The following is a 130,701-nucleotide window of genomic DNA, read 5'->3' as shown; positions in this document are numbered from 1 at the left end:
CAGGGCTGGCTGCTCTCCCGGATGTTTCCCCAGGCTGGGAGGCAGGCAGGTGGGTATGTGGCCCCCCCAAGACAGCAGCTCCCCCAGCACAGCTTCACTTCTCCCTCTCCCCCAGCCTCCCTTACCTACAATCACAACCCCCTCAGCGATACTCACACCTCTCCTGCCCCAAAGCCCCCGGCACACAGCCCTGGAGACATGGACACCAACCCCAGCATCTCCCAGAGCCAGTCCCAGCACACCCTGGCTGTCCCCTCCATCCCTGCCTGGGGGGGCTGGGGTCCTGGGCCGTGCCGAGCCGTGTCTTTTCCTTGGCTGGCTCCTGCCCGGGGATCACCTGCAGTTCACTTGATTTATGAACGGAGAAGTTTTCGAGCTCCGTTTCCTTTTCATTGTTGTTTCAGTTGCTGCTCTTGCTTCCGCCCTCCTCTGAATAACTCCTGCCACGCTGCGAGCGGTGAGAAAGGCAGCGAGTAAACACTCACACTCAGCCTGAGAGCTGGGGGGCAAGAGTCTTCCCCCCTCCCCAAAAGCAGGGGGACACGGGGTTACCTACCCGGTGGCTGGTCCCGGCTGCAGCAGGACGATGCTGGGCTCAGAGCAAGCAAAGCCTGCAAGCAGCTCCCACTTTTCCTGGGGCTGAGGTTTAGGATGGGGAAGCAGCATCCCACCCCCACCCCCACCCCCCCGTCTTCACCACCCCCAGGACGACCCCTGGGAAGTGGAAGTCCCGTGGGGATGCTGCTCTCCCACGCTGTGTCTGGGGGGTGTTGCAGTGGGTGGTTTTACTGGAGGGATCCTAAAAAGTGCCTTGGTGGGGTGGAGGAGGGGTGTTCATCTCTCCAGGGAGCGCAGGGTGCCTCCACCCAGGGCTTTTCTCCACCGCACCTGGGCTGAGCAGTGGTACCCAGCTCCATCCCCATTCTCACACTGCCCAAGTGGAGAGGGCAGGGGGGGAGAGGGGGTCCTCCAGCTGACATCCCCCACTGTGGCACAGAAAGGATGCTCTGGAGGGAGCCTGGGTTGATTTACAGCAAAATCCTTCGAGAAACGAAACAGCCAGGAAAGAAAACCCCATCCGCAATCTCAGCTCAGCCCAGCACCCACATTCCCACCGCTGCCACCTGCCAGCCCCCACCCGCCACCCTCCTGTCCCCTCCCTCCCAGCCCCATCCCAAGCCACAGAGGAACCATTGCTGCCACCCCCCGCTCGCCCCCATCACAAACCCCCGGCCAGGGGAGGTGGGCAGCTGCCCATCCCTGCCTGCACCCATTGTCCTGCCCTTCCTCCCCGCAGCCCCCCGCCGCCGCCCCAGGGCCGGGGGGGAAAACAGGAAGCTCTCCCCAGCACGCCGCTGCGGAAATGAGACAAGCGGGCTGGAGCGGCGGCGAGGACGGCGGGAGGAAGCGGACGGGATATTTGGAACCGACGGTGAATTCTTGGGCTTATCTCTGCACCGCAGAGGCCCAGGAGTCCTTACAAAACAGCGCCCAGCTGGAGCGAGGCCCACGGCCGGGGATGCGTCCTCATCCCTCCGCTGCTGCCCCCTCCGGTACCCTGCTCGGCGGTGGGATGCTGCTGGAAGGGAGGGGACACCTGCCCGGTGCGGTGGGTGGCACCTGCGTCCCATCGGTGGTCGCAGAAGGTGTTGGATGCCTTGTTGAAGGATGAGGATGGAGATGGGCAGCTCAGTGGTCCCTGGGTTGCGTATCCCATCTTTCATCACAAACTCCGGGCACCCCCAGCATCCCTACAGCCCTGTTGGTTTGTGAGCTCCCCCTTTGCCCAGTGGGAACCGTTCCCCACCCTGCTCATAGTCTACTCCCAGTCCTGCCCAAGGGATGCTTGGAGCCCGTCACCTCCCCTTCCGCCCCCGCAGGCACCGAGAGCAGAGCTGGGATGCAGGATGCCAGTTCCCTGCCCACCCCACGGCCCTGCACGCCGCACCGCCTGCCCGCAAAGGGTTACGGCCAGCCCAGCCTGCTCCCTTCCAGCTGCTGCTCGCCTCTTTGTTGGGTTTTAATTATGTTCTGTAACAATGCTCTGTTCCTTTATACTCCGTGCGTTGGGCCCATTTGGGGAATAGAAAGCGGGTCCGGGCTGGGAGCTCCTGATGAGCAGGGGAAGGTTTCTGCAGCGCTTTCTAAAAGCCAGCAGCTGCCCACTGTGGGCAGAGGAGTGGGGCTGGGACAGTGGCATCATCCCAGGGAGGGTAGGACTGCCACCAGTGCCCGGGGATCCAGGGTTGGTCTTTAGTGGGGTTTGGCCCCTCCGTTTGTTAATTGGTTGGGAGAATTAGGCAGGAGCCCTGCAGCAGAGGCAGCCTGGGCACCTCAGGGTGAACGCCAGGAGCAGTTTAAGATGGGGCATCACCTTCAGAGTGTGTCCCTGCAGCCAGTGAGGACCCCCCGGGCCAAGGACACCTGGTGTGGTGTCAGCAAGGAGGCACCTTTGGGGACAGAGAGTGCGGGCGATGCCTGTGGCCGGGACCCGCCGGGGAGGGCTGCTGCGGCCAGCAGAGCTGAATTTGGCTTCTGGGAGGGGGGCGAGGGGGGCCAGGGTGTGACGGGTCACCCTGGCAGAGGCTGAGACTCCTCCTCTGTGGGGAGGAGGACAAAGGATGGAAGCGGCTGCCCCGTTGCAACACATCCCCGGCGAGCACAATGGAAATGCCATCCTCTGTCTTGTGAAACAGGAACCTCATATGATCTCGCTGAAGGCTGGGGACACTCTTGTAGGTCTGAGCATGACGCTCCTTGGGATCCTTTCTCCACCCGTGGGCAACGGGGACGGACGGCAGGGACTCCCCCGGCACACCCCTGCCCTGGCAAGGACCGAGCTGCCACCGCCATGCCCCTGCGACACCGGCAGGAGGGGGACGGGGGCAACGTGGCAGTGGGAGGAAGGCGATGCCCTGCAACCCAGCCCAGGGCCAAAATACACCCAGATCCTCCCCGGGGCCATGGCAAAACACCATCCAACACGAAGGCACCCGCAGCCCTGCTGAGCATTCCCCTCCCACCCCTCCGGCCCTGCTCAAGGGCTCCTAAATAAACTTCATTCTCCCTTTATGTTCTTGACCCCAGATTTAATTAGACCCCCCGTTTCCTGCCTCTATGAAAAATCACTTCCCCGAGCAGGTGGCTGCGATACCACCGGGGCTGTTGTTGTTGTTTTCTTCGGGGAAAGGGGAGGGGGGGGGAAGGTGGTAAATGGGGGGAAGAGTTGGTTGTTTATTTTTGTATTTACAAAGAGCAGCTTTTTCCTGGTGCTGGGCATCGGAAGAGGGGCAGGATGTGACCTTCATCCATCTCCTCCTCGCTCACACAATGCGGCCGCGAGCGCCGCGGGGCCGTCGCCGACATTGTCCCACCGTGGATGACGGGCACCTCCCGCGCCGCCCCGCCGGCACCCACAGCTGCCCCCCGCCCTCCAGCTGGGCCCTGCTGCTCCACACAGGCCCAGGGAATAAAAGGAGGGGGGGGGGAATAGAGGATAAATAAATAAATAATAAAACTATTAGCAAGGATGCTGGTTTCTTTCCTGCAAAACAAGGGGGGAACGCCGAGAGGGGCGGCAGGGTAAGAAGGAGGGAGCAGGGTCCCATCAAGTCCCCTAGGAGACCCTTCCTTTGCCCTGTGCATTAGGCAAACAAGCCCTTTTTCCCCCAGGTGTGGGGCCAATGAGTCCTTTTCCTCTGTGTGTGGAGCAAACAAGCCCTTCTCTCCCCATGTGTGGGGCAAATGAGCTTTGTCCTCCTACACATGGGGCAAACACCTCCAGCTCCAGCAGCCACAGCCCTGGTGAGGAGAAGGTGCAGACCTCTCCACCAAGGGCTGAGTGAGGAGCACCTGGCAGGGACGAGCTGGTGCTACTCCCCATCCCCAAGCCATGAAGCTCCTCCAGCCCTCCAGAGCACCCTGGTCCCCATGGAGGGGCTGCAGCGGGATGGGTCCGGTACCAGCAGCCATCCAGAGCTGCTGGCAGGAGAGCTGCGTGTGCTGGGCTGCTGGGCAGAGCTGCCTCTGTGCAGGGCTGGCAGTGCCTGGCCTCCCCACACTCAGCATGGGATGGATGAAGACATAAGGCAGTGGAATCTGCTCGCTTTTATTCTCCTCAAGAAGCACCACGCCACAGAGGGCTGCACTGCTGCTTGGTCCGTGGAGAGACGTGCTCCAAGCCCAGCTCCATCAGTGTTTGTGAATTAGCATCTGCAGTGCTGAAGCTGCAGGGACAAAGATCGGACGTGACACACCCCCACCCCCCCCCAAACCAGTGCTTGCACTCATGTGCTACTTGCCAGTGGCATCACTGCCCTGAATAAAGGGAAATGTGCTGTGGTATTTTACAGGACAAAGGGTCTGTCACCCAAGAGCAGCTTCCCCAGCTTTTTCAGCAGAGCTCTGCTCCAGGGCAGCCCAAGACCCCAGGCCAGCCCTGCCCAGGGGGCTCAAGCTCGGGTTGGCACAGCCAATGTAAGCCCCTGGTGCTCAGCAGCCCAGAGCCCAGCAGAGTGAGCTGGCATGAGGCTGGCACGTCCCAGTGCCCTGCTCAAAGCCTGGCCCTAAGTTGGCTTTCTGGAGCAGAGGGTGGTGCCAGCGTGGGCACAGAATGTAACATGTTACAGCTCAACACAGCTCAGCATGGCACAGCACAGCATGGCACAGCACAGCTCAGCATGGCACAGCACAGCACAGCACAGCTCAGCATGGCACAGTGTAGCACAGCTCAGCACAGCTCAGCATGGCACAGCACAGCTCAGCATGGCACAGCACAGCATGGCACAGCTCAGCACAGCACAGCTCAGCACGGCACAGCTCAGCACAGCTCAACATGGCACAGCTCAGAATGGCACAGCGCAGCTCAGCACAGCTCAGCACAGCTCAGCACACACAGCACAGCACAACACACAGAGCACACACTGAATAGCTGGCCATGGCACGGCACCAGGACAAGCCTGGCACCCACAGAAATGCCACCCAGAGATGCCAGCACCTTTGGGCCAAGTCGGTCTGAACCCCACCAAGCATCTGAAAGCAGAGCAGGGCGGCTCATTCCTTATTTATCCTTTAACTCTCCAGCATCCCACATCTCAGGAGCCGGTTGGGCCTCATCCTGCTCAGGAGCACACATGGGAGCAGGTGCAGCCCCGCTGGGGTACAGCACCCATTGCCCCAGTGCAAAGACCCCCCGGGACCCACAAAACACCCATCCCACAGAACCCCCACCCAAGGACCCCCACCCATGTTTCTGGGAGCCCATGGGTGCCCACCTTGGCGTGGGGGGACGAGCCGTGCGCTCATGCCCACACCGCCCAGCACAGTTGGTTGTCGTTACCTTTGGCATCAGCCACTTCCATGGGCTGGTTGGGGAGGGAGAGAGAAAAAGGAAAACTCAGCTCAGGGCGATTTAATAAGTTCAGCGTTACGAGCTGGGGAAAAGCTGTGGAACACACAAGTGGTAACGCAGGATTAATCTTTCCTTTAGTCTTGGGAATTATGTTTTCATTAATCCTAATTTTTCCAGATGTTTCACTCCTTATACCATGCTCTTCAAAGCCTCTGTGGCTGCAAATTCTAATGAAGCCATGAGAACATTTTAAAGAGGCTCAAAGCTTAAATTGCTTCCTTTTTTTTTTCTTTCTTTTTTTTTTTTTTTCTCTTTTTCTTGGGTTGGCTTTTTCTTCTCTCTCTCTCTCCCTCCTTCTTTCCCCCCTACACCCCCCCCCCCGCCAGTTCGGGCTGTCGGGGAGTGCATGCGTGTGCGGTCCCAGCGCCTCCACATGTTGTGTTACACAATGTGCTAACAAGATGGAGAAGGCCACTCGGGCCGCGTGATGCCGCTGTGACGTCTGTTGGGCTTTGTCATCTCCCCCTCCTCTTCCCCAGTAGGACCCGGTTGTGAGGGGATGGAGAATGGGTGGGGGGAAAAGAAAAGGGGGGGGGGGGGGTGTGCTGGCCCCCTGCCCGCTGCCTGACAGCCAGCACTGGGGCTCCTGGGGTCAGAGCTGGACCAGGGTGTTTAAAACACTCACAGTGCTCGCTGCTGGGTGTTTATGTAGGACCTACAGAGGGGCCAGAGAGGGACCCGGGTGTAGCTCCATGGGCAGCGTGGCTTGCTGGAGGAATTTTTAGGGGATGGGGAATTTTAGGGTGCTCTGGGCTGGGGGAGCAGCTGGAGGGGGGCGATGGGGAGAAGAGGGATGCGGTGCCAGCAGTCCCTCCCCACCGCGGTGCCTCAGCCGGGCGCCTGTCCTCTCACAGCCCCGTAGGGCTGAAGCCAGCAGGGCAGTGATCCCCAGCACCCACCCCCGGGTGCCAGCGTGGGGGGCACCCAACCACCCCAGCGCCACCGCAACGCTCCCAACCCTTCTCTAGCCAACCCCATCCCAGCGCGGCTGCAGGATCCAGCCGCCGCCGCCCGGCTGAGCTGAGCTGGGCTGAGCTGAGCTGAGCTGGGCTGAGCATCCCTTCCTCACCGGGAGCCCTCGGCTGACGCAGGAGGTCAGACAAGATGATCAGAACAATCCTCCGGCTCTCCAGCGCCCGGGATTCAGATCCATGTACTTATATGGCCTGCAAAACGCGGTGGGAGCATGACCAACGTCTGGAAATCCAGATATGACTAGATCCCTTCATTAGTAATTTCTTGTACATGACTTTCTAGACCATAGGGATTTGTTAAATTTGCAGGAGTGTTTTCTCACAGTGCCATGGACTGGCTCTTGCCAGCATATATTGGCTCAGATCTGTCAGATCCTGTTGCCTTATATGACCCTCGGTTAATTCAGCTTTTCTTTGTATCCAGCCCTCAGTGGGGAACTCCTCCAGCAGTCTCAGCGTGGATCACGCTTAAAATGGTTCCCCCAGTCCTCCTGCCATAAAACAACTGCCCACACAGTGAAAGGGGGACGTGGGGGGTGGAATTCAATGGGTCCCCTCCCTGCTGCCCCGGCCCTCGCCAGATGCTTCCTCCATCCCGGCTCTTTCGGTGCCGAAAGAAAACTCTCTGTGCCTGGAAAATGTTACTGGAGGGACTGGACCTTACCCCCCCCCCCCAGACTGGGTCCTCCCCGAAAAGCACTGTGGCATCCCGCCAGCACACCCTGCACCCCAGGGTTAATCATTCGCTGCCCTCGGGGGTGCTCTGGGGCCAGGGGGACTTTCACCTTCCTGGCGACCTCTAGAGACTTCGACCTTCTTTTATGGGTGCCATAAAGGTTATTTTTTAATCTGCACCCCAGTGGGGTTTCCCCCCCCTGTCTACAGTGGGGTATTTGGCCCCAGGGAGAGCTTGGACATGGCTGCTCTTTGCACCTCGTCTGGTTTGGGAAGGGAGGAAGCTGAACAGGGTGGGCTTTTCCCCAGAGGAAGAGGAGGGTGGCACCCAACGGCTCGGCAGAGGAGCGTGGTGGTGGTTGGCCCCAGCCACAGTGGATGCCCATGTGCTGGCATGACCCAGGGCCAAGTTAGATGCAGGAGATCCAGGGATGCTGGAGGGAGGAATGAGAGGGGCTGAGGGTTGTGCAGGAACCCCTTTGTTGGTTCCGGCCCCTCTAGGAACCCAGATAAGCATCCTGGATCCGTGAGTGCTGCCAGGGCAAGGTTTCCAGGTGGAAGAAGAGCACATATCCAAGGCCATCCTGCTGAGCCTGCAATTCCCTATCACCCGCTGACCCAGATGAGATAAGGAGCTGTGTCACCTCCTGAAACACCCCAGGAGACCAACACCCTGACCCCATGATGCCGCTTCCCCACCCACACCCACACAGCATCCATTGACCCAGCAAGCTGAGTCTGGTGAGAGCCCCCAGCATCCCCATGTCTCAGCTTCTCTGCCCCTTTCCAGAGGTGACAGCCAGATCCAGGGGGGCTTTTGTATCCTACACCTCCCAACATGATGCTCGTCCTCTCCAGCAGATCTGGGATGCTCCAGGAGGACACATCTCCTCCAGCATCTTCCTCCTCTTCCTCACAGGAGGCACTGTGCCATAGCCTTGACATGTTTGAAGCACTCTGCTTTTTAAGAGCTCTTTCTTTTAGCATTTTATTTAACCTCACCTTTAAAAAGCCCCAAACCAAAGTGGGAAGAGGAGACCTGAGCTGCTCCTAAGGCAGCAGGAAGGGAATGAGCACAGCAGTGAGCTCTCTGGTGTCTGGCACACTGGGGTGAGCCCTGTCCTCACTTGCATGATGCTCCTTTGCTCATCTGGGGCAAAAACACTTCCTCCAGCTCTTTAAGAGCAGCCCAGCCCCTCCATTTCAAGAGTGCTGCCTGCTCCAAGCATCACCCTGGGGTTTTCTCTCACCCTCCATTGACCAAAGAGGGTCTAATGTGCCAAGCTGCCCTTTGAAAGCCCTTTGGCAGGCTGGCATAGCATTCGGGGGGTCACAGGTGAGGGGCCCCAGGGCTGAAGTGCCTTTCTTTGTCTTTTTCACACCAGCAAGGGGTGGGAGGCTTCACCTTCATCCCCACATCCCTCATCCCTGCTGCTGGAGGTGGGAGCCAACACCAGCCATGGGCAGTGGGGTCGGGCTGTGCCCCAGCACACACATGGGCAGGAGGAGCGGGACCATCCTGCCCACCCATCCCACCCCATCCACAGCAACCCCAGAGAGCACCATATGGCACTGCCAGGACCCAGCCCCATGTTTCCCTGGGCACAGGACCCCTGTGGGAGCTCCTGCTGCCATTAGCAGCACCGGCCATGCAGCAGGGACACGTTAAGGTCAAAGCATCCCAGGTCCCATCCCATGACCCCCCCCTCAAGCTCTCACCACCCCTCTGCTCCTGTTGGCCATGGCTTGGGCGCAACACAACCCCTCCTCAACCCCTAAGGACGCTGCCTTCAAAGCACCTCCCTCCTCCTATACATTGCCCTCATTTCCAGCATCTTTGGGTTGAAAAATGGCCGGGGAGGGTTTGGCAGAGGAGCCTCATGCAGATTATCCAACAATTGTTTCCCATTTTGCGCCCTCGCCTGCCTCATCCTCCAGTAACAATGACGAAGAGCGGCGCAGAGCCAGCGCCCGCGGCAGGGGTGTTGAGATCAGGGACAGCACAAAAATATCTTCTCTCTGGAACAAATATTTACCAACCCTTCTGCCTTTTGTTCTTGTGGTTCTCTCTCTCTCCTCTTTTTTTTTATTTTGTTCATTTTTTTTTTTCTTCCAGACATTCACTGGCAAAATGTCACACTAAAGCAGCAACCCAGAAACTTTGGGGTAGCTGCTTGGCTGCTCTGGGCTTTGTTTTTCTCGCTTGCTAATTGTTAATGAATTTCCAGCCATTCAAGCCAAGGCAAACCTGTGAGAAAATGATCTTTTCAGCCTTGATTTCAGAGCTTGGTGGAGCTTCGCACATATCCGGGCAGTTCCTGAGGCAAAAAAAAACCCACCTTCATCGTCTTGTGGTGTGAGGATGCTGGAGCATCTCTGGGTGGGATGGTGTAGAGCCAGAGCAGGAGGTAGGGGTGTCTCAGCTCCCAGCATCATTTCTGGGGGATCAGTGGTGTGGTCCCCGCTCTCCAGATGGAGATGGGTGAAATAGGGATGGGTGAAATGGGGCTGTATGCCGTGGTACCCTCATACCTGGCCAGCCTCTTGAAGATCTTCCTTCTCCCCTCTCTGACCCATGTGAGGTTTTTCTTGGTTCCCTTCAAAATCACACCCCTCCTCGTGTCCACTTTTTATGGCGGCCAAACAAGCCCACGTGGGTAATTTAAGGGCGTTGTGTTTAAAGAAGGGAGGGGGGAAAAAGCTCCTCTTCTACCACACAAACATATATTTGCAGTTAAAAATTAACCATGGCCATAAAACCCTGCTGTAGGAGCAAGCAGAGCTCAGCCTGTCAGCGCTGCCAGGCTGCTGCCCTGCACCCAGCCATCCTGCCGGGCACCATCCCCTCCTGCGTGCCCCAGGATGGCCATGCCACCCCCTGCCCGCCCCCGCCGCCTCCTGCCCCTCTCCCTGGGGCTCTTCCAGGCTGTCCTGCTCCTCTGCTTCGCTCTCTTCTTCACCTACGACAAGCCCTCGGCGCAGGCAGAGGATGTCATCTTGGTGGCCAGCAAGATCTACAGCACCTTCCCCCTCTTCCAGGACATCCAGGTGATGCTGGTGGTGGGCCTGGGGCTCTTGCTGGCGTTCCTGCCCCACTATGGGCTCAGCGCCCTCACCCACAACTTCCTCCTGCTCAACTTCTCCATGCAATGGGCGCTGGTGCTGCAGGGATTGCTCCATCACTTCCACCACGGTCAGGTCCTCCTGGATCTCCACAGCCTCCTCACTGCCGAGTTTGCCGCTGTGACGGTGCTTATCTCTGTGGGGGCCACCCTGGGGAGGGCCAGCCCCTGCCAGCTCTTTGTCGTGGCTGCCTGTGAAGTCCCCATCTACTTTGCCAGTGAGTGGGCCATCGTCACCCGTCTGGGCATCCTGGATGTGGGGGGCACCATCACCATCCACGTCTTCTCCTGCTATTTCGGCCTGGGCATGTCCAAGGCTCTGTTTGGGGCAGTGCAGCGGCCAGTGCACCCCAAGGAGTCCCCAACACGCAGCTCCGACCTTCTGTCCCTCGTGGGGACACTCATCCTCTGGGTTTTCTGGCCCAGCTTCGTGGCCGTCCTCTGCCAGCCAGGCGATGCCCAGCACCGTGCCATCCTGAACACCCTCCTGGCCATGAGTGCCAGCGCCGTGACCACCGTAGTGGCCTCCAGCCTGCTGGAGAAGGATGGCAAGCTCAGGCCCAGCCACCTGCAGAACGCCAGCCTGGCCGGTGGGGTGGCCATCGGCGCGGTGGCTGACATGGCTGTGCCACCAGCGGCGGCTCTTGCCCTGGGCAGCCTCTCAGCCGTGGTGTGTGTCCTCGGCTTCAGGTTCCTCACCCCGCTCCTGGCGAGGAAGCTCAGGCTCCAGGACCAGTGTGGCATCCACAACCTCCACGGCTTGCCTGGCATCCTCGGCGCCGTGGCCAGCGTCGTGGCCATTCTGGCGGCACCCAAGGGTTCCTCTGAGTCCGGCTTCTCCCAGGTGTCCCCAGCTGGGGACAAAGCTGGAGAGGCAGCATGGGGACAGGGAGGGGATGGCGGTGCAGGCCGGCAGGCGCTGTGCCAGGCAGCGGGTCTGGCAGTGGCCATGGGGGGGTCGCTGCTGGCCGGGCTGCTCACCGGTGCCGCGCTCCGGCTGCGCTGCCTGGCCCAGCCCCCGGAGCCGCTCTGCTTCGAGGACTCGCTGTATTTTAAGACGGAGGATCAGGCTGAGAGCCCGGGGCTGGGTGAGATGGGTGAGGAGGGAGGCCTGGCTCTGAGGGAGAAGGTTTAGGCACCAGAACACGTGCAGCCACAGTTAGGGCTGGGGCACCGGCTCAGGGGTCGGCCCTGTTCGCCCCCACCACCCGCAGGGAGCAAGAGATGCTGAGGGTGCTGGCAGAGCTGGGGCAGCACCACAGCACTGGTCCCTCCTCCACCCTTCCACCCTGAGACTGCAAACACCCCGCTTTGCTCCCAAAACCCCTCCATCCCTGGCAGCAACTGGAGAAGCAACCTGCTCAGGGTGTCTCCCCCAGGATCTAATAACCCCCAGCGAACCCGATGGCCCCACCACAGGGCTCCAGCATCGGCTGTCTCACTCCTGGCAGGGGGTGTCACCATGCGTGGTGCCCACCCTGATCCTCAGCTCCAGCTCCACCTCAGGACTCCCCTGCCCCTAAGGATGCACCCAGCAAGGGCTCCTGGCTCCCTCCAGCTCTGGCCACCACACGGGACTCGGCATCCACGGCTGGAGGGTGGAAACACAGCAGCAGGGTGAGGTGAGACAAGCTGAACTGGCCCCAAGCAAGGGATTTGGTCGGGATTTGATAGCGCGCACTGGGTGATCTGCTCTCTGGGATCCATGGCAAAGGGAGGTGCCAGCTGTTTTTAGCGCTGGTACAGCAAGCAGCGATGAGGACTCGGCCCAAGCACAGCGAGGAGCCTCGGAGAGAGCCAGGATGCAGGAGGGAGCCGCGCCCCGCACCACCCTCATCCCACCCCGAAGCTGGGATTGAGAAAGCTGTGCCAGCATCCCAGGGAGCTGAGAGGCCCCGAGGAAGAGCAGCATCCCTGTCCCATCCTGCCCGGAGCAGCGAGCCGCTTCCACTCCGCAGAGGACAAAGCCTGCGGTCCACGGCTGGCATGTGGCAAGCTGCGAGCACAGGGCCGCATCCTGCCCGGAGATGGAGGTCTGTGATTCACATCCCACCCCCCCCTCCTCCATGAGTCACTGCTGCCCCTGCGCCACCACGGATCCCGCTGCTGCGGAGACAATGTCAGAGATGCTCACGGGCTCCCGAGGGGGTCGAGGCAACCAAACCCCCACACACACACCCCCAGCGCTGGCCGCAGGAGTGGGGGGCTCTGGGCACAGTTGGGGGTCCCCAACCCCCAAGCTGGTGGGAGCGGGGCCGGATCCCCTCCGCCCGGCGTGGCCCCATGCGGAGCCGTCACCAAGAGGGAGCGAAGCTGGGGAATTCGCCCTCCAATAATCACAAACAGGCTCGGGAGCCCGGGCGGGTTCGGGTAATTGTTAGAATAAAATATTGCCGAGCTCTGACAAAGGAATCCTGCCCCGCAGCCCGGCGCGGCCGAACAATGGGCCCGGTGCAGGATGCTGCGGGCTTGAGGAGCCCAGCCGGGGGACATGGCAGTGGGGGAGCATCACAGTCGCCCCCCACCAGCCCATGGCAGTGCCCTGGCTTCTTGGCAACTTGGTATGGATGTGCCTTGCGCCAGCACCGGAGACATGGTGTGCCCGCTCACTGGCAGGGATGGGGAGCAGGGTCCAGCCAGCCCCTCACTGCTGCCCAGCTCCTGCTGGGCATCGAGAGCCGATGGAACCAGCGCCCGCCCGGGGAGCGGTGATACCATCGGGGCCTGGATCCGCAGCATCCAGCCTCGGCACGAGCTGGTGCTCCCGCTGAGCCCGGCATCCCGGTCTTGCTGGCTTCCCCCAGTCCGTGCCGAGGCCTGATGGCTCCAACACCCAGCTCCGGCAGCAGGGAGGAGGGCACACAGAGCTGGCAGCACCGGGGGCTGCAGCCACCCCCTCGGGAAGTGGATGTGAAAGGGAATCACGTGCACACACCCATGCACACGCAGCCATCTGCATGCACACACATGCACACATGCATACAAGCTTGCACATGCACACACACACACGTGAGCACATACATGTGCCCACACACACACATGCATGTGCCTGCGGGCACATATACATCACATACATGCATGCACACACGTGGCCATGGGCATCCCCGAGGCTGGAATCCTCTTGCCAGGGGCAGCGAGCGGTGCAGAGCTGCTTCCCAGCATCACCCAGCCCCGCACAGCGAGGACGCAGCCTCCCACCCACCAGCCTGTGGCACCCAGCGGGGAAGCGGGCGATGGGGGTGCAGGGTGGGACAGCACCCAGAGCTGGGATTTGGCTCACCCCACCTCTCAGCTGGCATGTCCTGGCACGGGCAGGCTGGCATGCTACAGCATAATCTGGGCAGCAAATGATTCCAAAACTAGCAAAGGGCCCATGAATTGGGCAGGAGGCTGGGTGGGGGGGGGAGAGGGAGTTCTGTGCTTTCCCACTGCCCAGAGGGGCTCAGGCACCCGGCATCCCATGGCTGGGGGTAGCAGAACCCACCTGGGCCATGGCACAGCCCTGCTCAGCCCCTCTCCTCGCTGTCCCCAGGACCTGGGACCCACCATCCTCCAGCCAGAGCCAGGCAGCGATGCCACTGGGTGTGCCACCCCGCTCTCCCCGCTCCTCCAAACCAGCCGCTCTCCAAAGGATGGCGCAGTAAAACATTCAGCAGAGCCCCCAGCGTTTATCACACCGTAAATCTGGGCTTTCAACAGCTTTACGATGCTGCAGGGAGATGGGAGAGAACAAAACGCTGCTCTGCTTCGTCAGACACAGCCTGCGTGTGCCAGTGCCCCCAGCGCGGGGCTGCCAGGGGACTGGGCCCCAGCCCTGCTTGCAAGGGAGATGAGGACCGAAGTGGGGGGTTCCTGTGGGTGAGGGCCCCCCTGGACACCGTCCAGAGGGGCTGCTGGGACCCCAGGATGGTGCCGGCTCTGCTCCAGCCCAGGGGCAGCTGCATTTCAGTGGGACAGCGACGGTGCAAAGGGGCAAAACGTGTCTCCAGCATCGTCTCCGTGGGGGTACGGCAGCCCCCATCCCCAGCACGGCCCCTGGGTCCAGTCCCCCGGCACGTTGCCCCGGCACACTGGGGTCTGCAGCTCGCTCCCAGCTCAGCCTCCAGCCGCGTTGGGATGCAGCACGGCGGCCGCGGTAAGGAGCACCAGTCCCCATCCTGTCCCCAGCCCCGTTCCCATCCCTGCAGCCCCAGCAGCACCCGCCGCCGACCCCCCCCCATCTCCCGCGGGGTCCCGCCCGTGATTGCAAAACCAGCAGCCAGGGGAGGAAGCCGTGAGCGCGCTGTTTGCGCAGCGCTCGGATGCATCTGGCGAGGCCATCAGCCGGCGGCACACGGCTCGGCGCAGCGCCCGAGGGCACGGCGAGCGCATCCCCCGCGCTGCGCATCCCCTCGCGCCTCGCACACGCGTGTGCAGCCTTCGCCCAGCGTGCCCAAGCGTGTGCATGGCATCCCCCAGCAGCCAGGATCCTTGCACAAGCCCGCCCGGACCGCAGGCGAGGTGGGGGCTGGCTGGGCGCCGACCCGCTGCCAAGCGCCTGGCACGGCACCGGGGGCGGGGGGTTGGGGTTGGGGGGTGGGGGGGGGGGGGAAGAGGGGGCCCACGGCAGCAGCGGCTGCTGGAGCCACATCAGAGCGACCCCCCCAGAGCAGGCGGGAGCGTGCAGCGCTGCCCTCGAAGGAAATGCGCTCACTCCCATGTGCTGCACACTTGGGTTCCCCTCGCTGCTATTTTTATTTGACTTTTCAGGGCCCGTTTCCTTTTTCCGGCTGTTTTCGCTGTGATTCCACCGGCGCTTCGACCTCGCTTTTTCCCCCCTCCCTCCCTCCTCCCTCCCTTCAGCCTCTTCCTTCGCTCTTTTCCTTCCTTTCCATGCACTCATTCCTGCCACCGCACCGGGATCCCTCCACCCCCACCCGGTACGCACGGCGAGCTCAGGGTGAGCCCATGGTGAGCGTGCCAACGCCTGCAAACCTCCCACCACCACTCAGATGTTGAACTGGCAGCACTGGGTATAACCCCCCCCCACACACACACACCCCTTATTCCCTGCCCACAGGGTGAGATGCTGGGGGGGTCACACGGTTGTTCCCTGGCTCCGGAGCAGCCGCCCTCCCCGGTGGCTGCCTGGGAGGGAAGGGTAACAACCAGGGATGGTTATTGCTCTGTTCTCTCCAGGAAGGTGCTGATGGGCTGCAGAGAAGGCGGGGGGGGGGGACTTTGCTCCAGCCTTGATGCAGAGACAGGCAGTGAGTCACCTTGTCCCAAGTCACTGTCCTCCTGCTCGTGCCGGTGCACAAGGCGCCGGGTCTCGCCGTGGCACTGTGGGTGGCACGGCCATGGGAACGCCACACAGCACGGCTGTGCCACCCACAGTACCCCACCAGCACCCCCAGCCCCATCTGCAGGGATGCAAGCATCAATCGAGCTATTTTGGGGAGGCTGGTGGGATGAAGGAGGGGGCTGTTGTTATATTTGGGGGGTGGTGGTTGGGATGAGAAGGGGAATAAGAAAGAGAACTCAAATCCAAAGCAGTGCAAAAACCCCCTGTGGAGGCAACAGAAAGGGCATGAGGGAAGAAAGGCAGCGTTGGAGCCTGGCCCCTCTCCTCAGGCACGCTGAGGAGGAGGATGGAGCTGGGAGGATGGGGCCCAGGCACGATGCGGCCAGCCAGGGAGGAGTGTGGCTCCTCAAGCTTCGGGACATGCCCAACCACAGCTCCCCAGATGGGCCCATCTCCCGGTGCCAGCCTGCCCCACACCATGCAGACAGCACCTCTGGGGATCCACAGGCCTGATCCTGCTGAACACCCGCTGCTCCTGGAGGGACCCCACGCAAGCAGCATCCCCAGCCTGTGCCCCCCTGCTCGCACCCCCAAACCAGGGTGCCTGTCATACCCATCAAGCAACGGGCCCTGCACACACACTGCTGAACCCCAGGCCCCCAGTGTGCCCTCTCCTACCCACCCCGGCAATGCAGCCCCCCTCACACTCCTTCCAGCCCAGGTCTCAGAGGCAGGGGGTGTGCACGGACCCCCGAGCATCCCCTGCCCCCCCCATCCCTGCATCCCTGGACGGCTGCTCAGAGAAACCCCAGAGAACGGTGCCCCCCACCCCTTCCAAGGCAAACGGGTGGGTTCATGTCCCACCCACGGGCAGCAGCCATTCCCCCCGCACCCCGAGGCTGCAGTGTGGCCGTGGTCCAGGCGGGAGCCGTGGCCCAGGTGGCCGTGGGGACACACGGTCGCGGGAGCCAGGCGGCCCCGCTCCGCGCACAGCCCACTGCTGCCACCTCGTGTCCTCCGCAGACGTCCCCGCAGCCACTCGGCCCGGGCCGGCCCACTCACAGCCCTGGCAGCGGCCGTCCCGGTTAGAGGGGATGGGGAAACTGAGGCAGGGCGCAACGCTAGCTCCTCCCTCTTCGGACGCTGCTCCAGCCCTTCCCGCGACCTGGGGAGGGGCAATAGGGTCTCAGAAAAGCAGCTCCTGCAGCAGAGCTCCATCCTACACTACCCACGCACCAGCCTGTGCACAGGATGGGGCCCACGGGCCAGGGATGCGGGTCCTGTGGGCACAGACAGGCTGCCACGGTGCCCACCGCCACCACCTGCTCCTTCCCGGGCTTGCACGGCCTCCGCATCACACCTGAGGCCAGCACAGGGCCAGCACCACCCGCAGCACAAGAGCCCCTGGCTTGCCAGATAAAGCACCCAAAGGGCTTCCAGGGAAGGAGAGGTTTTATTTTCGGCTTCCCAGAGACTGTTTGTCCCCCAGCAGGCAGCGGGGGACCCTGGCTGGGGCACTGGCCAAGTGCAGTGATGAGACAGGGTGCCCTCAGCTCACCAGGCTCCAGCTCACCGGGAGGTGCTGGGGCACCCACAGTGTTGAGCAGCTGGGACCCCTGTGGTGCTGCCCAGCCCGGGGGCCAAGCCTTGGCTCCAAGCCCCAGCAGCTGCCAGAAGGTTTTGCCCTTAATCCACAGGCACCAGCGCTCCCCAGGCTTCCACAGCCAGGTGTTCCCATCCACCACGGGCGCCCGGCTGCTCCGCCTGTCCCGGCAGTACAACAGGGATACACATCCCACTCCACAGCCCAGCCACACTCAGAGCCTGGCTGATGCACAGCAGTCCTGCTTCCAGCAGAGCCCTCCAAGCCACAGCCCCACGCATCCTCCTTCTGCCCTGAAGAGCAGCCGTTGTCCCCAGGAAAGCAGCAGGTGATGTGGGACCAGGAGCATCACCGAAACCCAACGCTGTGCCTCCTGTTTTCAGCACTTCCCCTTCTTCTTCCCCAAGTTTCTGGTGTTCCAGCCTCCTGCCACAGCCATCCTACAGCAAAACCAACTTGCCAGCCCCACCACGTGCAGTGGGGCCAGTCCCCAGGTACTACTTGAGGCCAGGAGGACGAATTCAACTCGGGCAACCTGCCAGTAGGAACTCCGCTGCCTTCAGGGTTGAACTGGCCCCAAATTTCCAAACAAGAAGCCAGCAGCCATGGTGCTGGAGCAGCACATCCCTCTGGCACATGGTACCGGTGTCCCTACGAGTCCCGGGGGGCATGGTGGGGTGTGTGCAGGGCGTAGAGCTTCTCCCAGCAGGTCACCAGCCTCTCCACCTTCCTCCCGATCTCCCGTAGCTGCTTCCTCCTGCGGCCGGGTCCCCCAGGCTGGGGCTGTGCTGGGATGCGTGGCAGGCTCTGTGGTCAGTGTGCCCAGGAAGCAGAAACACCCCACCACCACCACCACACAGACGTTAGTCAGGGAGACAACAGCCACCACCCCAGCACCGAGGATGCACCTGGGACACCACACCCAGGGTTTGCGTGGGCAAAGCCACAGGTCAGGGTGGCCAAACTGCCCGTGGATGCAGCAAGGACATGCTCTCAGGTGCCCAGGGGTCTCCAGGAGCTGGCCATCCCTCCCCCGAGCTGGCCATCCCTCCCCCAAGCTGGCCATCCCTCCCCCAAGCCAGCAGCACCCACCCCACAGCACATCCACGGACAGGGCAGCCAGCCAGGCTGGGTCTGCAGCTGGTTTCCAGCCCAGCAGCACCTCTGTCCCTCACCAGCAAAACCAGGCAGGGTTACCCCCAGCTGATGTCCCCAGCAATGGTGGGGAGGATGACCCCAGCACTGTGCCAGAGCCAGGAGATGCTGGGGAGCTGGTGCTTCACTGCCCTGGGGTTTCCCCACTAGTTAATGAGTTGCTGGCAGATGTGGTGCGGGATGATCCTGGCCAGGGTTTTCCCAGCAGAGCCCCAGGGATGCTGGGGGAGCCCAGACCAGCCCTCTGGGGAGACATCCCAGCTCCTGCCTACAAAACCCTGGCAGCAAGGGCAGGACTGGGTGAGCCCACTCACCAGGCAAGTGTCTCACCAGGATAGTCCCATCAGTGTTCCCATCAGCCATGGCATCACAGCACAGGCAGAAAAACCCACCCTAAAGCTGGGGGTAAAGCCCCACCAGCTTGTCCCACAGCCAGACTTCCCTCACTGACCAGTTTAAAGCTCATCAGGATGAGCCATCAGCATCCCCCAGCCACAAGACCAGCACCGACCTTCACCCCACCAGGATGCTGCGGGCAGAGCCTGGAGACTCCTCATGGGCAGCGAGCAACAAGGCTGGGTCTGTCCACAGCCCGCGTGCAGGGAACTGGGAGCCACTGGGGTGACTGGGAAGGGGCAGGGCTCCCACCTTGCTGATTTTCCTGCAGTTCTCCCTGAGCACGAAGTCCGTGTTTCGGGCCACCTTCCACACCGCCAGCTCCTCGGGGCTGCGCAGGGTCCCGGCTGCCACCTCCCGCAGGGACATGCTGATGTTGTAGATGGACAGCAGGATCTTCTGGTCCTGGGGAGGAGAGAAGCACACACGGCCCCAGGTGGGGAGAGGTGGGGGGTGGAGTCTCGGCAGCTCTGCCAAGGGGCTCAGCCCCTGTGATGCCCCAGCCCCGGGTCCCCTGGCGCTCACCTTGTCCGAACGACAAGCTGGCCCAGCCCTCCCGTTCCTGCCTGAGGAGCCACTCAGGTTTTTCTGGTGAAATAAAGCAAGAAATAAACGTCTCCAAAGTACCTGTTCCTCCCACGTGGGGCGGGACTCCCCCCATATTAACACATCCCTCTCCCCAGTAAGGCTGGCAAAGCGACCAGCTCCCTATTAAGCTCATCCTTTCCAATCCACAACCCGCAGTGGGGCCACATCCAGCTCAGCAGAATCCCCTGGAGCTGAGTGCTGAAGCCCTGGGAAGAGACCCATGAGATCCCCTCCCACCACTCACCAGGTTCTGGATCTCATGGAAGATGACGGCGCGGTACTGCCGGAGGATTCTGGCGATGCTGCACCTCTTGCCTCTGCTCAGCACGGCCAGGAGCAGCAGGAGCAGCACAGCACAGGAGAGGGCCCGGGGGAGAATCTGCACCGGGAAGGGCTCGGGGTCAGCAGGGGGAAGCCAGGCACCAAGGGATGCTCTAGGGATGCCTTCAGCCCCGTGCCACAGGCACCCATCAGACCTGTCCCTGAAGACGCAGTGTGTGCAGGAAGGGGCTCAACTGTGTCCTCTGCCAGAGGACATCCTCCCAGCCAGGTCAAGGAGCAAAGCCCCTGAGAAACTGCTCTGGCTGCAGCCCAGCCCAGGCAGCGCTGCCCACAGCACACCCACAGCACACACCGAGCTCTCTCCAGCTCCAGCGCAGCGGGAAGCCACCGACCTTGGCAGGTCTAGAGGACCTGTCCCCAAGCTCTCTGCCCCAACAGGGTCCCCAGTATCTCCCCAGCTCGTGGCATTTAAAGGCCAGACCCTCAACCACCAGAATCCAGGGGAGCAGAAAGGGATGCACCCTGCTCCCTGCAGAGGAGCTGGAGGCAGGGAGCCACCTGGTTCCCCGCCAGCAAACCTCTGCACCCCGGCACAGAGAGCTCCAGGCCCCCTCAGGAGGATGCTCTCTGCACCGCCGCAGCCCCCGCAGCCCAGACAGAGTCATCCAGCGTTTTCCCAGCTCCCACGTGGCCTTCCACTCATCCCAGGCTCCGGTGCCCTCACGCAAGAGCCAGACAGAAGCCGCACAAGCGCCTGCTCCCACCAGCACATCCCGGCCGCCTTCAAGCCTCGCAGCTCCAAGCCTTCCCGGCAGCCCCGAGCTGAGTGGGGAAACCCAAGTGCTGACATCTGAGCTGGCAGGGGAACACGGGGAGGGGGCGGCCAGACCCTCAGGGGGATGAGTCCCAGGGATTTGAAGAAAAGCCAGGGCAACCTTAGGTGACCAGGGCTGGGGATATTTGAGCAGCCGCGCAGCAGCGGGGTGAGGATGGGGAGCCAGACACACACTCAGCATCTGCCAGGAAAGGAGCCCGACAGCTCTCCCATGTCTCCGCATCAGTGGCACCGTGCTGGGGCCCCATCCTGGCACTGGGGCCCCATCCTGGCACCGGGGCCCCATCCTGGCACTGGGGCATTTCTGTCATGCTCTGTCCAAAGGAAAAGCCCCCGAAAATCCCCCCCGTTCCCCCGCTCTGGGTGTCAGGTCTGGGCAGGCAGAAAGAAGCTCAGCTCCTTCCAAATACACAACCCCTGCGCCATGGCCAGTGCGTGAGGGAGGAGGAAGGGGCAGGCAGCTCTGCCTGCTGCTGGCATCTGCTCACCCAGAGCCACAGCTCACATCTCAGCAGGTTCACTGCCATCCCAGCCATGTCTGCCCCTTGGCCTCGGACTTCTGCTCAGAGAAGCCAGAGGGAAGAAGTTCCCTTGCTGAAGCCCGAGCCCATGCCAACCCCATCCATCCTGCCCTTTGGTGGGAACCTGGAGGGTTGGTTTGTTAAACCAGCATCTGCTTTGTAGTCCCTGCTCTGTAAAGGGTTGGTCCTGGCTCCTAAAGGGTGAGGGGAACTTTCCCCACCCTCCTGCTCCTCTGCAGGAGCAAAGCAGGGTTAACACAAGGTGAAACGCAACATGGCACAAGTCTGGGAACCCACAGACAGAGGCATCACCTGGAAGCAGAAGCACATTCCAGGAGATGAGCAAATCCATGTGCAACCAGGACAAATCCCACCAGATTCTTCAGCTTCCTCAATCGCCACATCCCTTCCAGTAGAGCCAGGCTGGGAAGGGCAGGGAAGAGCTTCCCCACGCTGCTGGCTTTGCTCTCTGCAGACCCACAGAGATCCTGCCCCAGAGGTGATTCAGCAGAGAGCTGAGGGTATAATCCTCAGGGACACCAAAGGAGAGCGCTGCTTCCATGAGGACACCCTGTCCAAAGTCTAAGGGTTGCTCTCAGGAAGCCTCCACCGCCAGGAAGACAAGGCCATGCAATTTTACCATTAAACTGGGAATGACTTCCCTGAAGTGGCTTATTAAACAATTGGGACCAAATTCCAGGAGAAAGCACAGCATTTACAGCATTTCCAGGCAGCCGAGCCTGGCACCGGGCTCGGTCCTTAGCACGGGAGGAAGCACAGCCTGCACTTAAAAAGGTTCAGCGAGCCAGCGGCTGGGAAAGGAGCCCGTGGGGGGGCAGAAGGTGCTTCCCACCACCCCCATGGAGAGCAGGGAAGCAGCAGTGATGAGAGAGGGATGCAGGGGACGGAGGAAGCCAGCAAAACCGGGTCCTGGCCCGTGCTTTCCACCCTTCAGGATGCAGGAAGATTACGTCCAGCGGTTGATTTGGGGTTATTCCCTCTCTCGTCGCTCCCATCCCAGCAAGCTACAGGCAGGCAGGGCAGCCCTGGGGTCAGGCACATCCCTTCCCTCGGGAGGGGTGGCAGGGAAGGAGCAGCCCTGGGAACGCGGGTGCCGGACGGTCACAGCCCGCTCCGCCTGGCAGGGAAAGCTAATCTCTTCTTCCTCGGCTCTAATCCTCCAGCAAATAGGAGATAAGGGAAATCACCATTATCGATAGAGCAGCTCCCGGCGGGACTCGTGCTGAGCCCCAGCCGCCGCTTGCCCGGGAGGTCCCCAGGTGCCTCCAGCCAGGCGGACCCCTGTCCCCGACACCCTCCCATCCACAGGGACCCTGCCAGCACCCACAGCCCCAGCACCTGCCGCAGCCCCGGACTGACCCTCCGTTCTCCCCCCTCCCCGGGACTAGCCAGGTCCAAGCCCCATCCTGACCCAGCCCAGCCCCGTTCCGACTGGTCCAAGTCCCTTCCCGGCCGGATCAGCCCCGTCCCGACCAGTCCGAGACCCTTTCCCGGCTGGACCAGCCCCTTCCCGGCCGGACCGGCCCCTCTCCCGATCGGTCCAAGCCCCATCCCAGGAGAATCAACCGCGTCCCGGCGCGTCCCAAGCCCCATCCCGGCTGCTCTGCGAGTCCCATCCCCGCCGAGCCGACCCCATCCCGGCGGTGCGGGAGGGGGGGGCTCCGGCCCAGCACCCTCCGCCCCCCACCCAGCGTGGAGGGGTCCCGGGGGAAGGAGCGGGCCGCCCCCCACCCGCAGAGCCGCAACCCCCGGGCAGGGAAGGGGCAGCGGCCCCGGCGCACTCACCATGGAGCCCCGCGGGCGCTGGGGGGTGGCCGCCGGCGCGGACCCTGCGGCGGCTCCCGGGGAGCCCGGCCCGGCCCTTGCGCCGCGTCCCGCTCCGCCGGGGCTCGCGGTTTGAACTTGGCTCCACGGTGGGAGGGGACGGGACACGGCGGCCACACCGCCGGCGGCCCGGCCCCCGCGGGGGAGTGCTGCCCCGCGCCCCCGGCATCGCCTCCGGGGCCCCCCCTCGGGGCACCGGCTGCTGCCCCCGGGCGACAGCCGCGGCCGGGGGTGGTGGTGAGGGCAGGGAGAAGGGGCTCGGCCCCCACTCCTGGTCCCTGGCCGAAAGGTCGGGGTAGGAGAGGCTCCCTCTGCCCCGGCGGCTGGGGGGGGTCTCACCCACCCGGGGATCCAACGCGGTGCGGGGCAGGGGCCGGGGTCCGTGCTGGGAAGGGGTGCTGGAGCCCAGGGCCACAGAGCAGCCCGAGCTTCCATTCCTGGCAGCAGCCGAGCTGAGCGTTACCACACGGGATTCAGGCAGCAGCTGGTTATCTCTGAGACCCTGGAAAGCCTCACCCACATTGTGGACCCCTACGTTCAGCCAAAGCCCCCCCCTCAGTCCCTCTCTGAGCCTGCAAGGGGCACATGGACAGGAGCATCCTGTGAGGGCTGAGGCAGGGCAGGTTGTTTCAATCGCCTCTGCACAGGATCCAAGAGGGAAAAGATTAATGGACAGCACCAAGGCTCCACTGAGGAGCAGAGTGGCCACGTTTTAAGTAAGAGAGAGAAGAAATGGTTGAATAACCCAGGTCTCCTGAGCTTGGGAAGAATGTTCCTCCATGGGAAGCAGGAACCACAGCATGCCCCACATACCACTGAAGACAGGGCCCATATAACATGTTTATTGAGCTCTATATATAGTTAAAATTAATAGGTGCCATAATCTAGTTAAAAAAACACCAAGACATCCAAAACAGTAAAAGGCTCCAAGACTGGTGGTCCCCTTTTATCTAAAACCAAACCCCCCCAAACCAGGGAAGGGGAAAGGGAAGCTGCAGCTCCAAAGAGCAGGTGGCCAAAGGAGTTTGGTGCTGGGAGGATGTGGTGCAGCATCCAGCACAGGTCTCCTTGCCTCCAGCAAGGCTTCTTGGTGTGCACTGCTGGGAAACAATTTCTTCTCTCACCCCCCACAAGAAGCAGCTCCCCAGCCAGTCCCCAGCTCCTGAGGAGCCTTTTCCAACAACTCCCTAAGGGATGTGGCACTACCTGAGCGAGGGGCAGGTGAAGCACACACATCCTGCTCAGGGGGCATCCACACAGGATCTGACTAGAGGGAGATGCTCCCAACACTCATGACAAGCCAGGACTCCCCCTCCAGTGAGAAAAGCCACACTACTGCGGTCCCAACCATCCTTCCCCATCCCAACTCCACATGCACCCTATGGAGGAAGAGTAAAAGCTGTGTGAGAAGCTCAAGGGGCTGAGGAAGGACAGCACGAGCTGGAAACTACTCCTTAAAGTTTTTACCCCTGCAGCTTCTGGCTCAGTCTTGAAATCCTGGTCTAGCCTTGTTCCTTCCCACATGTCTGCCCTTCTCTTTTCACAACAAACTGATGTCTCTGTTCTCCTCACCAAATTTCCACACCCCCACTTCCCCAGTGCACAAGCCCACGCAGAGGAAGGATGCCAATGATGGCATGAAATCCCTGAGCAAGGTCTTTCCACTCCCCAGACCTCTCACTCACCTTTGGGAAACTACAATTCCCCAGGACACCCATGATTTACACCCTCCTCAATGAAACTGCAGCTTCCCACACTTTCACACCAGCTATTTGAGAGAGAGCACAAGAATTTCCCTTCTAATCCTAAAGAAAACCAGGCTCTTGCTTCCAGACCAACAGCATTCAACAGCAGGTTTCTCATCCTTTTTGGCAAAAGGCTGGACCCCAACTTGGTGCACCCACCCCTGGCAGATACATTCCCAGAGCAGAGAGAGCCTGATAAATTCAAAGATTTCTGCTCTTCCCAGTCAAAGGGCAAGACCACATTCAAACAGAACGTAAGGAAACCAAAAAACAAGTTGTATTTCATACACATTGTCCAATAAGCCATAAGGGGTTTGTTTTTTCCTCCAACTAAACAGATGACATAATGCACAGCGAGACCTGGGTACTCTCACTACATCCTAACATGTAAGACATGAACAGCTTTTCATTCAGTAACAAGAAGAAAGTCATTTCAAAATACAGAGCATGAGTGTAGAAAGCTAAAGACAGCTTATAAAGGGTCCCAAACACAAAGATTTCCTCTCATGAATTTGCTTTTTTCCCATCTGCACTTAAAGAGAGTCGTCCCAAACACCCCCCACCCCCTGAAAGCAGCTGCCACTGGAAGGGTGCAGCATCTCCCTGGCTTTAAATAAAGGTTGTTCCTTCAAAAGGGCCTTGGGGATTGTTGGATTTTGCCTTGTTGCTTTACAATACCACTGTGCTTAATGAAATCAGACACCTAAAAGAATAAGGTTAAACTATATACACATTTTTAAAAAAAAATCAAGGTAAAGGTCTCTAAAAACACACTCTGAGAGTTCACAAAACACTCAGGTTTGAGGAACACTTCTGAACTGTGCTGCAGGATGCCAGCAGAGACCAAACTAAACCAGGCTTGTGGTGAAAAGCTAAAAAAAGAAAGAGGGGCCAGCCCAGCTATCCCACTCAGCTGCTGGTCTTCCCCCTACAGAACTTCACTCCTCTCCCTCAAGGACACTGAGGGCATCCCAACAGACCAGATCTGCTGACAAGGAGCCAGCATCAGATGGGCCAAACACTAGTGGAACTGCCCACCGTGGACAGGACAGGGGTACATGCTAGGGAAGGAAACTGGGGGCCTGCTAGATGTCAGAATCCACACAAGCACCCACTGAAGCCTGTATTTATGGGGAGGCTCAGGCATGGAAATGAAAACCCCAAGGGAGCCTCACAAGACCGCTCGTCTCTCGGATGACACCAGCGACAGCGTTGGGATGTGGAGCAGAGGCTGATGACCATGTGCAAGCTGAGAGTGATAGTGCTGGGAAGAGGAGGAAGCAGCTGCTCTTTTTGGAGGGAAGATCTTCTGTATCACTGCTGATCTCCTGTCCTCTGAAACCCGTGGTGCTGGAAGGGCGAGCGCCCCAGAAGCAGGGAAGCAGGCAAGTCCTAGGGAGGTGACTAAGCAGCTGAAGCCAGCCTACTCTAGAAGGTGTTCTTAAGCTTGGCTGCCACGAGGACAAGAATCTCTCCAATCTTTTTCTGCCAGTTCTCTATGTCCTTGGAGACATCACACCAGAGCTCCCCATGGCGAGGTTCAGCGTTCTCACAGCGCTTCCTCACCTCTTCTTGTTGTTCCTGTGAGGAAGAGAAATGGCTGTTTGCAAAACTCTTAATCATAGATTCACAGACTGGTCTGGGTTGGAAGGGACCCCAAGGGTCACAGAGCTCCAACCCCCCTGCCACAGGCAGGGCCACCAACCTCCAGGCCTGGAGCTACACAAGGTTGCCCAGTTTGTTCCAGCACAGAGCCAAATATTTAACAATCCCCTGGCCCCTCCCTCACTCAAACACCCAAAGCTTACAGTAGGTTTTTTGTTTGGGTGTTTTAAAGGCATTCTGGAAGTCTGTGTTAAAATTCAGTGGTAGCAACTCTCCTGCCATGCTGAACAAACTGGCCAAGTTACAGCCAAGCAAGTTTGGGCTACACCAGAGAAACAGCAGCAAAACCTTCCTCTGCGTTACCACCTGCATGAGACCTGTCAAGTGAGAGGTCTCTCTGAAGTCAGAAGATAAACACTCCCATCAGTTCAGTAATATCAGGCAGTAAAAACCGCCATCAGAGATTAGAACAGACTGTTCCTCCAGCTGTGTTCACATGCAACTTGTACTTGACACTTGTGAAGAAACAGGACGAGTTACACAAACGCAGCATCACCATGACAGGAGAGTCTCCCTAGGAGAAAGCTTCATTTTACAGAAAGGAGATTGATTTCAGATTTTTGCACAAACTAGCCTGACTGTGGAGAGCAGAGCAGCCTGAAAGACAGCTCAGCTAATGACAGAGCCTTTTAAAAACCACCACACAGGCCTGTTCATGCTCATTCATGACCAGGCGTGACAGCTGTAGCCTCACCTGGCGAGCCACGCAGGCAGCAGCACGCTCAGCCCAGTGCTACAGCAATCCCTGCGACTGGGTGACCAACACTGGCAAGGGATTCCTGCTGCCCTCCCCAGCTCCCCATCCCCAGGCACACACTCACCTCTGTGCCATGCTGGAGCTCAAATTTGTAAAAGAAAGCCCAGGCATCCCCCAGGTCAGAGTCAATCTTCACTGTTCGGTGGAACCACTCTCGGGCTTTGGTTATTTTACGTTCACTCCAGAACAGTCTGTTGAGGAAACAAGAAGTGAGTCAACAGATCGCTTCTCCTCAGAGGGACGGGGAAATCCACAAGCACAACACTTCAAGGCTCTACAGATATTTTGATTTGGGTTTTTTTCAGCTCCCCCAAGAAGGAACAGCAGATTTTTGCAGGCATCTGCTGACTGTGCTTCCGCGGGGAGGGGAAGAGACAAGAGAGGACCAAAAAGAACCTCCACCACTTCCCCCTGGGGCAGCAGGTTAAGTTAGCCTCAGCCAAGGGAAGAGACACACACTCCTGAGAAGGGAAGTATTACTCTTGAGCTTATCTTTGTTAATTCAATGCTGTCCCACATTTGGGATAGAGACAGGACCATACGCTTTGCACCTATTTCCCCTCCTCCGATTTCTTAGTATTTCAAGGCAATTTTAGCACCTAACAATCAAACCTAACAATTAACTAACTGCAAATTACATCCATGTTCCTGGAGCTGTGGCTGCATTCACATCCACGAAGCTCTGGTGGAGCAGAGCTATCTTGTCAGCTCCACTTTACAAGGCAAGGCAAGCACGTAAGCTTCCGCGCTGAAATCCCAGCCTGGCACCCAGCCCACTGCTGCCATTTCACAAAAGTCCTCACAAAGTCTGAAAATTCTCCCCAGTAATTAACCAGCTGAGTCAATAGCCTCTTGGTTTCACTCCTTTGCATTAAAGAGTTCATTTGAGCTAGGAAGGTCTTTATCAAATCAGACAGCCATCCCTCATAAAGAGCTTAGCCAGTCGTAAAATTATACAGCTTATGTGATTGTTTTTAAGCTCTATAATACTCTTGATTGTTCCATGTTAAATAAACTGTGATTTAAAAGAGCACGAACAATGATAGCAGAGGCTCAGCACCTGCAAATAGTGGCCATTTTCAGCAACATATTTAAGCAGTTTTTCCACAGATCACAGAGTCACAGGGGTGGGAAGGGACCTCCAGAGCTCATGGGGTCCAACCCCCTTGCCAAAGCAGCTCCCCAGCTCATATTGCACAGGGAGACATCCAGATGGGGAAAAGTTCCCCTCACTGGGGAAAAGTCCTTCCTATGCTCCAACTTGCAGCCATTGCCCCTTGTCCTGTCCCCACAGACACTGACAAGGGGCTGCCCATTTCCCCCTGCATCCCATCCTTCAGATATTGATAAACATTAACAAGGTCCCCCCTTAGTCTTCTTCTCTCCAGGCTGAACAGCCCCAGCTCACTCAGCCTTTCCTCACAGGGGAGATGCTTCAGCCCCTTCATCATCTCTGTCCCTCCTCTGGACTCTCTCCAGGAGATCCCTGTCTGTTTGATCCCAGGGAGCCCAGAACTGGACACAACACTCCAGGTGGGGCCTGACCAGGGCAGAGGGGGAGGATCCCCTCCTGTGACCTGCTGCCCACACTCCTCCTGATGCCCCCCAGGATCCCATTGTCTTTCTCAGCCCCCAGACACACTGCTGGCTCATGGCCATCCTGTCATCTACCAGGACCCTCAGGTCCTTCTCCACAGAGCTGTTCTCCTGCAGGTCACCCCAGCCTGTCCTGATTCAATCAGTTACTTCTCCCCAGGTGCAAGACTCTCCACTTGCTTTTGTTGAACAAGATGTGTGACACTGTGGCACTGCTCTACCTGCATCCAAGTCACGATGGGAGAGGAAGCTGCCTGTGCTGGGATTAGCTGCTAAACTGTCTGGGATTGCACCAGAAGAGGCCTGGAAGCAGTTTGCACAAAGCAAAAGTTAACATTTTTCTCACTTGCTGCTCAAGCTGAACCAGCCAGCTGTCATTCTCTGGCAGAACCCGGCATTGCAGTCACTGGAGTGTATCCTACAGTTTTCTTTGGCTTATAAAAAAGAGTTGTGAAAGAATTGGGAAATGGTTTGGGCAACATGCTTCCTGCATTAACCTCTTCTGGTATTCACAAAGCAAGACAAGTTTGTTCGTTCCAGTCACGAGTGCTGTAGAGCCCGTTCACACATCTGACCAGAAAGGACATAGCAGGAGTCAATTCTTACAGTGGTTTTCCAGCACTGGAAGCCTCATCACTCCATCTAGGCTGGGAGACAATTCCTAGTAGATTATCTTCCCATTTCAGAGAAGCAAACTACAAAATGACTGGTAGTCTGCATTCCAGAAAGGGCCACAACTAAAGAAAACTGGCAGAGCAGAATTTCAGGAGGGGGGAAGACTAGAAGAGCAGAGAATCTAGCTCAGGATGGGGAAAAAAAAAAAAGACAGGATCTAGGATACAGAGAAAAGATGAAGAATACAATCAGCAACATAAAAATTGAAAAAATAGTGATCAAAAATTGTCCCTATATTCACAAGTAATTAAAACACATGCTACAAAGTTGAACTAAGCCTGGTTCATCTGAAAGCACACTGAAATGTCTTTCAAGGGACACACAGATAGTGATTTTCAGAGTGCCACTATCCAGCACTGGAGAAGGACTCTGTGAATGTACTGTTGTTTGTGCAGCAGTCCCAGACCCACCAGAACAGCCTGAGGGCAGGCTGACATCCCCTGCTTTGAATCAAGGGAGAGATCCACACAGTTACTAGGAGACAGCTCGAGAGCCCTTACTGGAGGCTTACTGAGCCTGCTGCAGCCAGGATCACATGGCTGTGCTTGAGTGCAATGCTTCCTCATGGATGCAGCCACACAGAAAGGGGTATTTTTACTACATCAAGCCCAGGAACTCACTTGGCCACAGCCAGCAGGACATGGGGGTCATGTTCACACTTCTTGAGAGCGTCCACACTCTTGGTCTTTCGTTGCGGTCGCGCTTCAAGGAAAATTGCCTCTGACCACAGGATTCCTTAATCAAGTCAAGAAGGAAGATTGTTTAGTGTTATTTCTGAGATTAACCCTCCCCAGCCTCTCATCTGGCCAGCTGTCCCTAACACAAGCAGCACCAGTGCCCCCACCCCGGTGGTTACTCACACCCCAGACCACTCTCTGGGCAGCGATGCTTCATTCAGTACTCTGAATGTTCAGCTGCTACGTGCACAACGTTGGATCTCCAGTTCTGAACATCTCTGTCCCACAACCCTGCTGCAGCTCCAGCACTCCCCAGACTAACCCAGAGCTCATGCCTTTCAGATGAGACACTGCAAGCCAGTGGAACTGGGGAGGGCAATTCCCTATTTCAAAAGTGAAAGAGAGCCATCTGTCCAAAGAGGAAACTGCAGCAGCAGAAGCTGTCCCAGAAGGTGCAAAGTACACTGTTTGGAAGCAGTTGCAAGGGTGCCAGAGAGCACCGTGGTCTTATTGATGCTGGCTCTCCACACACACGATGAAGGACAGGGTAGGTCCAGAAAAGCTGGGTTTAATCCCTAGTTCCTTTCACTACCAAAAGCAAGAAAGGAAATATGCTCAGAGGAGCATGAAATCTTCAGTTTCTCCTGTCTGCCAACCATACCTGCTGATCATCACTTCAAAGCAAAGCCTGACAGCTGTGTCTGCCAGGACTCTATCAAAGTGCTCTCACTTCCCATAAACTACACCAGGGGAACATACACAAGCCTTGATGACTGCAGTGACAGACCAGAGCAGAACTCTTCTCACTCTTTAGATATAGGCTCAAACCACATTTTTCCAGGCCCACTAAGGACACCAACACCATTTATTTGCATTTTACTTGGTGGAGCCTGCCCACACACAAGCAACAGGGAATCAATTCAGCAATCAGTGGACTGAAGTCTCTGGTTTCCATGACTGTAGGTGTCCAACAAGCTAATACCTGCAGGCTTTTATCCTGGTTTTGGGAGTTTTAAGACAGGGTTTGAAGCAATTTTACTTAAACAAAAACTGAGCTCCTGCTGCCCATCCCCATAGCAACAGGCAGATTCTGTACAACCGCCTGCGGTGGCAAACACTCATTAAGCATTAGGTCATTCACAAAACAAAGCAGGGACTTGGGTGGTATTGCTTTGTTGACCCACTCACATGGTGAGCAGCTTGCAAAGAGTTTATCATGTCATAAAAGTCACTTCATTCCCAAATATTTCACTGGGACTTTAGCAGCCACCAATTAAACACCTTTCAAAACCTGCCCTGAAGGCCAGCTAAAAAGGCTTTGTCCTGCAGCAGACGACTACATTTTGTAGTTATGTGACATCTTCTCTCCAAAGATGTCAACATGTTTAAATAATTAAGTCTTCCCACAATTCTGCCAAAAAAATAGGGAAGCATTATGCACTTTCTCCTCCCATCCCAAGAGGCAAAACGTTTCCACTGCTGGTTAGAACCAACTGACTTGCATTATATGACCTATTTGCCTTTTATTTTAAAAAATGGGGTAAAATAATCAAAACCCAAGACTCAACATTTATGGTACACGATCCCCTAATCATGACTGTGACACAAATTTGCTGCCAGCACATGTTATTAAGCCACTAGTGCAACCAGTGCAGGCAAACCAGCAACGGGAAGTCTCCGGTGGCCAGCGGTACTCTGATGAGGCAAGGACAAACACATTCTTTTCCCACTGAACTTCCTAACTACAAACACTTGAGAGTCTTTCTTCAGTTTTTAAACCTTGGCAGACTTCTACCAGCTTCAGAGAAAAGCCACCCATCTCCAAGATGCTTTCCCAGGAAATGTGGGAACAAAGTGTGGGCCACGGACCCAATAACAGACTGGGTATTGCAGCAAGATGGAATGAATGGCTGGACTTGATGATCTTAAAGGTCTTTTCCAACCTTGTGATTCTGTGAAGACCAACCTCTGGTGTGAGACAGCACAGAGCAACTGGGATTATTCACAAAGACTCTTAACATTTCATTGACAGAAGGATGACTGACACCTCTTTGAAACATCGTATTTTGAGACCTGGCCAGAAAGGACATCTTAGAAAGAGATGTGTCTTTATCACCTGGGCCAAACAACTGTGTTCAAGACAGAAATGAGATCCAGCTCACCTGAATTGGGGCATTCTTGCAATGCCTTGGCCATCAGAGTATTTGCAATGTTCTTTAGCCCAGCTCTGTACTCCAACCGCACAGACTCCAACCTGGGAAGGAAGAGACTCGGTGATGAGATTTATGACAACATGTTCACCATGCAGAAACAAACAGTGAGTTACATGAAGGTCACTGGAAATTGTAAACATCTGCCCATATTCTGAGAGTGTGTGTGTGACTGACATCTTCCCATTCCTCTCCAACTAAAAATAAAACTGACCTTTATTCTGTAATGGCCTAGATGAAAAACAAGCTGAAAATCAGATTATAACAGAAATGAAAGATCCCCTGGGTTTCATGCTCTGTGCACTATCAGTAAAGATAGAGGTAGTCCCCAGCTCCTTAGAGTAGCTACACACTGGCCAGGATCACCAAAGTGTTTCTGGTGTTCAGATAAAGTTGTTAGCCCAGAATAAACTCTAGGACAGCATGGCCCTAACTTCCAGGCTCGGATGGCTGAGAAGATGTAAAACAGTTGGCCTGAAGAATGCAGCAGCTTTGTAGCCCCAATTCAGCTCATCTCCACACAACTCACCAGAGATCTGGGTTCTTTGGATTCTTTAGGCGAGACTTCTCCAAGATGGCTCTTGCTCTAGTCAACTGCCCGACTTTCTCCTCCAGCCTGGACAGCAAAAGCCACAGGGGTATGGAGTGGGGGCACTTTTTCAACTGTTTAAAGGAAAAAAAAGGTATGGTGACATGAAGATGTGATAAAACTTCCTTCCCTACATCCTCCTGAAGAGTTTTGGAGAGACAAAGTTGATCAGGTTGCTGAAGTTTCTCCTAGTTAGTCTTACAGCACAGAACATAGAGAAGTCAAGTTTCTCCTATATCCAAGAGAGTCAGGCATGTCAACTAGGCTGTACTGTCCCAGTAGTAAGAGGAAAAAATACATCTCCCTTAATAATACATTTAGAGTGTGTGCTCTGGCTGGACATGGAGGGATCTTACACATAACCAGCCCACAACAATGCAGCACGCAGGAAAAACTGTCTTTGAAGCCTGGGAAGCCATTAAGATACCAACAGTGGGAGAAACCTGCTTCCATTTCCCTCTCTCAGCTGACACTTTCAGCAGCATTCCTACCCAAGGACACAGATTACCGTTTAAAAGAGACATGAGTGCTCCAAAAGGAGGTGGTGTGCAGAGTGTGTGTATCTAAGAGCTCATCAGGAGGCTTCTCTTTTAAGAATCCTGCTTTTAGTCTTTACAAATCTTAGTGAATTATTGTGCAGTGACACTTTTCCTACCACTGAGGAATCAACCATACAGCAAACACTCTCAAGCATGGAAGTGAATTCTGCACAGGGATCCTGGCTAAGAGAAATTCTTGCTGCTTATTTCAAGGTGCTATGGTTTTGTTATTGTTTTAACAAACAACAGAGAACAGAAATCATCTCTTCTGTTAGTCAGGGACAGACTCCTCTCCATTTTGGTTCAAAGGCAGACATCTCTCCACACCAGAAGCACAAAGCAAACTTGTAGTAACACACATCTTACCCCCTGATTATAAGCCTCTCTTGCTTTCTCTACCAGCTCTTTCTGCTCCTCAATTTGTCCCTTCATCATCCAGAGTTTGGGGAAGTCTTCATAGTGCTTCAGGGCTTCCTCACAAAGTTCCTGGGCTGCAGCAATGTTCCCAAGCACCCATTCTAGCTTCACAGACTTCATGAAGACCTGAAAATGAACCAGAGCAGCTTATGACTGGCAGCCACTGACAAACCTTTAGTCCACCAATGCAGTGTGTTCCCACTTCCATACATTAAAATGTTATTGATTCACTACAGTTTGAAGTAAAATAAAAATAACCCCCCAAAACACTAAATCACAAAGCTACAACAGGGTTAAATAACAGTGGGAACAGGTAACAATGAGAAAGGTAAATGCAAATATTAGAGGAGTTAGAACAGTGTGATGTAACCCATATCTTGCCTACCAGCACACAGTTGACAGTTGTATGGTGTCTGTAGGTATCATAGACCAATTAACAGATTCAAGCGTGCTTCATCAGCACAATCAGATCTCCCCAGACCCCAGGTACCACCTGTTCTTACTTACAGCTTCAAGTTACAATTGCTGTCCTGCTAATTATAAACTAGTACATAGACTTTTCTGAACAGAAATGCCTTTTAGCTACTCACAGAAGTTACAGCTGTGAGAAATACATTACAGACAGAAGGCTGCTTCACTACTCTTTGGTCCCCATCCTCCACATTCCCAAAACTTCCCCCACCACTTCACAAGACAGGCACCAAGTCTGAGAGCAGAGCTGTGGCCCCAGTTGCAGAGAAGCTCCCTGACTGACAAAAGAGGAAATAAACAGCATCAAAGATCCAGGGTGAAGGACAAGTTTGGTGGAGGGAGGTGGGGGAGAAGCCAAACTGATTTTTTCTTTAACGAATTAAAACAGTTCTGTACAAACAGCTGAAAATCAACAAAGTTTCTCATCCCAGAAGTAAGACTAGAGATAAACAGGAGTGTTACTTTAAGCAACAAACTGGACCAGAGCTGTCTTTAGCACAGCAAGCAGAAGCGAGTCTTCTGTGAAAGTATTTTCCCTTTTTTCCAAGCCATGCCTTTATGCAACTTGAACATTATACAAACAGCTGTAAACTGGGAATTTCCTGACTTTTGCCATTTGTGTGAAAAAAAAAAAAATAATAAAAATCAATAAATAAAATTAAACCCTTCACTCAATCTCAGCCTCTTCCTTCCCATCATGCCACGACTGTGTGTTGCAACTCGCTGCAGCGACGCGGCCACATGCCTGCGAAAGGCAATGGCAGGGAGCCAGCTGGTCAGTCACTGAGGCCACAGAACTGAAGGAACTCCTCCTTCCGCCTCAAGTCCCCCGTGGGCCCAGTGAGGTCTCAGCCCCTCCAGCCATCCTCACCCTTGCAGTGGGGGCACTGCTGCGAGCTTTGGCCAGCAGCCTCCTCGCTCTTTCGTATTCATTGTTCTCCGACTCCAGCTTGACGGCAGCCAGCCAGATCTCCTCGCTGTTGGGGTTGGCCTGCAAGAACATCAAGTGACAGACAAATGAATCAACAGCAGATTTAATCCTTTCTTTGATCCAGATTAAAATTGAAATCAGAGCTTTGTCAATCCACAGCAGGGTTGGGGTTTTATTTTTTTCCTGTTCAAGCTCCTCCCCATCTTCTCTGACCTTTGAAGTTTACAGAAATCCTCCAAAACAGATGCACAACACAAAGATACATGCCAGTTTAGAAGCTGGATGCTTCTCAGTTGTTGAAAAGCATTAATGCTTGATCTTCTGAACTTCCAGTTTAAATACTGAAAAGATCACAGGGTCTGCCACAATGAGACCCCTCATTTTATTATCCCTGAGCTAAAGAACTGAAGCTTGAATTCCCAACTGAGGTCTGTGAACACTCCTGCAATAGAAGTCATTTCAGTGGCAACCATGTCAAGAAGCCTTCAGGATAGCAACAAAAAGCATCGAGAGCAAATAGGAAGTAAATATCTTCTACCTTCCATCTCAGGACCTGTCATTTGGGTTTGCTATGGCTTAGATTTTAAGCCTTATTCCCAGTGTTTCACTCCATCCATTCTCCTTTCAGCACCCAGCAGGTCGTTCCCTTCCTTTCACCCTGGATGAAAGGGTTTGGCCAAACCATAAGTAATGCAGTAACCTCATTAATTAGGGCAGACCACTACCCTTTTCACTGAAGAGACAGGTGACCAAGACAAGGGGATTCTGAACCCTGACCAGGGTTGGGGGGAGCCCTGGTAGTAAAATCAATGGTTTATGAACTCAGAACCTGCTGTGGTACTACTACAAGAGTAGAGATACACTCCTGCTTCCCACTTGCCACTATCTTACAGGGGGACATTTTGCCACACAAAACAATCAAAGAACACTGGAAAGGCATTCTGACAGGCAGCAGGAATCAGGTGTTGACAGAAAAAGCTTAGTCTGTATTCTTTACAAGTCACATCTTTCCACCACCACACATGTCTATATACCCACCTGGAAAGCCAGGGCCAAAATGCTTCTGGCTGCTGGCACATCTCCCGCCAGCCACTTGGATTTGGCTCCCATGAGCCAGAGCACTTCTGCTTTGGGACAGTGAGCAACAGCTCTCTGCAAAAGAGCCTCCAAGGATTCTCTGAGACAAGAAAGAGCAAGTTACAATCACTCCGAACGCTGCCAAAGGGGAGCTCTCACACCATTTCCACTATCACTCCACGTTATAAATACTGTTGCAAAGTCCACCCTTGTAAACCTTGATAAGTTGTTTCATAACAAGGAAAGGGTGGGGTCTTTTTTCCACAAGGGTTCTGAAACCAGCACTCCACAAACGGCTCATTGTTCAGACACCTTTGTTTGATAGCCTCTGCAGAAAGATCCTGTACACAAACAGCTCACTTGTCTTAGGAAGAGCCAATCTTCTTAACGAACCTCAGCAGAAAGTGAGACAGGAAGTTTTTCAGAATTATTAGATGAAGCTGCCTTGATTTTATTGAGAGGTTTGATTTTGGTTTTGTTTTTAATCTGGAAAATACACTTTTCAGATAGAACAAGGGGCTTAGAAATCAGCCACCACTGGGAAAAATGGGAGAACATCAACAGACATACTTATTAAAAAAAAAAAAGGAAGGAAGATTTGAAGGTCTAAGGCAGAACTCAGCATCTGCAGCCACTTCCATGCTTTATTCCAGAGTTTTGTTGGCTTTAACAAGGAAAATTCCAAATGTATAAGTGGGGTACCTCAGAGATTGTTTGCTTTATTCTAAACTTGGGCAGGAAGTTTCAGATGTGTAAAAGTCTAAGAATAAACTTCAAGAAAAGAGGCCTGAGCTGTGACAGTATAACAGGAGTCTTAATACACTGTCATACACATGCAGTGTGTGTTTAATCAGAAAATGCCTGAGATGCTCAGACAACTCCAGCGATGCAGCAGTTTATCTATGATAATTAAATTAAACACATGCTGTACTTCTGGGTAATTTGTATTGTCTCTTCTTTTTTTCCTCTAGAAATGCCTACCTTGCTTATTCATGGTTATTTTTAACAAGTAACCCCTATTCCAAAAGAACTTTTTATGACTTCATAAAACCCAAAGCTGTTTTGAGCACAACCATAACAAAGAAGGTCAGAGGTACAGACGACGCCAGCGAGTTTCCACCAGCTGAACCAACTCCACACGTGCAACACAACATTTCATAGAATCACAGAGTCACAGGGGTGGGAAGGGACCTCCAGAGCTCATGGGGTCCAACCCCCTGCCAAAGCAGCTCCCCAGCTCATATTGCACAGGGCGGCGTCCAGACGGGGCTGGAATCTCTCCAGAGATGGAGACTCCACACCCCCTGGGCAGCCTGTCCCAGGGCTCCCTCACCCTCCCTGGGGAAAAGTTCTTCCTCTGCTCTAACTTGCAGCCATTGCCCCTTGTCCTGTCCCCACAGACACTGAGAAGGGGCTGCCCATGTCCCCCTGCAGCCCATCCTTCAGATACTGATAAACATTAATAAGGTCCCCCCTGAGTCTTCTTCTCTCCAGGCTGAACAGCCCCAGCTCACTCAGCCTTTCCTCCCAGGGGAGATGCTCCAGGCCCTTCAGCATCTCTGTCCCTCCTCTGGACTCTCTCCAGGAGATCCCTGGCTGTTTTATCCCAGGGAGCCCAGAACTGGACACAACACTCCAGGTGGGGCCTGACCAGGGCAGAGCAGTAGGGGTGGATTATCCCCTCCTTTGACCTGTTGGCCACATTCCTCTTGATGCCCCCCAGGATCCCATTGTCTCTCCTAGCCTCCAAGGTACACTGCTGGCTCATCTTGTAGGTTTTCTGCCTCCCCAACCGACCCCCCTGCAAGAAGGCTGAGCCCCCCCAGCCCAGGGCTGTGCAGCACACATACCTGGTTCCATGGTTCTTTTCAAAGTACGCTGCTCGCAGCCACACGCTCTTCTTGCTGGGGAACACTTGCAAGGCGTAGGCATAAATTGCCCGGGCACACTCCAGAGCATTATGAGCAACACACTGTAAAAGAAAACACCCAGATCAGAGCTAAATTAGTTTAGGTTTGTGCTAAAGTCAAGTGCAAGGAGGAATGAGATGCATAACTCAACACAGAACTCAGTAACCCAGAGTAACGGATGAATCGGGGCATTGTATGGAACAGAGCAGTTACTATCAGCTTGCTAAAAGGAAGCAGGCAGGAAATTTTGAGTGTCCCTCTATCAGAGCACAAGTAGCACTGTTCTTTCACTGGGGCTGACACATGTAGAGCAGCTTGAACAGTCAGCAAGGCACTGTAAATGCTCCCCTCTTTGCATGTTTGGGTTTAACTGGCAGATCGACAAGGACCACAGCATGTGCCCCCCTCTCCTGCTGTAAGCCTGATTCACAGCCAGTGAAGTGGACATTTCTCCTGCTGAAATACAGTTTAGTTTTCAGCGTATGTTCAAGCTACTCCCCTAGAGAAAAGAAAATCAGGCAAAATTTTCCCCTACTCCCCTCTTCAGTCTCACTATAACTCCCAAGCTAAATGTTTGTGCCTTGAAACTCGACTCAGGTCCTGGTCTGGTTAAGAGCCTCAATCTCTGTTGATGTTACACACTAAACATAACCCCCCAATCCACCAAACAATCACCAACTTTTTGCTCAGTAAAAATTCAAATCTGAAAAGAGCTTAACAATACAATAACCTCCTGAGAGGCAGCCTGGGCAGGTGGTGTAGGAACCACACACACTGATTAAAAAAATAATAACCATTTTCCCAGGTTCAGTTCAGTTTCCCCCAGTTAAAGTTGAAAAAAAACACACCCCAAAAACTCAACAAAACAAAAAACCCCCCACCACCCAAACCCATCCTGACAGCTGGACATACACTGTCTGCATCTTCCATCCAGGTGTGTTTCCGATCTTCCTCCTCAATTCCAATCCCAATCACAGCTCGCATGATTGCCTGGCACGTGGCCACACTTCCAGCTTTATCACATTCCTCAGCATCCTAGAAACAAGAGCAAACCCCTGGTCATTTTGAGAAATCAGCACACAAAGTTAAATTCCACGACAGTAACTCCTCATGCTCATACAGAGACACCACGGGTCACTGCCACACTAAAGGTATCCTATTACTCAAAGGTATCCTGACACTAACTAGTGTGCCTACACCACAAGGAAGGTGTTACTGATTCTCTGAAGAACTATCAGAAGCTGGTTGGAAACAGCACACCAACTGCATCCACTGACAAGGAAAAAGTGTGACAATGTGTAACCCTTCCAGCCTGAAGTCTCCTCTTACAGCTCCACTGACCTGGGCTGGGCTGGGCCAAGCAGGGATCTGGCCAATACAAAACTGCAGGAATGAGGAGGAAGAACTGCAGCATCAGAACTATTGATCTGCCTTCAGCTTTGGGTTGATTCTTAAGTCTTAAGGCTAAGAAATAATGGAATTTAAATGAAGAGACCCACAAACGGTGTTAGGTTCAAGGTGCAAAGGGCTCTCTCACCAGAGCATGCATGGAAAAGTGCAGTTTTCTGACATACAAAGCCTTTAGAAAGCCAAGCATGTCTTGCTTCAACTTGTTCAAAAGGCCTCTGATCAGATAACAGAATGGAACAGCTCTAGTACTGAAAAGGAACTCGACCATGAGGCAGAGGCTGTGGTGGTGGTTTTTTTAAACCAAAGTTGAAATTAACCTTTAATTGTTTTACTGCTGCAAAGAAAGTCCTAATTCTTTTAGATGTTAACACAGGGATATGTTTATATTAAATACTTTGTTCCCGGTCAATACTCTTCAGCAGCGTGCCACCAGCTGTAAGATTTTAGTAGTAAACAGATTTAAAGACTTACACTTAAACACAGCACAGGACATATTCAGGAGGAAACAGGATCTTGTAGCACAAACATCAAGCCATTTAGATGGCAAAAGTCTTTGTAACTTTGAGTCTTAGTAACTCAATCTCAAGTCACAGCTTTTGCCTGTGACTGAAACACTGGAAACCCCTACAAATTTTTGCTACTTTTCTAGTACAGGACACCAAAACCAGAACAGCCCAGAAGAGCCTCCCCAGAGGTCGTGTTCTGTAAATGCCATGGGACTACTCCACAAAGCCTCAGGACTACAGACCAATAAAGGACTAACAGAATGTTTCCTGCCTCCTGCACATGCAGTATTCGCATCAACTTCTTGCAACACCATCTGACAATGCCTTCTTTGGCAAACAGATACCTTTTAAGCCAAGTGATACATATGCAAAAGATATATAAATCCTTCACTGGGGGCTTGAAGCCTCTGTCCTACTTCAGGCAGCAGCTGCTTCAACTTGAAGCTGGTTCCTGTGTGGTTTAGTCTGGGTGATCCCGCTCTGGCAGAGGGGTTGGACTAGATGATCTTTCAAGGTCCCTTCCAAATCCTAACGTTCTGTGATTCTGTTTTTCAAGACAGGAGGAAACCAGACATTCCTCAGCTCAACACAGAGTATCACCTAACTCTGGCCTTAGCTCTCCTCAGCTTTGTAGTCTCACCTCTTGTATTTTCATGGGTATCTTCATGGATGAACCTAGTGCAAAATTACACCAACAGCCTTCAAAACAGAACTTGGAAGAGTTCACCCGGGTCCTCCAGTGACACCCACCTGTATCCACTGCTCTCTGTTGATCTCCACCCCGTTAGCCCTAAGAGAGGTGATGGCTCTGTCAATGATTTTCTCCACCATCTGGGTGTTTCCGTTGGCTTCCTCCAGCTTGGCAGCAGTAATCCAGATGTGGCGGTCGGTTGGAATGTTCTCACGGGCTTTGTTGAGGACTTTCCGAGCGTTCTCATAGGTCTCCAGCCTCGCCAGCGCCAGCCACAGCTGCCAGGCAACACAAGGTGTATTTTAGATTAGAAGGAGGAGGCAGCGTCAGCCCAGAGATAAGCAGCTTTATGCTCTTTGCTACCAGTTGGCAGTGGTCCTCAAGCAGCACAAGCCGGCTGCAGAACACCAAGGGAGATACAGAAACATCTACTACTGTCCTTAAAGCTCAGTCCTAACCATCTCAAGATCTCCTCTCTGTTTGCTGGGCTGCTGCACTGGTATTTTCTGTTCACATCACCTTTCAAACAGCTGAGTGTAACAGTCTGGTTCAGTGTTTCAGCAATGAGGAACTTTGGTTTAGATCCCCCAGGCTGCATGTCTGCTTGTTTCCACAATCACTGAGGCACTACACACAGATGCCAGCAGGGCTAATTGGCTGCAGCAGGCACAGCAGTGAACTTGCACAACTAATGTAACAATTACACAGGAAAATGAGGCATATCATGACCACCAGACAATTAACTCTGGAGGAAAAAAGCACAGTCCACTACTCATCATACCCTCCTCACTGTGGCATGAAGTGCGTGGTAGAAAACTCCTACAGCACTCACCCTGCTTCTTGTTTTCCAGTCTCCACTGCCAACCTACAGTGGTGTGTGGGGGGGGTCAGTTTACTTTATAAAAACTTACTTCAACACTAGTTGGACAGCACTCCACAGCCCGACTCAGCATGATCCTGGCATCCTCAGGTTCTTCCAGCTCCACGGCTGCTTTCCACAAACGCACTGAGTTTGGAACATGCTCAAGGGCTAGGGAGGCAAAGCAATTATGTCAATCATAATAAAGTAGATTGCCAAAGAGAACTGTGTTTTTTGAAGATAAATTAAGAGCTTTGTCCTATTACAGGTGCAATTTCCTGCAAGACAGAAGGGAGGGAACTGTACCTGTATTAGATCTTGCTTCAATTACAAGAACTTAAAATCAGAAAACAAAAAAAAAACAAAACACCTTAATTAATTTGAATTGGAAACAGGTTTAGGAGAGCCAAGGGCTCTTTCCCTGTACAAGCTGTAATTGCATCCTCTCCAGTAAAACACCCAGCTCAACAAAACTCTGCAAATGAGCACACGTAGGCTCTTCACAACTAGGAGGTCTAACCATGCTAGGTCCCCCCTTTATAGAAAGGACCATCTTCAATATAACAACACAACCTTGTTCCTTTCACAATTCATTTTTCCCATAAGGCATCTCCTGACAGCTTAATGGGTACCAGTTGAGATTCCCAAGTTATTGGCTTGCTAAGCTGAAATAAAACAGGGGGATGCATAAAAGCTTAAAGGTATCACTGACACTAACACCCTAAGCCTCCGAATCCAAAGTGTTCTTTCAGCAATCCAATATGGGCTCCCCCTAATTAAGAGCCTTGGAAGTTTCCTTAATCTTGTCTGATAGTCAGCTACTGCATTCTCTGCTGACTGCCTGAAACCCTGAAGTGTAAAAAGCAGCTTTTGTCAGTCTGTCTCCTCATAACCTTGTTTCTTAAAGTGACATTGAGAAGCTAAAGGGATGGGTTTTTAGCCTCTGCCAGGGTACCCAACCCCGTGGGCCACTGGTAGTAGCTGCACTGCAGTAGTGTGGTGATTGCACACAAATGTGCCACAGTAACAGAGGACTGAGCCCACCCTTCTTCAGGAAAGCAAGAATAATTGCAGGACCACAGAAGCAGGTGAGAAGGGGCATCTAAACCCACTCTGAAGCTAGCTAGGCTTCTAGGCAAGGCTGTTCCTTTAAGCACGGCTGCAAAGACAGAGGCACACTGCTGAGCCTCAACTTCAGAGCACAGCCCAGCCCTGCAGAGACACACAGAGCACTCACAAGCAGTGTGTGCTGAGGATTCAGGCATTAACCATTTCTCCTTGTGTCTGCAGCAGCAGGAGACTTTTTTTTTTGGACAAATTTAAGTGAATAGTATCAGCCTGCAAGAGCTGACAGCATCACTCAGCAGGACAGAACGTGTTTTCCTAGATAGAGCATCCGATTTTTACACCTCAGGATGCATTTTAAACAGCTTGCTGGCTCTCCAGCCAGAAAAGAGGCTTTAAAAACTCCAGAGGTTCTGCAGGGTGTTAGGAACACACACAGCCAACAGAGAGAGACGCATTCTGAAAGACTGCATTGCAGCGAGAGTACCTGGCAGCCAGTCTTTTTTATTTTAGGAGTAATGGGTTAAACTGCCACTTATCTGAAGTCTGTATATACACACAGCTCCAAGCATCACATTACTGACATTCCCCAGGTAGCAGAGGAGCACTGTGAAGCTGTTAAGTGGCAGAAATTAGAAAGAGAACGATAAATCACACCCCATTCCACTAACAGCTCTGTATCAGAGATTAAGTAGGTGGTTCCAAAAACTGAAGCGAGATGTTTTTCCTCTTTGGGAGCACAGAGTTTAAAGCAAAACCCAGTACTTAATGTGTTAGTCACTGCTCTCCTACCCAAGCTGGAGTCAGACATCTATTTCTGCTCATGTTGTTCTGTTCAGCATCTATTACTGCTCTTGGGAAGGACACAGGGTGTCACAGGAGGGACACTTCACAGCACACTGCACTGCTTAGCACATGGAAATAAAAAAAGCTACTGAATAATTAATGCCTGAACTCTCACAACTTCAGTGCCAGGAACCTTTAGGACACTTTCATCCACATGCAGTAAGAGGTCACTTCACCAGAGATGTGCAATTTTACATGCAGTAGTAAGAGGTAGGCGCCAATTTACTCCCTTGAAGCCAAGCCATTCACTACTGTAGATTGCATCACAGTGATTTAGAAAATGTATCAAGTCCAGAGGATTTTCCCTTCTTAGATTAAAGTCAGGAGATAGAATTGATACAATTCAATAGTCATGCAGGAACTAAACTGTACTGATACGGGCACAGCAAGTTAAAGTAATCAAAGAATGAATACTATGAACTCGTGAGGAAGACCTGGGTTGGGACAACACAACCAGCTGCTGATTAAGAGATCATTGTTTGGAGAAGCCAGTAATTGCTCAGAAGAGGAAAACCTCCAAGTGCAGTGCAACTGAAGGTGTAAGGTTTTAGGAAGCACCACAGAGAAAAACTGTTTGTCAAGAACACAGAACCTGATGCAGTAAAGTGAACCCCAAGGCCCACCAGGCTAAAGGATGTGAGAACCCCAAGGCCTCTTAAAGCTCCTCCACCAGGTCTCTAACAGGTTATAGACGAGTTGGAACTCAAACAAAGTCCAGCACCTTTTCCAAAAGGTTTCACAAGGTGACAAAACACCCTTTTCTCCTCAGTTCATCATTTCAGTTGCTTTCATCTGCCCATCTAACTCCCCAAACCCATTCCAACTTGACAAGGCAAACACCATTTTGCAATGGCTCAGTAACCATTGCTTTCTGCTGAAGGATATTTTACAACAACTTTACTCTGGCTCAACAGCAGCAAGTTCCAGTGAAGTCACACATTACTAACAGTTGTGTTTTCACCAAGGATGAAGAACACCCACCAGACCCATTTAATCCTGTGGACATATCTTGAACAACTCTGCCATACAGAGGGAGACTCACACCTTGAGCAACTTACAATGCAATACAAACAGGGGGAGACTCAGGACTTCTTGCCCTGAGCCTGCAGAGGCTCTCACCTTTCCTAAGGACACGTTTCTTTGCACGGATGTCTGTCTCCAGCTCTGCTGCTCTTATATAGATTCGGACAGACTGCGGAAGGTGCCGGACAGCTTGGGCCACAACAGCCTTGGCTGTATCCCCAGGCTGAAGCCGAGCAGCCTCTAACCAAACATCTTCACTCTGGCAGGAAAGAAGAGAGACAAATCTTCCTTTACACCAAAACAAGTATTTAAAATTAGAGTTTCTAGCTGAATGTGTGTTCTTTTAATACTGCAGACAGTGAAACTCTAACAGAGAGATGATGTACTTGTAACCACAGCCTATTCCTACTGTCCTGCAAGGATCAGCAGGGAAGGAAAGCAGTTCTGACCTTGGGACACATCTCTGTTCCTTTCATGATGAGGTTTCGGGCCACTTGGAGCTTGCCAGTGACCTCCTCCAGTCGGGCTGATGCGATCCAGGCTGGGGGATGATGAGGGTTGGTTTCTCGTACAGATTTCAGGAGCAAACGTGCCTTCTTGATATCACTAAAGGAGGAGGGAAGGCAGACAGAGACATCTTCAGCATGCTAGCAAACAATCCTCCTGAATCACCAAGTGCTTCACAGTCAGTTCTTCACAGCCACTCTCAGATGCACGGTAACTGTGGCTGCAAATGTTTCTATACTGGTGGTGAAAGTTATGTACCACCAAAACAAGCTTACCAGTACACACAAACACAGAGAGGCTGCAGTGAAAACCAGCTCAGCATCTCAGCAAGGATTTTAGGAATTACAGTTGGGCACTTGTAGTTGGAAGCTGATAAGCACAAACATTGACTTAAGTCAAGTATTACTATCAACATTTGCATATATCACTGTGACTTAAATGGCAATTCTCTATGAAAGGAGTGTCTAACTTCACATTAAAGACTTTCAGAGGGTGTCAGTCAAGCCTCAATTAGCAGTACACAGGTACAATTAAGCAGGTAATTTCCTGGCTGGGCAGGCAGCACACACTGTCACCACTCTGGCATGTTAATCCAGGGATAGAATAGAAACAACTCCCACAATTGATGCATCCAGGTCAGATGCTGAATACATCAGTTAAGGACCGTACCAGATCTCATGTTAAACGAATTCATCCTCAAAAACCCACCTAGCATCTTTACAAACTAAATGCTAGCTGAAAGCCACCCACTCAGACAGACTTCTATTTATATGCAGGATCACAGCCATTACTGAGAGGATAAATCTGTTAATCCTTCTTAAACTTACTTGATATCTCCTCCATGTGTGGGAATCATCGAATTCAAGTCTGTCAAATACCCTTTCGGGTCAACCACAGTCTGGCCACTCACAGAGTCCGACACCTGGGGAAGACAAGTCAGTGCAGTGAAACAACCATGCACAGCCCCACAGTCTGCCCCATGTATTAGTGACTGGGAAAGACACTGCAGCTGTGTAAGAAACAGAGATCCTCATCTGTTACCAAACCAAGGAAACAAGCACAGTGTGCTCTCCCATAAAGGCAGGACTTCCAGGGACAAGGTAATTTCTCAGGAAATTCTATCAGGGTGAAAGGCATGAGATTTGGGGAGGAAGAGTAGAAAATTACATCATGGCTAAGCTGTTTCTTCTAACACCCAAGAGAATTAAAGACTTGTTTAAAACCAGGTCTTAAATAGCAGCACACCACCAGCCCTGGGTACAGCCTCCCAACACCCCTACCTGGCTTAGCCTCATGTCCATCAAGGTGTTCCTGGCTTGGCCAATCTTCCTCATATCCAATTCACCTGTCCCAGGGGTCATTAAGCCTGGTGTCATTCCTCCTGGGTATGGAGTATTCAAGCCCCCTGGATATGGAGTATTCAATCCACCAAATTGCTAAAAACAAGAGAGAAAGAGAGAGAAATACATTCTTAAAATATCTTCTGACACTTCAGGAATAATTCAGGCTGCTGGCTGATCTGCTCTTCGACCTCCCCAGTGGCTACAGGCCAGTGCCAAGAGCTCATAAGCTTTCCTGAATCACAAAACACTTCTCACCCAGGTTTTGCAAATCTGTAGGTAATTACTTGAGTTAAGTGGAGTCAGTAACAAGCAAATAAAAAAAAATAGGAGCACAAGCACTTACACCTAGCACATTCAAGCAAGAATATCTACAAAGGAGTGCCATGGACATCTAGTGCCAGTTCAGGGCCAGTCAACTTCTCCTCTAACTGTATGACCATAATGGACAAGTAGCATCAAACTAAATTACTTCATTTTCAGCTTCCTGTAAAGCAAATAATCTTCAACACAACTGCTCCAGGGTTGAGCAAACCCTAAGGTGAAAATGAACTTTATTTGCTCTTCCATTTTTGTAAAAACATTGTTCTAACACAGATGTTGGTTGTGCTCACCAGAACTAGTTCTACAGCCAGAGAAAATGAAAAGAAACACTTCCTTCCATTTTTAAACAGGAGAACCAGGCTCTCCCTGTCTGTCCTCTCTGCTAACGGGCACAAATGACTCCAGCAACCATGTGAGTTTAATATCCAGAAGTTCCTTTGACAGGCTCACAAACCACACCAGTTTTTGTGGGGGTCAAGTATCTTTTTCCCCCCCTCAAACACCACTAACAAAAGCAGAGTTTAACCCCTGTTTCCAACTACAAGGTAGAGCTCCCACCTCCAGCAGGTTTGCTTTCATACTCACCGTCTGGCGTGGGTCTACAGAGGTGTGATTCTCCCCTGACTGCAAATGCTTTGCAAAGAAGCTGTCGGGTACAGGAGTCAGCTTCTCGTACCGAGGATTCCTCTGGCGCTTGTTCCTGGCATCGCCAACTTCTGGGATACTCAGCCACTCTTCTTCTGTGACCTCTGCTAGCTTCCTCTGTTCAGACAGGAGTTGCCAGCATTATTGGTTGTAGAAGTGGGTTTTGTTTTTTTTTTTCCCTTTCTAAACTGCTCTTAATCCTTAATAATTGTCTTGAAATAATTCTGATCAATTACAGACCTAAATGCAAGAGATCAGATTTCCTCTAATCCAACGTACAAAGGAATTAGATGCATTTAATTAGAATTTGGGTTTAGTCCAGACTGAGATTCCAAATCTATTTTGTTCTTAAATTCAATGCTACAAATACTCAAGATTAATCTCAGTGCCTGGAGCCTTGAGTGTTTTATTACTAATCATTAAACAAAAGCTTAAACGACACATTTTATTTATAAGAAGATTCAGAGTCAGATACTGCCCAACTACTAGTTCACTGCCAAGAAGTTATCAGGCTCTCAAAGGCAGGAGTGTAGCACTCCTCCTGATGCCCCCCAGGATCCCATTGTCTCTCTCAGCCCCCCAGGGCACACTGCTGGCTCATGGCCAACCTGTCATCATCTACCAGGACCCTCAGGTCCTTCTCCACAGAGCTGTTCTCCAGCAGCTCATCCCCCAGCCTGTTCTGCACTTCACACCAAGAGAGCACTCCCACATCACTGGCTGCCAGCTTTGGGGGAGTTTCCTTGTCTTCCCAACAGAAAGTAATTCTAATCTGGAGAACAACACAGCACTTGTTTGGTAACGAACAAAATCTGAGCAATAAACACAGGACAGCCATCCACCTCCCACATGCCACAAAGATAAAAGTCCCTTTTCAGACCCTTTTTCCTTACTTTCAGGTCTGAGAACTGCTGCTGAATTTTGGGTCGTTCCATACGGTATTTTTCTATTTCTTCTTTTTCTCGTTGTTCCCTTAGGGAAGAAAAGCACTGGGGTTATGCTTAAAGTACCATGCAGCAAGGCTTTAAACAAAGCTCTGCTGTCACAGAAAGATGCCTTTCATCAGAGCTAAGAGATTAAAAACAAAAGCACATTTTTTCCAAGCTGAGATGATCCACCTTAGGCCAGAGAAACACTGTAATATTGCCTCAAGCCAGGCAATATTATAGTGTGAAAACAGGCACCTCAAACCAAGAGACCTTCAGCCTGAAGCATCCTGCTCCCTGCAGAGCAGGGAGTGAATTTAACCAGTCCAGTAATGCTGTTGCACCAGACACCCACATTCCATGGCTTTCCCAACTATTCCCAGTGTGCTGGGCAGTACGTGATGCGCCAAAACCAGCCACTCAGCTCATCCCCACAGCATCTTAATGAACTACAGTGAATCTTAATTAACTACAACGAAGCAATTCAATCACATCAACTCTCAGAGCCAGCTGTGCAGAAATGCCCATCATCTTTAAAACCTGGATGCACAGTTTGAAAGGTACAGCACCAAAACACACAAAACCCACGCAGGGACCTGAAAACACACCCAGCAGGCAAGGAACTGGGAAATGGAAAAGGGAGGGGAAAGCTCTAAGACACAAGCTAACTAGAAAACAGCCCACAGAGGTGGTGTAATTCACCCCACCTCCTTTCCTTCCTGCGTTCATCCATCCTCTTATCCAGAGCTGCATAAATCGCATCCGCTTCCTCGTCGTCCTTCTCATAGGGACCGCTGGAGAACAGGCTCCCAGCATACCCATTGAACTAAGAATTTGGAGAGAGAGAGAGGAGAAAGAAAAAGCAGTTAAAAAGAGAGCAGTACCCTCAGTTGAAGGCTCCTGTTATGTTCCTGCCACAGCCAACAGTCACCCAGAACAAGGACAATGGCTGGGCTGGCTGTTTCCAGCAACACTGCATCACACACACACATCCCTAAATAAAAGCAGCTCGTTCCTACCACCCCTCCAGGTTATTCTCCCACTGCATTTCAAAAGCAAAACTGCTTCCAAATTGCTTCTCTTTCAAAATTGATTAAGCAACACCTGAGATCCCAGTATAAGAAAGGCCATTTTCTCCCATTAACCATTTGATTTTTAACTATTGAAAAAGCCCCAAAATAACACCACACCACTCAACACACCAAAGTGGGGTTTAAACACAAGAGACTCCCAGGCAAGGAAGGCAAATCTACATCAAAGCAAAGGAGCTTCAATTTCATCTGTCCAGAATATAAAAACCCACCTCTCAAAGTACTTTTAAACTACTATTTTATTTATCTATCTCTTCCCAAGAGTCTCAGGGCTCTCTATAGATCATTAAGCCATGATATGTAGACTGAAGTCATAAGAAAACACCACAAGCACTAAGTCATCATGTATAATGAGGTCCCAATTAAGCAAACAAGGAAGATGCTGCTAACAAACTACAGGGAATTCTGGCCTTGAAACCTCAGCTCATACAGGGTTTCACAGCAGGGAGCTAACTAACTCCTCTGCCATCTCCACAGCACTGAAAGTCTCATCACCTCGTCGTAGTTGGTGTCGTTCAGATCTTCATCATCATCATCAGCCGTCTGGTTCTTCTTCATCTGGTCCCCCACCGTCCTCTTCCCCGGGGGGGCGTGACGATCGTCCACGGGGTCGTTGGCATCGCGTGCGGGGCCGATATCGGAGCGGGTGGTGAAACCTGTGGCTCTGTGTGGAGAAACCAGGAGCAGCCCTTCAGCACCCTGCAATCCCACCACTGGTGACACAGGCAGGCTACCACAGTAATAGCTTATAGCAGACAGTACCGGTGTTTTGTGAGAATGGCACCAGACAGTCCCCATCCCCACTGCTCATAAAGCCAGGGGGAAAAAACATCCTTTTATAAGGAGAACTTCACCTCCCCTATGCAGAGAGGCTGGGGGAGCTGGGCTGGGTCAGCCTGGAGAAGAGAAGGCTGTGGGGGGACCTCACTGCAGCCTCCCAGTCCCTGAAGGGAGCAGAGGAACAGGAGGGGAATCAGCTTGTTAAAGGGCAGAGAATGGCAGGACAAGGGGATGGATTAAAGCTGAAGGAAGGAAGGGTTAAATTGGATATTAGGGGGAAGTTCTTTGCAGAGAGAGTGGTGAGGGGCTGGAACAGGCTGCCCAGAGAGGGGGTGGGTGCCCCGTCCCTGGGGGTGTTCAAGGCCAGGTTGGCTGGGGCCCTGGGCAACCTTGTGTAGCTCCAGGCTGGAGGTTGGTGTCCCTGCCTGTGGCAGGGGTGTTGGAGCTCTGTGATCCTTGGGGTCCCTTCCAACCCAGACCAGTCTCAGATTCTATAAAGACACTGCAGCCCCGTGGCTCACTGCTCTACCATCCACCTTGTACTACGAGATGCTCTCTCTTCCAAACTGTGTGGCTCAGCAGGACACAGCTCATCCTGCAGCCAGAGCACCACAGGGTAAGGGACTGGGCACAGGGTGACTGGGGCTCCTCAGACACCCCCAGTCAGCTGGACAGCATTTCCCAGGGCACAGACAGCAGAATCACCCCCAGCATAAGGGCACAAACAAATCAGCTGAGGACAAACACAGCTCCCACCCCGCAAAGGGCAACTCCTGGTGTGTGTGTGTCCCCATCAGAACACCCCCCGGCTGTTCCCAGCACAAACACACACGGGTTCAAGGATTCTTAACGGGGTCCCACGTACACACACAGCTACAACGCCCAGAGAGACACGATCCCCTCCCAGCTGCGGAGCCTGAAGGCACCGGGAGCTCATCCCGCGTTTCAGCGGAACCCGCCCATCCTGAAGGGACCGCGGCCCATCCCCGGGAAGAGCCCTGGCACCGGGCAGGGGCTCCACGCCAGGCACGAAACGCGGCCCGGGGGCGTCCCGGGGCCCGGCGGGGAGAGCGGGCGGCCCCCGAGGGGGAGCCGCGGCGGGGGAGGCCTAGGCCAGGCCCGGGGGGAGCGCGGGTGGCACCTCACCCGCGGCCCAGCCCCGGCACGTAGCCCAGGGGCGCAGGCATGCCCAGGAACGGCTTCTTCTTCTTGTTCATGGCGCCGCTGGCAACGGGAGCGAGACGGGAGCGGAACGAGACGAGAAGCGGAGCGGCCGGACCCAACCGGGAGAGCGGCGGTGGCAGCGGAAGCGGCGGCGGGGACAGACGACGCCAGAGAGTGGAAGGGGGGGGGCTAGCCGGGAGGACACAGCGCGGCACTTCCGCTCCAGCAAGAAGGCAAAGCGCCCCCTGCCGCCTCGGCGGTCCCGAAGGCGAGTGGTGCGTGAGGGGCGGCGCGCATGCGCTCAGCGGCCAGGCCAGCCGCGAGCACGCCCGCGTGTGCGGGGAGGCGGGGGGGTCCCCCGCACGCGCCCTCAGCGGCCGGCACGCGCCCGCACGCCCAGGGAGCCGCAGGCCGCGCCCGGCCCCGGGACCCGCAGGCCGCACACCGGGGCCGAGGCCGCCTCGTTGAGGGGCCGGTGACCCCATCCCCGGCCCGGGCAGCCTTTGGGTGAAGGGATCTTCCCGGAGCCTGCCCTGGCGGCTCCCTGTGTCCCAGAGCCAGAGAACCAGCTGGGCTGGAAGAGCCCCTTCAGAGCATGGAGTCCCACCACAGCCTCTCCCTGCCCAGCCCACCTCCAGACCATGTCCCCAAGCACTTCATCCACACACCTTCTAAACCCCTCCAGGGATGGGGACTCCACCACCCCCCTGGGCAGCCTGTCCCAGTGCCTGACAGCCCTTCCAGTGCAGAAACTCCTCCTGATCTCCAATCTGCACCTCCCCTGGGGCAATTTCAAGCCATTCCCTCTCCTCCTGTCACTGGTCACCCCAGAGAAGAGACCGACCCCGACACCTCTGCAGCCGCCTCGCAGGGAGCTGTAGAGAGCGATGAGGTCTCCCCTCAGCCTCCTTCTCTCAAGACTACAAAGCCCCAGTTCCCTCAGCTGCTCCTCACAGGACTCGTGCTCCAGACCCTTCCCCAGCTCCCTCTCTCTCCTCTGGACGTGCTCCAGCATCTCAACGTCCTTCCTGTAGTGAGGGGCCCAGAGCTGGACACAGCACTGGAGGTGCAGCCTCACCAGAGCTGAGCACAACGGAACTGTCCTGCCCTGCTGCTGCTCACACTGTCCTGACACAGCCCAGGATGCCCTTGGCCTCTGCTGCTGGTCTCACTGTCCTGACACAGCCCAGGATGCCCTTGGCCTCTGCTGCTGCTCACACTGTCCTGACACAGCCCAGGATGCCCTTGGCCTCTGCTGCTGGTCTCACTGTCCTGACACAGCCCAGGATGCCCTTGGCCTCTTGGCCACCCGGGCACGCTGCCGGCTCGTGTCCAGCCGCTGTCAGCCAACACCCCCAGGTCCTTCTCCCCCAGGCAGCTCTCCAGCTCTGCCCCAGCCTGCAGCACTGCACAGGGTTGTTGTGTCCCATGAGCAGGACTCTGCTCTTGGCCGTGTTGAACCTCATCCCATCGGTCTCAGTCCATGGATCCAGCCTGTTCAGCCTCCCTGTTTCCACCCCTGCAGCCTGGCGCTCCCTTACCCAGCCCCTACCCACGTGAACACACACAGCTGCACACCCATCATCACACGTGTGAACACACCGGCACTGGGTGGCTGTGCGTGGGATGCCCTGGGGTGCAACATGGGACACCCTGGGGTGCAACAGCCCCCACACCTCCCGTTTCCCTCCTCAGGAAGCAGGTAAAACCCGCACCGATCAGCCCCACACCCAGCAAAAAAGCCCACACAGGCCCTGAGCCAGCGGATCTGCTTGCTGATTAATTACAAACTGGATCCCTCTCCTCCTGCATTTGCAATTAGCAGAGCAGATGGTGTCCCATTCATCGAGAGCCAGCGGTGCCTCAGCCTGATGGGGCTTTGCCTGCAGCGGGGTCTGCTGCAGCCAAGGATGATGAGGACTGTGGGGCTGGGGGTGATGGGTGGGGGTGACAGGGATGCTGCAGCTGTGCTGTCACGGCACTTAAAATTTATGGTGATTATTATTATAATTATTAGGAAACAAGGAGCTGCTGAGATGGCTTGGAACAGCCCTGGGAGGTGGGCATCTCTGCTTTGGAGACCCCATATGTATTTAGCAACCCCCAGTTGGATGGGGGTAAAACATGGGCAGAAGGAACTGGGAGAACCCCAGCTGGACCTGGAGCTGGGTGAAGCCCCCAGCACTGCTCACCCTCGTTCCTCTCCCGCCTTCACTTGCAAAGCCACAATGCATGAGCCTTGGGTCCCCCCACTCCTCTCTGCTTCCCACCCACTAACCATTTCCAGGACAAATTATCTCTGGGAGCACGAGCTGGGTTTTGTGCTCATCACTTCCCAGCCTGGGGGGCTTTCACCCCCAGCTTTGCTGCATGGCAGCAGCAGGGACAGAGAGCTGAGGCATCCTGTGGGGATGGGGGGCACAGGTCCAACCCCTTGGGGTGCTGGGATCTGTCCCCTCAGGCTGCTGGTATCCAGCTCCTCTGCCTGTCCCATCCATCCTCCCAGAAGACCCCAGGATGTCTGTGAGGCCCCTGCCTCAGTTTCCCCATCCAGCAGCACCAGGAACATTTCTCCCATGTCAGGATTAACTAGCTGCCTCTCAGCAAAGTCTCCCAGCACCCTGGAGATCCGTGCCTGGCTGTGAGGGAGAACCAAAGCATCCTCATCCCTTGGGAGACGCTCAGGGTCACGGATCACAAGGGCAGAGTGGAAGGAGAGGGTTGTGAAGGGCTGGGGGCCAGTCTGAGGACTGTTCCCACCAGCAGCACCCCCGCAGCACCCAGTCCTGCCTACCAGTGCTGGTCCCTGCCAGGTTTCTGTGCTCCAAACCTCAGAGCAGAAGCCAGCTGTGGGAAGACAAACAGTCCCACTCTGCATGCTGATGGCAACCCAGCCCCCAGCCACTTCCCATCAATCTATTTTTGGGTTTTGCTGGAGGAAAAAAAAAAAAAAAAAGAGGAAAAAATCACTTTTGCCAAACAGTTGGGGTGATGAAGGGGAGGAGGGAGGGATGGAGGCTGCAGCATCCCAGCTCTCATGGCCGAGCACCCTGGAGCAAGGGCAAAGCCCATGGAAGTATCACCAGTGCCAGGGAGGGGTGCTGGACCCCCCAAAACACCCAACCCAGCAGGGGCTGCCCCAAACAACTGCTCCCCATTGCAGGAAATCCTGGCATCCCTGGCTTTGCCATGCAGCTGGGGACCAGTTCCCTGCCAGGGCAGGATTTGGCCCTGGGAGAGAGAAGCCTGTCAGCCCTCTCCAGCTTGTGTGGCTTTTATGGTGGGGCTAATAAAAGACATTGCTGTGCCAGCAAGCCTGCCCTCCTCTCTACAGCCCCAGCCACGTTCTGCTGCATCCCTGCTCTATAGAGCATCCCACGCCAGTGACCACCAGCTGAAACCCAGAGGGTCCTCACAGGGGGGCAGGTAAATCCCTGTCCCTGCCAGGGGGTGGGGGCAAAAGGGTAGGGGGTGAAGAGAACCTGTCCTCCCACCCGGCAGCAGGCTCCAGGAACCTGCTCAGCCAGTGGGGAGAAGCTGCAGGAGGGATGGGGAGAGAGGGAAGTGCCGGCTCGTTCGTTTTGGGGGTATTTCCTGAAAAACAGAGCTGAGCTGAGGGATGGTGGCTGGGTGACCCCAGCACAGGGCTGTTGTTAGGGCTGTAAATCCTCTCTCTTTACACAAGGCCAGCCCAAATCCAGGCTTTCTGTAGGTGGGGAGGTTTCCCCTCTCCCATGGCTGGCTGGTGTTCACAGCACACACACGCTCCAAGGAAGGAGAAAACACAGAATAATTTATAGGCTGAGTAAAATCAATTGTAAATGGTTTCTAATCATCTCCCTGCATGGACCTGGGGTTTGTTATGTTCTGCTGAGCACAGGGGAGAGCCAGCAGCCGGGCACTGGCTGCACATCCCGTGCACTGGAGGCACTGGGAGCTCTGGTTTGATCTTCCAACAGTGCTGGAGCAAGGCAGGGATGAGTGGTTGAGGATCCAGCCCTTGAGCATCCCCACCAGCCTGGCTCTTGCTCTTTGAGCACCCCCATGGGTTTCTCCTGGGGTTTCCCTTTGCTACCCCAGCCCTGACACCAGGCTGCTGCAGGGATGTGGCCGAAAGCCCCGCGGGGTTATTAATTAGCAGTCACTCTAATTAATGTAATGAAGGCAGCCGAGGGGACGGTTGGGTGGGAAGCCAGGGGGGTGAGGAGAAAGCCCTGAGCTTCTCCTCAAGCCACAGCAAAGGGGGGGTGGGCATCAAGCAAGAGGTGGCTTGTTCCCACGGTGGGAAGGAGCAGGGCCATCCGCAGAGTGTGTGCTGCTGGCATCACCCTGCCCAACAAAAACACCTTGAAACGGGGTGAGAAACGGAGAGGAGATGCTTCCCCCCTGGTGCAACAAAACCTGAAGGGGCAGAGGTGCCATGGCACCGGTTAAACACACAGACACCACCCACACAGACCTGCTGCTGGCTCTGCGAGTCAGCACAGAGCATCTTAACTCCTCAGCAGCGCTTGTGTGGATTGGGAATGAAACCCTGGGGCCACCAGCGGCAGCTGCTGCTGGGTGCTGCTCTCTCCTGTCCCCCTGCTCCTGGTTTGGGACTTCCCGAGCTGCGGAGGGTGAGGGTGGGCAGGGGATGCTGCGCACCGCGGTGTTGACACACGCGTAACCACTCCCAGAGGCTTGGAAGGGAAAAATCATCCCTGGGATGGGAGTGGGAGGCCGAGCTCACGGACTGCAGATCACGCTGGGGGCCGGTGGCTCGGGATCCATCCCAAAGCCCGGCGAGGAGCCGCCCAGCCCCCGGCCGGGGTGCTGCGGAGGGGTCGCCACAGCACGAAGCCGCCTCTGTGTCCCCGGGGCAGAGCGCAGGCGGCGGCTGCTTCTCCCAGGACAAGAGGAAAACAAACCCCAGGGCTCTCCTGAGGCTGGAGATTCATCGTTAAACATCACACAGCGCGGTAAGAACGCGGCTGCAGGGCTGGCTCGGCACTGGGGTTTATTTCCCAGCACTGCTCCCCAGTGCCTGCTGAACTCCTGCCTGGAAGCCTGGAGGCAGCATCACCTCTGTGTGCCCCAGGGCCATGCATGGGGACAGGGCACCCCAGGGGTACCCGGGGGTACTGGGGGTACCCAGAGCAGCACAGGCTCCTCGCCTGAGCCCTGGGAGGTAACAGGGTCTGAATTTGGCCACCCCAGCCCTGGGTACATTGGCACCTGCAGCCAGTACTCTGCTTGCTGGGTGGAGGTGCCGCTGCTTTGTGCTCTGGAATGGGATGGTTCCTTGGATTCCAGACCTGGAAGTGGGGAAAAAAAGCTAAGTCAGGGGCTGGGTTTTAATCCCTGTCTGCTCAGCTACTAAATTAACACTTTTGGAGCCTGTTCTCACTTGATTATCACCCCGTGCCGTGAAATCCTCTGAAGACAGGATGTCCTACTTAGCGAAATCAACTCCACATTAGGTAAATATACTTCCTGAAATTTTAATTAGTCCCATGCAAGGATGCAGAGGGGCCCTGAGGATGCGTCTGCAGCACCTGCTCCCCTCCACACCCCGAGCTGAGCACCAGCACACCGCAGGGAGCTTCACTGGAGCCAGCGGTGGGCAGGTGCTGAGCTCCCACTGCAGCTGCGAGGGAGAGAGGTGCCTTTGAACGGCTCCCCTGAAGCCACCTTAGATCCCAGAGACAATTAGCAGAGGCTGCTAAAGGATCTTCAAGATGGAGCTCACACCCTTAGCGATCCAGAGGGAGCAGAGCTGGCGTCAGCTGGAGGTTTGCTGGGAGTAATCCCCAGGTGGGAGAAGGCTCAGGCGTGCAGGTTGCTTGCCAGCAGCATGCTGCTGATGCTACTGGGCTGGCCCTCATTAAAATCACCTTTTAGTCCAGAGTTGTCTTGAGGCAAGAGCTTTTGGAGCTGGACTGTTTCCCAAAGTGCCTGGAGATTTGGGCAGCTGGATGTGGTGGGTGCAGAGGGTTCCTGTGCCAAGGGCTCGTGGTCCTGCCTACCAGCCTGCTGGTCCTGGGCCATCTCCAATGGATCCATCACCAGTGAATCTGCCCAAGCCCCTCCTGCCTCTGGTCTCTGTTGCCCCAGAGCAGCACGCTCAGGTTTGTGGGGTTTTCACTAGTTTCTGCTGTTCAAGGCATTGTGAGCTCCGACTGTGGGCAGGGTGAGGAGTGAAGGTGAAGGTGATGGTGAAGGTAAAGGTGAAGGCCTGCTAAGCATTCTCCAAAGCTCCAGGGCTCCCAGTTATTTCCCAGTTCTGTTGTTTCCCATTGCTTCTGCTCCCCCCATCTGCTCCCCTCAACATCCTAAAAACAGGTGTCACTTTGCCCATTCCCCTGACCCAGGCTGACTAAATGAAGGGCGTCACGCTGCAACCGCCTGATCCCTCCCACAAGAGGGTGGTGACACTTGAGGGGCACCAGCCAACCCATCCTCACCCCAGGAGCAGCTCTCCCTGCATCCCAAGGGATGCGACCGAAGGTGGCAGCAGAACGCGGAGCAGCGGGATGCGCGGGCAGCTTTTAGCTCAGCATTCCCTGTCCATGGAATCCCTGACTTTGCAGCCTGGCCGGGTGTGCAACCAGCTCCCAGATCCCACACCAAGCACGCAGTGGCAATCAGAGCACAGCAAATCGATTCGAGCCCATCAGTACCTTGCAACGTAAATAATAAATCGGATTCCATCGGCAGCTGAATCCAGTTAGTGAGCCCTGAAATCGGGCTCAGAGCAAACAGAGAGCTCCGGGCTGCTGTAATCACAGGGGCTGGAAGGGCCCTCCAGAGCTCATGGGGTCCAACCCCCTGCCAAAGCAGCTCCCCAGCTCATATTGCACAGGGCGGCGTCCAGACGGGGCTGGAATCTCTCCAGAGATGGAGACTCCACACCCCCTGGGCAGCCTGTCCCAGGGCTCCCTCACCCTCCCTGGGGTAAAGTTCTTCCTCTGCTCTAACTTGCAGCCATTGCCCCTTGTGCTGACTCACCCCCATGGAAGTGCTTAAAAAAGGGGGAGATGAGGTACTCAGGGATCTGGTTTAGCACAGGATGGGATTGGTTGGGCTTGATGATCTTAAAGGTCTTTTCCAACCTTGTGATTCTGTGACTGAAATACAGTGGGACCAGCTAAACCTCCCCACCTCATAAAGCATCCAACAGCAAAGAGCAGCTTCTTAAAAATATATATGTTTTTAAAATTTTATTTTCTTACTGGAAAGAATTAAAATCTTGTTTTAACTTCTTCACTCTTCACTTTTCACTCTTCATTCTTGCTGTGAATGGGTTCTGAAGGTGGGAAACGTGCATCACGCTGCCTCACCATGCCCTGGCTGATGCTGGCATCGTGTGTGTCTTCTCATTGGATTAAGTTGCAAATTCACAATTTCCTTTTGGGAAACAATATTAAAAAAAAAACCCCAACCCTCTGTGCTGAGAGGAAGGAGGCAATGCAGGCTGTGCTCTCAAATAATTACAGGCTGCCTGGAAAACAGCCGTGACATGCCCAAATCCAATTAGAAATGCAGCTGCATAAACCTCCAAAGGAAAGAGCTGCCCTGCTCTGAAGCCACCTTCATGTCCCAAGGAGCAGAAAACAGGGAGTGATGCCTCGGATGTCCTCTGCTAGTAAATCTCATCCTTGGGAAGGTGCAGGTCTCACGCTGTGGGCAGAGGCTGCCCTGCACAGCCAGGGATGGAAGGAGACCGCAGGCACCACCCAGGCTTTGTAACCTGGAGCTGCGGTGTCACCTGAAGCCACCCCCATCCCCCAGCCACGGGCTTTGGGGCTGTATTATCAGCGTGACAATAGATTCTTTTCAGGGAGAGAGATTTTCAGAGCACTAAGTATTTCCCAGCCCAGTCAGCTGAGCACCATCCATCACCCTGCGCCAGGCAGAAGGCTGCAGGCTCGAAGCTGTTTCTGACTCTGTCTCCCTGCAAGTGCCTTAACAAACCCATTTTAAACCCTTGGCACAAAAATTCGGGGAGGGAAGGGGGGGTGTTGGGATACCCCCTCCATGGCATTTGGTTTGCAAGCATCAGTCCCTAGACTGTGGGGCTTGCAGAGAGGAGGGGGGTCCCCGACATCCCGCTGCATCCACAGCCCCCAGCCCAGCGTTTGGATGCCAGGGAGGCTTTGAGAAGGCAAAGGTGACACCCCAAAAGGGATGGGACATCCCAAGGCCACCAACAGCCACCTGCCCCACCACCAATAGCTGGTGCCATTCCTCCCCCATCACTGGGTGCTCCCTTTTCCTGCTGACGAGCCGTTTTCATTAACGAGCAGACAAGCAAAGCAACAGAGAAATTAGCCACTCTTCTCCTCAGACAAATGACTTCCGTCTGAAGGCTTTTTATCTTCCCCCTCTCATCCTTGCAGGGCTGCAGCGGGAGGAAAGCTGATGGTTAATTACTTCCTTTATTCCCTGACAAACGAACGTGCTGAATCATCCCATCCTTGCACCCTCTCTGGAGGCTGGTGCAGGGGAGGGACAGGGCTCACGGTGACATTGGTGCTCTCCCAGCCCAAAGCCATTTGCATGTGGAGGGAAACCTGAATGTCCAGAGGTCTCTGGAGCCCGTGTCACCAGCTTATCCCCTTCCCAGTGTGGGGGGAAGAAGGGAGCCTGAGGTGCTTTGAGCTTCCCCAGCAATATTCTGGGTTTGGGTTCAGTGCACAGGCTTTTCCCCCTCTGTTGTTTAACTCCTGTTTAACTGCAGAAAACCCTTGATCAAACATTAACAGACCCAAACCCACACCAAAACCCAAGGCAGAGATGTTCTGCCACAGGAGGGATTGAGTCCCTAACCCAAGAGTGATGCTGGGTGCTGTAACAGCCAAAGCTGGCTGGGGCACAGAGCAGGTGTGGTGATGCTTGGGACCACATCATCTCCCCAGCCCTCCCTGGGCAGCCCCAAGGGTTGGGATCTTCGGTGATGCTTGGGACCACATCATCTCCCCAGCCCTCCCTGGGCAGCCCCAAGGGTTGGGATCTTCCTGAAAACCCTTTGGAATCACAGACAGCTGAGTGGTCCAGGCTTCCCCCACCGCAGCATCACCAAGCATGGGCAGGGCGGTAGGTTGGCACTGGACCTGCTTGTGGGTGACAATGATGAAGCAGCACTGGATGTTTCAGAGCACACAGAACCTTTCCTGGATCGGTGCAATTACCACCAGAAAAATGAAGGCAAGCAGAGGCTGGGAACAGCACAGCACTTATTTTTAATAACAGCTTGGCGTAATCTGCACACATTTCTCAAGCTACATTAGCCTTTTCCTGCCAAGCCCTGTCTTTAACCATATTTCTCTTGGAAGATTTCTGCCATGGCTTGAAAGCTCCACGTGTAGACAGAGATTGAGGGAGAACTGGGAATTTCAGACTAATGGAAAATAGGTTCTTTCTTTATTTGCTGCCTGCAATGAGCAGTATTGCCCTGACTGCTCTCTTGCAGAGGTAAGAGGAGAAATCATAGAATCACAGAATCCCAGGGGTTGGAAGGGACCCCCAGAGCTCATGGGGTCCAACCTCCTGCCAAAGCAGCTCCCCAGCTCATATTGCACAGGGCGGCGTCCAGACGGGGCTGGAATCTCTCCAGAGATGGAGACTCCACACCCCCTGGGCAGCCTGTCCCAGGGCTCCCTCACCCTCCCTGGGGAAAAGTTCTTCCTCTGCTCTAACTTGCAGCCATTGCCCCTTGTCCTGTCCCCACAGACACTGACAAGGGGCTGCCCATTTCCCCCTGCATCCCATCCTTCAGATACTGATAAACATTAATAAGGTCCCCCCTGAGTCTTCTTCTCTCCAGGCTGAACAGCCCCAGCTCCCTCAGCCTTTCCTCACAGGGGAGATGCTCCAGGCCCTTCAGCATCTCTGTCCCCCCTCTGGACTCTCTCCAGGAGATCCCTGGCTGTTTGATCCCAGGGAGCCCAGAACTGGACACAACACTACAGGTGGAGCCTGAGCAGGGCAGAGCAGAGGGGGAGGAATGCTAACACCAGGGCTGAGGGGAGGGGGGATTGTCATTGTAGGTTCTTTGCAGGCTGCACACACGGTTTGTGGCCTGATGTCCTCACATGGCTTGTTCACTGAGAGCAGCAGCCCCAGCTGGCTGGTGGCACCGAGCTGAGCCTGGCTGGGGACTCCAGCCCCATCCACAGCATCTCCTGTGTGAGCATTTGGGAAGCTTCTATCAGTTTGGAGAGCTGAGATTCATTTTTCCAGGTGCCACACACACACACAGAGCTGTGCAGCGTGGATCTGAGTGGGATTGACCCTGTAGCTGTACTAGCACAGCAAACAGCCACACAGCCCAGCACGAAGCACGGGCACTACCAACCGTGGCATGTTTACAGCCCTGGCTGGCAGCAGATGATCAGCTCATGATGTGCCTAAAGCTGCCACTCAGAGGGGAGCGTGGCTTTGGAAGCAGCATCCCACAAGCTGGAGTATTCCCCATCCTGAAACAAGGGTGAGGGTGCTGCCCGGTGCTGCCGTGGGTCTGTGGTGGGGAGCGCTCTGTGGAGTGAAGCATTGTGGCACAGGGACCCACCTGTCCCCATCCTGGGCACCTGGTGGTGTCCCCATCCCTGTCCCACCCCAGCCCAGCCAGACCCCTGGCACCTCTGCGGCTCCGTGGGCTGGCAGTGACAGTCCCTGGCTGGGGCTCCGGTGCGATGGCTGCGGGAATCTGCCTCCAAAAATACTCCTGGGGTGCCACCCCGGGGGAGTGATGGGTGCTGGCAGCAAGGTTTGCTGGGTGCCCACTCAGGCTGCGGCCACCCACCAGAGCCCGTGTGGTACTCACAGGGATGAGCATCCCCCTTCACCCGCCCCGCTGGCACCCACCGGGGAGCTGCAGGGCAGGGGTGGGGGCAGAGGGAACACCCAGGCGCTGCTTTCTGCTCTGTCACCACCAAAACCAGGAGCAAAACTGCATGGACGGTGCCCGCCGGACCCTGGTGTCCCCCCGACCCTGGTGTCCCCCGGACCTGTCTCCAGGGTGGGTGGGGGGGGAGCGGGGATCGGGGGGGATACCCCCGGTGCCCTCCGCGCAGGGATCCAGGCGGACGATGCCCGAGCATCCTCGGGGAAGGGGCGAGGGAGGCGGGCGGCAGCTCGGGGGGCAGCACGGAGCGGGCTGGCGGCGGCGCGGCGCGGCGGGCGGAGCGCCCGGGGGTGGCGGAGCGCGGCACCGCCCCCGGCGCGGGCACCGGGGCGGGGCGGGCCGGGAGCTTCCCGGTGCCGGCGGCGGCGCTGGGGGGCGCGGGGCTCCGTCCCCGCCTGAGCGCGGCCCCGCTGCGCGGAGGATGAGCTGCGGCCAGCCCAAGGACATGGAAGGTACCGGGGCAGGGGCGGGGGTGGGCTCAGGTGCGCGGCGGGATGCGCCTTCCCCAGCCCCGAACACGGCGGGCACAGCCCCGGGGGGGATGCCCCCTCCATCCCGGCCGTCTGCCCGCCCTCCACCCCCTCCTCGGTGCTGTCCCCTTCGTCCTGGGGGCTGCCCCTCCTTACATCTCCCGGTGCTGCCCCCTCCATCCCGGGAGGCTGCCCCCCATCCTCTCCCCGGCGCTGCCCCCTCCATCCCAGGGTACGTCCTCCAGCCTGGGTGTCTGCCCTCCATGCCCAGGTCTGCCTCTCCACACCCCCCTCTTTGCTGCCCTCAGCATCCCAGGCACGGTCTGTCCCTGTCTCCTATCCCCAGAATTAAGGGATGCTAGTGAAATGGGCTGGGAAATTTGGCTGGAGCGAGGGGGTGTGGGTGTGAGGGCAGGGCAGGCCTGGGGGTGCTGGAGCAGGGCAGGACCCCTGGGAAGAGCATGACAAGGTGGAAGGGGGCTTGCTGCAGTCAGGGGTGTCCATGCCTGTGGGCTCCCACCCCTGCCTTCTCCCGGGAGAGCCTCCTCTGCCCAGAACCACCCCGAGGTCCTGCCTGCTGCCTTCACCCCACAGTCTCTTGGCTGCCCAACCTAAAAGAGATCCCCTGTCCTGGCGTTCTCAGGGACCACCTGGCAGTATCTACAGGGGCTCAGGGGCACTGACACCCCCAAAGACACACAGTCACCCCCAGTGTCTGTGCCCCTGGGCACCCCTGTTGCAGCACTGCCTGCCCCTCCATGCAAGAAGGCAGGACCCACGCAGGGTCCCCTGGTGTGCACCCCGGGCACTGTTGCACAGGGAGGACAGAGAGGGCATCTGCCTTTTGTTCCTTCCCTCCTCCTTCCTCGGGAGGCACCAGCAGTGAGCAGCCACCAGCCTGAGCTCCGTCCCTGCTCGAAGCTCCAGTCTCACCTCCACAAGGAGAGAATTCAGAGGGAAACACTGTCTGCCATGCTCATCACAGCCAGGGCCCGGGCCAAGTACCCCCAGGGGAACCTGCAGAGGCTTGAGGGGTGTCAGTCCTGTCTGAATGTGGTCTTGTCCTCCTCGGGGCCAGCAGGTCTTAGGGAGTGGCTCAGGGCAGGGTCTGGTCCATAAGGACATGCTGTGGGTACAGCTTTGAAGATTACATTGAAGAGCATCGCTGTCTCCTCAGTGTGGGTGCCAGGGGACTCTGCATCAGCTCTTCCCTGCACCAGGGTGAAGCCATGTGGAAGGCACAGAGGTCACCAGGGCAATGGCAGTGCCAGCCAGGGCAGGGTGAGTCCCTCACAAAGCTGCTCAGTGAGCAGAGCGGATTCCCCGTCCTGGGAGTCCCTGGAGAGCTCTGGTCTTGTCCACACTTCACCTGCCTGGAGAAACAGAAGAGGGATGACCAGCTCCCTGCGAGGCCCCCTCTGACTGCCGGCAGATCTCTCGCCCCATTTGGTGCTCAATGTCTCTTCCCTCACAGGCACCAGGAGCTGGGCAAACTGACAAAGGGGTTTCATTCGCTGTGAAGCTGGTTCCAGGCTTCTCCCAGGGATCACCCCTAACCCCAGGACGCAGGGCTGACCCCAAGAAGCCCAGCTGCCCCCCAGGGCAGCTCCCCAGCAGCAAGACAGGTGTCTCTGGGACATCCACGCGTTCGACAGTGACAAAGACGCAGGGAGATGTCACGCTGGGAAGGGGTGGGCAGAGGAGGGAGCTGGATGCAGTCAGTGCATTGCCTGTCCAGGCATTAAACTCCCCTCTCCGTGCCCCTGCCTGCTCCTCCTGCAGCTTGGCTGCCTCCTGCTGCATCCCCTGGGGCAGGTGCTGGGTACCCACGGGTGAGCAGTGCCCACAGAGGGTATCTCGAAGCTGTCTTGCTGGTAGTGAGCAGCCCGTGCCTGGCAGGACCAGCCTGGGGATGCTTTCACTGGTGTGTGCTGCCACATCCTGCCCCGAGGTGCTGGTCCCCAGGAGGTTTTCAGTCTCTCTCTCCCAAGCAGTGACTGCTGCTGCTCTGAGTCTCTCTGGTGCTCACGTTTCACCAGCCATAAAAGTGTCTGGAGAGGCAAAGGCTGGGAGAGGCAGCGTGCCAGGCAAGGGCAGGGAGTGGCATCTGTCCCTGCCGCTGCTGCAGACCCTGTCCCAGCATTCCGGGCAGGTGGCCACTGGTCCCCCTGGTGTGACCCAGCCCCTGGCTTCCCCCTCTGCTTGTCCTGTGTTACTGGAGAGATGCCCAAAGTGGATCAAAGAGACGCTGAGGGAAAATGAGCTGGTGTCAGTTCTCCAGACCGTGGGCAGGCGGTGGAGTGTCCATCCCACAGGGACCACAGAGCAGCTCGTGGGGACCCAGAAAGATGGGGACACAATGTCCATGTGAGGATCAGAGCCGAGCTCTCCCCTGTCAGCTCCAGCTTGGGCTCAGCTGGCCCAAAGGCTCCCACAGCCCCATTTCAAGGTGCCGTTCCCCACGCTCAGCACAGCGTCTGTTCACCAACCCTCACTGCCAGCTGCAGGCACCCCCTTTCTCCCCAGACCCCAACCATTGTTGTAGCCACAAGAGCTTTGTCTGGGTGCAGGAGCAGCCCCTGCTGAGCCCTGCAGCCCCTGCCTGGGAAGGATGCTCACCACCACATTGCCTCATTTCTTGTCCTCCTGCATCCCAAACACCCCAAGTCACCGGTGACCCCAGTGCTGCCACGCACAGGCTTGCTACAGCTCCACTCAGCCCCAGGGTGCTTGGATGCTTGGCAGGGCTGGTGTCCCCCACCGCAGCCCCCCAGGCTTCCCATCTATCCTAGTGCCAGCTGGCCCTGCCGTGGGATTAGGCTGGAGCACGCAGAGAAAACACGGAGCATCTCTCCGGATCAAACGCCCACAGGGCAGCAGGGAGGGGGTGTAATTCACCCCCCCGCCCCCCCCCCATCCCCGTGCGAGCCTGGCTGGGGGCTGCCTGGCGCTGGAGCCGGGGCGAGCGTGCAGCCACCATTTACTGGCAGTGGGAGAGAGGCAGCCGGGGGAGTCAGTCAGGTGTGGACGAGGTATGAGGCGAGGCAGGGATGGAGCCGTGCTCGTGACAGCCCCGGTGCTGCCGAGCGCTCACGCACATCCCTCCTCCCGCCAGGATGCAGCAGGGCCGGCCGTCCCTCTGCTGCGTCTCCACCATCCGCAGCTCGCAGGGTGCACCCGAGCCAGGTGAGGGGGGCTTCGGGGCATGGCTGGGGGGGAGAGGGGTCTTCAAGGCACGGCTGGGGGTGCTGCAGGGACGGCAGGGTGAGGGGGAGATGCTGCATGTGCATCCCCAGCCGGCGGGCACAGCCTCCGGCTCGGCAGGGAGATGCGCGGAGGGGATGGAGGGCGGAGGGGATGGAGAGCTCCCCCTTACCCCCAGCCATGCTGAGTGCCGCCGGGTGATGGGGAAGTTGGGACCCAAGGTCTGGGCTGGAGGAGCTGCTGGGGGAGCTGCCGGAGGCTCCGGGCTCCTGCCTTTCCTCTCGGCTTGTTTTCCCTTTCCCCTTCCACCCCTCTCTCCCCTCTGCTCTCGCTCCGGCTCTCTCACCTCCAGCCGTGTTTGCTGGAGGAGCAGGGATGCCCGCGTCCTGCTGCTGGCCCCAGATGCCCCATAGCCCCTATGACACAGGTCCTGATGATGGCCAAAGCCCCGGACCCCGCGGCTCCCTGTGAGCCTTCCTGCAACACAGCCAAAGGACACGCCTCTGGCATCGGCCCCTCCAGACCTGCCGGGTCCACATCTGCCCCAAGGAGACAGTTTTCAGCTCGGGGGTCGCCCAGCGTGGCCGTGGCAGGGCTGGGTGCTCAGGGTGCTGGGGGCAGGGCTGCTGGGGGCACCTCAGGCATCCTTGGCCAGGGGAAATACAACCTGCTGCAGTCTGCACCCGCTGGGTCCGGGTGTGGGGAGTCATCAGGGACACCCCCAGCAGAGACTGCCTCTGCCTTTCCTCCACACCGAGCTTCCCCATGGATCCCCCTTCAGTCTGTTTTCCATGAAATCACTTCCCCAGCTGTCAGCTGGGTCCCCTGCCTCAGTTTCCCTGTGGCGATGCTTGGCACTGGGTGCGTTTCAGGGAGAAGGCAGTGTTATGTGGTCTGGACAGCCTGGGACACATGGACACGTCAACAACTGTTTCCTGCTCCGTTTTCACTTCTTTCCATCGGTTTGTCTCCCCTTGCATGAAGGTGTGCCCAAGAGGTCTCTGCAACCTCTCCCCTCTTTAACCCCACCAGTGATGGAAATGAGCTGCAGCAGGTTTTCTCCAGCCCTTCTGCTCTCCTGGGGTGGGGGGATGACCCCAGAGGTGGATCTTCTTTGGGTGCTGCTGTGCTTTCAGTGGTGGTTCATGACTTGCCTGGCTTGCTGTGGTAGGAGCTGGGGGATGCTCAGGTCTTTGCTGTGGATCAGTGCTGCTTATGTCAAGCCAGCTGGCTTTTATCCAGATCAGACGAGCATGTGAGACCCTAATACCCATGTGTCCTCCTCCCACAGCAGCTGGGTCCCTTCAGCCTCCACCAAAGGAGAGCTTTGCATCCTCATCGCAACCTGATTCCCTCCAGCTTCTTAAAATGCAAGGGGTGAGGGACAAAACCCACTCCTCATGGGCAAATGGCTCTTCAAGGGCCATCGTAGAGGGGCTGGTGGGTCTGGCCATGGCTTGGGTGTGCAGTCTGTGTGTGTCCCCAAGCTGCCACGGTCTGTGCTGAGTGGGGGTGACTAACCTGCATCCCCTTCTGCATCGGGCTGGGGTTGATCTGCTTCCCATCCCACAGCGGTTTAGTCATCCTGGTCCATGGAGAGCCGCCCTTCCCCTCTGCCCCCTCCCCGGGTCTCGCCCCGCAGAGCGGTGCCGACAGGAGGGAGGTGACAGCCAAGCCAGGAGCATCGGCTGCGGGTCCCCGCGGGTGTCACAACAGGCATCCCGCATGCAGCCTGTGTGTGGGCAAACATCCTGACAGCTCCTGGCGACACCTGGGGCTGAGGGAAGGGAAGGGAAGGGAAGGGAAGGGAAGGGAAGGGAAGGGAAGGGAAGGGAAGGGAAGGGAAGGGAAGGGAAGGGAAGGGAAGGGAAGGGAAGGGAAGGGAAGGGAAGGGAAGGGAAGGGAAGGGAAGGGAAGGGAAGGGAAGGGAAGGGAAGGGAAGGGAAGGGAAGGGAAGGGAAGGGAAGGGAAGGGAAGGGAAGGGAAGGGAAGGGAAGGGAAGGAAAGGAAAGGAAAGGAAAGGAAAGGAAAGGAAAGGAAAGGAAAGGAAAGGAAAGGAAAGGAAAGGAAAGGAAAGGAAAGGAAAGGAAAGGAAAGGAAAGGAAAGGAAAGGAAAGGAAAGGAAAGGAAAGGAAAGGAAAGGAAAGGAAAGGAAAGGAAAGGAAAGGAAAAGGAAAGGAAAAGGAAAGGAAAGGAAAGGAAAGGAAGGGAAAAGAAGAAGGGTGAGATTTGGTGGGGGGGGGAAGGCTGATTTCGGCCGGACCCATGGGGTAGAAGAGGGATTTTGGAGTGGCTGGGCACGGGGTGGAGGGGCATGGTGGCCGTGTCTCACCCCCCTTCCCTCTGCAGCTGCCGCCGCTCACTTCAGCTTCTGCCGCAGCCTCCTGGAGCACACGGTGTCGGCCGAGAACCTCAGCTACCGCCTGCAGAGGAGCCCGGGCAGCAGCCTCACCTGGCACGACGGCCGGAGCCAGCGGAGCGAAGGCGGCCGGACCGTCAAGCTCCTGCGGCAGCCGGGCACCGAGGGCTCACAGGTACCCACTGGGACCCCCCCAGACCCTGCCCCAGGGCTGCCCGTGGCTCCTTGTCCGTCCCCCCATCAACCCATCAATACCTTGCAAGAGCATCCCTGCTTTCCCTGCAGTATCAATCCTCTAGATCCTAGTTTGCCCTCGTGATTATTGGCCATTTAATGACAGAAATACACATGAATGCAGTAATTCCTCCCCACCAGGCTGGGGGCTGAGCTGGGGTGAGCTCTGTGCAGCACCTCCTCTCCACACCTGGAGCTGGGACTTAAGGCAATTTTGCAGTGAGGGTGTCAGAACGAAATTCCTCATAATCCCTTAAAATCCCTGAGCACTGGGGTATGGGTCTTAGCCAGGTTTGCACCACTGACCTCCAAAAATTCGGACCTTTATTGCATTAATGAGGCTGCAAGATGAAGGTTTCCAGCCGTTTGCTCTCTGCACAGCCATGGGAAGGAGCATCTTCCCGGTGAGCAGCTCCTGGGGCTTCCTACCCCCTTCCTAATGCCCTGGGAGAGGTGTTTGGAGGCAGCCAGGGACCACAAAACCAAGGGAAACCCAACTGCCCCAGGCTTTCAGCCTCCAAAGGGAAGATGCTTTTGCATCTTGAGGGCCTGGAGGGTTTGGCACTGGAGGAGAGCAGGGTCCCACCATCACGCTCACAAAGGTGGCAGACCCTTGTGTGCCCCTGTCTTGTCACCACTGTGCCTCTTGTCCCTGTCACCCCTTCAAGCACCCTGATGGCTCCTTCCCTCTCAGACCTCTGTGAAAAGCAGGGGCACAGCGCTGCCTGCACCACGCTGCCTGCCTGGGCACACACCACACTCCTCAGGCCAGCTGCATTCACCATGGCTCTCCCTCCCCTGCCTCTATGGGGTATGGCAGGGGGAGAAAGGAAGTGTTCCAGGCCAGGTTGGCTGGGGCCCTGGGCATCCTTGTGTAGCTCCAGGCCTGGAGGTTGGTGTCCCTGCCTGTGGCAGGGGGTTGGAGCTCTGTGACCCTTGGGCTCCCTTCCAGCCCAGACCAGTCTGTGACTCTATGATTCTATGAAAGGCTTTAATTTTACTGCAACCAAGGAAAAACACCCAAGAGAAGAGAGGTGATGTGAACTGCTCCTTGCAGCGCCCAGGGAACAGTCTGTCCAACCCCCCTCTCAACTCCCCCCAGCCACCTCCTGTCTCCCCGTGGGAGCAGCCCCTGAGCCCTGCCGCCCGCTCTCCTCAGCACCTATTCACGGCTGAGAGTTTATCAGAGAGACAGCACGGCTCAGCCGGCTGGAAACAGAGCCTGTGAGTCATTACACCTCCCCTTCCCACCCGGGCAGCGCAGGGGCTGGGGGGGGCAGGACGGGGAGGGGGGGGTCCAGGCTGCAGTGGGGGTGATGCACCCGGAGCCGGCAGCGTTTCGGGGATGCTGGGGTGGGTGTGATGGGCGAAGCGCTCGCAGACAGAAGCACGCCCAGGGAAATTGCAGGTTGGTTGTCAGCTCCTCCCTGGTGCCTCAGAGGGTCAGTTGGATAATAGCCGCCTCCTCCCCAGCGCACGCTCTCTGGAGCGCTCAGCCGAGTGTGAAGGAGCCCAGCAGCCCGGCCCAGGCTGCATCCAGGCAGCTCCTGGGCTCAGGCTGCATCCAGGCAGCTCCCAGGATGTGTCCTGGGAGGTGGGCAGCTGCTGGGGGTTCCCCCAAAGGTGAGGGTTTGGTGGGGAACCCAAACTGCCTGCATCGTCTGTCGCATTCTCCATCTGCTTTGGGGATGGACTCCCTGGTTATTCATTTAAAGCCTCCCAACTTTGACTTCTTCCCTCTCACTGGAACGTCCCAGCTGGCACTGGTGGGGTCTCTGGAGGAAGGGGCCTTTGCCAAGCCCACCCAGGTGCTCCCCTGGGCACCAGCCCAGGTGGGCTCTGTGGGCTGAGCATCCATCCCAGATCCCACTGCCCTCTGCTGCCTTCTCTTTGGTAAGCACCCTTCTCTGCCCATTCAGGGGGGCACCGGGGGACCCTGGGCCCTCCCCCAGGATGTCTCCTGAGCTCACACAGTCCTTGGAGATGAGCAGGCAAAGGGGGTTCAGGCTCTTGCCTATAACAGGAGGGTTAGGTGGCTCCTGGGTGTGGGGTCTGGGTAGGGCAGGACCCCCACCTTGGCATCCCCCACTTCCTTCCCTGTCTCCCATCCTGGTTCCTCTGGTGCTGCTATTTCGGGGTGAGCCCAGAGACCCCAGAACATGCAAAGCCAAAGCCTGGCAGCAATCCTGAGCCACCAGCCAGCATCTCCCATCCCTGTGGGCTGACCTCCCAGCCGAGGCGTTTTTCCTCCTCGCAGCCTTGAACCCCACTAACCTCTCCCCCTCCTGCTCCCCACAGGGCCGTGCCTGTGACCACTATGGCATCTACCACACCAGCCCCACGCTGGGCAGCCTGGCCAAGCCAGTGGTGCTCTGGACCCAGCAGGATGTGTGCAAATGGCTGAAAAAGCACTGCCCACATAACTATCTCATCTACGTCGAGGCGTTCTCCCACCACGCCATCACAGGTACAGCAGGCACCCCCACTTAACAGCCAGTACTAATTGCCATTAGCATGTGCTCCAGGGAAACAGCTGTTTGGAGGTTTGGGGTTCAGAAGAAAGATGTACCCCCCCCTCTTTTGTGTCCCTTCTGCCCACAGACATGCAGCCAGGGTGAGGGCTGCCCGGGGCAGGGGGACACCCACCCAGGCTGGGCAGGAGGCATCTGCCAACAGGGGTGAGCTGCAGGGCAGGCTGGAAGTTGTTTAAAAGAAGCATAAATTGCCCAGGGGGGAGATTGTGGTTTATAGGATGAGGCAGAGTCTTCTCCTTGCCTAGATTAACAGGAATATTTTCATAGTTTTTTTTAATTCTGAAGGTTTTAGCAGAAGAAGGAAGATCTCTGCCCAGCCAGAGCCCGTGTTGCAAATGCCTTCATCCAGGTCTGGATACACCTCCCAGCCAAGTCTGTGGAGGAGAGTTACTTACAGGACCTGCTCCCTTCCCTTTTCCCCCTGGAAACACTGACTTTGCCCTCAGAGTACCAGCATCATCCCAGTCCAACTGCAACACGTGCAGGGCAGGGAGAAAGCAGCAGGGAAAGGAGGGCTGGAGCTGCCCGGGAGGGATGCAAAGCCCTAATGCAAGAGCTCAGCCAGCCCTTGCATGGGAAACAAAGGCAGCATTAGCAAATGTGCGCTGGGAAACAAGGACAAAAGATGGTTGTAAATCCTTCAGTTAATAGCCCCCGGACTGGAGGAGAGTGGCTCAGAGCGGCTCTGAGTGGGGACGGTGGCAGCTGCGCTAATGCATTTTGATGGGTACCCCTGTCCCCCCGGGATGGGCAGCCCGCACCGGCCCCTGCGCTGGGAAACGCGCCTCCTGATGCGGGAGGTGGAGCAGAGCAATAGAAAGCTGCTGCCCGTGGGGATGGGTTGTGTGGCTGCCTAAGCCAACTCCATGTCCCCAGGCTGGGGAGCCGGGGCTGCCGGCCAGGGCGCCCCGAGAACGGGGCCACCCTGCGAGGCGTCTCCATCCAGGTGGTGAAAGAGCAGCTTAGGATTCCTTCCTTTGCCCATCCTCCCCTCCTTGTTCCCGGGTGAGGATGGGCTTCCCTGGTGTCCCTGCCTTGTGCCCCGTTTGCAGGCCGGGCGCTGCTGCGGCTCAACGGGGAGAAGCTGCACCGCATGGGCATCGCTCACGAGGCGCAGCGCCAGGAGGTCCTGCAGCAGGTCCTGCAGCTCCAGGTGCGCGAGGAGGTCCGAAACCTGCAGCTGCTCAGCCAAGGTAGGGCTGGCAGGGGAGGCTGAGCCGGGAGAGGGGCGGCCAAGCCGAACCCCGGGGAGGTTGTGCTCCTCCAACCCCGGGCAAGGACAGCGCCGGCTGCGTGGCTGCCAAAGCCGGGGGCACTGGCCTGGCGTGGGGCTGGTGTGATCACAGCCCGTGCCGTGGCTGGGGCGGGGTGTGGAGCACGGGTTGGGGTGCACTCGGATGAGTTGGGGTGCCCAGCGGTGGGGTGTGACGCACGGGTTACGGTGCGCAGGGACAGGCTGCCCTGCACGGGCTGCGGGGCACAGGGACGGGCTGTGGTGACAGGTTGTGGTGCACTGGGATGGGTTGTGGTGCACTGGGATGGACTGAGGTGCACTGGGATGGGTTGTGGTGCACTGGGATGCACAGGGATGGATTGTGATGCCAGGGGATGGATTGTAATACACAGGGATGGACTGTGATACACAGGGATGGGTTGTGGTGCACTGGGATGGATTGAGGTGCACAGGGATGGGTTGTGGTGCACAGGGATGGATTGAGGTGCATTGGTATGGGTTGTGGTGCACTGGGATGGGTTGTGATGCACAGGGATGAGTTGTGGTGCACTGGGATGGATTGAGGTGCACAGGGATGGGTTGTGATGCACTGGGATGGGTTGTGGTGCACTGGGATGTATTGTGATGCCAGGGGATGGGTTGTGATGCCAGGGGATGGATTGTGGTGCATGGGGATGGATTCTGTTGCACGGGGCCTGGCTGAGGTGCACAGTACAAATCCCATTAGTGGCATTTTGCATGGAAGGGACGGGATTCTCTGGGGCTGGCAGTGGGTGAGCTGGAACATGCCACCCTGCAAGCTGTTTATTCCTTCCTCTCCCTCCTTGTTCCAGCCTCTTTTGGAAATGTCTCCTAGCTGATCCGTCTGTTTGGCAGATTGTACCAACACTGTGAACCGAGCACCTCTGGGATGGGCTGTGCACTGCCGATACCAGACCTGAACCACACGCTTGGAACAGGAAGAGACAGCTTCCCAGCCACTCCAGGGCTCCTCTCCTCCTTCTTCTTCTTTCTCTTTCTTCTCTATGAATACATCTCTGGGCAGAGATGGGAGGTTTCCTCCTCCAGCAGACGTGGTTCTTGGCTGGAGGAAAATCAGCAAAGCAGCCACTGCTGGGACAGAAGAACTTTTGCCCACCTGAACCTGACAGTTGATGGGGAAAGAGATGGGAAAAAGGAGATGGTGAGAGGCAGGGCTCTGCAAGAGGTCCAGGAGACTCCTGGAGGGCTCAGCATCACAGACACACCGAGCGTGATGACATCCCAGGGCAGCCCAGAGCCGCGCACAGGATGGTGAAACCTTCTGCACATGGGTGACATCCTGGCAGCTTGTGTCCATACAAGCTCGGAGCTTATTTGGGGAGCTTCAGTTTTCCCTTCAGACTGGGCTGCCTTCCAGCACCTGAACCTTATCAGTAGCGAAGAAAATGATCCGACCAGCCAAAAGAAATGACAAGAGGAGCCAAGTCATCAGCACCCGGCTCCACTTGGAGAGCTGGAAAGGGAGCTGAGTCATCAGAGCTGGAAAATCCGGGAGCAAAGGCTGGGTGGATGCTCCTGGAGGGTGCTGTGTCCTGGAGGAAGCTGTGCCAGGAGCTCGTCCTTCATCTGTCCTCGTTTGTGGGCAGACAGGGGAGTGGGTGGGGGGACTGGGTGGGAGCAGCTGGGGATGCTGCCAGGGGATGCTGCTGGGTGGTGCTGGGTGCTGCCCACAGTGAAGCTGGAGATTCCTGGGTGCCAGGTCTCCCCTCAGCCCCTGTGCCCAGCCGTGCTCCCTCCTGCACCCTCTGTGCTCCCAGCAGCTCTTTGCAGAGCTCTGCTCCATGGGGCGTTTGCAAACGCTCACCCTGACCTCCTCCTCAGGGGGTGACATTGGTGCCACCCAACCCAGGCACCGTCCTGATGACCCCACTTGTCACTGAGGGGAAATACCATTTACTGTCACACCTCCCCCCTCCCCAAGCCCCTCCTGTCTGGAGCCACAGACCGCTCGTGCGGGCAGGTAAGGAACAACCAAGCACTCGGGAGCAGGGTAGGTGCTGTCACCTCCCCACGTTCCCCCTCCAGTGATAAGGGCAATGCTGCAGGTCGGGGGGATGGGGTGGGGCGGTCCCCTGAGATGCCAGCAGCCCAAAGACCCCCTGAGACCTCGGAGCTGTCAGGGATGCTGGGGCAGGTCGCAGTGGCACCCCCTCACCAGGCACCCACCTGCCTGTTCCTCTGCTGACAATAAAATGAGAGACTGTTATTTTAACTTGCTGCTCTTCTGACTCTTCCCACGCCTGAACCTGTTCCTGGGGATACCCAGGAGATCTCTACAGCCCTAAATCCCTTGGGACAAGCATCCCCACAGGGGAAGGGGTCCTGCTGAGTGTCCCTTTGGGAACAAGCCTCAGCCTGGGGTGTTTTGCCAGTATTTAAATCCCCCCAGAATGAACCATCTGCTAACCTTTGTGTTGGGCAGCTGGAAGAGGGGGCAACAGGGGGAACTGGGGTCACAGTTACCACTCCAGTAAAATGAAGGTCTCCAGAGCTCATCTGTGAGCAGCATAACCCCAGCTAAGGAGCTGTGCTAGGTGGGATGGGAGAGTGTGGGGCTGGGGGCAGGGTTAAGGCAGATGCTGGGGCTGGCACAGGGCAGCAGCAGCCTGGTGTCTCCCTTGTCCTACCCCTGTCCCATTGTGGTGACACTGCTCACCAGCAGAGGAGCTGGAAGATGTCCATGGGAGTGGGATCAAAGAGGAGCTGGGAACAAGTTGTTTGCCCACAGCAATCGTGATGACACCCAAAGATTTTTGGTCTCCCCCCTGAAATCCCCAAGAAAAGCTGTCCCCAGAACCTTCCAGGTGGTTTCAAAGTGTTGGTGGAGCAGGAGGAGATGCAGTGCCCCAGGGATTTGCCTCCAGGATTTTGAGGGCAGGAACCCCCCAGGGCTCAGAGCCCTGAGTGCCAACTGAGGCTGGATGGGTGTTTCCAGCCAGCTCCTGGCTCGGGGATGGATGTGGCTGGGCTCGGGTGGGATGTGGGATGCACAGAGCATCCCTGGGCTCTGGCTGTGGTGGCTGTGCCAGGTCCCCAGGGTGGTTTGTACGAGGTGTGGGTGGTGGAAAGGTCAGAGAAACAGAATCTCCTTCTCAAACTGTTTTGGTTTGGATAATGGATTCACCCAATTGTACTCAGATCTAAGCAGGGGCATTTTTCCTCCAGCCCAGGGGTGATTCCTCAACGCTGGCATTGCCAAAGGAGTTGATAACTCACACCTCCCACCCCTGGTGCAGGGGTTTGGTGCAGGGCTGAAGGCAAAGCCTTCACACCTCCCAGATTCACTCCAACTCAGAGAAAGGCATCACCCAGCTGGTGTCTGGAGGGGAGTGACTGCCTGGAGCATCTCCCCTGTGAGGAAAGGCTGAGGGAGCTGGGGCTGTTCAGCCTGGAGAGAAGAAGACTCAGGGGGGACCTTATTAATGTTTATCAGTATCTGAAGGATGGGATGCAGGGGGACATGGGCAGCCCCTTGTCAGTGTCTGTGGGGACAGGACAAGGGGCAGTGGCTGCAAGTTAGAGCAGAGGAAGAACTTTTCCCCAGGGAGGGTGAGGGAGCCCTGGGACAGGCTGCCCAGGGGGTGTGGAGTCTCCATCTCTGGAGAGATTCCAGCCCCATCTGGACGCTGCCCTGTGCAATATGAGCTGGGGAGCTGCTTTGGCAGGGGGTTGGACCCCATGAGCTCTGGGGGTCCCTTCCAACCCCTGGGATTCTGTGATTCATCCCACCGTGGCTGCTCTCTCCCCTCTCAGCATGTGGGGCAGCTCAGCAGGACCCTGCCAGTGGGTAATTCCCCTTTGAGCTTTGCTGTGGCAGGGGGGGTTTGGGCTGTGACCCCCAGGATCTGTCCACAGAGAACCAGATAACCAGATTCTGGGCTTTGCTGGGCAGTCACCAGCCCCCCAAGGACACAGACACCAAAATTTCCTCCTCTGCCTACAATGACCTTTTCAAAATTGCAGCAGAATTGGCTCTTCTCACCTCGCTGGAGCCTCACAAGCAACAAGGCTGGGGGGGGATCTACTGCATTTTAAGGAAAGGAAAGAAAACAAGCAGGACAAAAGCCACGTCCTCTGCAGCAGGGACAACCTCAGCCACAGGCTCTGCACCCACAGCTGTGATGGAGCCAGGCACCCAGCCTGGCCGGAGCAGCATCCACCTTATCTCCTTGTTACCCCCTCATATGCCCTGTGCAGGATGCAGCCCCCAAATGCACCACATAGGGAACTATTAAACCTTCAATCCCAAAGGAATAAGAGCCAAACAGAACCCAAGTGAGACGCCCCGAGGCCAGGAGCCAGGCTGATTGCCCAATGGCTGGTTTAGTGGGGTGGGGGGCAGCAGGAGTTGCGGGGGGCACAGAGGGGGGGCTGGGGAGCAGGCAGCATCCCCAGGAGCAGCCGGCGGCTGCTGGGTGTCTGGCTGCGGGTGAGGCGCATCGTTAGAGGGAGATGCTGAGCTGCTCTTCGGGGCTGCAAGCGGCAGAAAGGGCTCCTCCAGGCTCCGGCTGCAGCTCCAGGCTCCGGCTGTAGCTCCAGGCTGTGCTCCTGCAGCAAGCTGGCGGGGGTTTTGCTTACAATGCAGCCGGGGTGCAGGGAAGGGTGCTCGGGATGCCCCCAATCCGGTGCAAGAGGCAAGGTGCCCCCCCACGTCCTGTCCCAAAGCCCTTCTGCCCCTCGCTGTGCTCCCAGGGGTGTGTGCAGCCACGGGACCCTGCTGAGTGTCCTGTCCACCGGTGCTGGGCTCTGCTCCAGCTCCTTCTGGCTCGAAAAAAGGGAGCACAGAAGAAAGCAGGACCCCCACCAGCGTGCTGGGCTGGAGCCCAGAGCACAGCCCTGTTGGGGTGTCCCTCTGAGACCCAACCTGGCAGAACGGGGCTGGAGGAGCCTGGTGGAGGATGGCATCTTTCCTCCCAACCCCCTGCCCAAGCAGGTTACACGCCAGCTGTGCCTTCATCCTGGTGAGGGTGGTGATGTTGAGAGTGGAGCATCCTTCCAGGCTGGCTCTGGAGCACTTCCCCAGCTCTGGAGCAGTGTCTGGTGCCACTTAATGCCCTTGGCTCAAGTGAGGGGCACCCAGGGAGTCTGGGTGCTCTGCCCAGAGCTGGACTCTACCCAGAGCAGCCCTAAGCACAGCTCTGTGTTCGGTGGCCCTGGGCTCATGGCAAAACCCAGCTGCACGGTGGCACCAAGGAAGCAGCATCCTCCCCATGGGCTCCTGTGCCAGCACCTGGGTGCTGCATCGGGTCCTGTGGGTGCTGGGGGGAGAAGGATGCTCAGAACAAGGGGCAGCTCAGGGACTCAGCTCTCACTGATAAATACCTCTCCTTTGTCTGGCACTTCCCTGCCTGTGGCATTTCAGGTATGGCCCCAAACCAAACGGCTCCAGGCAATGACACAGGGATCAGGAGCAGATTCCTGCAGCATTGAGATCTGACAACAATTAAAGCAAACAGAAAACACCACTGAGGGTGAACGGACCCCAGGCAGCAGGAGGAAGATGCAGGCAGCACCTCTGAGGTGAAGGCAGGGGCAGTGGCAGCTCTCAGGGAGCACACTCCTCTGAGTAACTTTTCCTGCCCGTGGTGCTCGTTTGCAACGAGCAGGAGGATGCCAGGCTGGCAGCAGGAATACTGCCCAGCATCTTCTCTCCTTGTAAAGGAAAACCCAGCAGTCCTCTCCCAGCAGTGGAGGCAGTTTGCAGATTTGAGCAGGGGAAAAAAAAACCCAAACAAACCCCCAACCTAAGAGAGTTGCACATGGTAAATGCATGCCTAATTTGTCCAAGTCATTACTGAGCCCAGCTTGATGATACAGACACCTCCAGCACTGAAACGCTGCTGATTGCATCTCCGATTCAGGGAACATTCCTGCTCCCCCCAGCACTGGGATCCAGGCTTGGGGCTGAGCACAGGCTGTGATTTCCCTCACTGCACGAGGTTCCAGGACACAGTTTGCTGAGCAGGGAGGGATGGCAGCTCCTGCTACGGGCTCTGTGAACCGAGGCCAGTTTGAATCTGAGCACCAGTCCCCAGTAGATTACATGCTTGATCTAATCATGAGCTTGTCTTCCCATCAGGTGTCCGGGAGGGATTACAAACCACATGGAATCGTTGCCTTTTTGGTGCTCTCAGCTGGCTCCTTGTGAAGTTTCTTGTGTGGGAGACCCGTGGGCACCTGGCTGTGTCGCAGCAGGATGGCAGGAGGAAACCCAGCCACTGGTGGCACGTGGAATGTCAGGGCCACACAAGCCCTGGGGAAGGAGAGCAGGGGATGGGTGGTGGGGGGCACAGCAGCCTGCTAAGGCTGCAGGGTGCTGGTAGACACCAGAGCATCTCAGGGAGCCATGACCTGGGGGAGATGCTGGTGCTTGGTGAGGCCACAGCAAAGCGGCTGCTCCTGGGATGCTCTGGCAGCTGCATCCCAGCGCTGGCAAACCTCCAGCTGCCTTATCCTGACCCCCAGCCCCTGTCCTGGGTGCTGGAGGGCAGGATGGGGCTTGGAGACACGCAGGGTCTCCCAGTGATCTTGGCAGTCTTCTGCCCTACCGCGTCCTCGCGGCACATCCAGGACTAATCAATCTTGATTCATGGCTAATGAACTTGAGAACAGTGTTGGGATGGATCAGGTGCCACTCAGGGTGAGATGGATAATATAATTAAGATTTCCTCAAAGGTCCCGTCTTTCTTACCTTGTTAATTAGGCTGATGTGGGGCCCTCCATGCAGAATGCATAATGAGAGGCTGCTGGAGGCAGAGCTGGCTGGTAGCAGGAGGTGATGCTGGAGGAAACATTGGCCTTAACCACAGGCTTGGGGCTATTTTGACAATGGTTTGGGGGTTTGGTTCCCCCAGAGTGGCTGGGAGCTGATCTCTGCTGAGAAATCACGGTGCCCTTTGCACCACAAATGCATTTGGACCAGAGAGGGCAGAGCCAGCAGGCACAGGGATGCAGGTGGAGATGGATGGGCTCGTCCCTGCCCAGCACAGGCTGAGTGCTCTGACACAGCTTGTGGCTTCCTAAAGCACCAGCCATGGCACAGGGAGCAGGAGGTGGCTTGCAGAAAGCTGTGGAACAGCTCCTGTGCAGTGCACAGGGAGGGGGGGATGCTGCTCCACTCCCCGTGGCTGAGGCACATTTTTGGTCCTTCCACTCTGGTGGTGACTTATGACAATGAATTAACAGCCTCTTAATAAGGGTGACAGTTCCCTTAATTAGAAAGTATCGGAGGAGGGATAATTGCTTCATTCCATTCTTCCCCCTATATTGCTTCCTTCACTTTTGGGTTGTCATCCCCAGCTCCTGGATGTGCTCCAGGACCTGTCCCTCCCCAGAGCCAGAAACGCTCCCAGGTCCAGTGGGTGCCATGTGGAGCTGGGAAGGATGGAGAGGGGCTGGTGCAGGTACAGCTGCAGAGCTGCCACGTTCACCAGGGCAGTGCAACATCAGCAGCACTCCAGGCAGCCCAGTGTGGGGCTGAGGTTCTGGAAGGGCTGGAGGGAGGGGGAGATGGGATTTTTCAGGCTGGGAAGTCCCAAGCAATGAGCCAGTGGAGGGCAGGCAGCAGGGGCAGCAAGAGAGGGGAGCGAGGCAGCCCCAAGGGGGAGGCAGTGATGACTTGAAGCTCAGCCTGGGGCAGGCAGAGGGGCTGAGATGGGTAATTTGTCCCCAAATTAATATCATTGGGCACTGCTCCCCAGCCTGGGTGCACGAGTAGCTTGGCTGTGCAAACAAGCCCCCCAGAGGCACATGGAGATGTCTGTGGGATGAAGGGAAGGGAAGGGAAGGGAAGGGAAGGGAAGGGAAGGGAAGGGAAGGGAAGGGAAGGGAAGGGAAGGGAAGGGAAGGGAAGGGAAGGGAAGGGAAGGGAAGGGAAGGGAAGGGAAGGGAAGGGAAGGGAAGGGAAGGGAAGGGAAGGGAAGGGAAGGGAAGGGAAGGGAAGGGAAGGGAAGGGAAGGGAAGGGAAGGGAAGGGAAGGGAAGGGAAGGGAAGGGAAGGGAAGGGAAGGGAAGGGAAGGGAAGGGAAGGGAAGGGAAGGGAAGGGAAGGGAAGGGAAGGGAAGGGAAGGGAAGGGAAGGGAAGGGAAGGGAAGGGAAGGGAAGGGAAGGGAAGGGAAGGGAAGGGAAGGGAAGGGAAGGGAGAGAAGGGGTCAGGCTGGGTTTGGACACAACATTTCCAGGCTGCACGTTTGCATGGGGAGCTCCAATAAAAACCCTTAGACCCCCCCAAACTGAAAGGAGCCGCTGTGCTTTCCCATCAAAGGATGGATTTCTTTAAAACCTGGGGGGTCTGGGGGCTCTGCAGCCACGCAGCTTTGTCACCAGGCTTTGTCACCTGCACCCCTGCATGTCCCTGCTACCCCCTGGTGAGGATGCCCCAAGGACCCAACCCTCCCAGCTCGGGGCTGATTCCCCCCAGGAGATGCCCACCGTGCTGATATCAACCTGGAAACAATAAAGAGCAGCGTTTGGGCTGCTGGGAGCTTCTCTTCTCTCTGCAGGCAGGAGTATTTCCTCCGTCAACCTCCCCTCTCTGCACTGCAGCCATTTTGCTTTCTTGCCATATCTAAAATTAAATCTGCTAGGATTTTCCCTTGCTCTTTTTTATTTTCCTTTCTTTCCCCTTTGCTTGTATTTGCTGAGTGCATTTGAGCACGGGGATGGGAAAAAAAAGAAATCATAAAAGAAAAAGCCATCAGCATAATTCCCGGCTCACCCAGGCATCGCGGGCTCCCGTTGCCAATCAGAGGCCTGGGCTGCAGAGCCAGCGTGCTGGGGAGGAGGGCTGGGGCTGGGGCTGGCCCGGATGCTGCTTCACAAACCAGCAGCGATTCTCCCTTTGTTCTGGGCTCGCTCTGCTTCAGCCAAAAGAGCCACCACACAGCCTGTCCTGGGGATGCGGGAGCACTGAGGTGGTCCAAGAGGCTTTGCCCCCCCACCCCCACCCAACTCTGAGGATAACAGGGGATGGAGCAGCCACTGAGCAGGTTTACAAGCTCCAAACCTAAGGGAAGGTTTTTTTCCAGAGAGAGTGGTGAGGGGCTGGAACAGGCTGCCCAGAGAGGGGGTGAGTGCCCCATCCCTGGGGGTGTCCAAGGCCAGGTTGGATGGGGCCCTGGGCAACCTTGTGTAGCTCCAGGCCTGGAGGTTGGTGTCCCTGCCTGTGGCAGGGGGGTTGGAGCTCTGTGACCCTTGGGGTCCCTTCCAACCCATGCCATTCTATGATTCTACGATTCTATGAAACCTGGCTGCGATCCAGGGATAAAGCCCTGGGAGACATGGAAGTGCTGGGTGCCCCAACCTGGATCTGGGCATCGTGTTCTTGCCCTTTCCCTCGCCTGTCTCTGTGCCTGGTGCATAGGGCTCAGCAGACATGGGCTGAAGTCTCAGCTCCCAGTCCCTCCCAGTCCCATGCAGTGAGCATCACATCACCCCCCCCTGCCCTGGCAGAGATGCTGGTGCTGGTCCTGCTTGGCACAGTTAGCAGGGGGCTTTGAGACGTCCCCAGAGCCAGCAGCACGTGGAACAGTCTCTGCATGCCCAGCATCTGTTTTATTCCAGGTCTGAAAGGCACTGGGGTTAGCACGTGTTGTCAAGTCACTGCCTGTGTGAGTGCCCAGTCAGCCAGCCCGGATCTGGGTGAGGGACATGGCCCTGGCTTCAGATCCCAACCCCTGGCAGGATCTGCAGGCAGGAAATCAGAGCCTTTCCTCTAAGAAGGCTTTTTTGCTCATCTTTTATGTTTTTAACTCTTGCCCAGGTGCCTCACTGGTGGAGGCACCCAAGACCAAAGTTGGGTCATCGGTGCTCATCACTGTGGGACGATACCAGGGTTGCCAGCCCTGGCAAAAGCTGCTCAGAGTACACCTGAACTTCCCCTGCCCTCTCAAGAGGGCAGGACCTCCTGCCCTGCCTGCACCTCTGCCTGCAGCCCCTGCCCTTGCCCAGCCTGGCACAGGAACAGGCAGAGCTGACATGAAGGGGCAGCTACACACAACGTGACATCCTGCACAGGATGCCCAGTAAGGCAATCCACACACCAAGATCTGTCTGATCCTGCCTGTATAATCGCTTTTTCCTCTCTCTCCTCTTCCTCTGGTCCATATCAATCTAATTTACATGCTCAAAGGCTCGGACTGCCTCATCCCTGCCTGCCAAGCACCTTCTCAAGCATTTAAGGTCACAGCGTCTGCTGGGCTGCCTCTCCTCTCCCTCCCGACCTGTTCTGCGTGGTGGGAACAGCAGGGACGCTGCCCCAGGGGCTGGGAATCGCTGTCTGGCACACACAGTGCAGCCCACCCCATGGCATTGTGCTGGTCTGTGGGGATGAGCCCTTGGCCATGATCCATCCAGCTCTGCAGTGAAGCCACCACGCAAGAGGTGTAAAGGTTTCCTGTGAGCACGGGGGAGAAAGGCAGCACCACTGCTCCTGCCACTATTCTTCCTCCTCCTCCTCCTCTTCCTCCTGCCCTTCCCAGCACAACTCTCCCCCACCGGTACCGCTCTGCGTGTGAAACCACGTGCTCCTCAGCATGGGCTGCAGGGGGACATGGGCAGCCCCTTCTCAGTGTCTGTGGGGACAGGACAAGGGGCAATGGCTGCAAGTTGGAGCAGAGGAAGAACTTTTCCCCAGGGAGGGTGAGGGAGCCCTGGGACAGGCTGCCCAGGGGGTGTGGAGTCTCCATCTCTGGAGAGATTCCAGCCCCGTCTGGACGCCGCCCTGTGCAATATGAGCTGGGGAGCTGCTTTGGCAGGGGGTTGGACCCCATGGGCTCTGGAGGTCCCTTCCAACCCCTCTGATGCTGTGATTCTATGATCTGCTCCACAATGACTGCTCTCTTCAAGTCCATTCCTTGGCCCCCTCCCCTCTGCTCAGCAGGGCCTGGAAGTAGCAACCATGGTTGCCTCTACACTGCATTACTGCAGAGTTTCTGTGCCTCAACCAGCCCGTGGCCAGCTGCTCTCCAAGCCCCTGCGTGACGTGCCAGGTGGCCGGGCTCTCCAGCATCCCCCTCTTACACTCACCCTGCTCCTCAAGATGTGCTCTGCAGGCCCCAAAAATTAACGTGGTGGCACTGGCACACACACACACAAGCTTGTGCACAGACATACACCTTCCCCACAGGCACCTGTGCCTGGGGTGGCCGTCAGGATGCTGCAGGGATGAGCGGAGGCGACTGGGCACCGTTTGCAGCCTCCCAGGGAGGAGACTTTGGAGGTGCTGGAGATGCCGCCCGCTCCCAGTTGGACACACGAGGCTGCCTGAGAGTCCTAACAGGCAGCTGCCTTCCTGCCTGCAGCAGGTGAACAGCTCTCCTGGCAGGCAGCTCGTTGGCTGGGAAGCAAAGCTGCCTCAGATATGCCTGGTTTTATACAAAGAAGGTGGGCTGTGCCTGTCCCTCCCACCCCGCTGATCACCCTCCGCTCCACCGATAATAATACCCAGCAATTACACACAAAGCTTCCCCTGCTCTCCGCAGACATTAATTAAGCTCTTTCCCAGGAATGGAGACAAAAGAGGGGGAACCACAGGGAAACTCCCAGCTCGGGCTGGGTTTCTGTGGGCCGGGATTTGGCGTGGCCGTGCCGTGGGGGCTCCCGGCAGCACCCTGGCAGCCACGCACCGCGACGGCGTTGCGGGGAGGCCCTGGCAGCGACGCTTGCTCTGGGTTTTGCTCTCCCATGGCAAGATCTGCCTGGTTTTCTCTTAACTTTCTGGGCTGCTGCAGGTGCTGGGGCTGCTTCGGGTGGCGGTGCTGGATCCCAGCGCGGCTGTGCGTTCCCAGTGATGGGAACGGAGGTCGGCTCTGCCCCCCTGGCACCGTCCTGGGTGCTGACGGCTCTGCTGCAAGCCCGGGAGCTGGGAAGAGCAGAGCATCCTGCGGGCACCGCACCGGCCTCACACCCCGGGGACAACCCCGGGGAGCCGGGCAGCTTCACAAGGGGGCCCCCCCGCACCTCGGGGGTCTGAGGGGGGATGGCTGGGCAGGGCAGGCTGCCTGCACCCCGCACCTCGGGGGTCTCAGGAGGGATGGCTGGGCAGGGCAGGCTGCCTGCACCCCGCACCTCGGGGGTCAGAGAAGGGATGGCTGGGCAGGGCAGGCTGCCTGCACCCCGCACCTCGGGGGTCAGAGGAGGGATGGATGGGCAGGGCAGACTGCCTGCACCCCGCACCTCGGGGGTCAGAGGAGGGATGGCTGGGCAGGGCAGGCTGCCTGCACCCCGCACCTCGGGGGTCTGAGGGGGGATGGCTGGGCAGGGCAGGCTGCCTGCACCCCGCACCTCGGGGGTCAGAGTGGGGATGGCTGGGCAGGGCAGGCTGCCTGCACCCCGCACCTCGGGGGTCAGAGGAGGGATGGCTAGGCAGGGCAGGCTGCCTGCACCCCGCACCTCGGGGGTCAGAGAAGGGATGGCTGGGCAGGGCAGGCTGCCTGCACCCCGCACCTCGGGGGTCAGAGAAGGGATGGCTGGGCAGGGCAGGCTGCCTGCACCCCCCGGGAGCACCGCAGGCGGCACGCACCGCAGGGGAGGATGGCAGGCAGCACCTGCCCGCGCCCCGGAGGGCAGGGCGATGGGCAGGGCTCGCTGCAGGGCCGGATAACCGGCAGGACACCCTGCCCGCGTCCCGCAGGGCAGGAGGACGGGCTGGAGACCCTGCCCGCACCCGGGACGGGCACAGCAGCCCCACTTGCCCTTGGCGGTGCGGGGGAGGGGGGAGCAGAGGGGCCGGCTGCCCGGCCCTGCCCTGCCCACACCGGGTGCCGGGCAGCGCTGCCCGCACCTGCCCCGAGCCGGGTCAAGCCGGGGCCAGGCCGGGGGACGCTGCCCGGTCCCGCCCTCCCGGGGCGGCGTCCCCCGTTCTCCCGCCCGGCCCCGGCCCTGTCGGCGGAGCCACGCGAGATCCGCGCGGCGCGGGGCCGGCGCGGGCCGGCGGCGGTGGCGGGGCGCGGGGCGGGCCGGGCCGGGCCGGGCGGGGCGGGCCGGGGAGCGCGCATGAGCCGCGGCGGCGGCGGCGACGGGCGGGCGGGAGCGCGGCAGCGGAGCGCGGCGCCGCCGCGGGTGTGGGCGCGCCGGGGAGCCCCGCACGGCGGCCCGCAGCCGGGGGCGGCGGGCGGCAGCGCCTCGCCGGCTGGGGGGGCGCCCGGCCCTGCGCTCCCCGCACCGCGGCCCGCCGCCGCCGAGGTAAGCACCGAGCTGCGGCCCGGCCCCGCCGGCACCCCCGGCCCGTCGCGGCGGGGAAACACCACCCCCCCCCCACTCTCCCGGCCCCGCTCCTCCCGCCGCCGCGTCGCCATTTTGCCGCTCGCTCTTCCCCTCCCGCCGCCGCGGCCGGGCCGGGCCCTTCGCTGGGCCCCGGCCATCTCCCGGGGATGGGGCGGCCGGGCCCGGCGAGGCGACAGGCCGCGGGGCGGCCCGTGCGGCTGACAGGCGGCGAGGCGGCCCCCGCTCAGGCCCGGGGCGGTGACAGGCCCGGGGCGGCCCTCCCTGCTCGGCGGCGGGCGGGTGGCAGCAGAGGGGTGACAGCGGGTGAGGGGTCGGGGGGCGGCGCAGCCGGGCCCGGGGAGGTGTCGGCGGGGCAGAGGTGTCCGTGTCCGCTTGTCCCCCCGGGGATGCCCGGCACGGGGCGGGGGGACACACCTCGGTGGGTCCCGGCTTCGGCAGGGCGAGGGCACGTTGTCTGGCCGGCTGCGCTCTGCAGCTTCCCCTTCGCCTCTGTGCCTGGGGCCGGGCCGGGGGCAGGGACTGGGTAGTGCCTGGGACAGAAACTTGGGGAAGCCAGTGGAGCCATTCAGCATCGCGCTGCGGGGTGAGTTGTTCCCTCCAGGAGAGCCTCGCTGGTGGCTTTGAGCAGCATGGGCCATGGTGAGGGCTTGCTGCACGCCTCCGGAGCTGCTGGGCCATGCCCGGGGAGGTGAGGGCTTGCAGGGCTTCAGCCACACTCAGTTCCCTCATGGTACCCATGAGGAGGGGTTCTCCTCCCTCCCAAGAAGACCTCCTGCTTTACTCCCAGGAAGTTTCTCCCAGCGCATGGCCATGGCTCTGCTTCGTTCTGGAGTTGCAGGGAGGGAGTGCGGCTCCTCTGGTGGCAGCGGAGACGGCAGCAGCCTTTGGCATCCATCCTCTGCGCTGGCCTCGTCCCATCCCAGCCTGCATCCTGCCTGGCACGCTGCTTGTGCCAGGGCACCGTGGGCAGGCAGCTCGCTTGGCTTTTTGGCATGGCCTGCATCTGGAGCTGCTGGTGAATCGTGGAGCAGATGGATGGCTGGTGCATGGCACGGGGCATCCGCAGCAATGGGACCAGGGCAGGAGTCCTGGCAGGGCCCACGGGCAACTTTTCCCCCTTGTATGGGGGATGTCTGGGTGCCAGGAGGGTCATAGCCATCCTTGGCTCCTGCACACCCTATCCCAGGTGACAAATGGGCATTTGTAGTTGGAATTATTTCCCCCTCTCCAGTTTGTGCCCAGTTTCAGGGCTGTGCCTGCAGAGCCTGACAGGGAAGGGTCTGTCCTGGAGGGAGAGCACCTGTCAGGGCAGCAAGTGGCTGGGGCATAGCCATCCCTTGTCAAGCATGGTGGAGGAGTGTGGCCGTGCCAGCCAGGCTGCTGGTGGCTTGGGAATGTGTGTTGGGTTCCCAGGCTTTGCATCCCCCTTCCCCACAGCTGTGGGCTCGCTCATTGCCCCTGCTCCCAGCACTGCCAGCTCAGCCTCCACTCATCCCATGCTGTCTGCTGTGTTGACAGTGGCTTTTTCTCTGGAGCTGGAGTGGGACGCCTCAAAAACGCTGCTGTGAAGCTCTTAAAAGTTGCCTGAAAAGAAGTGGAGGCTTCATCAACAAAAGCACTGTCAGCCCCATGCCACATCCCAGCCCTGCTCACAGGCAGAACCTGCTGGTACCTTCTCCCATTGCCAGTTCCAAAAGGGTTTTCACCAAAAACACAGCACCAGCTGGAAGGGCGTGGGGCTGCTGCCCACTTCCAGCATGTCTTACTCAAAAATGAGTGAGAAGCTTGGACATTACAAAGAAAACACAATGGGCTGATTTCTGCTCTCTGTCTCTGGGGCAATTCCTCAGGGATCCCTGGGGTTGTCTCAATGGCCGGGGAGTGGAGTTTGGCTCTTGCTAAGTGGTTGATGGGATTTCTCTTTTTCATTTAGCCAAAAAGAAATCAAAAGAGTAGCTGGTGTGGAAAAACAAAGACATGGAAAACCTCCTAAGCTGGCCAGAAGGGATCCCCTTGAGGGGACAGATGTGTTAAGGGGAACGAGAAGCATTTAGGAGCACGGCTGAGCCAGGCACCTTGACCCCAGCGATGGTTTTGGAAGGGATGTTTGGCAGCTGCTCTGGGATGCTCAAGATGCAGGAGGGGCAGCCAGGCCGTTGGTGGGATCTGCCCTGTGTGTTGCCCTTCACTGAGTCACCCTCGAGCTGCCCAGCAAGGCAGACTGGGAGGTTTTGTGGTCTGTTGCCCACCTGATGGCAGCCCTGCCTGTGTGTGCCAGGGTGCCTCACCGCTCAGGGTGCCGTTTGGCTTGGTGGGGGCTGTGGTGCTGGGCTTCCCTCCCCTTTGCCCCTGGGATGTGTGCCCAGCCCAAGGGGTGATGCCACAGCAAGGGTGTGTTTCAGCATTAGCCCAGGTTGGATAAATGTGTTGGCTGTGTGGGTTTCTCCTTGGATTTCACCCCGTTGAAGGTGCAGAATCTTGTCTTCACCGCTGGGTTCGCTGCTCTTCCCTGAGCTGGGCTTTTTATTCTTCAAGTGACTGGACTGAGGGTGGCTCAGAGGAGCTGAGGTGCCAGGAGGCAGCACGGGAAGGGAAGGGACTGGCAGAATTGGGAACAGTAGCAGCACTCAGCAGTGAGAGTGGAGCCACGATTTGGGAAGGGGCCTCAGGGTCCCCTCTCTCTGCCAGCTCTGGCTGTCCCCAAGAAGGAGCCACCGGCCCTCGGGCTGCAGCTCCAATCCAGGTCTCCTACTGAAAGAGCCCAAATTAGCTCAATAAATGATGTCTGTGTTCAGCACCAAATGCCAGAGAACCTCTTGCCAAGGCTGAAATTTCTCACTTGATCCGATTAACCTTTGTGTCCCTGCAAACAGCCACACGTGTGTCACCAGCCGAACACACACCGGGAGCTTTTGGCCAGGTCTTCAGGAGCCCCTGGGCCACACGTGACGGGCAGTGCTCACTCCTGCATGGGGGAGTCCCCAGGGGCAGCTCAGAAAGGACTTGCTGGACCCTCGTGTCCCCAGTGCTGGTGGTGTGGTCGGTGGTCTGGGCGCATGGGAGATGCTCTCCTGTCCCTCCGGGCTGCCCAGACAGGCAGCAATGAGTCTGGATGCTGAGGGCATCAACTCCGTTGAGTTAAGCAGTGCGAGCGTGATCTCGTGGGAGGGACTGGGGGTGACGAGTCAAATCTCTGTTCCAAAAAAGCCCAGGAGTGTGTGGGAGAGAAGCGTTGAGCAAAGGTGAAGGAGGCACCCGCTGGCACTTCCCTTAGTCACGCCGCCAGTGCCGGGCTGAGCAGCAGCGTCGTGTCCCGACCGAGGTCTCAGGGCTGGATGGTGGGAATCTTTTCCCATGGACTTGATGCTCTCCTTTCCCCCTGGGGGGCCATACATGGCACCTCCTAATGCAGCCCCCACCCTCAGATGTGCCTTTGCTTGTGCAGAGGAAGGAGCTTGGAGCCAGCAGTGCCACAGGCTTCATCCCGGCACCGCCGAAGCGGAGGGGTGTCCAGCTGCCCGCTCCCATCAGGAGTGAGATTGGCCCTTCCATGATAATTCCTGATGCTCATTATTTATAGAGAAGCCAAATTGAATTATTAATACGGAAAGTTCAGATAACATTAACAATTCCCAGTTTATAACAGTTTCCCATTAATAAGGAAAATTGGAAATTTATCACTACATCTGCTCATTAAAACTCACTCTCTCCTTTTTTTTTTTGGCCTTTTGGTGTTTTAAATGAAAGCAGAGGCACAAACGAAGGGGGAAAGCCATTTATTCCCCACTTCTCTGGGCAAATCCAGCCCATAATTTTTAATAAAGTCTTTGCTGTTGTATGTGTGGAGGGGGGGAAACGGCGTACAATGCAAGCAGCTTCCCAGGCGTGTCTGTGGTGCTGCTCGACTGGAGAACAAGCGCTGGGCAACACGTCCTGCTTCTTCCTTGTGAGAAGCTTTCAGCTGCACCATAGTTTTCTGATTTCCCTCCTTCCTTCCTTCCCCAGCAGCTCTCCTGGCTTCCAGCATGTGTTGGTCCTGGCTCCGAGGAGTGAATTTTAACGCCTCCCCTGCTTCTTTCAGAGATGGCGGATTCCTGTGCCTGTAAAGGTGGAAGGAAAACTGCAGCAGGCTCTAACAAACCCGCTGCCAGCAGAGAAAGGACGGAGACGAGGATAAACCCACCGGCAGAGCTGCACAAGCTCGGTGAGGATCTGGGCTTTTTCTTTCCGTGGAGGTGGATGGGGTGGAGGGAACGAGCTCAGGGGGGGGTTGGAGGTGGCTGACAAAACCAGGGGGTGCGAGTGCATCGAGCCCTCAGTGAGATTCTGCTCCTCACTGGGCCAAAAAAAAAATATCCCCTCCGAGCCGCAGAGAGCCGGTCCCTGGGAAGTGGAGGGATGGAGATGGTCTCTCCCTTCCTTAGGGGTGTGCCTCCAAGCTTAACAAGCTGGGTGTCTCGCTGTCTATTTATCCTGTTGGTAGCTGAGTGTCACATCAAAGGCTGGAAAGGCTTAAATGAGTTCAGACCATCTGCTGCCTCCCGTGTCGCGGCCCCCGGGATGGAGCCTTGCGAGCCTACGAGCCCTGCGGGACCCACTTGCTACGGGCTGTCACTGTGATGGATAGCTGATTTCTCTATCCAGGAATCTCCAGCCTTAGGGAGATTTTTCTTCTGTCTGTTTATGCTGGGCAGATCCCTGCTGCGGGCACAGAGAGGCTCTCACTGCCTTTACCTTGCTAACGGCAGCACCGGGGGTCGCCTGCACCCAGGGTGAGGGTCAGACCCCAGACAGGCAGCTTAGGCCAGGCCCCCAAAATCAGTGGCCTCGCTGAAATGATTGTAGCCTGAATGTTTCCCAAATGCAGCTCTTCCCTTGAGGGGCTTGCAGCTGTAATTGCTAGCAGAGGGGTGTAACTTACTTCTGAGGGGAATGAACTCCAGCTGTCCACAGTCTGAACATACCTGGCTTTGGGAGGGTGTTTTTCCCTCTGCTGCATCTTCTCAGCACTTGTAATAGTAGAAAAACCCCTTTTGTTTTTAAGCCCTTCCTGGTTTGGGTAGACTGAAAGTGATGAGGCAGAGCTGTGGACGCTGTGTGATGGGGATGTTTCATTGCTCTCCCTGGGGAGTGTCTGACATTGTTGCAACAAATTGGTGTTGATTTGGACTAGGGAGACCAGGGTCTCTCCTGCAGTCACTCTGCCGCCCCTCCTCAAATGCAGCAGCCTGATTGGTGCTGGGAGCATCGTTTTAAGCTGGGTGTAGGTCCAGAGAAGCCTTGAGTCCATCAGCCTTGTTTCCTCTAACACTGTTGGGTTCGTGTCTCCTGTAAGCATGTGTGAGGTCCAGGGTCCAACAGGTGGTAGCCAGGAGTGGGATGTTGGAAGAGATGTGATTTCTTCTCTTCCCATCCCCATCCTCACTGTCCCCACCTGGCAGCTCATCAACAAGGGCGCTGGGGAGTGTCTGACCTGGGAGCTCTTGTGTTTGGCATGGAGCATCCCTGGAAGTTCTGAAACTTGTGCAGGTTGTGAAAAGGAGAGGAGAGCTGTCACTGGGCATCAAGTGGTGTTCCCCAGGGCTCGGTACTGGGGCCAGTTCTGTTTAATATCTTTATTGATGATCTGGATGAGGGGATTGAGTCTGGAGATGACACTGAGTTGTGTGTGGGTGTTGATCTGGTGGAGGGTGAGAAAGTCTCTGCAGAGGTATCTGGACAGGCTGGATCGATGGGCCAAGGCAACTGTGTGAGGTTCAGCAAGGCTCAGTGCTGGGTCCCATCCTTGGGTCACAACAACCCCACACAATGCTGCAGGCTTGGGGCAGAGCATCTGGAAAGCCCCCTGGCAGAAAAGGAGCTGGGGGTGTTGGTCCCTGGAGGCATTTAAAAGACACTCAGATGAGCTGAGGGTCGTGGTTTAGTGGACTTGGCAGTGCTGGGTTAACGGTTGGACTCGATGATCTTAAAGGGCTTTTCCAACCTGAAGGATACTGTGATTCTAGGATCTGTGTGAGCTGAGCTCCAGGTGTGCTGTGCTCCTGGGGAGAGCTGCCTGGAGGGATGGCAACGTGCTCCTCTGGGATAGTTTGAATCTGGAATATTTTGAAGCCAGGAAGAGCAATAAGCAGGTAACTGCAGTGTTGGGAGCTTTTGCTGCAAACTCTGTGTTACTGATAAACTGCTGGCTCACTGAGTCCCAGGATGTGTGAGGAACTTCACTCCCTTTCATGGGCAGGGTGAGGCCCTGGCTCACACAGGCCTGGAGGAAAAGCCTGAGGGGCTGGGCTAAGAGCAGTGGAGACAATGCAGCATGGGGAGGGCAGCTGTGATGCACAGACACCCTGCACAGGCACTGCCAGAGCTCTGAATGCACCCTGCACGCCCGCTCCAGAGCTGGCATGGTTTGGGGCCAAACCTGCAACATCCTCCCCCCTCCTTGTGGCCACGAGCTGTTCTGGGGCAGGAGCCAGGCAATTAGGAGTCCAAACCAAAGGTGTGGTTTTGGGACAGCTTGGAGGCAGCCTTGTGGGGAGGGTGTGGGGCAGGTAAGTGGCTTTTTAGGGACTTTTTCTTGCAGTCAGTAAAGGTCACTGCCTCCTGCAGACGAGGTCTTCTGGGCTAGAGAGTTTCCCAGTGCTGCCTCACCAAGAGGTGGTTTTACAGACATTGAAGTGGAGCAAACCAGCTGGTGTGACCTCAGGGAACTGGAAATAAATGAGTCAACTGTTTTGTTTGCTTTTATACTCCTGGCTTCTGGGGCAGGAGGCAGGAAAAAGGAGGGAGTGTGCGGTTTTGGCAACACCTTTGTAGGTAACTGGTTAACTGGTTGGTTTTTCTGTTTAATCTCTCTCCCTTGTTCCAAAAAAAAATCCTGGATTGGCTTTTGAGTTCAGCCAGCACTAGGCTGGGAGCTGAGCTCCAGTTCAGGAGCTGGAGGGATTGCTGTCTCAGCTTCTAACCTTTTCTTACCTGATCTTTACCAGAGGAGGGTATTTTACAAGTTGAATTTGGGTTTTTTTTTTAAATCCTAGCTGTCCCTTCCTAGCTGTTCAGGGGTTTCTTCACAGGGATGCTTTCTGGCTTGTTTCTGTACTCGTAGCAAATGACTTTTATCCCTGGTCCTGTTCTTTAATCCCTCCTGGATCTGGGTCTCAGCTTTCCATACACAGCACTTCCCGCTGGCCTGTGGTTGGGCTGCACTGACTGACTCTCAGTGTCACTGGAGTTACAGGTTAGTGCTGTGTCTGTTTGCAGGGAATGCAACCAGTGACAGAACCGAAGGCAGGAAGAAAGGACGACCCAAGGCTGAGAACCAGGCACTGAAAGACATCCCTGTAAGACCCTAAACTCCCCCTGCTCCCCAGTTCAACCTGCCTTTCCCAGCGGTTTAATCTTCAGAGCAGCCTTGTCTTGGGCTCAGCAACATCTTGACCCCTGAATCCCCTCCATACAGGCACTCAGCATCCTCTGAAACTCTGGTGGGGAGCGGTACAGCCCCTCCAGCCTCCCCTTCCCAGGGCTGCTCACAGATGAGCTGGATTCTCTCACAGCTCTGGCAGGTTTGGCTAATGATCCGGCAGCGCCGGCGAGGGGCTGATTTATTCCCCTCAGAGTTGTACAGTTTAATTCCAGCACAGTAGCATGGACAACACACAGAGCAGTTTGTCATGAGAGCATGGGCACGGGGTGATTTACTGACTAGATGAAATGTGGGGTGGTTAAATCACCCGAGCAACTTCTGGCCTGATTTATTCCCCAGCCTGGCTGGGAGCGTGAATGCACTTAGGGAGGCACAGCAAGGTAACTTCTTGGGAGGAACCATTAGCCTGTAGAGCCTGCAGCTCTGTCCCACCCCCCCTCACTGGAGGGAGCACCCTGTGCTGAAATACAGCCCTGGGGTCCACTTTGTGGCTGTGTGCTGAGAAAGGGTGGGCAGGAATGATCTGAAGTCCTGTGTGCCACCCCCCCCAGTCCCCTTGGGATGCACTGGCACAGGCCCAAGAACCTGATGTTCTTCACATAGTTATGTCTCTTGTCTCTCCTGTTCCCAGCTCCCCCTGATGAACCAGTGGAAGGATGAATTCAAAGCCCACTCCAGGGTGAAATGTCCCAATTCAGGCTGCTGGCTGGAGTTCCCCAGCATTTATGGCTTGAAGTACCACTATCAGCGCTGCCAAGGGGTAAGGAGACTGGAGGGCTGTCTGTCCTTTCCAGTGACCAGCTCTTGCATTACCATCTACAGGGTGAAGGCCCTCTCAGGCCTTAAACCCCAGGAGAAACATGAGACTAAAATGAGGAGGGCACAGAAGGACCAGGGACAATTTTTGAGGTGTGTATGAGAGGCACTGGTGTCCCTCCAGCTCAGCGTGAGGTCTGGAGTGGGAGGATTGTGCACCATTGGTAACCCTTTGGAGGGGCAGAAGGGTATTACGCATGATTTGTGTTTGTGCCTGCACCAGAAAAGGCCAGTACCTTTTGTCTGTGCTCACCTGTCCCTCCTTGCTCCACACAGGGTGCGATCTCAGAGAAGCTGACCTATTCATGCTCGTACTGCGAAGCTGCCTTCACCTCCAAAACCCAGCTAGAAAAGCATCGGCTCTGGAACCACTTGGACCGGCCAGTGCCAACCAGCAAAGCAGAAAACAAAGTGCCCAAGGCCATTGGGAAGAGCAGTGGCAAGAAAAGGTACCAGGCTGTGTCTGAGCTGTGTGGCGGTGACGCAGGGGCGGCTGGGAGAAGGGGAACGTGCCCGCCTCCGTTCCCATGTTCTGGGCTGGAGAGCGGGGAGCGGTGTCAGGACGTCGGTCTAACAACCCCTCTTTAAACAAGCCCTCTGTGCTTTGCCCTAGAGCTGCTGAGAGTTCAGCTTGCCCCACCATCCATCCCAAACAGGCAAAGACGGAGAAAGCCGTGGCCCAGGACCATGCGGAGAACGGCGAGTGCCTGGCGGAGAGCCGGGAGAGCAAGGAGTTCCAGATCGCAGCGGCAGAGGCCATGGCAGCCGCCACCCCCACCGCCAAGTCCTCCAGCGGCAAGGATGCCGCGCAGCAGGGGGGCAGCCAGGCCTCGCTGCAGGAGGAAGACCCTGAGAGGATGAAGCACAGTAAGATTAGAGCCTGGGGCTATGCTGCTTCAGGAGAGGGGTGTCCCTGGGGAAGGGAAGGGGCTCGGCTCCAGCCCAGCGCTGCTGGGGGTGTCTCTCTAGTTGTATCCAGGCCTTTTTTCAACACCCTGGTAATTTGCCCCCCTGGTTTCTTGAAACAGTGAGTTCCATGAGAGTGACAATGAGGTTATTGCTGTGGGAGAGGTATTTCTGCAGGACCTCTGGGGTTGGAAATGGATTGAATTCCCTGCTGCTGTGTCAGCCTGTCTGGCCTCACTGAGTGTGGAAGTTTAAACCAGGGTGTATCTGTCAGATGTGTTTTCCTGAAGTGTTGGGGCAGGGTAAGGAGCTTCACCCCATCGTTACCATGTGGGGCTGACAGGCAGGGCCATCGTTGTACCAGGCTTGGTATGGGTTTACCCTGCTTGCAGCTCCCTGGTGAACCACCACCAGCTACCTTAAGCTGTGAAAACTCTGTGGCTTTTGGAGCTAGCCAGAGCCACGACTTCCAGTGTTTGAGATGTTTCTCCTGGTTTTGTAGGGTGGGGAGCAGCGTCATGTTATTGTAATGATGGGGTGTCTGCTCTGTTCAGCAGCCCTGTATTTCACAGGGGTAAAGGCATCTGCAAGGTGATTCACTCCTGACCCAGAGTGTGTGCCTCTCCCTTGCCTTAGGACTGCTGAAGCCCCCACAGCAGTACAGTTATTTGACCAAATCCCTCTCTCTGTTTCTCTCTTTTGAGTCAGGAAGGAAACAGAAAACTCCTAAGAAGTTTACGGGGGAGCAGCCATCCATCTCGGGGACATTTGGACTGAAAGGTAATACAGGGCTGGCCCTGGTCAGCTGTAGGCTTGTAGCTTCTCCCTGGGGTGTTTCAGGGAAGCTCCTTCCCCAGAGCCCTCTCTGGTGGAGATGATGTGACAGCCATCCAGAACCTGGGGATATTGTGCTGGAGGATGTGGTGCCTCCAGTCCCTCATAAAGGGACTGAAGGGCAGCAGCAGAGCTGGTACTGATAACAACCCTGCCTTGCTCTGCTTGGGACCCTGTCAGTGGGAAATGAGGGAAAAGCAGGAAGGATACAGGTATGTCCAGCTGTAACACAAGAGTAACGAGCTGCTGACATGAGAAACATCATCTCATCATCATCATCATCCCACCATCCTGGGATTCCACAGTATTTCTGAGGGCATTAAGAAGGGTTTCTGCTCTGCTGGGTGACACATCCACCCCTCAGACATTGTCTCCAACGCTGGTTGCCCACATTCAACAAGACAAATTCAAGGGGGAAGAGATGTGTTACTGGGATGTTTCCTAAGACACGAGTTGGCTGCTGAGTGAGTGGGACTCCGGTTGTGCTCCATATATATATATACACCAAGCTGGGTACAAAGAGGGGAGGAAACCTGGAGCATCCCTGGCATGAGAGCAACTGGAATTGGACTGGCTGTGAAATTTGTTCAACCAGGAAAAGAAAAATGTTTCCAGGCACTGCAGGAGGCAGCACCTTCCAGCACAAGAGGCACTCTGGGGAGAGGTGCTAATGGCTTTGAAGGAATTAAACACTTACAGAAGAGCAGGATGGATGTTGTCTCTCTGACTTTTCCCTGGCTTCTGGAAAGTCTGAGGTTTTTCTCCTTAACTTCTCCACAAAGACTTTCACCTAGACCAAAATATCTGCTGTGGATTCCTCCAGAATAAACTAGTCCCCCCAGTGACCCCCTGCCTCAAATGGAGAGTGAAGATCAGGCAGACATTTGCCTGCACCCCCCAGGGCCAACGTAGCAGTTTGCTCCCCAAAGACCTGGCTGCCACCAGCCTGTTGTGGGGTGCTGCTGCCATTCAGACCCTGGGCTTGCAAGAGACATCACCCACAAGTCTCAGGGCAGGTGTGGATCTGACCCTGGCACTCACAACACTTTCTCTGTCACCTTCTGTGGAAGCACAGGCGTGGGGCTGAACTGCACGTGGGTTTTTAGGAGGCAGACCCAGGGGAGAGCCCCTCTCCTCCCTTTGCCAGTCTTTCCAGAGCATCATTTACAAATCACATCTTCCATTTCTTCTATCAGCCCAGGAACTACTGAGGGGTTCAGCACAGCAGAGTGGGGATGGGGCAGCACGGCCGCTGCCAGCGTGTTCTCAGCTTGTGCTGAGCCTCCTGCTGCTGGCTCTGCCCTGCTCCCTGCAGGGAGGATGCCTGGGGGGTTGGCAGTGGTGCCCTTCATGGGCTGTGAATGGGGAGCACACACTTTGCCCATGCAGTCGGGTGGGGATGAGGCACAGACAAGGTGGGTGCGCTCAGGATGAGCTGACTGAGAGCCTGGTGCCTGTGCAGAGCCTTTGGGTTCCTCTCCCCTTTGCAGGCAGCCTTGGTGACAGTCACCAGCAGCCCAGGGTTGGTACATCAGGTTTTCTCTTCCCCATGTGCCTGTCCCCTGGCTGCCCCTCCTCTCCTCCTGTTTCTTCCTGACCCTTCCCAGCACCCGATGGGACTGGGAGAGACCTGTGTTTATTGTGACAGTTGTGTACAGATCCAGGGACAAAAGGTCCTGTGGGATCTGATGTGAGATCCCAGAATTTGCCCTGTTTTCTAAGAGGGATCCCAGTTCCCTGGTGTGAAACAGTTAGACAGCCTTTGTAGTGCAGTTTCATCAGTAGGAACATCACTTTTATGCTGATTTACAGTTCCAGTTTCCCCTTTTAGTTTCAGGGTCCCTTTTGCCTCCTCCTCAGCCTGTCTTCCTTGCAGTCTGCCTTGCTAGAAGCATCCTACCCATTTCTGCCACAGTGTTTCCATAGGTCATAAACTGTCTGGGTTGGGGGAAACGATTCTCTTTATTCTGAACACCACAAACTGTTAGGATTTTGCTTGTCCTAATTATGGACCTGATCCTACACGTGCAGCCTTGGCAGACCTACACCCAGTTCCTGGGTCAGAGGTAGAGATTGTTTTTCACTGCTAAATGAGAGTTGGTCTGAGAGTATTAATGCCAAGTAGCAAACAGAAATCCTCTCTCTCTACAGGTCTTGTCAAAGCAGAGGACAAGGCAAAAGCCCATCGAGCCAAGAAGCTGGAGGGGAGCACCAACATGGAGGAGCTGAAAAAGAAACCTCCAGGAGCTGGTGTGAAGAAGGAAACTGCTGTGCATCTACCAGCAGGTGAGCCTGGCAGAGGCAGAGCACAGGCTCTGTGTGCAGCGTAGGTGCTTATCAACTCAGTCCTGTGCTCTGCTCTGAGCTGCCACAGTCGTGTGTGTCCCCTTCACACCACAGCTAGTGGTCCCCACACCCCTCCCAGCCCAGCAGCTTTTCATTGAGTGAGTTTTTTAGCAGATTTGCAAGCAAAAGCAGCCCAGAATCAGGAGTAGGAACATGCAGCTCCTGCCTGTTCAAGGTTTAGCACAGATGTGGCAATAGCCACTGCTCCTGAGGCAGCCACAAACGATATCCCAAAGGAAGTACTGTACCTTTGCTTCACTGCCAGGACAGGCAGCTCCAAGTGCTGGGACTTGACAGCCAAATCCTGGTTCCCCCTGGCTTCTCTGTGACCACGCTTTGGGTCAGTCATCATCCCCAGATGATGGCATCTTTCTAACATCATTTCCATGAGTGACACCAGTACATAACTCCGAGCATGATGATGTCTTCCCTAACCCCCCCGAGCTGCAGCCTACACCCTAGCACAGGTTGCTGACTTTTCCTGGGAGCTCTGACAGCAGGAGAACGCAGGATGTGCAAGATAAACACAGCTGCTATGCCTTGCACTGCTTTCAGATTCAAATAAACGACTCTCTGATCTCCCAGCCATGCAGCAGCATCCAAATAAACAGACTTGGCGGATTCTATTCAGACCGGGTTTCCCTTGCTGGAAGCCCAGTGCTGTTCTGCTGAGAACGCAGCGTGAGCTCTGGGCCTGGGAGCAGGTTTTGGCCCCATGTATCTCTCTTATTTTGAGTGGTTTTTAAGCCAGCCACAGCCATTAAAATAAACAGATGCCTTGAAACTAGCACTCCCCAAGCTGCCTGTGTGTCTGCCGGGAAGAGAAGCGCCAGGGAAGCTTTCCAGGCACACGTCCGGATGGAGCCCAGACACTCACCTTTGTTTCAGTCCCGCTCATTGTTTCCTTTGGCAGGGGGGAGTTACTCCACACAGGGAGGAGATCAGGTGGCTGGGGATATCACCATGGGTTGTTTTTTTTTAACTCCTGGTGTTCAGGATACCGTTGGGCTTGGAAAGACAAACCTTCTTTTCCCCAGGAAATGCCAGCAGGTTGGGTGACTCCCCGTGAAGTGGCCCAGTGACCTGCTTTGCTCAGGTGGCTGTGGGAGCTGTGTGGTTTGCACCTGGCTTGGCCATGCCTCAGAGAGTATTTCTCTTTTTTAACATCAGGAACTTTTCCCAATTCAGGGCTTTCTTTTTTCAGATGAAGGTTCACAAGCAACCCAGATGGGTTGTGGTCTCTGTGGCAGGGTGTAACACCTCTCTCCTCTCCCTCGCCAGCAAACCCCGAGGATCAGTGGCAGCGGGAGATCAGTGAGAAAGGAGAAGTTTCCTGTCCAACCTGCAGTGTGATAACCAGGAAAACTGTTGTGGGGCTCAAAAAGCACATGGATGTCTGCCAGAAAGTAAGGACTTACTTTATTCAATCACATGGGTAGGGCTTTTGGAGAGAAACAGGCATGTACATGTGCCACTCATAAATGTATATTGATGCTCCTAAAACCCAATCTGGGCTGGGTTTGGCAGGGCACTTGCCAGTCATCTTCAGAGAGCTGGCTGCTTTGCACTGATTCAGAAGGATTTGGACACCTAATTCTCGTCAATACTAAATCCCTTTTGTGGTCTGGGCTCCTTGCCCCAGTGTCTCTAGCAGAGTTGGGTATTCCTAGTAGCTAAACAAGTAGTTTTAAAGCAGGAGAGATTGTTGGGGTTGTCTCTAGTCTGTCCTCAGGAGTCCTGGCTGTGGGATTTCACTGTGCGCCAGCCCAGATAAATTGTGGTTGAATGAGAACACGTCTCGGGGAGACACCGCGCCTGGGTGTGCTCAGGCAGGCTGGCAGGAGGCAGGAGTTCAGGCAGGGTGCAGTGAGGAGCTGCCTCCCTGCCACCCCACCACCATCCCTCACAGCTAAGGGATTACGTCTTCGTCTGCCACCTGGCGCGGCGCAGAGCGGTCGCCAGGGAAAGCCAATGTGGGATTGATGCCTCCTGCTTGGAAAATATGTGGCTGGGCTTTGATGCCACATTCATCTCCTGTAAGTGCCTCCTCAGCCTTCGCCTCACTATTTATACAGCGGTGGGAGGCTGCTCTCCCTTTCAAACCCTGCACATCGGTGCCTGGCAGAACCCTGTCTCCTCTGACATCCTCCTGGCTTCGGTGGAGTGGGGTTCCTGGCCATCACTGTTCATTTCTCCTGCACTCTGGAGCATCTCCCAAGCCAGGCAGGCTCCACACAGGCTGCATGGCCAGCAAGCCTGCTGAGCGGGCCTCTGCCAGAGCAGTTGGGCCTGTCTTCCCCCTCTATAAATAGTCCAGTGGATATTCAGCAGAAGAACTGGGGCTCCAACCGTAGGGGCAGGTGTTTTGTCACCCTTCCCCATGCGGCACAGGGCTGGCTCTGTGGCTATGGGAGCTGGGCTGCTTTGTGCCAGCCCTGACAGAGCAGCCAGCGGTCCAGAGAGGACAGTCCCCAAGCTCTGGTTGTGTGACAGCAGATCCAGTCTCAGCATTTCATCTCTGAGATGAACCAGTGGCATGTCCAGTGAGGTCCCGCTGCCATCCCCATCAGGGTATCCCCATCAGAAGTGACCCTGGAGTGCACACACCCTCTCAGCTTGCTCTCTGCTCTGAGGATTGAAGTATTTCTTAGCTGGACAGTGGGAAAAAGGATGTGGAGGCTCACAAAACTCTGGTAAAAACAATGGAAACTGGTTTCACTGTCCTTTGCTTGGCACTAAGCAGTCTGCTGTGTTTCCTTCAGATGTAAAAAGGAAACAAGGAATGGGGAATGGCTGCAGTGTGCTTGGGCGTGGAGGAGAGGAGGGCAGGTATATCCTCCTGGCATCCCAGCAGGAGGGCTTGTTCTTCAGTGTTGACTGGAGAAGTGAACCCCAAATTGGCTGGCATTAGCATCTGATCAGTCAGGGAGCTTGTAGCATTCACCTCCTTAGGATGGAGCACTTGGGTCTGGAAGAAGATTAACCCATGGGGGCACAGGTACAAGTGAGTCATTCCTAGCTGGCTGCAGTGAGTTTATTCTTCATTTCCCCAGAGCTCCAGGATAAGGAGGGATTTGCAGCTCCAGCTTTGTTCCCTCTCCAGCTTCTAGTCCAGGCTGGAATGCAGGGGAAGTGGTGAAGGTGGAGCACCAGCCAGGCGGCAGGAGCAGGAATGCTCATGGCCATCCAGACACTGGTTCCCTGTCGAGACATCCCATCCCTTGGCCCCCAGAGCATTCACCTTGATCAGTGAATTCTGGTAGCTGCCCCAGCAAGAGTCACAGTCTCCTTGCTCACTTTGCACGCTCCTCTTGGTGTGTGCACTGAATGCATCTCCCCAGTTTGCTCAGGAGGCCAAGTCAGGTTAAGCAGCAGAGCAGAGTGAGGCAGGAAGTGTTCTGCTGTGATCGTGTCCAGCAGCAGCTTAATTTCAAACAGCCCAGGCTCCCAGAAAGCACACTGCACGCCAGCAGCTGTCAGAGTTAATAGGGCTGCAGAGCACAGTCCACTGACATGTTGGTAGATCAAAGCTTCTCTTCCCTAACCCTTGAACAGGAAGACTAAGACACCAAGTCCCAGATGGTTCCAGCCAGTGGGGCTTTAAATCTACATCCAAAATGGAATGCTTTCCAAAAATTGGGGCATGTTGGTTTGATAACGGTGTCCAGGATGACACAGAAAGCTGTGAGCTGCAGGCTGGGATGGGGATGGGGGACAGGGACACTGTGTTACCTGCTGGGTCCCACTGCTGGGTACTGCTGCAGCAGCAGCTGCCCATGGGACTTACAGATGAGCAGCAACAGCCCTTGGAAAGATGAACGATGAACTGTGGCCTCCATGGTGACTTGTCTTTAATTCCTTCAGCTGCAGGATGCCTTGAAGTGTCAGCACTGCAAAAAACAGTTCAAGTCCAAAGCTGGGCTGAATTACCACACCATGGCTGAGCACGTCAGCAAGGTAAGAGAGCTGAGCTGCTTTGGTCTCACACCTCACGATGCAGAAGATGAAGCAATTGGCAGTCTGCTTTCCTCTGTCTTTGTAAAGAGGGGGCTCAGAACACCATCTTTGCAGCATTTCACATACTGCTCAGTGCAGTGGCTTTCCCCCTTCCCTGCCAAAGAAAGCCCTCCTTCCCAGGCAGCTCAAGTTGATCATAGGGAGTAGAGCAGATGACTGGACAAGTAAAACAAGGTTTCAGATCCCAGAGCAGGGGAAGATGCAGTGAGTATGGTGAGGGCAGATTTTGAGTGGCAAAGCTCTGCCTCCAAAGCTGTGCTCACAGATCTGGGACTGGTCTGGGACTGATGGGTTCTGGCTTGCATGAACCTCAAAATCCAGTCTTTAGCTCTCCAACATGCATGTGGGAAGCTTATCATGGATAAAATCTCACAGGAACTGATTTAGATGCTGTTCTTAAAAATCTGGTGGCCATGTATCTCTCTGAGGTAGCAAGGTGAGGCGTGGGAAATGTTTTTCTGGAGGATGGAGCCAGGCTCTTCCCAGTGATGGCCAGTGATAGGACAAGGGCCAGTTGGTGCAAGCTGGAGCATAGGAAGGTCCATGTGAATATAAGAAGGAACTTTTCACTGTGAAGGTGACAGGGCACTGGAACAGACTGCCCAGAGAGGTTGTGGAGTCTCCTTCTCTGGAGACCTTCAAAACCTGCCTGGAGCATTCCTGTGTGATTTAGGCTAGGTGATCCTGCTCTGGCAGGAGGGTTGGACTAGATGATCTTTCCAGGTACCTTCCAATGTTCTGTGATAGCCCCATTTCTACGTGTGCCCTGCCTACCAGCTGTCACTGGACTTTCACATTCATCTCCTGTTCTCTGTCCTGGTGAATCCTCTGTGCAGGAGCTGCTCCTGGGTCTCCCAGCTGGCCCTTTGAGAGCAAACACAGGAAAGGCACGAGCAATCTGCCACGTAACGGTGAAGGTGGTGTGTGTGGTAAAGCTGTGGGAGATCCAGCTCCTCTATGAGAGGTTTTCCCTGGCCAGGGGCAGCTCCTGTGAGGCAGAAGTTCACCACCTGCTCCTGGCACAGAAGACATGAGTAAATAGTTGACTCTGTCGCTTCTGTTGCTTCCTTGTTTCCAGCCTGTTCCTGTGGAAACCGCTGGACTTGGGGAACAGGAGGAGCGGGAAAGGCTGAGGAAAGTGCTGAAGCAGATGGGAAAGCTGAAATGTCCCAATGAGGTAGGAGAAGGACTCCTGTTTCTTGTTGTGTGAAAAGGTGGAAGGAGTGAGCCCTGATACAGAGGGGAACACATGCTCTCCAGGCATCCTTTGGTGTGCTCTTCACCTTAGCGCAGCCACCCCGGTCCCCATCCCCTTGGCTCTGTGTGCTCCAGCAATGGGTCATCCCTGCAGCAGGGTGGGCACAGGGCAGGTTGGGGAGCACTGACAGGCAGATTCTGCCTCCTGAACATGGGAGGGGGCACAGCCAAGGCTGTTCTTGGCACTAAACCAAACCACACTGAAAAACAGTCGTGAGCTGGTGGTGGACAAGTCACAAAGGGGTAACAGGGTGTGTGGCAGAGGGGTGTCCCCATGGATGCTTTGCTCAGCATGCAGGCAATGCCTCCTCACTGCTTTCCCCTCCTGCTGCCTGCTGTGCATCTGTCTGGGGAGCTCTGTTGGTGTGTTGAGGATGGGGGCAGTGTTGCCCATCCCTCCGTGGCACCACCATGCCTGCATGTGGCTCTTTTGGGGAGAGGGGCTAGCTGATGATTCCCCATCACTCAGAGGGGACAGGCTGGTGGAGCTGCTCTGCAGAGGGGGTGCTCCTCAGGACATGCTCCTCCCCGTAGCAATGGCACCCCAACCATTTCAACAGGGGCACATGATGCCCCAGCCCTCTAACCCTCCCTGTCTCCATAGGGCTGTGTGGCCAACTTCTCCAGCCTGATGGGCTACCAGTACCACCAGAAGCGGTGTGGGAAGCAGCTCGCTGAGGCTGACAAGCCTGTCTTCAGCTGTCCACACTGCGGCAAGAAGTACAAATCCAAGGCCGGCCATGACTACCATGTGCGGTCAGAACACCCGGCCCCGGTGAGCCCCCCGGATGACTCCGCAGCCCGAGGAGCGGGACCGTCCCCCCCCGGGGGTGACTGCAGAGCCGCTGAGCCTGTGGGCAGGACAGAGCCGGGCAGGGCCGGGCCAGGCAAGGCAGGTGCAGCCGTCGGGACTGGTGTTGTTTTCTCCCTCACATCACTGCGCGCGTGTGTCGTACCATCTGGGGTTGGGGTTGGGGTCAGCAGCCATCTGGGGTTGGTTGTTTATGGAGCAGAGGGGTCAGCAGCGTTTGCCTTCCCTGGTGCCTGCGGGGCTGGGCCCCAGCACATCATGCATCCTTACTCCACGGGGAGAAAATAAACAGATCCCAGGCCTCTCCCTCAGCACCAGGCAGGCACTGGCTGCTCGCCAGCACTGGGGTGGCAGGATTTGTCCCTGGGGAGCATCCTTTTCTGTTCTGTTGATCCCTACTGACAGCGCATCCGATGCTAATAACTCCCTAACTAATAAATGGAGATGTTCACACACGTGGGAGCGCGAGAGGATGCAGCAAGTCCGGTGTGTGGCTGACTGCTGGGCTGCGGGAGGTGGGGTGCTCTGCATGTTCCCATGCTCAGGTGCAGAGGCATGCTGGTGTTTCTACAGCCCTCACCTGCACAAAGCAGGTCTGCAAACCCCCACCCTGAACCCTCACATCCCCATCCCTCGCTGCTTCGCCCCTTGACATCCCTTCCTGTCTCTGTTGCAGCCTCCGGAGGAGCCAGAGGTGAAGCCAGAGCCTGGCCCTGTAGAAGACTTTGAAAGGACTCCGAGCGGCCGCATCCGTCGGACGTCGGCCCAGGTGGCCGTGTTCCACCTTCAGGAGATCGCAGAGGATGAGCTCGCCAGGGATTGGACCAAGCGGAGGATGAAGGATGACCTGGTGCCTGAGACAAAGCGGGTGAGGAGCCTTGATTTCCTTTCTTTGTTGTGTGCTGCCTGTACCCAGAGATCCTGGGGTGCCAGCGTGGCCCCAGCTGGCTCGGGGCTCGCGTGTCGCCTTTCCAGTGTGTTAAAGAAACCTCTCTGATTCATTGCTCAGAGCCCACCCAGCACTGGCTGAGCCCAGCTGCTCTGGGGACTCTGTACAACCCTGGCAGGAGGCAGCTTTGCCCTCTCCACTGCCGGCACCCAAATGTGGGTGGAGCAAAAGGTGGTGCTTTGTGGACAGCAGAGAGAGAGCAGAGTCTGTCTGTGGGGATGTCATGGAAGGAGGTTGGTTGTGGTCAGTGGTGTGGACTGGCAGCCAAGAGGAGCACGTGGAGAGAGTTGGAGCTTGGCTCTGAAATGATCTCCCTTGCACTGGCAGAGAGCAGAGATTCCCCAGGAGGAATTTCCTCCCTTCCACAGCTCTTCCTTGATTTCTGGGAGGTGCTTCCCTGGAGGTAAAGGGCCCACAGTGTTCCTGCAAGCAGAGGAAGCTGGAGGGTGGAGGCAGGGCTGAGCTCTGCAGCCCCAGCACCGATGCATGGGATCTGCACTGCAAAAGTTGGTGCCCCAGCAGCCTGGAGCTACATGGAGGTATTGGAGTAACACGTTAAATCAAACATCCCTCCTGGTCCTGGAAGGAGGTGATTCCTGGGAAGCAGGAATTCCCTTCAGGAACGCTCCTCCTGGACTGTGAAAGGAATGAAGCAGCAGCAAATCACAAACCTTTTCAGTGTAAAAGGGGAACGAAAGAAGAGTGGGAGTTGGAGTTTTTAATCCTGTAGTTGACTCTTTGTGGCCAGCGCTGGGGCTCAGCACAGAGCCAACCTGCCAGTCACTTCACAAGCTGCAGCCTGGTTCCTGAGCGAGTAACACTGCAGCCAGGCAGCAGGAGATCCAGCCACAGTGCTGCTCTCTGCTGTGGACCAGAGCTGAGGGGTTGAGGGTCAGATCTGGTTGCAAACTCTTTTATTTCCCCAAGGCTCGGTGCTGTCGTTGTTGGTTTCCAGATGACTTCAGCTGCAGTTCATTTATAGCATAAGAAAACCCAAGCCCAAAGTAGCTGTTTCATTTCAGATACTGTGGGAGGAGAGGTGTGGTGCTCTCCAACCTCAGCACTTGCATTCCTCTCTCCTCCTTGAATTGCTCCCCTTACTCTTGATTTTGGGTGTTCTTCTGAATTGAGGGAGCAGCCAGGAGTCCTGGGGCTGGACAAGGGGCCCATGTGCAAGCTGACATACAAAGGCATCGTAAAGATTTCAGCTGCTGGCATAATTGTTCTGTGAAATGCAGTTTGTGGGGGGAGGTTTATTTATGAGATGTTTCTTGTGTTCAGAGTTGGTTTAAGTATAACTGAGCCCTGTCTCAGCACTGAGAAACAAAGAGAATCCCTGTGAAGGTGGTGGAAGCAGGTTTGTGTTGAAGATGAGCAATGGTGTGGGGATGATTAGAGGGCTGGAGCAGCTCCCCTGTGATGAGAGGCTGAGGGAGCTGGACTGGGTCAGCCTGGAGAAGAGAAGGCTGTGGGGGGACCTCATTGCAGCCTTCCAGCTCCTGAAGGGAGCAGAGAAACAGGAGGGGAATCAGCTTGTTAAAGGGCAGAGACTGGCAGGACAAGGGGGATGGATTGAAGCTGGAGGAAGGAAGGGTTAAATTGGATATTAGGGGGAAGTTCTTTCCAGGGAGAGTGGTGAGGGGCTGGAACAGGCTGCCCAGAGAGGGGGTGGATGCCCCATCCCTGGGGGTGTTCAAGGCCAGGTTGGATGGGGCCCTGGGCAACCTTGTGTAGCTCCAGGCCTGGAGGTTGGTGTCCCTGCCTGTGGCAGGGGGTTGGAGCTCTGTGATCCTTGGGGTCCCTTCCAACCCAGACCTGTCTGTGATACTATGATTCTATGAGTTGGATCAGCTCCCAGGTGGCAAAACAAGGCTCTTGGTTTGGAGGCTCAGGACTTTGGGCCCTGCACAGGCTGCTGTCCCCTGCTGTGCTGGCCATGTGTCACACAGAGGGGTTTCAGAGGGGGTCAGCGCAGTGGGCAGACATGTATAAAGCTGTGAGCGTGCCTGTGGGTGCATCTTGCAGTGACTGTCACGTTCCCTTGACAACAGTCTCAAACATGATCTGTTCAGTCTATGACATTTTTTCTCATGGAAGTAGGTGGGAGGCAGGTTCTGCCTGGGGAGGCTCGTGGGAGCTTGCTGACTTCAGCACGCTCTGCTCGGCTTACATCGAGCAGAACTGGTCTGTGTTTATGAGTTGCTTCAGTTCAGGGTGTGGGAACCCACCCCCCCCAGTTGCAGGCAGCTCAAACACACCAGCACATGGCCAGTTTGTCCCTGTTACAGCCCCCCAAAACAGCCCTTCCCTCAGAACTGGCTGCAGCCGTGCTGGCAGGTCCAGCCGCAGGCAGTGTGGGAGGCTTGGGGGAGTGGGCAGTGTCACCACATCCCCCTGCCACTGCCCTGTGAGCGTGTGTGGTGACTGACCCTGGGAGGGACCTGACAGCCCAGACCCTCTGGAGCTGCAGGAAGGCAGACACCAGTGAGCTGGGAGCAGTGAGCAGCAGCCAGCCCTTGGGAGTACATTGCCGGGCCCTCAGAGCCCCTCACTGGCCTGGACCTGGGGAGAGGTGGGATGTTAGGGGTCGGTGGCAGATGGCAGCTGATCCTGCACGATCTCAGACAGACCTGGGGCTTTCCAGGGTCCCAGAGGGACAGATGCTTCCCAGCTCTGGTCTGTAACCAGCCATGGCTGGATGTATCTGGAGTCACTGCAGCGCAGGACATGTTCTGTCCCCAAGCTCTCCAGTCACCCTCCACAGCCCCCAGCAGCCAATGTGGATTTCAAGGAAGCTGATGAAGAAAGCTACTCCTCCTCTCCATCCCTTCTTCAGGCAGCAGGTCTTTTCCCCAGGGGAAGGCAGGCAGCTCCTCAGCAAGCTGATGGGTGATGGGGGTTTGCAGCCCCTACACCATGGTCTTGCCATCGTGGCCACATGGCAGCAGGTCCTGGATGGGGAGAGGAACTCTGGGACTGGATCCTGTTGGTGGCCCATGGTGGGATGCATTTGCCTTTCCCCAGGAGGATGGATTCCTTCTCACCAAAGCAATGGCATTAGAATAAACGATTGCTGCTTGATCCCAGGCCCTGTGCTGCCTTCATTCTGCACTAACCAGATCCAGCATTTCTAAATATACACTGGAGCCTTATTTTCTCGCTCCGATCTTTATTTGCCTCTGGATAAGCTGAAACAGATGGGGTGTTTCACAACGGCCTCTTGCTGGGGATGTCAGATGGGGAAGGGCATACCTCTGCTGCTTTTCTGGGAAAAAGCCCCTTTCCAGAGCTGTGTGAAGATGGTGCTGATCCCCCAGTGCTCCTCTGGCCTTCGCTGGGGCCATCACATGCCCATCTTGGATCTGCTGTGGAAAGAGTGAGAAGCCAACAGGTTCCCAGCTCGGTGGAACAGGCAGGCAATGGTGGACTCTGGGATCTGGCAGGGGATGATGGCTTTACCCATTTTGGAGGCTGGATTAAGAGAAACACTCTCCTAGAGCAGAGAAAAGGGGCATCTAAGGCACGAGAGGAAAGAGACCGCCATGGAAATCTCACTGTTCTGTGGTGGGAGGCTTCCCTTGTGGTGCTTGAGGTGGGGTGGTTTGTTTCAGGGTGCTCTGAGCTCTGTGCTGGAGGTGGCAGTGGGTTCCTGCACCCCAGGCAGCCCCCGTGCCTCGCAGGGAGGGATGCAGAGCTCTTCTGTGGGGTGTGAGAGCGCCCTGTTCGCCTCCCTGGGGCTCGGGGTGTGGCTGTGGGACTGGGGGAAGTCATGGAGGGTGCACATCATCGTGGAACCTGAGTGCTGTGCCGTGGGGTGACGGGGTTCAGAGCGAAGAGCTGGGGCCTCTTGTACAGCTGAAGGGGAAAAGCCATCTCCAGGGTTGAGGTTTTTAAGAAAACCCTATCCTGGAGCCAGGATTAGCTCTGGAGCAGGACAGCCTGACTCGGATTGATCCCCCAAAGCGATGGCTCTGCTGTCCAGGCAGGAGCCAGGCTGAGTCCTGAGAACTCATCTCACCGGTGGCCAAACCAGATTCCAGCTCCAGCTGCGGACCCAGAGCTCAGCGTGGCAGAGTGTGTCCTTCCTGTCCTTGCTGGGCAGTGCTGGCACGGGGTGACCCAGCTGCCTGGGGCTGCGTATGGGACCCGGCTGCCAGCCAGTGCCCCTGGGAGTGTTTTGGCTTTGCCTCCCGGACGGCATCAGCTGCAGTTCCCGCGGGGCGATGGCAGAGCCGTGCCTCGCGCTGGGGACCTGGCTGAGGCTTCCAGGGGAGCTTGTTGGCTGGGGCCGAGGCAGCCTGCATGGTTCTCATTTACCCTGATGTATTTTGGGGAAGGGGAGAGCTGTCTAGGGAGCGGGGGAGGATTGAAATATGAAAGTTAACTAAATAAAACCGTCAGTCAAAGAAAACAAGCCTTCCCACCCCGCCATCCTTCGACTGTTCAGAGGAGATGGGCTGTTGCCAAAGCCAGTTGTAGTCGTTTAATGATTTGGCCATGAAGATTTTCACTTACAGGCTGTTTGAGGAAAATAAATGGAAAAAAAAAAAAAGAGAAGTATTCCATGCCTGGGGCTCCCTCTTAATAGAGACATAAAGATGACTTTGACATTCCCAGAACCGCAGCGCCCCGGGAAGACATGGGATTTGCATGTTATTGTGCAGGGCTGTTGGAGGAGAGTGGGGAGGGGATATTTTTTCTCTGGAGTGGGAAGCCAGAGCAGCAGAGTCCACATCTCTGAACATCCCCCCTCGTCTCTTCCCCGGGGACGCGCGGAGGGAGAGGTTGTTGCTGGGGCCGTGTGCGGTTACCGTTAATGTTTGCTTATTCATGGGATTGATTGGGTTTTAATTAAGGAGGCTGTTTGGCATCCTGGCTCTCAGCATCAATGACAAAAAGGGACTCCTGTGTTCTCCCCTGGAGGTGCCATTGCCTTCCCCAGGCAGGAGACCAAGTGGTTGGTAGATGCCCCATCCCAGCGCTTCAAAGAGCTCTGCTGACATTCCCCCAGCTGTGGAGCACGACAGAAGAGCAGCGTGCTGGGGCTCAGGGGATTGTCCCACATCCGTCCTTACCAGCGTTTGCAGCGTCGTTTCGCAAGGCCCTTTGCCCCAGCCCTTTGCATGGAGCCCAGCTCTCCCTGGGCTGCCTTCTTCTCTGGCTGTGCCCTGCCACGTGCCAAGGTGCAGGCTGCAGGGGCTTTACAGATCACTTAAATTCAAGTGGAAACAAGCAGTTGGTATCTGAGCCCTGGGTGGGAGCTCCCCTTCGCAGGGAGGTTTGGGAGCAGCCTGTCTGGGGGAGCTGGATAAAGCAAACTCACAGCTTTATCAGCACGTTGAGGAAAAGCCACAGCTGGAAAAGAAGTCCAGCCAGCCACCTCCTGTGAGCTCTGCATCCTGGGGGTGTGTTTTGAAAACAGGGGCCTGGGTTTGTACCTCTCTCTGAGCACCACTTGTCTGTACATCCTCCCCAGACAGCAAGGATGCATCCATGCTGCCGTGGTCCATGCTGGGAAGTGCCTATGGATAGGAGTATCCACACCTATACTGCACCAAGTGTGAGCTCACCGAGCCGTACTCTGGCTCAGGGCTAGGGGTGCAAGCAGCACCCACCAGTTTTCATGGAATCATAGAATGGGATGGGTTGGAAGGGACCCCAAGGGTCACAGAGCTCCAACCCCCCTGCCACAGGGGACACCAACCTCCAGGCCTGGAGCTACACAAGGTTGCCCAGGGCCCCATCCAACCTGGCCTTGAACACCTCCAGGGACGGGGCACCCACCCCCTCTCTGGGCAGCCTGTTCCAGCCCCTCACCACCCTCTCTGGAAAGAACTTCCCCCTAATATCTCATCTAAACCAGAGCTCGCTCGGTTGGGCACTGGTGCAGCAGGCAGGCAGCTCAGACTACGGGCAGAGCAGCCCCGTGTCCCCTGTGGAACTCACCAGGGCAGCAGGCAGAGACCAGCCCCGCTGGTAGGGCTGAGCAGGGTGGTTGTGAGGCACAGAGATGCTGCAGCTGCTCTTGTGCTGAACACACAGAAACGGTGTTGGGAGGACCAGCCCGCTATGCTCAACCTCAAAGCTGCTAATAAAGCAGTAATTAAAAGCACTTGAAAAAGAGCAGCCCTGCCAGAAGGAGAGGCAGAGACACAAGAGCCTCTCATTGTTTAACGGGCTGTGCCCATTCATCAGTGGAAGGCAGCCACGGAGGCTCCTGGCATCACCCCTCCTCTCTGCCCAGCATGCAGGGTTGTTTATCCTCCCAGTTACGAAACAGGGCAGAGGGGCCACGCTGACACCATGCACCAAAAATGCTGGGGCTGGGCCCCGTGGTGGGGCACAGACCTGGGAGCAGGAGCCCCCTTTCTCCTGTGTGCCCTGTGGAGGTGGCTGCAGCACCGGGGGCTCCAGCCCTGCTGCTGGCCCACAGCCACCCCTCAGCCTGGCTACGGCCACACCGGTGGCACGGCAGCAGGCAGAGCTACCCCCCTGTGCTGTGCTGTGCTGTGCCTGGGGGGGAGATGACATCTCCTGGGGAAGCCTCCCAACTAGTTTTCAGCTTCACTTCAGCTTCTCCTGGTGGGGGGGGGGCGGTGGTGAGGACCCATGTGAAGAGGGAGGACTCCACCAAGGACTGGACTGGTGTGTGCCGCTCTGCTAATCGTCTTCTATTGTTTGCAGCTCAATTACACCAGGCCAGGGCTTCCAAAGCTCAATCCAAGGCTGCTGGAAAACTGGAAGAACGAAGTGAAGGAGAAGGGCCACATCAACTGTCCCAACAATGTAAGGACCATCTCTGTTCTTCTCTGGGGCGGCTGGGCTCAGTCTGTAGGACTGAGTGGGGGCATTTAGGGCCAGAAACCCACCAAATCCAGGTTCTTTTTAGGATAGAGCCAGCACTGATGCTCAAACCCTCATTTCACCTCCTCTCCCTGGGGTTGCTGCCAGACCTGGTTGAAGTGTGTCCCACCTTTGGGACCTTCCTGGTGCACTTGGTCACTGAGCCACCCCCTCCCCACGCGCCCTTGGGCTGATGGTTCAGCATTGCCCACTTCAGGCTCTGGAGCTGCCTTTGGGAAGCTCCCAGGATCCAGGGCTCTGTGCTCAAGACCTTTTTCATGCAGAGAACTTGCTTGTCCCAGAGTAAAGGCAGAGCTGGGTTCAAGCCATTCTTTTTAAAGCCCTGGGACACGCAGAGACCTCGGGCACGCGGTGCGTGCGCTTTATCTTGCTGTAAAACGCAGCCTTGGCCTGAGCTCTGGGGAGGTGAACTCCACCCTCGTGCTGGGCCGTTGATTTATCATCTGAAACAAAGCCTTGCTAAGGGGGGTTTTGAGCAGGGTTGTTGCTGCAAGGCTGGGGGAGACATGCTGCCTAATGAATGTCATACCCAGGCACTTTGAAAAGGCATTGCTCAGAAACTGGTCATGCTGCTGCCCGGGTGATTTCTCTGTTAAGCTTCTGCTGTGGCTCCAAGAACTCCTGTAGCCCAGCAGGACCTCCCAGCTGCTCACAAACGTACGTTTTCCATGGAGACGTTTAGGGGAGACATTTTTCAGCCCGTTGCAGAGGGGATGTGGCCACATGACTCCCATTAGCACTAATAGGAAACGTGTGACCAGAGCTCCCCACGGCTTGCAGAGCATTAACCTCACGCTGCTTAGCCTGGACTGGTGGCCTTGCTTGCCCAGCAGGCTCCTGGCCCCGGCATGGAGGGAGGCACAGAGGCAAGGGAGGATCCTGGCAAACCCTGCTTTGTTTTCCCCACAGTGCTGTGAAGCCATTTACTCCAGCGTCTCGGGGCTGAAAGCTCACCTGGCCAACTGCAACAAGGTAAGGTCCTTCCTTGTGCAGCCTCGGCTCGGAGGTGGGGTTGGGGGTTGGTTTTTCTCTTCCCCCCCTGGCTCTTTTGGAGAGCAGCATGGGTTAAAGGATCATGACTGCTGGGAGAGCAATGCTGCTGCCCATCGAGTTGTCACCACTCAGCTGGGTGCCATGCCATCCCAGCCCAGCCACTCGCCCTCAGTACTGTCTTCCTGGGGCAGGATCAAACCCACAGCCACAGGCAGCTGAAGGCAGAGAGGCTCAAGCTGAGCAGATGCAATGGAGGAGATTGAGCTGCTGCCCCAGCCTTGGAGGAGAGGTCTTACAACACGAATGTCTCACCCAAGAAGGGTCCCAGCCCTCCTGCACACCACGTGCCCTGGAGATGCAGGCAGCAGAAGCGAGCACATTTGCCTCACATCCTCCCACCTCAGCATCCCCATCCCACAGCAGTCCCTGCCCAGCTTGTCTCCTGCAGCCCTGGGCTGCTCAGCGTGGCCAGCACCTTGCATGCAGCCACACAGGGACAGCAGCAGCTCAGAGACAGGGAGCTGGGCATGGGAAGCTGGTCCTTTCCCTGGGCACGTGGCAGTCAGGCATCTTTCTTCACTGATTTGGGCAGCCCTATGGCCCCTCAGGAAGCAGCAAGCTCCTGTGGCCTGCAGCTGCCACGGGGGGTGGGATCCAGAGCTCAGCATAGGTCCCTCAAATTGGAGCTGAAGAGGAGCTGGTAAAGTTTTATACCCTGAAATGTTTCCAGCTGCAGCTTCCATTGAATAGAGCTTTCAGGAGGCAGCTCCAATCCATACCCCGTGGTTATTAAAAACACAAACTCCCGTGCTCCTCCAACACTAACTGGAACATCAGCCCCTAATGAGATCATGTAGAAAATGAGCTGCAGAGATCCAGCAGATGAAGCTGTTCTTACATGGGATGAAAGTGCAAACGCAGGGGAGTAGGGCAGTTCCTTTGCTAGCCTGCAGCACGCTCTCAGGGAGGAAGCAGAGCTGTGTTCTGGCCTGTGCTGTGCACAGAGAGAAGCCAGGCGTTCGCACGAGCGTTTTCTTTAACCACAGAGCTGCACCCTCCACAACCAGTGAGTCTGGCACAGCCAGGGCTGGGTGTTGGGGGTCAGTGCTTGGGGAATTGGCAGCTTTGTGTCCCCCACAGTGGGAATCTTGCCCTCAGACACAGAGGATCTTGTTTTGCAGTGGATACATGTGTGGTCAGATCTGGTCCAGAGCTGGCCTATGACCTCTGCTGTGAAATCATAGAGCCACAGAATCCCAGACTGGTCTGGGTTGGAAGGGACCCCAAGGGTCACAGAGCTCCAACCCCCTGCCACAGGCAGGGACACCAACCTCCAGGCCTGGAGCTACACAAGGTTGCCCAGGGCCCCATCCAACCTGGCCTTGAACACCCCCAGGGATGGGGCACCCACCCGCTCTCTGGGCAGCCTGTTCCAGCCCCTCACCACTCTCTCTGCAAAGAACTTCCCCTTAATATCTAATTTAAACCTTCCTTCCTTCCTTCAGCTTCAAAATCAGAGTGGGCTGAGACACATCAAGCTGAGGGTGCTCGCAGCAGCGCCCCATCCTCGGTGGTTTGTGCTGAAGTGATTGATTTTTGCGGGAGTGTTTCTGCAGCCAGCCAGCAGCAGGGCCAGGCCTGCCTGCATCCTGCCTGTCCCTGGAATGAAAGCCCTGTCTAACTCCAGATTTACAGCCCAGAGCTGGCTAAGGGGAAATTCCCAGGGCACATATATATCCCCTGCATGGGCCCATCCATAAACCCCTCGTCAGTAGAGAGCACGTTATCTCCCCCGCGCCTTGAACTGCGGCAGAGCGGGGAGATCAGTCATCCCAGGAGGGCTGTAATGACAGAAAGCCAGCAGTCACTGCCTCTGACAGCCTGGAAGGAAAAGGAGGGGACTCTGTGGGACATAAATTAGGTGGTGGTTCAGTCCCCAGAGATCACAGCTCTGCTGACAGTGAGGAAACCGGGCGACCGGTCCCGTCAGCCTCACAGGGGAAACACACGGTGTCAGTGGTACCTAACAACCCGTGGTGGGGGTGACAGGCAGCCAAACGTGCTGTTTGGTGCCCTCTGAGGTCGTAGGACCTGGTGCTTCGATGCCTGGTGCTGGTGTGGTGATGGGCAGCACCACCAGCACTACTGCAGCACAACCAGCATGAGCTGTAGTTCAGAGCAGAAGGGATGGTCATGAGCTCCTGGCCTGGGACTGGGGGCTGGCAGAGGTCAGGTGGTTTAGGAATGAGTGTTTGTTTTCTGTTGCTTCAGGGTTCAAGCATTAACCTCCCTCCACAGAGGTGGGGGAGCAGGGAGGGGGGACAGCCACCCCTCCAGGGTGCTTTTGGCTCTGCTTGGACTACAGGAGGATGCTCTGTCTTGCAGGGGGACCACTCAGTGGGCAAGTACCGCTGCCTCCTGTGCCAGAAGGAGTTCAGCTCCGAAAGTGGGGTCAAGTACCACATCATCAAGGCTCACTCAGAGGTAAGGAGGTGGCTGGGGCTGGTGTGTGCTGGTCCCTGCTCCAACATGCCCATCCTCGAGCTGCCCCGCTCCATCCGCCCCTGCCTGCCAAGACCAGAGCACAGCAGCTCCCAGAAGCATCAGCAATGCTGTGACAGTCTGGGGGGGACACCTCCCTGTCCCTTTTTGGTCCCCAACACCCCCTGGCCAGTTGCAGCTGCTTGGTGCCAGCCAGCTTGTCCTTGGGGAGGTGCTGTCAGCAGGGTGTGGGGTGACCCAGGTGAGGCAGGGGGTGTGTGTGCCTGTACCCAGCTCCAGGATGGTCACTAACCCTGGTGTCACCCCCTGGTCACAGAACTGGTTCCGAACCTCCGCAGAGGCCAGCAGGAAAAAGAAAAGCAGGGAACAGCTTTCTTCCAGCAAGGAGGAGAAAAAGAAAAGCACAAGCGGGAAGAAAAGGGGGAGGAAACCCAAGGAGAGGCCTCCAGAAACATCCCCGAAGGGCAGAGAGAGCGTGGCAGCAAAGACTAATCACAAGAAAACCCTCGAGCACTGGGAAGGCTCCCGAGGCAGCCCTGAGGAGGATGAGCACGTCCCCAAGCCCCTGAGCCAGCGGAAGGGGGGAGCCAGTAAGATGCCTGAGAAGTGAGCAGCTCAGAGACTCGTCTCCAAGGATTCGTTTACAACCCAGGGTAACAGGGTGGGGGTCTCTCCCGGTCTTCTGTCCGTCCCCCCCCTTCCCATCCCACTTTCTCCCCCCTCCCCCACCCTCTACTCACCCCCCTTTTTACAAAAAAAAACCCACAAAAAAGAAAAAAAAAATGGAAAAAACAAAAAAAGAGACAGAAAAACACCATTTAACCACTTCAAAGCTCGAGTCACGGACCTTGTTTCACACTGGAAAACGAACAGGATCAAGGAAGCTGGACCGTTCTCCACCCCCCCCTGCCCGTGTACATACCCCTCTGCCCCCACCCCTGCCTGGCAGGACCCTGCTGCCTTCACCCCTGCCCCCCCACCCCCACCCCATGTCCCTCCTTACTCCCTGCGCCAAACTGGGGACGCTTGAGCGAAAGAAAAGTGCAATAGCAGTGGGACCCCCTTGGGTGGGGTCTCTCTGCAGCTGTGTGCCAGGGTGGGGGGCTGCCAGCCCGGGTGCTGCCAGCCCCCTGCCCACCTGGGCAGCCTCTGGTGGGCTCCAGCCTCCCGGTGCAGGCAGCACCCACATCCCTGCTCCTGGGATGATGTTTCCAAAGATAATTGACCTGTGCGAGCGGAGGGAGAGCAGGGCCTGGCAGCAGATGCTGGGGTGGGGGGGTGGGGGGGGAGTGGGGGGTCCTTTTTGGGACTGTGTGGGCTTTGTAGCCAGCTCTGGGTTTGGTTTGGCTTGGTGGTGCAAGGCAGGGGTAGAGGAGCAAGCGTGGCACGGGGCTGGCAGAGCATCACCCTGTGCAGCTGCGGCTGTGAGAGGGGGTGTGGGAGGTGTGAGCACCCCTGGGTGTTGAGGGGAGAGGGGGCTGCTGTAGGGCAGGCTGGGGTGTGGAGGGTTTCACTGCAAGTTGTGGGAATGCTGTGGGTGCCATGGAGCTTCGTGCTGAGACTGCAGGGAAGGTGTGAGGACGGGGGGAGCCGCACCCCGGTCCTCAAGGTGTCATTGAGAATGTAAATGTTGTGGCCAGGTCCAGCAGTTGAAAAGGGCGATTCAGGGTCCCCATCACAGCCCATCCCAAAAGGCTCCCTGGGAATGGGGTTTCGGTCACCTGGCTGCAGCTGCAGGGGTTGTGCAGCGGGACAGGGACAGCCTGAAGTGACAATCACAGGTCCTGCTGTCGGGCGTGTTGCACTCACCTTGTCCTTCCGAGCTGGGACCCACCACGGGGTGAGTCTCAGCTCCCCCAAGACACATCCAGCCCCCCGACCATCCTCCTCAGTGGTGGGGTGTCCTTGCACCGTGCCCTGTCCCCTGCTCCTTCTCTTTCCCTGGGCTTTGCTTTGTGTCTGCACCGACACTGATGTGACACCCCACTCCGTCCTGGAGGGATCCATCCCTGGACCAGGATGCGTCTGTCTCCAGACAAAACCCAGGCTACCTCTGTCCTTCTCTCAGTAACAGAACACAAAACCTTAATTCAGTGTTTTTCCCCTGTGTGGGAGCTGGGAAGGTGGCGTTGGGGCTGGGGGGAGGAGACCTCCTGCTTTTACTTTAATCAATTAAAACCTCAACCCTGGGTGTCCTTCCCCGCTCGGCACGGGCTCAGTATCATTTCCCTGCCCTGAGGAGCTGCTCAGTAATAATTAACGTCCTTCTCCACTGGCAGGTTGCTACAGGGAGGAGGAGGTGGTGGTGTCTGAAGCTGGGAGCTGATGCTCCTGCTCCAGCTGAGTACCCCCAGCAGCTGGATGCCGCATTCTGGGCACGTACCTGCGGGCCAGGGAACCCGCTGTTGTTTGCGCAGGGCATCCAGGCAATTAGTGAGAAGGCTTAATTAGTCACTGCAGCTCAGCCTGTTTGCCACTTGGCGCTTCACCTGATCATTGTTTTGATGGTGTCACTGGTACAAATCCTGCCTCCCCCGGGGAAGAGAGGGAGAGCTTCAGGAACTGTAGGAGCCACGTTCCTGGAGCTGTCTCCGTCTTTGTCAGGGCAGGGATGGGGGAACACCGTCCTGGCTGAGCCTGAGGGATGGCACTGCCTGCCTGCAGAGCACTGTGCCTGCTTGCTGAAGCAGGAAGGGCTGCTGAGGAGGGGCTCCTGCGCCCAAGGAAGGTGTTTGGGCAGTGCTGGGGGGACACACTGTGGCTTTGGGGTGGTGTAGGCAGCAGCAGGAAGGGGAGAGCAGGCAGAGCTGGGCACCTGGCATGGAGTTTGGCTTTGAAATCTCTGTGAAGGGGTAGAGGGAGCTGCTGGATCCCAAAATCCTGTCCCATCGTGGGGGAAAGCCCCTGGCAAAGTTCCGTGTGTCCTGGGGTGGGTGGGATGCAGCTGGCCTGGGCTGCTGGCTTGGACCAGTTCACCTCACAAACCTGCTGCCTCCCCCTGGGGATGGCACGGGTTTGATTCTCATTAACATGCAATTAATTGGCTTCTCACTGACTAAATTAACAGGCAGCACTATGCTCCACACTGCGGGGGGGAGCCCTGGGGTGGGAGCTCAGCCCTGGGAGCTGCTCAGGGTGGGGGAGACCTGGGGAGGGGCTGGCTTGTGGGGGGTCCTTGTGGGGTCTGACTCAGAACCCATCCTGCAGCTTCAGGTCAGCGAAGGAGCATCCTGGGAGGAGTGAGGGGCTGGAGCAGTGACAGCCAGTGACTTCAAGGGGATGACACCGTCCAGGAGGGGACAGTTTGGGGTCTTGGGGCAGGGAGTGGGCTCAGGGCAGTGGGGACAGTGATCCCGGTGCTGGGGCTGTCCCCTGCCACCCTGGGAGCTGGGAGATGCTGCCCCCAGCGCCCCGTGAAGGCAGCACCTTGGTCAGATAGAAACGTTATGAGAAGGTGACATCTTCAGGGGGCTGTTGGGTTTATTTTCCCTGTGAAAGGTATTTTCTCCCCCCATGAGTCATCACTTGAGAGGAATATGTTCTCCCACCCCCCCCCTTCTCCGTGGGACATCCTTTGTCTCCTGCCTGTCCAGGCAAAGCTCTGGAGCAGCCCCACAGCACGTGAGCTGGCAGGGACGAGCCGTGGTGGCACCGGGGGTGTTGATTTGGTTGTGCCCACTCAGGTGCTCCCAGCAAGGCAGCAGCTGGGGGTGGAAACTTGTGTTAACCCTGAGGAGCAGGCGGGGGCTGTGAGGCAAGACAGGGACAAGCACATCCCCTCCCCTTCTGTCCCCCCACCCGCAGGGGTTTGGTGACCCTCAGGGCTGGCAGTGTGGGACCCCCGGGCCTGGCTCAGCCCCTGCTGCCGTGGGGAGTCACCTACAGGGAGGGGGCTCAGGGGGGTCAATCATGGTAAGTAATTGGAGTGTGGGGGGCTCAGAGCACGGGGGGGCTGCGGGGCGGCTCCTTGGGCTGGCTCTGGCCGCAGCCCCCCGTGGCCCCTTGGGGACAGCAGCCCCACAGCCCCAGCACTGCGGAGCCCCACGTCATGCCACCCCCTCCCCGAGGAAAGGGCTACACCTCCCTGGGGTCGGGGATAGATGGGCTGTAACCCCAGGGGAAAACCTCACAGAGCCACCCTCCCTCCCCCCCCAAAGCTGTGACCACAGCGGGCTGGAACCCCCCCCCACCCTGACCCACCACCGCGCACCGGCACGGGCGGCTGTGCCGCACCGGCGAGCTGGGCTGTGCCGCACCGGTGAGCTGGGCTGTGCCACGCCAGCACAGTCACTCTCTGGGATGGGGACCAGGGTGCACGTGGAGCTGCCCCAGCCTGGATCCCCCTCACCCCTGTGAACATGGGGAGCATTTTGTTCTTTTCTTTCTCTCCCAGTGACACCCATCCCACGGCATATCCGAATGTTTCTCGTGGGTGCCAGTTATTAGTGCATAAGTGTATTTTGGGGAAAAAAAAAAAAAAAAGAAAGAAAAACAGGACAAAAATAAAAAGATTAAAAACAAAAAAAAGAATTTTCAATTTATCACTTGTAACCATATATATAAATATATAAATATATATATTAAAAAGTGTTTATTTGCAAAAAATAAGAATTGTTTTAACAGTAAACTATCTTATAATAAACCCCCCCCCAGCCCTGATTTGTGACGATCTGTTTTTGTTAATCATTGACAAATCCTCAGTTGGAGAGTTCTGACTGTAACAGCAGCTCCCAACAGCCGCGCCGCCCGGCACCGCGGCGGGGTGACGTGACGTACTGTATGTATCACACACAGCTGTATCGAATAAATGGTTATTGATTTTTTATTATCACTGTCAGTGTGGTTATTTTGCAGTTGGGGGGGCTGGGTTTGGTTTTTCTCTGTGGCTGGGGGAACCCCCCCTACCCTGGTCCAGCCCAGTCCCCCGGGATGGGGATGGAGCTCACTGGCTCCGTCCACAGTTGGGGTCTCTGGATTGGGAATGGCTGAGACAAGGGCTGGTGATGCTTCCCACGCTGGTACTCGGCACAGCCAGCAATCCCTGGTGCCCACAGCACTGAATTCCTCCCAAAGCTGCCCCCATCCTCCCATTAACAGCACCCAGCATCTCCCAGCACCTGTGGCTGCATCCAGCGTGGGACCTCTCCTCCCTGGGGAGCTCTGCAGCACCCAAGACACCCCCTGCCCACCTCGGTGTGGGAATAAATCCTCTTCCACTTCCATTTTGGCCCTGAACCCACACAACCCCCCACCTCTCAACCCATCTCCTTGGTGCTGACCGAATCCCCCACGTTCCCCCATACGAAACTCCCCAAGCAGGAGCGATGCTTTACCCCCTCAAAACACATCCCCCACACCCAAACCCCTCACCCCCCAGCACCCACCCGTGCCTAAAACCCCCTCTCCTCACCTCCCAGCACCCCTCAAGCCTCCTTTAGCCGCTCCTTTCCCTTCCCCAGCCCCGCACTACAAGTCCCGGGGAGCCAAGCGGCAGCAGCACCGCCCCCAACCCCGGGTCCCCGCCGCTTCCCCCGCCCGCCCGCTCCTGCCTCTCCCCGGCAGCACCATGGCCGCTGCCCCGGTGGCCGAAGGGGCTCCGGCGGAGCCGCACGACAGGTAAGTCCCTTCATCCTTCTCCGTTCAAAACCCTTCCTGGGGACGCAACCGGCACCGTAACGACCCGGAGCCGCCGGGAACCCGGCGGCTCCGGGTCGTTACGGTGCCGGTTGCGTCCCACGATGCCACTTCCGCGAGTGGGGCCTCCCCGATCCCATCACTCCTTCCTTTTCCTCTTTCTTTTCCCCTCCAAACCCCCCTCCTCCTTTGCCTTTTCCCTTTGCAGCAGATGCTTCCCAATACGCATCATCAGGGAACCATTTACCCAACGTGTGTGTGTGTGTGGGGGGGGGGTATTTCCCCCACCCCCACCCCAAACTGGGCTTATTTGTTTTGGCTTTTTTTTTGGGTGTTGGTTTTTTTTTTCCCTTTTCCTGTTCTCCTCCCCCTTTTTTATTGGGTTTGGCCTTAATTTTGCAGCAAATCAACAGCTCGGGCGAGCTGGCGTGTGCGTCGCGAGCACGAGGTGCTGGCGGCACAGGGGAAACTACTTTTGCTCCCCAAAAAAACCAAGCAGGGTGGAGGGATTTCCTCTCCTCCCCAAGTTTTCTCTCTGTTTTCCACTCCCTTTCTCAATGCAATCCTCAGGTGTGGAGGAGAGTAACCCCAAATAGCCAGGGATTGGTTCTGGAGCATCACCAGAGTGTTTGTGATGCGCCAAGCCTCGCTGTAGGGATGCGAGCATCCCTGGTTATTGGGTACCAGCACCCAGGTGTCAACCCACCCCGGCTCTACCTGTATCAATGCAAAACCAACCCCTGTGTAGAGCAAAACCAACCCCTGTGTTTCAGGAGCTAAATACAGAGCCAGCAGCTGCCTGTGGTGCCATCGCCTTTGCCCTTCCTGTGAGTCAGCGGCGGGTAGCAGGGAGGCTGAGGATGAGCAAGGGGGAGGGAGGAGGAAGGAGCCGCCCCGAGTAACGTTGGCCAGGCAGGAGATGAGTAACTGGGTTGTATAACCGAGCCCCTTCCAGCCCGGAGCGAGCTGAGCTGCCGGCTGGGCTGCCCGAGCGCGCCGTCCCCCTGGCCCTCGCTCCGTAAAAATAGCAGCGAGATAATTGGGTTTGAAGAGGGAAACGTTTGTCCTTTTGTCGTGGGGAATCGGAGGCCTTAATAAGAGCTGGAACAGAGTGTGGGTGCGGGTGGGTGTTGAGCTGCCCAGGGAGGCTCCGTCCCGCTCCTGGGCTGGCCCTGGCAGGGCGGTGGCAGAGCTTGGGGTGAGGCTGGGGAGAAGCGGGCGCCACGTTCGCTGGGTCTGCAGGAGGGGCACGGCACAGGGGTGGTGGGGCAGCAGGTGGGTCCTCCCATCCCTTGGATGGGTCCCTCCAGACCTTGGGCAGACCCCTCCATCCCAACACATGGGGCATCCCGAACTATTTCCTCCAGCCTGGCTGGCTCGCAGGGTGGTGGGATCCCACCCTGGCTCACCCTGCTCCCTGGGCAGGGGGCTCCTTGTGTGGGTCCCTGGGTGGTTGCACCAGGCTGTGGCAGCACCACCACTTTCAGCTTAAGTTGAAGATGCTGTAGGACACAGTGGGCTCAGCTCAGGCCTGGCCTGTGCAGGTCAAGCTCAACAAAGACCACGCTTGAAGACGCAGGGAAGTGACTTTGGCCTCCCTGCACCCATGGGTGCTGCTTACAGGGGTGAGAGAGACCTTCTCCCGTGGGGCCAGGCACCCCTCTGCTGTGGATGTGGTGTGTCCTGAGCTGTTTACACAGATCCAGTGACAATATTCGGGTTGCAGTGACCGAACCAGGAAAAGCCAGATGCAGTCCGGCTTCCATCCTTAAATTCCAAGGAAATCCCACTGAGCAGCAGCCCATCACTGGAAGGAAAAGGGGAGCCCAGCCTGTGCAGGGTCTGCTACTTCTCCCAATGTTAAGTCCAGCTTCTGGAGGCTGCGACTGCAGAGGAGGGATGCCCAAGGCCCAGGAGTTTCAGGAAGAGCTCAGAAACCAGGGAGCTGGGAAGCAGAGGAGTGCGTGCTGGGAGGAAGGCTCAGCTGCTGCTGGGGTTCAGAGCCAGCGTGGGCAATTCCCATCCCACCTGGGAGCCCCGCTGGGCTGTGGGGTGAGCTGCTGGGAGAGCTGGTTCTGGTGCTTCAGCATTTTAAACAAAGGCAGGAAAAAATGCACCGGGGAGCGTGCGATAAGGAACAATGGTGACTGGCCAGGGCTCCTCGGCGCCAAATTCCTTGTCCCTTTTTTCTGCTTCTGTAATGAGGAAGAACAGAAATCGCTGCAGCAGAGAGTTTTTATTTTTAAACTTCTGAAGGAGCTTTTGTGGAGAGAGGGGAGCCTGTGCTGGACCGCAGGATGGGAAGGGATCCTTTGATCACCTCTCACTCCACTGGCAGCGTTGTTGCCGTAGCCTGAGCTGGGCATGGGTTACCTCTGAAACCCTCCCGACCCTGTCCTGCTCCTCCTGCAGCTCCTGCTCAGGGACCAGCCCCTGGTGCTGGGTCCCAGCAGTGTTGTAGCCACTCCAGATGTGTTGCAGGTTGATGCTCTCCATTGCAGGTCCTGCTGTTGGACCCGAGTAGGAGGGGGCTGGCGCGGGCATCCCCTGTGACCCCCGTGTTCAGTTGCTGAGGACACCAGGATGTGTCCCCACCTCTGGAATAGCCCTGTTGCTTTGGGGAGGAGGAGGAGGAAGGGTTCTTCTCCCTGCCTCTGGCCCCATCTCCATATGATCAGCCCCACTTTATGCTTAGCATGGGGGGAGCATCCTCCCCGTACCCCCTCAGAGCCGGGCTGAGGGCTCATTTGGTGACTGCATCACCTCGTCCTGATGAGCCACATCGTTGGCACCATCCTGCTGCCACCAGCCTGGCGTGTCCGTGTCACCTCCCCTGTCTCCTCCCTCTCTCAGCAGCCCAGTGCAACTCAGTGGGTGCTGCTGTGCCCCAGCACCCCTGTGCTCCCAGCCATCTCCCCCTCCTCACTGGGCATCCCACCCTTCAGCTGCTTCCCAAGGGCCACTGGGCGATGGGTGCCTGGGCTCCCTGCCCTCCCTGGCGAGGCTGGCACTGGGAGAGAGGTTGAAGTGGCTGGGGGTGGGGGGGGGGGCAGCGGGCAGCTGGCAGGGGGAGGCTGGGAGAGCAGATTGCAGGGCCCGAGCAGCCAGGGGACGTTATTCTTAGCCACCCGCAGCCCCGGCGTGTTGAGTTTCACCCACTTGTTTACTCAGGGGCCGAGGGGACAGCGAGGGGCAGCTCTTCCCTGGGGAGCTGAGTGCTGGGGAGGGGGGCTCACAGCCAGACCTCCAGCCACAGGGAGCTACAGGAGGGGGGATGAGTCCCCAGCACAGCCAGCAGCACCCCAGCCCCAGCCAGCCCCATCAGCAGCAAGCAGGGTGCTGGATGGGTACCCTCTCCATCCTTTCCCAGGGGCCGTCCCCTCTTACCCCCTACCTGCAGCCCCCTCCCCACCATTACTGGGAGCTCACAGCCATGCACTTACCGGGTGGGGGGGCAGAGCCCAGTAAGCCCCCCACGTTGGAGGCAGCTGAGCAAGCCCCAGTCCCAGGGAGCAGCGGCACAGGGAGTGGAGACGGGGGGGCAGTCAGTGTTTATGGCCTGTGCAGGGGGGCGGTGAGGGGAGGTGTCACTTCACCCCCCTGACCCCCCCCCCCCGCTTTTTCTTTAATCAAGCCAGTGCTATTAATATCAGGTAATGAACGTAATCTCTCGGTTAAGCTATCCTCTTATGCCTGCTGACCGCTCCACAGCTCCCAGCTACAGACACTCCCCCGGCTCTGCTCTTCTCTCCTTCCTCCATCTTCCCATCCCAGACCCCCGAGATCTCCTGGAAGGGGCAGGGGGGGTGAGTCTGGTTTGCCTCAGCCCCTGGGGAGCCAGCGGGGCCGCAGTCCCGTGCATGGCTCCTCGCACCAGGGTGCGCCCAGGGACCCCCGCTGGCACGGCCGCCCTCTCCCCACGGTAGCTCTGGGAGGTGGGGGGGACAGGAGGGCAGGGTCGGGGTGAGCAGCCTCTGCCTGGCATCGCCATCAGCTCCGCGGTGAGGTGGAGATGAGCAGCCCCCCAGCCTTCTCCAGCGTCCGCATATCGGGCTGCTGGGCCCTCGGGCCGGACAGCGGGTGAGTTCCTCCCTCTGCTTGGGTTTTGGGTGGGTTTTAATGCTTTTTCACCTGTTTGCTGTTGGCTTTTCGTTGGGGGGAGGGAAACTGAGGCAGCCCCGGTCCCTGTCCCACCGCCCCAGTGCCCAGCTCCTGCCCAGCTGAGAGCTGTGACAGCGCAGGCAGCAGCTGGGGGAGAGATCAGCTTCCCAGGGGATGCGGGATGAGGCCAGCCCGGCGCCGTGCAGCAGGCTGCCGGGAGCTCAGCGGGGGGATCTGGGGGTCAGGCGCCCGGTGGGTGTGTTGTTTAGGGGGTGTGGGGCCGAGGATGAGCTCTCCTGTTTGGAGGTTCAAGGTTGGGGCTTTCCTGGTTTTCCTTGCTGGCTCTGGAGGCAGTTGGGACCTGCTGCTGCCTTTCCCCTCCCAGCCCAGTATGGGTCTGGGAAGGTCGGGGGTCTCGGCGGGCAGCGGGATGCAGAGTGTGGAGGGCACAGGGGTGGGGGTGGGAGCGGTGGCAGGGAAAGGAGAGGGGTGCCCCTCTCACCCCAGTGAAAAGGCTTCCTTTCTGCCAGCATGCCTGCGGGGCTGGGGAGCCTTTGCAGGGGCTTCCCTGTGGGGTCAGGCTTCATCCTGGCAGCGGGACCCCAGCGAGGATGCACCCACCAGCTGCAGGGACAGCAAAGTGTCCCCAAAAGCTGGGGACAGTCTGTGGAGAGCTGGTGGCAGCCGAGTCCTCCAGGCAGCTTTGCAGGACGGGGGGTTTCCAAGCCCAGGGCGACGTTTCCTTCCACACTTGCCTTGTTGAGGCATCAAATCGCCCAAACCCAGGGGGTACGTGCTCTGCTTGGGGAGGCAGGGGAGGGTCTGCATGGGACTAGGGCTGTCCTTTGGTTGGAGCAGTGGCATTAAACGTCAGCTATAAATAGACTCCCCTTCATCTGGGCGCTTTCCTGTGTGTGAGGGGGCACTGCCCGGGCTTGGGCACTGCCACAGGCTGTGAGGTGGCTGGGATCAACCCTTGGAGAGGAGAGAGGAGAGAGGGGAGAGAGAGGAGAGAGGAGAGAGGAGAGAGGAGAGGAGTCGTCCCTTCCTGGCAAAGGCAGCGGAAAACATCTACAAAACTCAAAGTGTAACAGGAGAAAATGCATGACCTTAGCAGAAGTCCAAGAGAGTCCCACAGCTCCCAGCAGCCCTCAGATAAATCACAGGAAGCCTTTCTTTAAGCAGTATAGAATATCTACTGCTTACAGAGACACAGGCAGAGGATTCTCTGTCCGTGGGTATCTGCCCACGCAGAATTCGGGTGAAAGTCCAGAGGTACTTGGGTGGGAGGAGGAAAAGCAGGGCCAGCCCTTGGGATGGGATTGAAACGCTGCATCCATTGAGGGGACCTCACTGCAGCCTTCCCGTCCCTGAAGGGAGCAGAGGAACAGGAGGGGAATCAGCTTGTTAAAGGGCAGAGACTGGCAGGACAAGGGGGCTGGAGTGAAGCTGAAGGAGTGAAGGGTTAAACTGGATATTAGGGGGAAGTTCTTTGCAGAGAGAGTGGTGAGGGGCTGGAACAGGCTGCCCAGAGAGGGTGTGGGTGCCCCATCCCTGGGGGTGTTCAAGGCCAGGTTGGATGGGGCCCTGGGCAACCTTGTATAGCTCCAGGCCTGGAGGTTGGTGTCTCTGCCTGTGGCAGGGGGTTTGGAGCTCTGTGACCCTTGGGGTCCCTTCCAACCCATCCCATTCTATGATTCTATGACCCAAGAGCAGCCCCTGAGTGCAGGGCGGGGGCACAGCAACGCTTCTCCCCAAGGGCCGTCCCTGCATCACCCTGGCCCTTCATCATGCTCGGTGTGGAGCTGAGTGGTCCCCGCTGTGCCAGCACCCTTGGTGTGTGGTGAGTGTCCCAGGGAGCAGAGGGGGGTGATACATGGACAGTTGTGCCCAACTCGGCATCCCTCTGGGAATCGTGGCCTCTCCCAGCGTCGTGGTGTGTGCATCACAGTGTCAGCATCCACAGGTTGAGGCTGGCACAGGAGAGCTCGGCGCTGCATCACCCCAAAGAGAAGAGCATCCTGAAACACTCACCAGCTGCATCCCTGGGGGGGAACTGGCTGAGCAGCCCTCGGTGGCAGCGCCGGCGACGCGGCTCTCAAGTAACCGCAGTCCCGGGAGAGGGGCTGGGATGCAGATGAAGGAACAGGTCTGGTTTCTGGTAAACAACCGTGGGGTTTTTTGTCATCTCTGCTGTTATCAAGCCAGAATCATTTTGTTTATGTACCAGCATCGTTGGGTGATGTCAGCCCCTCTCTGGGAATGCTGCGTGGCTGGAGAGGAGACTGAAATATCCCACCTGGGCTTGCTTCTCCTGCCTCTCTGGTGGAAGGAAACATCTTTCCATGGAACGAAGCCCCAGAAGACTTTCCTGGGAGGTCTCACCTCCTGACATTGCTTTTTAAAAGCCATGGTTGGGGTTTTATGGCTCCCAGGTGAGCTGGAGTCTAGCAGTGCTTGATGCTGGCCGTGCATGCCGATGGACTCGCACAAGGGACAAGGTGTTGGTGGCTTGAGGGCCTCATGGGTGGACTCTGTAGGTGTAGATGTCCTGGTGCAGGGGCTGCAGCCAGTGTTTTGCTAGCAGGGGTTCAGCAAAGCCAGGGAAATCCTTGTCTCTTTGCTGGCCCCGCAGGGATATGCCAGAGCAGGAGGTAGGGATGGGGTGCTGGGGGCACCCCACCACACTGTGCCAGGTCGCTTTACGTGCAGAGGGTCGGTCTCAAATTCTGATCTTCATCTAAAATTGTTCTAGAAAGGGCTGGGGGAGGGAAGGGAATTAATCTTCATACCAAAACAGCTTAAAATCAAACCAAAATCTGTAAAACCCTGCAGTTTAAGCCCCTTTCAAGAGCAAAAAATAACAGAGAGGCAGCAAAGCCCCCCTGGCTGGCTGGGCTGTACCACACGGTGCCTGGGCTGGAGCATTCGGTGCCCTGGGCTCTCTGACCTTGCAGAGGTTTTGTTTCCAGCCTGGTCACGGCTGAGGAGAGGAGCAAGTGTGAGCAGGGAAAGAGAGAGAGCCCTTTGCACCTTCTCATCCCTCCCAAGGCGGCGAAACGGCGAGCGGGGAGGAGTGGGAGCTGGTATAAATAATCCTCCCCATCCCCGCGCCGGCCAGGCAGCGCGGCTGCAGCTTATCTCCTGGCCAGAGGCCACCTATCACCTCCCAGCCGCCGCTGTCCCACTGCCAAAGCTCAAAAGGGCTGCAGAGGATGGGGGTTTTCCCTCTCCTTCCCTGGGGCTGTGTCAGGAGAAGAGGGATTGGGCTCCTCTGGGATGCCAGCCGTGTTCCGTGCTTGTTCAGCCCAGCTCAGGCTGGCCTGCAGCCTAAGCCCCGGGTTCAGGCCAGGAGGGTGGGAGAACCAGAGGTTTGGGTGGGAGAACCAGAGGTTTGGGGGGGATTGGGGAGCTCAGGGTGGGGAGAGGAATGGGATTGTGCATGGGGGGACGAGGATGGTTGAGCTGTACCCCGTGTGCTTGGCTTCCATCCCCAGGAAGGGTCCCTTGGCGTGTCAGGACAGGCGTCACCCTGTGCAGTAACACCCCTCAGTGCTGATGAGAGCCCCTGGAGCGGTTCTTTAGCGTGGGCACCCCCCTGCAGCGGGGCTGTGGGAAGCGACACTTGCCTTGCACCTTTGCCAGGTTAAAATCAGGCCTGTGTGAGAACTGCTCCATGTTGGCCGAGGCCTGGGGCCGCTGAGGCCTGGGGCCGCTGAGGCCTGGGTGCCGGCAGTGCTGCAGCAGGGCTGTGCTCCCCTCTCCCTGTCCTCTGGCACGTCCCTTACCCATACAGCGTGGGGTCTCCCCAGAGACCCCCACAGTCCCTTCCCTCCACCTGTAACCAAGCTCCTTCCTCTCCCCACCCCCAGCAACAGCAGCGCTGAATCCTTAGACCGGCTGTACCCAGCAGTGGGCTCCACCAAGCCACCCCGAAAGCGGACCACGAGCCAGTGCAAGTCTGAGCCACCCCTGCTGCGGACCAGCAAGAGGACCATCTATACAGCTGGCCGGCCACCCTGGTACAATGAGCATGGGACGCAGTCCAAAGAGGCCTTCGTGATAGGTAGGCAGAGGCAGCGCGTGTCCGGGCTCAGTCCCACCTCTGCAGGCTAGCAGGGGCAGCATCAGGGCTGCCTGCCTGCCTGGTGGCTCTCCAGGAGGTCTTGAGGTGGGATTCCTGGCCCACAACCTCCTTGGAAACTTGAGGTTGGCCCCAGGCTCCAGACTGTGAGTTGTTCAGCAGAGTTGTCCCAATGGTTGGTCCAGCGTTGACTGGATGACCTGTAGGATTGGGCAGAAGCTGAGAGCTTGCAGATGGGGGTGATGGATCTGAGCAGGCCACAGTCCTTGCTTGTTGTTCCTTCAACTCTTGTTGCCTGGGTTGTCACGAGTTCCCAGGGATTTAGCCTAGGCTGGTTCTCATGCCAGCTCTCCCCTGGTTACACAACCATCTGGCAAAGGGATTCCTGGCTTTTTCTGTGCACGTTGCTGGCAGCTGCAGTATGTACCTTGGACATTTGAAAGGATAATCTCTCTCCTGTAGTGCCTATCGATCTTCTTTGGAGGTTCCTCCAACTCAGTGCAACAGGATGGGCCCTGGGCTGAAGTCTGTGGTTGGAAGGGCAGACTGAGGGGTTGGTGGCTTCATCTCCTTTTCCCTGGCAGGCCTGGGAGGAGGCAGTGCCTCTGGGAAGACCACGGTGGCCACCATGATCATTGAGGCTCTTGATGTCCCTTGGGTGGTTCTGCTGTCCATGGACTCCTTCTACAAGGTGAGGCTGCATGTCATGCTGGCCAGACCCCTGCGCTGCCATGGCCCTTGGCGGGACCCCCTGATGGGGAAGTGCAGTGTGGCTTAAGTGACATCCTCCTGGCTCTTCCTGGCCCCTTCAGATGCCTCTCAGGGCAGGAGGAGAAGTTGCTGAGCACGACAACCCGGCGGGAAGGCTGCCCATGGCCACATCCACTAACCCCTTCTCTGTGGGCAGGTGTTGACCAAGCAGCAGCAGGAGCAGGCAGCCAGCAACGACTTCAACTTTGACCACCCCGATGCCTTTGACTTTGACCTCATCATCGCCACCCTGAAGAAGCTGAAGCAAGGCAAGAGCGTCAAGATCCCCATCTACGATTTCACCACCCACAGCCGGAAGAAGGAATGGGTACGGGGCACTGAGGGGGGTGGGACAAGGTGGGGAGACTGCCAAGGCAGGAGAGGGGGGTGGCGTTTGGACCCCTCTAGCCCTCACCTTCTGCAGACTCGTGGGGTTACTTTGCTCCATGGGAATCCCTGAGCACATGTTCTCTGCCTAACCCCATTGATTCTGACTCCACAGAAAACCCTGTATGGTGCCAACGTGATTATCTTTGAAGGCATCATGGCATTCGCAGACAAGGAGCTCCTGAAGGTGAGGAAGGGTTTGGGGTCAGTCCTGGGAAAACCTGGCAGGTGGAAGCACTCCAGCTCCCTCTTCTGCAGCCTTAATCACAGCACATCACAGGCAGAGAGTCCCAGGTGACCGGGGGCTCCTGCACACAGCTGAACAGGACCCTGTCCTCCTGCAGTGCATCAGCATCACCCCCAGAAACCAACCCTCCACCCCACAGCCAGCTGGCAGGAGATCACAGACTGACAGACTCACACAATCACAAGGCTGGAAAAGCCCTTTAAGCTCATCGAGTCCAACCGTCCCTGTCCTGTGCTGACCCAGATCCCTGAGCACCTCATCTCCCTGTCTGTTAAACACACCTAGGGATGGTGACTCAGCCCCTCCCTGGGCAGCCTGTGCCACAGCCCCACAACTCTTTCAGTGAAGAACTTTTCCCTCACATCTGATCTGACCCTGCCCTGGTGCAGCTTGAGGCCATTTCCCCTTGTGATGGTGGAGACATGCTTTCTCCTGAGGTTCAGCAGCAGGGAGATGACCTCTTCCA

General features: G+C 56.7%; 5 protein-coding genes across 6 annotated transcripts in view; 4 read left to right on the top strand and 1 right to left on the bottom strand.

Annotated features, from left to right (window-relative positions):
• Positions 1-9,921: 9,921 nt before the first annotated feature.
• LOC311197698 (ammonium transporter Rh type A-like) lies at positions 9,922-11,316 on the top strand (the record flags this gene model as incomplete). Its single annotated transcript, XM_084271491.1, has 1 exon — positions 9,922-11,316. The coding sequence occupies one exon, from the start codon at positions 9,922-9,924 to the stop codon at positions 11,314-11,316; it is 1,395 nt and encodes a 464-aa protein (XP_084127617.1).
• A 13,378-nt stretch (positions 11,317-24,694) lies between these two features.
• PRPF6 (pre-mRNA processing factor 6) lies at positions 24,695-51,295 on the bottom strand. Its single transcript, XM_084271591.1, has 21 exons — positions 51,109-51,295; positions 49,678-49,846; positions 48,799-48,917; positions 48,059-48,137; positions 47,106-47,282; positions 46,137-46,292; positions 45,684-45,778; positions 44,799-44,955; positions 44,446-44,608; positions 41,468-41,586; positions 40,616-40,834; positions 38,862-38,984; positions 37,890-38,011; positions 36,001-36,139; positions 34,903-35,022; positions 33,510-33,686; positions 32,545-32,678; positions 31,968-32,059; positions 29,749-29,863; positions 26,922-27,048; positions 24,695-26,016 (listed from the first exon to the last, which is right to left on the bottom strand). The coding sequence occupies exons 1-21, from the start codon at positions 51,177-51,179 to the stop codon at positions 25,864-25,866; spliced, it is 2,826 nt and encodes a 941-aa protein (XP_084127717.1). The 5' UTR covers positions 51,180-51,295; the 3' UTR covers positions 24,695-25,863.
• A 14,223-nt stretch (positions 51,296-65,518) lies between these two features.
• Positions 65,519-72,990, top strand: SAMD10 (sterile alpha motif domain containing 10; the record flags this gene model as incomplete). The annotated part of the gene is given in 7 exon segments (XM_084271708.1): positions 65,519-65,557; positions 65,560-65,580; positions 65,583-65,670; positions 68,038-68,222; positions 70,580-70,748; positions 71,868-72,008; positions 72,926-72,990. Coding segments are annotated over 7 exon segments (708 nt in total).
• Positions 72,991-89,397: 16,407 nt separating this feature from the next.
• ZNF512B (zinc finger protein 512B) lies at positions 89,398-116,267 on the top strand (the record flags this gene model as incomplete). Its single annotated transcript, XM_084271693.1, has 16 exons — positions 89,398-89,518; positions 92,572-92,651; positions 93,369-93,497; positions 93,830-94,002; positions 94,167-94,420; positions 95,168-95,239; positions 97,445-97,579; positions 98,921-99,045; positions 101,504-101,596; positions 102,735-102,833; positions 103,518-103,805; positions 104,401-104,592; positions 111,358-111,459; positions 112,447-112,509; positions 114,916-115,014; positions 115,349-116,267. 16 exons carry the CDS (start codon positions 89,398-89,400, stop codon positions 115,640-115,642), a joined length of 2,319 nt encoding a protein of 772 aa, XP_084127819.1. The 3' UTR covers positions 115,643-116,267.
• An 8,120-nt stretch (positions 116,268-124,387) lies between these two features.
• UCKL1 (uridine-cytidine kinase 1 like 1) overlaps positions 124,388-130,701 on the top strand; it is a 19,331-nt gene continuing 13,017 nt past the window's right edge. Inside the window, exons 1-5 of one of the 2 annotated variants that reach the window (XM_084271648.1) lie at positions 124,388-124,746; positions 128,640-128,833; positions 129,436-129,542; positions 129,759-129,929; positions 130,104-130,175. In XM_084271648.1, the coding sequence (XP_084127774.1) occupies positions 124,679-124,746; positions 128,640-128,833; positions 129,436-129,542; positions 129,759-129,929; positions 130,104-130,175 (612 nt within the window). In that variant the 5' untranslated portion in view covers positions 124,388-124,678. The remainder of the gene's footprint in view (positions 124,747-128,639; positions 128,834-129,435; positions 129,543-129,758; positions 129,930-130,103; positions 130,176-130,701) is intronic. The other variant, XM_084271647.1, reaches the window with a different exon arrangement.

This window comes from Gallinula chloropus (assembly GCF_964237585.1).
Source record: "Gallinula chloropus genome assembly, chromosome: 16".
NCBI lineage: Eukaryota > Metazoa > Chordata > Aves > Gruiformes > Rallidae > Gallinula > Gallinula chloropus.
This window is presented reverse-complemented; position numbering and strand designations above follow the sequence as displayed.

Excerpts from the sequence above, each read along its gene's own strand:
- PRPF6 (XM_084271591.1), bottom strand. The coding sequence starts at position 51,179 with ATGAACAAGAAGAAGAAGCCGTTCCTGGGCATGCCTGCGCCCCTGGGC. Across the intron at positions 44,609-44,798 it reads GAACAGAGATGTGTCCCAAG|AGTGAAGATGTTTGGTTAGA; the intron begins GTCAGAACTGCT and ends CTTTCCTGCCAG. Across the intron at positions 40,835-41,467 it reads GCTGTCCAACTAGTGTTGAA|CTGTGGCTGGCGCTGGCGAG; the intron begins GTAAGTTTTTAT and ends GTTGCCTGGCAG.